The following is a 144,179-nucleotide window of genomic DNA, read 5'->3' as shown; positions in this document are numbered from 1 at the left end:
ACCTCACCCTCAGCCATAGACCCCATGTTAGCTGGGGAGGGGGAGCAGGGCAGGAGAGGGGTGGTTTCTCCCTAGAATTTGGCAACTTGGTCGTTGAACTACTCCCACCAGGAGGAGTGTGTGAAATCACTGGTTGTTTGGGACTCCCTTTTCCCTTCTCTGCTGTCCTGAGCAGGCTGAGCTCAGAGCTGTGGGCTCTGCACACTCTGGCAGCTGGCTGTAACCCTGGGTCCCGCAGTGCAGTGCCCTGGCTGTCATCGAACACCACCAGAGCAAACCTGAGTACAAATACACATGCAGTTGCAGAACGACGGCTCAGATGGGAAACGCCAGTATGGAGCCTTGTGAGCCTTGGCTGGCTGAGAGAGGAACTGCGAACTTGTTTTTCCAGGCTCAGACTCTTCTTTCAGATCCAGGGCCACAAAGCAGGCCCATTATGTGGGGCGCTTCCCCCGGGACTCCCTCTCCAGATATCAGCTGGGTCAGGTTCCTTCTATGCAAATCGCTTTGTGCATTTATCCTGTTTTTCATTCATGACATCTCCTGGGCCATCGCCCCAGCCGGCTTTCCTCTGCAGCATTTCGCAGGCAAGGAGAGCTCAACAGCGGGAGAGGGGACACCTGCATGTTTGCTAAGGAGGTGGAGTCTTTCTTTATCCATGTCTCCTCTGCCTGCTGTATGTTACTATACGCCACATCCACAATGCTTGATTTTTGCAATAAAGAACAAAATAAAGCTGAGATGAACTACTCCTGGATTCAGAAGCCCCAGAAGGTCACGGGAGTCCTGAACTCCACCTGTGTGCACACTCTACACAATGCTGTGCTTGTCATCTGTGAGGTGGACCAGGTACCAGGTAGAACCTAAGAATGAATCGTGCAAGGGGTGTGCTCATTGCAAAAGACATCACTGAGGACGCTTCTCTACATGGAGAATTCGTTCTGTGTAGGAGAGGGCTGCAGGGGAGGCTTCCACCACCTGCCTGTCTTCTGGGAAAGCAGGTTTTATTGCTCTGCAAGGGAAGGTCACAGTGGATGGGGTGGGCACCCCACAGTCCTGCTCTGCTGCTGACCGCTTCCCCCAAATGCCACGTTTTTATAGTTTATCACTTGATTTGCACACAGAGGACCACTCTTTTGGAGATTGTAAGTGGTGCTTGGCAGCTTGTCTTCAAATCCATGCTTTCTTTGCACCACTGTATCCCAGCTCTTAGTAAGGAGACGCTGGAGAGCATTCGGTCACGGCTTGTTAAACTGAATTAGTTTCATGTTTTGGGGTGGAAGGTAGGGACTTGCTGTCTTCAAAAGAGACTTTGATTCTTAAGTGATAAAAGCAAAGGTACAGACCCATATGAAGATATAATCTCAGCTGCGAGTGCATCCCCGTCCCGACACACACACACGCAGCTTGTGCACACGTGCGTTAAAAAAAAGACTTCACAGGGGTACACCATAATGTTAACAGAGGTTATCTTGGGGTGGTTGGAATTATCATTGGTTTTTAGTTTCTTTTTTATATATTTTTTTCAAAATGCCTATAGGAGCCTATATTACTTTTGTAATCAGAAAAGGAATAAACATTTTATTTCCTCTATAAAAATACCCTTGAAATCAGTTAATTCTTAAGTAGTCATCAGGCAACATTTTCAGAGGAATTAATTAACAGCTAGCTTCAAGCAAGGCGTGGAAGAAATAGAACATGACATTAATATCCAAGGTTGGGGGAGAGACAGAGCAGTGACAGGGACGAAGGGAGGGCCATGGTGACATAGGACAATCCCACCAGCACTATGGGCTTTCTCACTGGTGTTTTCCTGGGTCTCTCTCTCTCTCCTTCCCTCCCTCTCTCTCTCTCTCTCTCACACACACACACAGAGCCTCCTCCTCTGCCACTTTCTAGGTCTGACACTAAGAACCCTGGACATCCCTCAATGCAGCAGTTGGAATACCTCCATGCTCAGGCTTAAAGGTGACAGTCAAACTGATATTGTCTTAGTCTGTGTTGCATTGCTATAACAGAATACAGAAGACTGGGTAATTTATAAAGAATATAAACTTATTTCTCACAGTTCTGGAGGCTGGGAAGTTCAAGATCAAAGCACTGGCATCTGGTAGGGGCCTTCCTGCCGAGTCCTCACATGACGCCAGACAGAGCCAAAAGGACCACACTCCCTCCATCAAGCCCTGTCCTTGTGGCACTAATCCATCAGGAGGGCAGAGCCCTCCTGACCCCAACACCTCCCAACGCTGTTGCGTTGAGGAGTAAGTTTCCAACACATACATTTGGAGGGACAAATTCAGATCATAGCAGATATTATCAGTCAAGGTTCAACCAGGAAAGTAGTAATGTCCCCATTAAGTATTTAAAACAGAGGAAAATAAATATGGGAACTGGTTTTAGAGATGCAGGAAGAGCCGAGAGGCCAACAGGGGACTGAGAGATTAGCACTAGCAGGGAACCTCCCACCTCTAGGCTGCAGGATAAAGGGGGTGTGCAGTGTGTGGCCCTGCAGGAGCAGGAGCACTGGTGGACCTTCCTGGTGGACCCAAGACCAAGAGGAGCCGTAGAGCGAGGGAGGGAACATCCTGGCCTTCCCCTTCCCCCTCTAGTCTTCTACCAGCACCTCCCAGGCCAAACCTGCTGGCAGCAGCTGCCCCTGAGGCCCACTGTGACACGAAGCAGAGCAGGGGTGGGGTGGGGCAGGGTCTGAGGGCAGAGGGGCTGCAGACTGGACACCGTCTGTCCTCGGGCCAAAGGGACAGTGAACTGCCAGCTCATCCTCCTCCCTCCCTTCCCCACTCCCCTGCCTGTTAGCAGGATGGGTTTGACTCATACCAGGCAATTTTTTCTAGTCTATACCACCAGCCAAATTGCAAAAATGAAAATGTTACATTAGTTTAAAAGGACCTCCTAGATGTTTTTATAAATGAGGACACTGCGGTTTCAGAATGCCAGTCACTCATGTGGCTTCCAAGTTTCCTCCAACTGAGGACAGCTCCTGGGCCAGAGAGGATCAGGGGATCAGCTTCGTAACGATGGAGCTGCTTTGATAACTAGTCCGCCCCTGGACACGGTAGAGACATCCTCCTCCCTCTCCCAGGGTCTCACACGGAATGTCCCGCTTACCAGCAGGCTGAGAAGCCAGGAAAGGAGGTCCTCCAACCCAGGAAGTGACTCATGAGGCAGGAACCAGGACAGAGGATGCTTCCCCAGGGACAAACAGATCCCAGGAGCGAGAGAGGCTGGCTGGGGCCTGGTGTCACCTTTGTAGCACAGTGACCTTACCCGCTGCTATGGGCCAGTGATGGAGGAGTCTCACCACTGAGATTACTATTTCCCCCTTGTGGGGGAGTGCGATAGTTTGAATGTCTGTCTCCTCCAAAATTCATGCTGAAATTTATCTCCCAATGGGGAAGTATGAAGAGGTGCGGCCTTTAATAGGTGATTGGGTCATGAGAGCTCTGCTCTCATGAATGGATTAGTTCATTCATAGATGAATGGGTTATCTGGGGATTGGGACTGGTGGCTTTATAGGAGAGGAAGAGAGACCTGAGCTAGCACGCTCAGCCCCTGCCATGTGATGCCCTGCGCCACCTCGGGACTCTGCAAGAAGGCCCTCACCAGATGCAGCCCCTTTGACCTTGGACTCCTCAGCCTCTGTAACTGTAAGAAATAAATTCCTTCATAAGCAACAGAAAATGGATTAGGGTAGGGAGTAAAAAGGGGGTGAAGCATATTGAAGCTCTCTTGATAATATTTCCCTGAGTGGTAAAATGTAGGCAGAAGATCCTATTTTATAAGCCAAGGCAGGAATCAGAGAAAGGAAAGAGGGAGGGGTGTCTCCTCCCACCTCCACCCCTACCCCAGCCTTGCAGATAGTGTCGGGTATTTGGGGGGCTGCCTCGGCAATGAAGTCATAGTCACAGGTGAAAACAAGCCCAGCGTCACCACCTGGAGCACACTGAGTAGAAGAACATGAACCCACCCAAACCCTACTATCGAGGGGTAAGCCCTAATTAGCTTCTTGTTGGCATTTATTTCCACTTTCTCGTACAGTCCTATTTTTGATAAATATAATACAAATGGATCATACATATGTACAGTTTTAAATTCTGCTTTTTAAAATTAACATTATATAATAAATAGTTTAAGTCTTTAAGTATTCTTCTAAAACTTTATATTAGTAGGTTTATAGTAGTCCATTTAATGGTTGCTTAAAAATTTAAATGTAGATTGTAAGATTTATTCTACAAACTACAAACACAGTATACAAATATGGTCACACCTCTTCTATATTCTTTTAAAATTAGCTGCTGAAGCGCCCCAGGCCCTTTGGGCAGAAAGTCCAATTCATCCCTCCCAAAATTCCCTGCATCTCAACCATGTTGATCAAGAGCACAAAATCTTTCCTCTGTCCTTTGGAAACACCTGGCAGCATGTTGTCACCTGAGCTTCTCTCTCGGGAGCTCCTGCAGCTCACCCCATCCTTCAGCAGCAATAGGCAACAGTTCTGAGTAGGAACTTGGCAATCATCATGTATACAATCTATCTGTCTTAAAGAGGCATACATCAGCCTTGGTATAATAACTGTTAATCACTATTTGTCAGCTTTATCTTTTCTTCAAAATAGAGGGGATAGAGCTGGAGCCCATTCTACTAAGTAAAGTATCACAAGAATGGAAAAACAAACACCATGTGTACTCACCATCAAATTGGTATTAACTGATCAACACTTATGTGCACATATAGTAGTAACATTCATCCGGTGTCAGGCAGATGGGAGCAGGGAGGAGGGGATGGGTATATACACACCTAATGGCTGCGGTGTGCACTGTTTGGGGGATGGACACACTTGAAGCTCAGACTTGGGTGGGGCAAAGGCAATATATGTAACCTAAACATTTTTACCCCCCGTAATATGCTGAAATAAAAAATAGAGGAAAAATTAATATTTTGATAATGGGTGGAAGGGTTTCAGGCTTAAAAAGAGGAACTTTCCAAGGGTATTAAAAATAAATATCAGGGCAAAAATTGCTGTCTGCCACCTGCAGCCACACATGACACAGTTGCAGGGGGAGGGTGCCCATTGGGGGAATCAGATACAATTGCTGAGAGAGCTGCTGATATTTGTATATTGTGATATGTAAACAGACAATAACAACAACAACAAAAATCACTGGATATATGTGGAGAATCAGCACCTTGAAGGACGGAAAGAATTCCAAGTAATCAAAATAAATGCCGCTCCCATGTATAACAGAGTTAATTCAGTCAACAAGAAATAAAAAGTATAATTAGCATCTTAGAAATATTCAAGCAGACATTGCTTCAATAAAGCAAGAGCAGACTTTTTGAAAAGGGCAATTAGATAAGAAAGAAATATATTTTAGAAATTCAAAAAATTCAGATGCAAGCAAATGGTGGTATGCCCACACAATGAAATACTACTGAGCAATAAAAAGAAAGAAATTACTGATATATGCTGTAGGATGGATGAATCTCAAATGCATTATGTTGAGCTAAAGACACTAGATGCAAAAGAGTGCAGGCTACCTGGTTTCATTGACATCAAACTCTAAAACAGGCAAAATTAATTGGTGCTGATAGGAATCGTTAGTGATTTCTGAGGAAAGGTCATGAATTGACCAGAAAGAGGTGAGAGCAACTTCCTGGGGGATGGAAAGATTTTATATCTTGATGGGATGGCTATTTGGGTTACATGTATACATTCATTACAATTAAATTGCACACTTAAAATTTGTGCATTTTATTGTATGATTATTATACATCAATTTTAAAAGGGATGCAAAGACCAACATGAATGAACTCCCCTCTTAAATAAAACAATAAAACACCTTAGTGGCCACTCTGACATGTAATTCAGCTGACACAGAATCAGTGAATTAGAGGAAAGAGCAATGGAAATCGTGAAAAGTGGTAAAACATGAATTCAGAGCAACCCAATACTTGTATAATATGAATTTTATGAGGAGAGAAGAGAATGAATAGGAGGGAAAAAAGACAATGAAAATATATAATAAATTATTTTCGGAGTGGAGAGAAAGGGGGCCATTGAATGCCAAGTAGGAATTTTCTTAAAACTACCTAGACATGGTCTGATGAAATTTCTCAATTCCAAGGTCAAAGAGAAAAATTTATAAGCTTCAAGACAGAAAAAAAAAAAAAAAACCCAAAACAATTATCTTCATAGAAAAGAGAATCACAGTTCTCACCTACACATCAAATGCTAGAAGATCGTGAAGCAATGTTCCCAGGGCCCCAAGAGGAAAGAATGGTGAGTGGCATTCCATTTCCACCCAACTTGCCCATCATGTGGGAGGAAGGCACGGTCAGTATCCTACCCACATCTCTCCTCTGCTGAAAACATAACGCTTAAAACTCAAGGAAGTAGTTTAAAACTCATCAAAGTAAATAATTCAGAAAGGAAGATAAGAAACAATGATAAACAATAAAACCTGGCCAGGCGTGGTGGCTCACGCCTGTAATCTTAGCACTCTGGGAGGCCGAGGAGGGTGGATTGTTTGAGCTCAGGAGTTCGAGACCAGCCTGAGCAAGAGCAAGACCCCGTCTCTGCTAAAAAAAATAGAAAGAAATTATATGGACAACTAAAAATATGTAGAGAAAAAATCAGCCAGGCATGGTGGCACATGCCTGTAGTCCCAGCTATTCAGGAGGCTGAGGCAGGAGGATTGTTCAATTCCTGAGCCCAGGAATTTGAAGTTGCTGTGAGCTAGGCAGATGCCACAGCACTCTAGCCCCGGCAACAAAGTGAGACTCTGTTTAAAAAAAAAAATAAATAAAATAAAATAAAACAAAACATGTAGTTAAGTAATTATTGATAACATGGTTGTTAAGTTTAGCACACCTTTAAATTTTCCTAAAATAGAAGAGGCATAATGTAAAAATTAATAACATAAGCCCAAATATTTAGATTATTTCTGGAGGATGCAGCAACAAGGCATCATCTTGGAAGCAGAGAGACCAGACCCTCACCAAATACCAGCTCTTTTGGTGCCTTGATCTTGAACTTCTCAGCCTCCAGAACTGTGAAAAATAAATTTCTATTGTTTAAAATTACCAAGTCTATGGTATTTTGTTATAGCAACACAAAGGGACTGAGACACCTACCAAATCTGCCAGCACCTGGGTCTTAGACATCCAACTTCCAGAACTGTGAGAAATAAATTTCTGTGGTTTAAGCCACACAGTCTGTGCCACGTGCTGGAAGAGGCACCTATTTCTTTGGGAGATGGTGGTGTTGGAGGGTTGGTATCTGGCCATGAATATCACCATTGACCAAGTGGCAGTGGTGTCTTTGCTGAAATAGCCCCCATGGTGTCGTTGGGCATTGTTCCTAGTTGTGTAGCCCCAGAGCCTGGGTTTCTAGCTCTGCCAGAGACCCCTGAGTTACCTAACATCCTTTGACAAATGCCTTTTCTGTTTAAACATGACTGTTATTTGCAACTAACAACCCCAATCAATACAGTAACTTTCTGTAGATGCTAGAACTGCAGAAAACTTGACTATAGTGACTTCACCATGAAAAAAGTTTCATCATGCTCCAGGCAGCCTCGACTTGGGCAGGCCAGGTGGCTACAATGGTTTTACAAAGGACTCAGGCTCCTTTCTCACCCTGCTCTGCTGTCCTTGGTGTGCGGCTTTTGTCCTCATGGCCAAGAGTCACCTTCTGCATCTTCTGCCTCGGGGGTCAGCAAGCTACCTGAAGGTTCCAGAGAGTGGCATGTGGGCCGCAGGTCTTGTTACAGCTGTCAGCAGCCTCTTAGTGGAAGTTTTTCCAGGTTCTTGGTGATCGTTGGGAGAAAAGAATTTCAAGATGCACCATGTGAGCCAAGCAGGCATCCTCTTTTTTTTTTTTTTTTTTTTTAATTGAAAGCAAAAGTACAGTCCTAAGAGAGAGAGAGCACAGGCAGGCTCGAAGGAGCAGCTGCACTGGGAGGAAGTGTTTCTGGTCTTTTGAAGTCTCACTAATTGAGGGGAGGAATATTCAAGGCTAAGGGGTTGGCTTTTACTAGAATTTGGGTAGTAATTCCCAGAATCAGGTTCCCTCCCATTTTCATAATTTATATGGTTGTCTTGAACTGTCGTGGTGATTTCAAGGGTGGAGAAATTTTAAAACTGCAATGTAAATGATACTGTAATTAGCCAAAGTTCATGTCAGGCGACAGAGACCACTGGCCCAGGGACAATGGCTGGCCCAAGTCCCACCTGCTGCCTCAAGGGTGGAAGGGAGCAATTTCTCAGTCTCCCGTACCCCATTCACAGACACTGGCTGGAAAGCTCTGCCCTGGAGCAATACAGGCCAGGAAGAAGGTTGTAGGACAGAACAAGTCCCCCAACATGTACACAGACTTGGGGGCCGTATCTTCAATATCCTTGCAGAATGAAAACTCCAAGCCACAATAGAAAATCTGGTTTTAATCAAATTCATATTCTAAACTTTGATTGCAAAACTCCTCATAAATAGAGCATTCTTAAAATGTTTTTTTAACATAGCGTGACACTCTTATTCTGGTACTTCCCAGGAAGTGGGAGTTGACACTTCAAATTGTAGTTTCTCCACCAAAAATAAGGACTTCTTTTTGCATCCTGTGAGTAGCTGTGACAGGGTGACAAGACACCCCAGCACTGGCCAAAACCACAAAGCTCCGTATTTCTGGATCAGCGTGAAGATTTGTTTTAATGATTCCAAACCTTCAAAGCCTTCTCTCGGCACAGGCCCAGCCCCTGCTTGCCCTGGGCCCTCTGGGTCCTCTCAGTGCTTGTGTGCTCAAGCCCATACTCTATTTCTGCTCTGCCTTCACTCCTTGTGACTGAGACTGAGACACAGCACGACGTGCTTGTTCTTTAGGGCAGCAGACGTCCTGGCCCCTTCCTCACACCCCTCTGGCCTCTTGCTTCCCGCACTGTCTCCCATCTCTGCTCCAATCGCCCTCTGCTTCCCTCTCAAAGGGTCCTTGTGATTCTTAGGGCCCGCTCGGATAATTCAGGAGAATCTGCTTGTCTCAAGATCCTCACTTAGTCACATCTGCAGAGTCCTTTTTGCTATACGAGGTAACACTCCAAGTCCCAGAATTGGGCAGTGGACAACTTGGGGGGCCGTTGTTCAGCCGACCACACTCAGCCTCTCCGCACGGATCGGTGTGCGGGGGCCGCGGAGCAGGGACGACATGCCAGGGACATGATGCCCTTGGGAATGGAAACTTCAGAATTTCCCTTGTGAAAGGACAGAAGATAAAAATCATCCCACTACTACCTGAATCAATCAACTACTTTTATTTTTCCTGTTTTCCCTCCTGTCCTTGGCTAAATGCAGACATCATTTTATATAATTGCAATGATGGGATTAATTCAATTTTCTGTTCTGCTTCTTTCACTGGATAGAACATGTATTTTAAACTATTCATAATGGCAACTGAGAACTTGTTTTAAATTATTCTTTAACGTAGAAGAGAGTGGGGTAAGAAGCTCCTTTGAAACACCAGGGACCCACTGAGGTTAGCAGCATCCGCAAGGCCGCGCCCTGTTTCCTGGCCATGACTGCCCCCATCCCCCCGGACACTGGGCCTCACTTCCAGGACAGTTTAAGATGCTTTCAATGGAAAGCCTTAGAATTTATCAGTTGGGTCCCCTTGTTTGTTGCTAGGTGAAGGCCACGTAGGAGCCACACAGTTCGTAGGGAGGATAAGAAGAGAAAAGAAATATATTCGAGGACACACTACACGGACACCAGCCTTCTGTCTCATTCATCCCAAGTTCATTTCCTCACTTATCCGAGCCCAGTGGCTGAGCTGTCAGAAGACTCCAGCGCTGGCTAGATGTCGAGTCCTCTCTTACACTGGAAATATTTCTTGCTGAAATGGCAGCTGCATACGCCTCCCGCAGAGAAGGAAAAGATGACCAGCATGAAAAGTGGCCTGAAACTGCATTGAATTCCGGCATCCAAAGGTTATTCTAACACTGCCGTTTCTCCTTTTAAATCCTACAAAGGCAAGGCTGGAGCGAATTTTACCGTAACAGAGAGAGGGGAAAAAAAATAAATAAATAACCAACCCTTGGGCCTGTGTTTTCAGTAATTAGCTCAATGTGCTAATGAGAGTCTTCAGGGAGAACAGCATTAATTAATGGGTGAAATTTCACTTTAATAAATGTATAGGCAATTTTCTAAATGCAGATGGCAGAGTCTGCCCTGATGGCTCTACCTAGAGCCACTCAATATGGTAAGTGTCGGAGGAAAGTGGTTAATTTGTAAAATGCTTCATGATCCTGATTAGAAGAGAAAAAATGCTTATGTTTGCTTTCCAATGTATTATTCATCTCCCCACAGTCCGAGAACCCTAACATCCTTCCCCACCTCCACAGTGTCCTGACGCTCTTTGTGTCTCCTATTGTCCTGAAATGAGACCACCACTCCCTCCTGGAGGGCGGAGAGGGACCTTCCTTTGCTGTGGGCTCTCTCTCCCGGTTTCTCAACCCGGGCAAGCCGGTGCCATTATCTTCTATCTCTCTGAGTGGCCAGAAAGGGACAGAATATGGTCTGGGCAAAATCAATGACACTGTTTAAAAGAAAATGCCTTCCAGGAAATGTAACATCCCAAGGTCATCGTTTCTTTAAGAAAGAATTTGCTAGTACTTGGTTACAGACATTTAGAAAGACCAGCAATGGCAGGGAGTAAGAGAAATCTTCCTTTCTTGTAACTCACCCTCTGGGTCAGCTTTATCTTCCTATTTCACAGTCAGGCAGACAAAGGACGAAGTGGGAACCGGCCTTTCCCAGGGGGAAACACATTCCCAGGCCTTCCCCGAGGGCTGGCTGCTCAGGAGATTTTAGGCACCAGCCTGCGCCCGGCCATGGGGAAGTCACGCTACAACACCATTACGCTGGATCAGTAAACTTCAGAAAGTACAAAAGTTCAAATCCATCACAGCCATTGTCTTGCCAATAAAATCGTCATTTAGCAAATCTTCTATTAGCTGGACCCAAGCGAATGGGAAAATCCAGTTCAATGGAAACGGCTTAGCCTGCGGCTCAGTGTTTCCAGACTCAAGATGGAGAAGTGCCCGCAGCTGCTGCCCCTGCTCCGGGGGAAAGGGATGAAGGGCAAGATCGCCTGTTTGTACCTGCTTTAACACCCCTGCTCACAGGTGTCTGGCACATTCGCCAGACACTCCCAGTCACCAGCCCGCACCTCAGAAGTCTGTGTGCTACTCAGGACGTGACTCTGAGGAAGGTGTGACTCATCTTTGCGTGACTTCCCTTGAGAGGAGGTCACCCGTCACACTCCAGGGATTCCTTCACGTACATGAGGTAGAACCTTTCCCCCTCGACCCACACTGACTAGAAAACCAAGTTAATCAGATGTGATATTCTGATAAATAGATTCTGAATCCAGCACAAAAATCCAGTGCAACCACAGAATCCGTATGGTCCTGAAATCACAGACTTTTTTTTTAACAAGGCAGAATGGAATTTGGGATTACCAAGTGTTCATCGCCCAAATGAGAAATCCCAGGCCTAGAAGAGTTGGGACTTGCCCAAAGCCAGGCGGATACCACAGAATGGAGCCCAGACCGAGCTCCCAGCCTGCAACGGGAAACGCCCCGTCTGCGGGCCCGAGCGGGGTGGAGACCTGCCTGTTGGCTTTTCTCTTGCCGGTGCCCTGCACTGCCGGGACCTGAATGCACTGGTACCATCACCCCGGCTCGGCTGGATTCTACAGAAAGCAGGCTGCTAATTTTAGACAAGTGGAGCAGACTCAGCAAAGTGAGGAAACCAGCACTGCCACGTGAAGACACAAATCCATGTGTCTGCCGGAGACGCCCTCCTAACTCACGGGGCCGGGACGGCAGGAGAACCGTGTCTCATTTTGTACTCTTAGCTGAGAGGAGAAATGCTACCTGAGTCCATTCCATGAAACCGATTATTGAGAGTTGGACAATTTAAAAAAAGTGTTCAGAAAATTCTTGCTAAGAGTTAGAAGAACTAAAGTGTGAATGGCTCCTCACGCTAGCTGGACCCTGCTCGGGGGCTCTGGCTGGAACTGGGTGCGCCCCCTTCTTCACGGTTATGAGAAAGCAAGGACCACTGATGGTCAGTGCCACGTGGTCTGTTTTGAAAAGTCCACTGGCCACATGAGCATGGAGAGGGAGACCATTTACTGATCCCCTCCCAGAACAATGTTTGAAACTATCGAGAGAAATGCCCATGACTCCGCTGGGTGTGCCCAACTGGAGATTCTCACCTCTTTCGTAATTTATTCATTTATTCCACAAACCTGTAACTGACTACCATCTTTGTGCCAGGCACTGGTGCTGGGGATAAAATAATGAGGAAGGCACACGCAGTTCTTGTCCCCAAGGAGCATACAGTCCATTGTGAGAGCAAGTAAAACAATAATCTCCACAGCAGATGGATTTGGTGACAAGTGTCCCCTTCTTCTTGTCTGGTCAATACCCCCAGTGCTTTGTTGTGGTGGGTCTTGGGTGCTAATGGGGTAGGTCAGCCTGGCTGAGGCCAGGACCAGAACCCAGTTAGCTGGAGACTCTAGACAGGAGAGGCATTACTAGTATGACTTCTGGAGTCAGACTTGGTTACTGTCTTGTCCCTGTCACTCTCCAGTTTTGTGACCTTGGGCAAGTAACTGAGCATGTCCAGATCTGTCTCCTCAGTTGCAAAATTGGGTGTAGTGTCTAGCTGGTGCCTGTGCGCAGGGTCTGGTGAATGTTAGCTTACCAAGAGTTCCTGGCCAGAGCTTCAGTTTGTCGAAGGCAAGGCCCTCGATGAACAATCACACTATTCTAAGCAGCACGGGGGGCCTGGGAGCCCATCACGGGAATATGGCAGCTGAGTTCAGACAGGGAGGCTGGGCTCAAGCAAGAACGTGACGTGACGCAGCTCAATAGGCTGCAGCCAACCGAGATGTGGCCCCCAACGCTTGGGCGGACCCAGAGCTCGGGTTTGCATTTCCTGAGGCCTGGAGATCGGGACTGCAGGGGAGCGGGAGGGCCGGGGTGTCACAGGGAGACAGACCTGTGTCCAACACTACCATAAGTTCTGAAGTCAGGAGGTTTGCCTGCATAGTCGCCCTCACTCACCTGTAGGCAGAATGAGCTCAGTCGAGGTCACGTTCACCTGATGCACCTGCTTTTCATCCCGGCTGTTCGGAGGAAGGCAGGACCGAATGTCTTCCTCTGTCTTGATTTTCACTGGACGCATAGGAGGGGAGTGCCGCGTGTCTGTGGGAGAGTTGAAGTTCACAGTAAAACTGCAATTTGAGCCCATTAGGGAGAGACTGGGCAGCCGACACACACGGGGAGCAGTGCATTAGCCTATTTCCTTCCCGTAAAGACCTGTAAAAGCCAGTGGGATCTTTGCAGAATGAGGTTGTTGCAGCCGGTAATCAGCTTGGGCAGCACCGCAAGCCCTGAAACCAACCAGACCAGGTCAAAGAGCCTCCGTGCTGGCTCTGCAGTGTGAACTAACGTACCGTAATACTCGCAGTGGCCAGCTCGCCTTAGTACTTCCTGGGAGTTCTGCCGCTGCCCGACCTCCTTCCGTGCTCCGAGTTCGCTGGAGCTCTAACGCATGTGTTTGTGTTTTACATCTACGGAGAACCACGGGCTTCCTGAGGCAGGACCAGAACTAGTGCCCTCGTCTCAGCTACAGGCAGGGAAAGTCGGGCAGGTGTGGACAATGGGCAGTTTGTGAGTGGTGTCCACAGAGCCGTCTGCTCACATAACCCCTAACGGAAGGCGACGTGGCCCTGGGAGCGCTGTGTGTACCCCTCCCGGCCAGGCTGCTGCCGGATACAATGTTTACAACTCACTTTACACAATGAGGAGCTCGAGAGAGTGTGATGGTGTGGCTGTTTCTTCTTAATAAAGTATGCACTGGATTGTCAGGGACAATTCTTTCCCATTGATGTCTGATTCAGGGAAAGCCAACCTCTGCAGTGGATGGTCTCTGAGTAATTTGGTACCAAAACAATAACCCAGAGGCAACCAACGGCACAGCCCTGTTAGGGAGATGGGGCCGTCTGTGGTGTGGCTTTGAACAACTCAGAAATCATCGACCCAAGCGATGGAAGAAGAACCCCCAAGTTCAGACCACTAAGGAGTTCCTCACACCTCCAAGTGGCTCTAGCCCAAGCACAAAGCTGCCACTGCAGGAGTCTTCCCAGCGTGGCAGCCCCTGGGGGAACACAGTCCAGCACTGTCCAGTTGTGATCACCCAGCCCATTCGATGGGGTTTTGTGTCGAGCTTCCCCCCCCCCCCCCCCCCCCCCCCGCCGTGTGGTTGATTATCCTGCTTGAAGCTCCTTTAAATGAAGACAATCCATGCCAGCCCGGAGCCCTCATTGTTGGCCCTGGTCTGTTTACTCCCAACTCTATTTAGGGAGAAAAGGCTGGAAACTGTGTCCTAATGGCCCAATTAGTCCTAATGCTGCGTAGTGTTGACTGTTTAGTTACCACCATATTGTGTACAGAACTAATTGTGGTGAAAGCAAATGAATGGTCAGGAAACAAACAGGCTACTAGAAAATAATTACTTGGAGTGTTTCTCTTTAGTACCTGTGCAGCAGATTTCATTATAGTCAACAGCCTCTAAGCTGCTCGAAATAGTGGTATTTGTCATTTTCATAGAAACTTGATAATGACATTAATTTATCTTAATGGCCTGTTCTATTGTTATAAATAGTAAAATTAGCTTAAATTGTCTTGCTTTTGCTGGTTTTGGATGGCTTCAGAGGGCCCCGCAGCAGCCGACGAGTAGATAATTTGGTGTGCTTGACAGATTTCCAATAATTTGTTATGTGGAACATGAGTAATGCTAGTACCATTAATGTTCATTTTCCTCTAAATTCATTACTGCCCTTTTCCCTTTTATCTTTTTTAATGTCTGGGCCATTTTTCTATATTTCAAGTGGAGCCGCAGAGCCTGTTCATACTCAGCCGGCCATTAACATTCTGCACATAGCGAACATCCCGGAGAGAAACAACTCTTAATGAAATGAGGAGCCTGCTCGCTCCGTCTGGCAGAAGAGCGGGCGAAATGAGGTCCTCCCGGTATCAGGGCCTGGGTATAATTAAGTCAAATGTAATTTTAAAGAAATTTAAATGTTTTCATTTTATGGCAAAGGTAAAACACACTCGAGGGAGAATCTAAGAAGGTGTAAATGCATTAATAACATTCATTCCTCCCTTTTCCTGTCACTCCTGTTTCAACTCCGAGGGGCATTTCAGCAAAGGGAATTATTCTGCATTCTCTATGAATTTGATTCTAATTAGTCCCTGAGAAATGTTATGACTAATTTTATTTCTGTGAGTGGATATGTCGGCATAATATCTGGAACAAATGTGAGGGGTATTTATCACTAGAAAAACGCCTAGAATTCAGTGTACTTACTTTCAGTTCCAAATCTTTGTCTTTTATTTCATCCTGGCCTGGGAGAGACCCCAAAATCAGTTGCTTCGGTCCTTCTGCAGTTTCTAAGTGCATCTCACCTACTTTCTCTCGTGCTGTGACACCAAGGTTAGTAAATAATAAGGAGGCTGATTCGAGCTGTTCATCATTTTAATAATGTACACATTTTGGCTTACAAAAAAATGTATGTAATATTTGTCCTGTACAAGGGAATGAACATCACAACTCAAAGCCAGTTTCTTTTTACAATTTGAGCAGAATGACATTGAAAACTCGGCGTTTATAGACAGAAATTCTTTGAGTGACATAACCCACCCCACCACACTCCCACCCCCACCCCAGGTTAAAATGCCCATCTGGGGTACAGTGAAAACATAAGCATATTTGGTGAGAAATAGGCTTTCATATTATAAACTGCATCTTTTTAAAACTGTGAACTTAACAAAAAAGAAAGATTGACTTTCTTAGGATGCTTTATTCTCTAGATAAGGAAGATGTTCCTCTCTGGAATTGTACAAGATTCTTCCAGTGTTGCGTGGTCCTACAGGGGAGTCCCAAGAAGGGAGATTCACTGATTTTTTTTTTTTAAAGTAGACCCCAGACACTTCTGTCAAACCAAAGTCCCTGAATGACAACTTCCACACTGAAATAGCAAATCAACATTTAAAGAACTTTTCCTTTTCGTGAGAGAAAATTATTTCTTTTTTCCACTGATCCAAACAGATTTTAAAAGCAGCCTGTTCAATAAAATCACCCAAATGTACTCTTGAGTGTGTGCCCGGGCTCTTCAAACCTCGGGGAGGGATGAAGGATAATGTACTAATAATGTAATGTATCAGAGGGGCAATTCATAAAATATTTACCTTAAAGCAGAAAATGTGTCTGTCTGCCTTGCTCATTTATAAAATAATAGTTTAGGGGAAATAGGTATCAGCTAAATCCCTTAGTCAATGTAGTTGGCTTCACCCAGAGTCCATTAGACCCGGTTATGTATCTGCTAAGGAAGACGCAGCCTGTCAGTGGTGCATAATGGATCATGAAAGATAAATGGAATTAGGCAATTGAATAATTACAGTGGTGCCCACCGAAGCCGCTCTAAGTAAAGGGCTGCACAGATTTCCATTAGAAACCTCCATTTCAATGGTTAGAAATCCATCTAGAAAAATTTGGCTGAGGCTGAAAGTTAGTGCCAGGAGGAGAACTGAGGGGGGAGGGAGGAATATTCCCAGAGAGGCACCCTGGTACTCAAAGGCCGATGTTGGGTGACTTAGGAGTCATGATTCTGAAGCAACTGAGCCACACACCGATTCCCCCATCTAAGTCTCCCAAGCACAAAAGCACTAGATTTGAATCAAACATTGCCCAGCTGGGGAGAGGTTGTTATGTCTGATCTGCTCCTCTGTGTCCAGGCTTGGAGCACACAGACTACACTGTGAATGGTGTGTGCTGGGATTGTGCAGTGTACAATCTACACAACTGTGCTCAGCCACCCTTCAAGGGCCACGTCCCCAACACCTAGCACAGTGCCTGGCACGTAAGAGTTGCTCAACGATATCTGACTCAGAAACAAGCAAATTACTACAACTTTTATTGACTTCAGTGAGAGACAAGAGGAGACAAATTGTAAATGAAAATAAACCCAGGCTTGGCAGACAAGGTTAGAAGAATAGCTGTAACTTTGTGCAGATGCCTCATGAGAAGAAAATAAAATCTTTGGGCCATTTTAAAGAACCTAGACAAAATTTCTTTACACAGCCGTGCAGCCACCGCTCACCTGGGCCAAGAAACACATCTCAGCAGAGCCCCAGAAGCCCTATCTCCTATATCGCCTCCTAGTATCTGGTCTCTAAAGTTTTAGAAAAGGTTTATTGCAAAAAAATGAGTAAGGAGGTTCGTGCATCTGGGCCACCTGTGCATTTGTGCACCCAGGGGCCACCAGGACACAAATTCTCTCGGAGGCCCCTCGGCTCTTTGGGGCCCCTTCATCCCACACAACCCCAGAGGCATTAATCTGAGTGCCACAGCCCTGCGCTACTTTGGACAGCTCTGGTCCAACCCCCTCATTTTTCAAATGCGGAAACTATTAAGGAGATTAGTGTTAAAGATGACGAGGCTTCTTGTGCACTTGTTTCAAGACTTTCTCCCCCGAAAGTAAATCAGCAAAGTCTATGAGCGAAAACTCCAAGTTTTAATATACTTTATTATTTATTGATCGCTCCTGTGTTCTTCATCCATTGTTAGGGGTCTGTGAAGGTGTCCTTTAGTCACTCCAAGCAGAAGGAAGTCACAGAAGAGATTGTGGCCTGATTGAGAGCGTGGTTAAGAATCCCATATGGGTCAGGGATTATCTGCTATAAACTTTTCAGAATCTCCTTTCAGCAAGATCCTTGTAAATCCATCCTGCTCTGTGGCTGGTGCGGGTTTCGGGGCATTTTCCCTGTCGCTAGTCTCCCGTGCAAATGCTCGCTGTTCTCTCGATGTTATGGTGGGAGCTCCAGGCTCTGCCTGGCTCGGGAGAGTTTCCAGGGATGAGCCCAGCACAGGAGCCCATTTCACTAACTGCAGGTGGCATCCTCACCCTGAACAGACACGGGCTGTCACGTGCAGGTGGGGGTTTATCTCCTCCTGGGCCCAGTCCCTCCTCAAAGCTTTGTGCCAAAACACCTCCGCCCCTGGGTGCCACCAGTGTGCCTTCCGTCTTTATTCCTGTATTTCTGTCTTCCTAACGATCCCCAACTGAACTAACTCAAAGACACTGGAACTGAAATTCTCACCACTGCTGGAAGAGTGGGTAACAAAGGCTTGAGTGTCCCCTAAAGTTAGAATGACAGTCTCGACTCATATGTTTGTGTCTCTCTAGAATGGGCTGGACGCAGCCCCATTTGCTTCTGTGCCCCTAGCTCTGGTGGCCATGGGTCCCGCCACTCGTTGGGGTCTCTGGGCTGTTGGCTTGGAGTTTGCCAAGTGCTGTCGTCTCAGACTCCCAGACAGTTCCTGAGGTCTGCCTCGGTGCGGAGCGGCAGGCCCGGCCACGCACCGCCTGCAGCGGCATCGGAGCCACAGGATGCTCGGCCGTTGCCCTCAGCACAGCTTCAATACAGCAGAGCCACGTGCTAACGGCAGATGCTGCTCCTGGATGGGGGGTCACCCATACAACACCTTCCCCTGACCCTGGCTTTCCACTGAGGGGGACACATGCATGATACACACACATGGGCAGAGAACAAGCATAGGTAATGTAAAAATAACTCTTTACGTCTATACACTTCTTTTGAGTTTACAAAGTATGTTCACACTCTTTGTGAGGTTGGAAAGACTGCTTGCTGTCATTATCGCGTGCTACAGAGGAAGACAGTGAGGTCCGGAAAGGCGAGATGCTCTGCTCAGGGCCCACAGCCAGTAGGAGCAAACCCCGATTGGATCGAGGCGTTCTGGCTCCAATTGGAGTGATTTCCCTCCTCTCCCACTGGGGAAAAGGCAAATGAAACCTGAATTCCCTCCGGCCAGATCAGTGCCTCCCCAGGTGTTTGAGCCCAGGCACGCCCTTTGCCTTGTCCTCCGAGACAGGAGATGTTCCAGGCATTGCTGTGCCTCTGAAGGAAACCCCAAGCCCGCAAGCCTTCAGTGGTGTCCCAGGAGCAAGCTCCCCCTCAGGCGCCTCTTTCCTCCGGGAGTCCACTCCCACGGTTCCCAGGTTACCTCTGCAGACACAGCTGAGCCTTTGTGTCGCGGAAAATCTCAGGGGCTTCCTTTGGGAGGTGTCTTGAACTTCTCATTACCTCGGGGGGCCTGGCCAAGTTGGTGCCCAACAAATGTCTTAGGCAGTGGTGAGCTGAAACCGGGTCCTACCAGCTCCCAAAAGCCAACTGTGCACATCTCTTCTCAACTCTGCACTCAGTGACACCATGCTGGCAACCCAGAATCAGCCAAGGTGGGAATATTTACACCATGGGAATCAGCAAACTTCACACATCAGGGCTGTCCCTGTCCTGGCCCCCACAGAGGTGGTTTACCAGTTCCCCACTGGCAAGTGAAGTTCAATCCATTAATCAGAAATAAATTAGTGGAATGTCACTTTCGTGACCAACTGAATGGGGCCATGAAGCTACATCATGGTTTGTTTTGCAGCAAGGTGTGGCCGAGGAAACTCTACATGGAGGCACGCATATAAGGTGCACATACGAATCTACAAGGTGGTGTTCCCTGTGTGCCTCTTGCAGCTGAGTAACAGAAGACAAGTTGGCTTAGCAGTGAAGGGTAATTTGCAGGCCACCACAAGAGACTCTTTGTTCAGTTGTGCTTGCACAGTTGGGGTGGCCACCCAGAGCCCAAGGCTAGGGAGGGGGACCAGCCAGCAGTGAGACAGCTGGGGCAGGGCTCACAGCAAACTCCCCCAGACTACCTGGCAGCCTCTGAGTGCTCCAGGGTGTCATTTGTTGACATTTGCCAGGAGGCCAAGCAGCTGACTCCACCCACAGGAAATCCTGTTATACCTGGCTATGGTTTGAATGTCTATCCCTTCTAAAACTCAGGTTGAAATCTAATTGTTGTTGTAAAAGTATTAAGGGATGGGACTTATAAGAGGTGATTAGACCATAAGGGCTCTGCTCTCACTAGTGGGATTAACGCTGTTATAAAAGGGTATTGGTGTTTTACTTCATGAGTTTAAAAACATTTTTTAAAAATGGTGAGTTCATCCCCCTTTGCCCTTCTGTCTGCATCGCCAGAGGACTAAGCGGTCCTCCCTTCTGGAGGACACAGCATTCGGGACACCATCTTGGAATCAGAATCGCCGGACCTGCTGGTGCCTTGGGGTTGGACTTCCCAGCCTCCAGAACTGTGGGCCAATAAATTTCTGTTCTTCACAAATTACCCAGTCTGTGGTATTCTGTGATAGCAGCAAAAATGGACTAAGACACACCTTTGGCTCACGAAGCTCACCCCAGTCATTGGCTCCTGGGGACTTGTCAAATATGTACTGCTCACAGGTAAGGAAACTGAGGCTCAGAGTGTAGGTGCCATGGTTTGGATATGGTTTGTCTCCATAAAACTCATGTTGAAATTTGATCGCCAGTGTATCGGTGCTAGGAGGTGGGACCTTGTGGGGGGTGTTTGGGTCATGGGGCGGACCTCATGAATGTCTTGGTGCTGTGCTCATGGTAGTGAGTGAGTTCGCAGTCTGGTGAGACTGGATTGGTTCTCATGGGAGTGGATTAGTTCCCAAAAAGTGGGTTGCCATAAAGCCAGGACGCCCCTTGGTTTTGCCTCCACACGTGTCTGTTTCCCCCTTGACTTTCTGCCATGTGTGACACAGCACAGAAGCTGAGCAGATGCTGGCCCTGTACTTTGGGAGCATCCCAGCCTGCAGAACGTTGGCTAAATACACCTCTTTTCTTTATAAACTACCCAGTCTCAGGTGTTCTGTTACAGTAACACAAAACCGACAAAGACAGCAGGAAACAGGCTATTCAGGGTTGGGTCTGGATCCAAATGCTCTTCACTCAGCTCTGCCCCATGCTTGGTCCATCCAGATGGTCTTCTCGTGCTTCCTCCTGAGCAGCAATGATACTTACGACACGGCCACCCAGGGCAGGAGAGGGGTGGAGGTGCCAGCCCACCTGGGAAGGGGTAGTGAGAGCTGTGGTGGCCGCCATTCAGCGAGCACACACTGATGCTCTAAGGGCACCACATGTGCCAGCCTAGCAGAGAGCTGATGACCCACAGGCTCGGAGAGGTTACATGACTTGTCCAAGCTCACACAGGTAGCATGGGGCAGGGCCAGGATTCCAGCCCAAGTGTGTCTGGCCCCGGAATTGCACTCTACAGGCTGTAGGCCAAGGGTGCCAGGAGGCGCAGCTCCCAGCCCCACGGGAACCAGGCACTGGGGCTGCGGGCCTGAGGAGAGGGTGTGTGTGTTTGCTGTCCTGCCTTTTTTTTTTTTTTTTTTTTTTGCCATCTTAGATGATATCTTCTTCCCCCTTGGCCTCACCACCTGCTGTTTTGTCCCCTATCAGCCCCTGTGTGGTGGGTGAGTATGGCAAGGTGGAGCGTGAGACCCAGAGTTAGGAGACTAGGTCCTGGTCCTGGCTCTGCCTAGCTCTGGGGAAGTCATTTAAGTTCTCTGAACCCCGGTTTCCTCCCCTATAACTAGGGGCTGGTCAGGTGATTCGCTGCTGACACGTTTTCGCCTGTGGTACTCCGGGACTCCGATAGCTCCATGACCCACAACCGTCTCCTCCTGCCTCTGCCACCCTCATGGGGGTTCGGATGCTCTGGCACAAGGCACCGCCACTGTGAGCCAAAGTCAGTTAGTGAAGACAATGCCAGCCCAGACAGAGCAGAGACACCCTGATCCAAGGAATTACGGCACAACAAAGTGCTCTGTAGAACAGAGCCATCTTCTTGTCCCTAAAATGGCCCCCAGCAACTGTGCCCTGTGCTGACTGCCAGAAGGGCCCTGCAGCAGACAGCTCTGCCCTAGAAATCCTTTCCTCGTCTTCCCCTCCTTCTGTGAAGAACGGGAGGAGGGCGGAGAAGCCTTCACTCTTGTTCCGCGTGAACTCAAGCGCTAACTGCCCTCCACACGCTTTTCCTCAGTATTCCCCACTACACACCTCTCCACCAACTCCACCAACCCAAAGTGGCCCGGAGGACGCGAAGGGGCTCCGACACCTCCCCGACAGTCCCAATGGCACTGACCAGAATCTCAGAGTCAGAGGGCATCCTGAAAGCCACCTCATCCAACTTCTCTCCCATGCAAGGGGCATCCTCCTCATGCCCATCCGGCCACTCCATGGAACCTTCCAGAGACACTGGCTGCTTGCCAGAGTGCCTGGGATTGTTAAGAACTCCCTCCTCATTCTGAACACCAACCTGCCTCCCTGCAGATCCTAACGCGAGCACCAGCTCAGCCCTCTGTAGTGACGCAGAAAATGTCAACTCCCTTCTACATGACGGCCTTGAAACTTGTGAAGACAGCCGGTGTACGCCCTGGGTCACTGCAGGGCAAACGTCCACAGTGTCATCAACTCTCCCTCAGGTGACAAGGTTTCCAGAGATCCCTTCTGGACACAACCCAGATTCCATGTCCACCTTGACGAGTGTCCCTGAGAACAGGATGTGATGTGCCAAGAACAAAGGACAACAGGGACCACCCCTTCCTCCCTCCCTCCCTGTAGACGGTGAGTGCTCTGCTCGCGTTAATGTGGCTGAAAACTGCACCAGCAGCCAAGTTACACAACAATTTGTGCTAAATTTGTGGCTGTGTAGACTTTCTAAACCTTTTTCCCATCTTGTGCATATGCAATTATTTTGAACCTAAACAAAATATTTTACCTTTTAAAAGTTTGCCCTTTTGGTCCCAGTTTATTAAGATCCTTTTGAATCCTGATATTTGGTCATCTAACCTTTTAGCTTCCTGGCTAGCTGCTTTGAGGTAAAAAGTCGCATAGGATCACTCCAGGACAGAGCAGAGCTCTGACCCACGACATTACACAGCCTCTTCTTAGAAACTCTGAAGCATTAGAAATTAGTTATTTCTCAACCATTATCTTAGTGGCTCTGAGTGTGATAACATCTATTCCACATCTCAGAAATCTTTTTAAAATCATTTTCACCATGGGGTGAGATGGGCTCTCCGGCCGCTTCACCCCCAGCTCGGACAGGCCAGGACTGTCGCTCACACCAACGCGCTGGCTCGTGCCAAGTGCGCCTGTGCACAGACCTTTGAGAAGTCCATGAGCCCCTCGCTGTTTTCTCCAGGTCTACTGTGTTCTGGGTGTGATGCTTCTATGGCACTCCCCGCCCCCCTCCATGTGACATGGTGAGTAACAATAAGGGACAAATGCTTGTGAAAAGATGCAGCCTGGAATGTGCAAGGAGGGCGCCCTGCACAGCTGAGCTCACACCTCTGACTTGTCACTTAAGTTCTTTTCCTCTTTATCCGTCTTAGGTCTCTCTGAACCACCAGCGCCTTATCCAACCTAATTTTGAAATTCCTCCCTTATGCCTAGATCCTATAATGATGAAAAAAAAAAAAAAAAAAAAAAAGCAAAGCAAGCGATTTGGATTTGGTGGGGAAGGAGTCAGAATCCCATGTTCTGAGCCAAAGTGCTCCTGAAGTCCCTTCCCAGCTTCACACTATGGAACCAGACACGGGGACTTGGGAGCAGCGTGGGGGAAAGTGTGGGCCAGCCCTGTCCTGAGCCTGTGAGCTCCACTACCAGGTGCCTCTAACCTGGAGGCACGGCCTGGCTGGCAGGCCGGAAGAACACACTGGGCGTGTCACTTTACCTTCACTTCTGCATCTGTAAAATGGGAATGATAATATTTTGCAGGGTTGTTTGTTGTGAGGAATAAATAAAACAATTTATTTAAATTGCCACCAGTAAGTTTCTTTTCTATCTCCCCTGGGCAATGAGTGGTTGTTTCCTCTGTGAGTGTACAATGAACTTTTTTTTTTTTTTTTTTCCCTTAAAAGAGACTCACTCTGTCGCCCAGGCTGGAGTGTAGGGACACAATTGTAGCTCACTGCAGCCTCTAACTTCTGGGCTCAATGAATTCTCCGGGCTCAGCCTTCCGGGTTGCTGGGACTTCAGGCTCACTGAACATTTCTTTCAATTTGACTTTACTATTGAGGCACACATATGCAATTCATGTCCATTGCAAAAAGTGATAAGATACAGGGAACTCAACAAAAATCACCCTAGTAATAAGATGTGACCACTGATAAAAGTCCTTTCAGACCTTTTTAATGTGTAATTGCACCTATACGCGTGCACTCAATCTTTTAAAAACATTTGTAAAATGTTTGAACACAGTTTGCATCCTGCTTTCGCCCCTTAATATATCACAAGCATCTCTGCATGTCAGTAAGTACATTTCTACAATATTTACAATTTTTTTTACTGTGGTAAAATACACGACATAAAATTTACCATTTTAACCATTTAAAGTGCACAGTTCAGTGGCATTAAGTACATTCTCATTGCTGTGCAACCATCACCAGCATCCATCTCCAGAACTTTTTCATCTTCAAGCAAATTCTGTGCCCATTAAACACTAACTCTCCACATGCTCCCTCCCCTAGTCCCTGACAACCACCATTCTACTTTCGACCTCTGAATTTGACAACTCTAGACACCTCATGTTAGTGGAATAATACAGCATTAGTCTTTTTGCACTTGGTTTATTTTACTTGGTATAATGTCCTCAAGGTTCATCCATGTTGTAGCATATGTCAGAATTTTATTCCTTTTTAAGGTTGAATATATTCCACTGTATGTTTATACCACATTTTGTTTGCCCATTCACTCATTGATGGTATTTGTGCTGTTTTATTTAACCTTTTAGCTGTTATGAATAATGGTGCTGTGAACATGGGTGTGCAAATCTCTGTTTGAGTCAATGCTTTCAAATGTCTTGAGTACGTACTCAGAAGTGAAATTGCTGGTTCATATGGTAACTCTATTTTCAATTTTTTGAGAAACAACAATACTGTTTTCCATAGTGGCCGCACAATTTTACATTCCCACCAATGCACAAGGGTTTCATTTTATCCATCTACTCTCCAATACTTGCTATTTTCTGGTTTTTTTTTTTCAATAGTAGCCATCTTAACAGGTGTGAAGTGGTATCTCACGGTTTTTATCTATATTTCTCTAATGATCAGGGATAGAGCATCCTTTCATGTGCTTATTGGCCATCTGTATATCCTCTTTGGAGAAATATCTATTCAAATCCTTTACTTATTTCTTCATTCACTATTTGTTGTTGCTGTTGAATTACAGAACTTTTTTAGACATTCTGGATATGAATTGCTTGTCAGATATATGATTTGCAAATATTTTCTACCTTTATGTGAGTTGCTTTTTCACTCTCTTGTTAATGTCTTTCGGTGAACAAGTTTTTAATTTCAATGAAGTCCAATTTATCTTTTTTTCTTTCGCTGCCTATCATTTGGTGTCATATGCAAGAAATCATTGCCAGGAAGCTTTTCTCCTGCTTTGTTCTAACAGTTTTATAATTTAGCTGTTACATTTAGATTTTGGAGTTAACTTTTTTATATGGCATAAGGTAACGGTCCAGCTTCATTCTTTTGCATGTGGATATCCAGTTTTCCCAGCACCACTTGTTGAAAAGGCTGTTCTTTCCCCATTGGTCTTGGCACCTTTATTGAAAATCATTTGACCATATACGCAAGGGTTTATTTCTGGGCTCTTTATTCTCTTCCATTGGTCTCTTATAGGTCTGTCTTTATGTTATTACATCACCATATTGGGTTTTTTTGGTCACCACTTCTATTCAATCTACAACATTATTTTGATTACTGTAACTTTGCAGCAAGTTTGAAATCAGGAAGTATGAGACTTTATTCTTTTTCAAGATAGATTTGGCTATTCTGAGTCCCTTTAGATTCCATATTAGGATGGATTTTTCTATTTCTGCAGACACGTCATCAGGATTGTGACAGAGACTGCATTGTGTCTGTACATTACTTTGGGTAGTATTAACATCTTAACAATATTAAGCCTTCCCACCTACGAACAGGAGATGTCTTTCCAGTTACTTATGCTTCTTTAATTTCTTTCAGCAATATTTTGTAGTTTTCCATATATACATCTTTTGCTTCCTTGGTCAACTTTATTCCTAGGTATTTTATTCTTTTTAACGCTGCTGTAAATGAAATTATTTTCCTTAATTGACTTTTTGGGTTGTTCTTGGTTAGTGTCTAGAAATGCAATTGATTTTTGTGTGTTGATTTTGTGTCCGGCAACTTTGCTGAATTCTAAAATATTATTTAATTGCTTTTTAGACTTTATTCTTGTAAACCGAAGTGAGAACCCCCGTGAACACACTGCACCATACATTCTTTTGTCCCCCTACCTCCATATCCCAATGTCCCAAGAGTCCAAAGATTTCCCAACTCACAAGGTATCTTTGCATTGCCAGCAGGTTAAAGGTCTGGTTCCAGAGTGGCTCGCTTGTCAGTGTTGCTGGTCTCGGGCCCTGCACGAGGGTTCTCTTTGCTCTGGGTCTGCTGATGGGGTTCCACTTTTATCTCTGTCCTTTACCAGCTTAGTGTCTGGGGAGAATGCTCTACCTCACTGAACGTGAGTTTTGTCACTGTCCATCTACCTGTCCTCTAAGGTGCTTTGCAGCACTAAATACCATCTGCCACATTATTTACCGTCAGAGTACACGCTGACTGAGGTATGGTTAATCATTTGTTAAATAGTTCAGTTTTTATTCCGAAGAAATACCTACTGTACGGAGTACATATGAAAAAGGTTTGCATTGTATGAATTATTTTCCCATTTGAAACCCAGAATCCCACTCAAATGGCTTTCCAACCCATATTGTACTGAAGTATCCTGTTTGTTCCATTAACTATTCACAGAGTCAACTGGGGGACTGCTGTTATTAATTTCAATGGAAAGCTAAAATGCAGTTCATTTTCTATAATTGCAGGCCCACAGTCTAAAGAGCCAGCAAAAGCTTTTAATCTGAGGCTTTTTTAGAGGACTATGATCAGAATTGCATTGAACATCTTTTGAGGGTGCATAATTATCAAAACCTCAATAACACTGACATTCAAAGAGCCCTATACCATAGAAGCTAAACTCACATGTAAGGAACAAGGCAAATTGCCTTCTTAGTTACTCAGGGACAGAGAAATGGCCACAGGGAAGGTCGGCAGTGTTTGCACACTTTGCTTTTCGATTTTATTCCAACTAGGCAGCTCTTCATATCACACGGGAGTGGGACAGACCCACTCCCCTCATATGCGTGAGCTTTTTGTGACCTCCCCGGGGACCACCGGCTGCAAACCGTGGGGAGGCGTCAGTGAGGGTGGGCCCCATCCGGCCACCAGAGGGCGCTAGAACGCGGCCCAGTTAACCAAGGGGTCCCCGGGCACGGCCGAGCAGCCGGACTGATGCCTGGGGCTCTAGTCCGTGGGGAACTAACCCGCTCTCCCACTGCTACCTTCTTCCCGACTGCTCATGCGTAGAAGCGTTGGTCGGGGCTGTCACCCGTTGGTCACAGTTCCGTAAGAGACAAGAACTTCTCTTCCTTAGACATTCATGATTGTCCACAGGGTGAGTTTTGCTGCTGGGAGCACCCACCACCCTTCACAGGTGCCCACCTACCTCAGCACAGGCTTGGACCACACGGCCTTCAAGAGGCCCAGCAAGGATCCCGGACTCCAGCTCTGGGGGCTGGACAGGCACAGAGAGGGCAAATCTACAAGCCACTCTGGTGCGTCACTTCCCTGGGGGGTGTGCTGGTGGGAGAGGCTGGCAGTCGGGGTAAGTGACTAAACACATCCACGACCTGAGACATTCTCCCATTATTTCTAGAGTAGATGGGTGAGAGATCTTTCAATAAAATCAAGGCAAAATAAAAAAGAACTTTAACAGCTGCCTCCACTCTCACAACCTTGACATGGGACAATTCATTGTTGCTCCTTTACCAACAGTCTCAGCCACAGATGTTTTCTCACTTAACCACTCGTGGCCAGTCTTCAGGCAATGCAAGGAAGGTTGTTGGTGGATTCACCTTTAAACCGAAATCCTTAGAAGAAACAAGGGAGTACAGGTCCAAGCTTGTGAAACAGCCCACCTTCAAAGCATTATTTGCAGGTGACTGATTCAACAGAGCTCAAATGGAAATCTTCAAGTGCTTCCCCCTCAGCTGGGGCTGAGCCACCTTCTCCTGGTGGGAGGCAAGTTCTCCACCATCTGTGGGATGGTGTTAGGTCTCCAAGTGCTCGTCTTTTATTCTCGTATGTGAGGAAAGTTTTAGCATCTCTTACTTAGGCACTTTATAGCTATCAGCACTGCGCTTACACGTACAACTTTACTTCTAAGAGCTTTTGTGTTGCCATAGAAATTAATTGGTAGTATAGTTAAATGGAATAGATTTACACCGTAAAATGGCAAAAGAGCTTTCTAATAAGGACCCTGAGGAGCCGAAATGTTTTCTTCAGCAGGCAGAGAAGAGAGACTTAAGAGAAAAAGCTCAATTCATGAATTCCTAGTGTGTGACCAGAACAGTTCACTATGTCGGTGAAATCTATATGGTTTTATCACCAAATGTAGACAAATGGAAGAAAATCTGAATTATGAAAGATAAAATTAGTTGAAGAGATCTAGAGCCTCTTACTGTGTGTTGGGCAAATGGTGCTAGATAAATTCTTGTTTAAGCAACTACATGGGAAAGAAATATATCCATCACTCGAATGCGCATGAGCATTTTTCAAGTGCTTAAGGAAACTTGCAAATAGTATACTTTAGCTTGCAGCTTAAAATACTCCACCCTCCATTTTTTCACGTTCATTTAGGATACCTATTGCCTATATAAAATGCCAAGTTAACCTCAATTCTGTGTAAGCTTTTCAAATTCCAAATTAGTTAAGTCTGACTTAATGAGACATTACTATACTCTAACGTGGGCGGTGGGCATGATGAATCAATCGGGCGAAGTACCCTTAGAAGCTGAAATTCAGGTTAACTTCAAATTTAACTTTAACCATCCATTTATATGATTAAAGCTTCAAGCATTTGAGGAGTCATAAAGCTACAGCCCACTTTAATATACAAAAAAAATGGGTATCAAGTTCTGAAGTTGTGGCAATAGAATTAGCAGACCTCAGGGTCTTTAGTGAGAAAAGAGCAACAGCTAGGATGGAGGAGGAGGAGTCGGCTATTTAAAAAATGGCCACTTTGCATCCTGAGAAAACTGACCCCTCTCAATCTGCCTTCCAGTTTTTCCTACAAAAACATGTCTCTGGATTTATAATGCAAGTTGTATTTGCTTTAGAAAAGTTGGTGACAGTGATCTTTGCTGAACTGCTCTCCCAACCCCCAGGAAATGGCAAATTGCCTTAGTGATTCCCAGACCGCTTGGACACTGGCAATATGATGGTGACAATGCTGCTACATCCCAAGCTTTTATGAAATCTTTCCTTCCATCTGGCCCACAACCTCCACTTCTAGATTTTCCAAGTCAGTGGGTCACCATTAATCCCACTCTGGCCTTCTGTTTCCCACATGTCCTTTGTGGGATATTTTGCTGTAATGTTATCATGAACTGAGCTTGCGTCGGCTTTTCAGTATTTTATAGTTCAGAAACAAAATCTAACCAAACCCGAACAGTACATAACAATTATAATAATGGCTAACTAGAGAGGAGAACAAGAAACAGCCACAACAACAACCTCATAGGCCACCCAGCTGGACTATGAGGTGGATGGACGTCTCGCACCTGAGGTCCTCACACTGTGCAGAGGGAAGACGGAGCTATTGACTAAGTTGAGATTTTATGTTAAATATGCAGAAAGAAAAATTCAAGGGTAACTAAGTGAACAGAAAGATCTATAATTCAGTAGAAACAAACATAAAACACAGAGAGTCAGGTAAATTAACATGAGATGGAAAGAAAAAATACAATAATCAAAATAATATAAATGGATAAGCCTTGGCAGAAGAAATTCCAAAAGTAGATTTAAAAAGAATCTTCTTACATGCTATTTAGATATTTGTCGACATTACAATGATGACCTTTAGTTTATCACATTACTACACAGTTGAAAAGAGAAGTCACAAATTGTGAGAAGGTATTTGCATGTCATAGAATCCACTAAGGGTTAACATCCCAAATAATGTCTATAAATCAGTAAGAGAAACACAAACAGCCCATTAGAAAATGGGCAAACAGGGTATGCACCAAAGAAAATATGTGAAAGACTAGTAAACATGTGAGAAGGTACTGGACTTCACCAGTAACCTGGGAAATGAGTTGAAACCACAGTGAGATGCCATTTTCACCCCCTTCAGTTTGATAACACCGAACGCTGGCGAGCATGTGGATCAACAAAACTTGCCACGTTACTAGTGGGTAGCGGAAATGTACATTAAGATTAATCACCTTGTAAAGATGCAGCCACTCTAAGACCCAGCAATGCCACTCTTAGAATTGTGGTTTTCAACTATTGCTGCACATTAGACTCACTGAGGAACACACAAAACCATACAAAATTGATGCCCACATCCCACCCAGACCAACTAAATCAGCACTGGGATTCCTGAGGAGCTCCCCAGGAGATTCTTATGTGCAGCCAGGATTGAATGAGAATCACTGGCCTGCAGAAACTCTCCCACGTACACAAGGAGACTTGTTTTTGAGTGCTCACAGCAGCACTGTTAATGAAAAAAAAAAAAAGGGAAATAACCTAAACACCCATCAGCTAAAGAATGGACGTAAAATTGTCTTAGTCACTGAGTATAAAACAATAAAAACTCGGGCTACATGAACACAGTAAAGAATCTTGGAGCAGAAGCAGTTGGTTGCAGAATACCACATATGCACATCATTTATGTGGTTTCAAAGCCCGCACAATACTGTATTTGAATGGCTCATAAATATGTAGCACAGTGATGAAGAAATGAACGGGAAGGCCAGAGAGTGGATGCAAATGGAGAAGGAAGCTCAACAGCAGTGGCTGTGCTTTGTATTTAAGTTGGGTGGTAGGTACACAAGTGCTGTGTTATTTTTTACAATTTTTGTGTCAGAAAAATTGTTATGAATTAAAAATAGTTGAAAAACACAAAAGGGAGACAACTTTTTTGGGAAAGTTTACTATGAACAAGAGAGTCAAGGGAGGGTTTTTTTAAAAGAAAATATGCTCCTGACATTCTTAGCCACGGAGTCCCACCTCCCTCCCTTCCACCGCAATGTGTTCCCTAAGCAGCACCACAGGCCCCCTCATTTTCCTGGCCAGATCAAAACTAAATGGGGGGGGGGGAGCCCGCCCCGCTCCAGCATGGGCTGTGCAGACTTCCTGTGGAGAAACCTGAGCAGCACGACGCAGGCCAGGCGACCAAGGCCCACGTCAGCCGTCACACATCACGCTGACAGTGCGTGTCCTCGACATATGAAGACAACAGCATTCACTCTACCCTGGTGCTCTTCCTCCCAAAAACCCACTTGCCAGTCCAGTCAGGGGAAAAACCAGTAGACAAATTTCAACAGAGGTCAACCTACGATATACCGACACTGTCAGACCCTCGGGAACAAGGAAAGTCTGGGAAAATGGCACAGCCAAGAGGCGCCTAAAGAGACACGATGACTAAAGGTGGTGTGGAATCCTGGGAGAGAGAGGACACTAGGCCTAGATTCTTCCTCCAGGCCTTGAGCGGTTCAGAAGGCGCATGATCTCTGACATTTATTGTCCAGCTTAAAACACTGCTGCAGACTGGGGAATCAAGCACCTACCAAGCAAGTTTGTTTCCTTCTTCCTAGCACGCAGGTAGGACCATAAAAATGTAGCTGAATAAAATCCTTAAAAGCTTGCCCAAAGAGATTGGTAAATATTTCCCAAAAGAATGATGTCACTTGAGCAAAGTCAGCCCCGTGGACACAGAGGGCAGGGAGTGGGGTGGTTTAAACATGAAGCAAGAGAGGTGGGGAATGAGGTCCCAGGGGAGGCGGGGGCCAGACCATGAAGAGCCTTTTGTGCTGCATGAAGCCATTTTGATTTATCCTGCAGGCGATGTGGAACCAATGCAGGTTGGGGTTTAGAAAAGTTACGCTGATGGCATAAGTTTGGACTGAAAGATGAGGAGGCCAGAAGGAGGAAAACACTCGGGAAAACACAAGTTTCAGTTTTGCAGACGCTGAGACCTAGGTGCCTTAAGGCAATAGGATATTCAGGCCACAGGCTGTGGGAGCTACAGACATAAGGCAACAGTGGTGGTCAAAGTTGCAAGGTGGCAGTCAAAGATGGCACTTAAAACCACGACAACAGGTAGCAAGTGATTGAGGCCACAATAAATGCAAATATAAGAGCCTATTGAGATTCATAAGGAGGCAAAGTGGGGAGTGGAGCCAAGAGGGAGAGAGACGGGGCAGCATTCAAGTCACACCTCCAAATAGGGGAACAACGTGAACCTGCAGAGAAGGAAAAGCTTCAGAGTCCAAGGAAATACCGTAAGTGGGTGCTGGAGGTAGGAAACAGCTGGGGTCCCTGGAGCCTGCTGGGATAATGGAGAGTAAGTGGGACCACGGAGCCATCTGGAAAACTGGATTAGGTGTCAGATCACAGAGGTCTTGGTTTGAACTTAGTAGAAAATCGGGAGACAACTTTGTTTCTTTCAATTAAAAAAAATTTTTTTTATGATCATGCAAGGAATGATCAAAGCATAGGAAGAACAGAAGCCACAATGTCAGGACTGCCTGACTTGGCAAACGCTGTGACAATGAAGAGGTGAGGGGACCAGCACCGTCCAACTGAAACAGAAGGTGAGCTATATGTGCAATTTAAAATTTTCTAGTAACCACATTAGAAAAAGCAAAAAGAAACTGAAATGAATTTTAATAATATATTTTATATAACCCAATGTATCCAAGATATTATCATTTCAACCACATTCTAGGTACTCACCTGCCACACATACTGGACAACGCAGGTCTAGAGGTACTACGTAGGAACAAATTCCAGAAGTATGGATTTATGTGTTCTGCCTACAGGACTGAGAATGAGAAGGTGGACTTGTGATCCTGAGGTTTTAAGCGTGGCTTATTGTAAGGACAGTGGTGCCACCAACAAAAATAAGGAACAGACTGAGTCAACATGTGCTGTTCAAGGAAGGAGACAATGTCGCTATAATGGAAAGGAGGACTTTTATTTCCATCCTGAATTATTATGACACCATTATTTAAACACATCTGGAAAATCCTGAAATAATTTAAACTGAAGGCACAGAACAAATCAAAATATTTAACTATTAGAGCTTAAAATGAGAAAATCCAAATAGTTCTACAGTAACAATAAATTATGAACAAGTTTCCATCACCAAATATCATTCTGACCAGAGATGACAGTCTTCTGTCATAAAGGCTACAGCTGAAGCTGATTCCAAGATTTTCATGACAAAAATAATATTGAAAAAAATTTCTTCTTTCAAAATACTCATTATGTCACTGGGTTCAATGTAAGTATTTTACGTACGACAAAGCAGCAGTTAGGATATTTGTTAATGGATGGCTACCCCCCAAGAAATGACACATTCTTACAAACTTTAAAAAAATAGCAAAGTTGGTTACAAAATTCTATTTGGGGAGCAGGAAAAAACTTGTTCCATGTCAATTAGAATATCAAAGCAGTTCAATATCAAATTGCTTCCAAAGTCAATCATCACATGACAGTAATATACTGTATGGGGCACTGCATTGTATCTTGGTTGTATGTTGGACATACAGTGTGGCTAAGGGCCTGAACAAGTCCATAGCAATTACTGTTGCCATAGCTTACTTATTCCAAAGAGATATGTTTTAAAAACTCATTATAAAATGAACTAAAGTAATCAATGACATGCTACAGATACAATAAACCCCAGCAATGCAATTGCTAAGCTTGAAAATATAGTGGTCATGCTTCATAATATACTGTACTGTAGTATTCTAAAATACATTCTGATTATCAATACCATTTATTACAGAGGTCACTTGTATTTTAGCTCAGATTCTGAACTAGGTTTCTAAATGAAACTTTTTCAAGTATGCATAATATTAATAAGGTAAAGATATTTTTCTCTTATTCACTTATGTGTTTTCCAAAGGATAACCATGTTGAATGAAGGACAAACAAAACGGGCTAGTCATAGTTTTCAAAAACATTTCAAAAAAATATGAAATAGTCTAGTGACCAAGAGCTGATTAAAAGATACTAACACCTAAAACCTACTATTTCAGATAAGAAACAGAACTTTGCAGTCTCTAATTTGAAACAATTATGTTCATAAGAAATAATGGGAAATATAAGGGTTTCTAAAACACTGAAGACTTTTATCTGAATAAAATAAAAAGGTCTCCCCTGTCCTACTTAGCTGTGATATATATTTGTGTATTTAATAGCAATATGGTTTTATCATTATCATCTAGTTTAATTGCATAAATCACAAAAACATTTCCAGCCAAGATTGCTGGTAAGTATAATACAAACTCTAGAAATGATTTTTAGCAAAAATTACTGCAAAATTTTCCTATATAGCAAAACATTCCTTTGGAAATGGATCTTTAATGCTTTTGAACTGTTCAAGTAAATGCAGCTTTTACCATCTCCAGCACTAAACTATAATTACTGTCCAAATTCCTTCGTCACTAGATAACATTATCTTTTATTCACTACTATTCTAATAATAGTACATTATTTAAAAAAAAAGCATCTCTTTAGTGGTGTCAGACTTATTTCTTCATCTTCTATTAGTATTGAGAGATTACAGTATAAATAAAATAAACCAGAAAATCACTTTATAAACAGGATGAAGTTTTGAAATGTTGGCACCGATGAAAAATGGGGAACATTTACCACCCAAATTTAAAATGTATCCATTCATGGCATTGGTTACAACAGTGGCAGCACAGGCTGCTGTTGTTGGCTTCACTGACACCAGTCGTGGGAGATATGTAACTCATTCTATCATTCAGTTATTGAAACAAAGATCCACCGGAAGTTCCCTAATCCAGCTGGCCGGGTCACAGTTTGGGTGGACTTTGTTCATTACTATATGCAATATTTTGACAACTGTGAGTCTGAATTCTGAAAACATAAACTCATAAGGGTTAGTGGAAGACTGTTTCCAAGCTAAAAGAAATGTAACTAAACTTAGGAAAACATTTAAATAAACATACATGGATAATCTTAGTGGTTTTTGGCCCATGTATACCAGCTGTGTCAGAAGCTCCTAACAACCAGAAATACAATGAAATAAAAGGGGTTTCTTTCAAAAACTTAAAAAAGGAAGATGCAAGACTCAAAACCAATTTCAGAAATCTATACAAGGCTGCCAGGCCAACAAATAACCGTCAGAGTGACTTTGTTCCTCTGCTCCTTCAACATGGGAACTAATGCAGAATGGCTCATACCCACAGTTGACAGGCCATTTACAGCCACGATCATGTCTCCACACCTGGACAAAGACAAACAGGGACAGAAACAAAATGTTACTATTTTCATAGTATTAAAAACATTACCCCACCTAAGATTTGCTTAGGATGAAAATCACAATTTCACTTGCCAATTAACTGTCAACGATTAGGGTGTATGATCTACTCTGAGAAACATCTGGGATGGTTTTTAAGCATGTCAAGGAAACCCTTGTGTCTATCCCCCCAATAACTGGTAGATTTCAAGGACAAGCAGAATAATTTTCATATTAGTTTAAGCAAAATATAATACGGAAAGTAAATCTGCTCTGTCTTAAAAATAAAAACCAAATGCATTTGGAGGAGGTTGGTTATTATTTTGACTGTTATTTCTCTATTCATTCTTAGAGCTTACATATCCGAGGATTGAACTAAATTGGGAGTAAGACCTTTCCTCTGCTTTCAGCTATTCAGACACCCACTGTCCTCTCCGCAGAATTATCACAAATGGATGATATACTTGGGGTCATTTCTATCTTTATGATTATAATTACCATTATGATTTTTGGTCTTTAGTTTATACTATAAGTGATATGCTATTTTATTGTTAATGAATTCAATTTCTTTTTGGAAGAAGGTGGAATACAAATTATAAACTAATTAACTGAGGCCTAGACTGGTTGAGTAACTCAGCTAAGAGAACAATTAATTCATTTTCTCCTACTCTTTCCTCCTAAAATAATTTTTTTTCATCTTTATCAATACAGATTGACCTGGAGCATACTAATCCTGATCACCTTTTCACAATATTATTTATATGTCACTTTCTCTTTGCAAACAGTGCAAATTCTCCATTTGTGCAGCATTCTGTCTAGTATGTCAACATTTACTTTATAAGAATTGGTTCTTTCATCATAAACTAAGCACTAAGAACTTAGAATCAACTGTCTTCTTTGTTGATGATAATCTCTTGACATGACACCTTTTCTTTCTTCTCTCAGTGCCTAAGCTTTGAAAAAGAAAAGAGGCTGCACACTGGTTGAGCGAGTACTTTCTGCCCAGTGGTGGCAGTCTGCAAGGGGTTAAAGGGCAGGGCTCTGGAGCCAGGCAGTCCTGGGTTTAAATGCCAGTCAACCACTATCAGCTATTTCATCTTGGGCAAGTTTCTTAACTTTCCCAAGCCTCGGCTATCTTGTTTGTAAAACAGGAATAATAATGACACTTACCTCATAAGGTGGTTAAGAAGATTAAATAATGCATGCACAGCACTTGGCACACTGTAGGCTCTCATACATTCACTTATCAAATATTTATTGAGATCCTACGATATGTGAGGTGCTGTTATGACTGCTAGGGGTATAGCAATAAATGCAACACGATCCCCCCCTCATGGAGCCTGCATAAATACAATGTCAGGGAGAGGTGAGTGCTGTGCAGAAAAATTAAGCAGAGTCATCTAATGACAGGACTGGACCTGCACAGGCTGTGTGGGAAACTTGCTCAGAGCTCATTGTCACGTCACAATGTGTCTAATCAAATGACTCTGATTCAGCGCCTGTCATTAGATTAATAAAATATAGCTATAAGTGACAAGATAGTAAAGGTAATGCTTTAGTCTAGATTAGGGGTTGGCAAACTTTTTCCGTAAAGGGTCAGATGGGGTAAATATTTTGGGCTTTAAGAACCATACAGTCTCTGTCATGGTGACTCAACTCTGTCGCTGTAGAGCGGAAGCCGCCATACATAGTACATAAACAGATGAGCTTGGCTGTGTTGCAATAAAACTTTATTTACAAAAACAGAGGGCTGGATTTGGTGCTGATCTCTGATCTAAATCATGTCCGGCATAAATATGAATCACATCATTAATTAGAACAAGACTCACTTTAATCTTCCATCATAATAAGCAGGAGTTCCTAAGACAATAGTTTTAATGAAGAAAGGCTGATTGGTGTGGTTCTCTTCATATCCACCAACAATACTAAAGCCCCAACTTCCCAAGTAGCTTCTTCGTAAAACTATATCATGGCAGCTATGAAGGGCACTATAAACAAACACAAAAATAAAGAAAAAAAATTAATGTGTAGGCTTTCATAGTCTGCTCATCTTTGCTATAACCCCACACCATGTTATACTTTTATCACTCTCAGAAGAAAAACGAAAAGGGCTACTTTATTTCCTTCTGAACAGATTATTTTGACGACCCACTTTTCTAGCACAGATGAAGTCCTAGGTAGACTTGAATTTCTCCAACTTTTTTTCAGTCTTCTCTTCCCAAGTAAAGACATATATACATACACACATGTACAGAACTTACACAAACTTGGTTACAAATCACACCTCAGGAATCTGTATGAAAAGGTTATGTACCTATATTTGCTCAATGCATTGTCAACAAAAACCTCAATTCTAATAATCATCTGTTTCTACAAGAGTAATTACAAAGTAGAATGCAAGAGGTCTAGTATTGCTGAACTCAGGACTCAAATGACAGAAGAAAATGACCAGGAGTGTAGCTTCCAAAAAGAAAGCAGATAAGTACCCCCTTTCCTGAAGGCATACACCAGGGGTCCTACTTTTAATCTACATGAGCAGTTATTTGTTGTTCTTCCTCCTTCACTTAGAATGCTTTCATTTTAAGAGAGACTCTAATTGCCAAAATAGAAAAACCAATCTGGAAAACACTAACAAAAAAATATTTTTTTCTTTTCCCTTCTATATCATGGACATTGTGAAGCTACAGTTAAAATGCTACTTAGCCAGTTCGGAGGACGTTGTCCAGGGAGGGTGAAAAAAAATCTACTTACATTTCCATAGCTCTATGGATTTGGGAACAAGCAGTGAGTAAAAACTTAAAAAAAAAAAAAAAAAAAAAAACCCTAAATGATATATAGAAAAAATATCTTTTAATAAAGAAATAGCTTTGATTTTTAGGTAAAACTGGATCTACAGGCGTCAAGGTTTCCCGTTTTTAATCCATAAAAAAGAGTTCTTAATAAAGCCAGTTCTGTAAAGCAATATACAGTATGCCAGAACTTTTCATCTAGTTTCTTAGCTCACTGATAAGAAAGGGCTTTTAGAAAGACTTCTGGGATGGGGCAAGGTCCCACGTATTGGCCTGAATTTTTAGTGACAGTGTAGGTTATTTTCATAATTCTGCATCTTCTGAAATAAACAAACAAACAGTTCTCTAATACACCCCCAGCGAACTGCAGAAGAATCTCCCTTTTCAGGAAAAGCAGAGCTACTATCCTCTGCGGGGTGAAACCTGCTTTTAGGGGCCACCTGCACCCATAGATGAGGACACAAGGCTGTTGGGTATAAGTCTGCATTCAACAGAGACTGCCATACATCCACAGAATAGTAACCTTTTACTGACAGGTATGTTTTCAACACAGGTGGCCTCAAAAATAGATGTTACCATGCTGTATATTTCTCATCCAAAACCTTTGTTATTTTGCCTGGCACACTAGAAAATGCTCTGAACATAGAGGTGAATGTGTGCCAACCCCAAAACTAGATTGGCATAATGGATAAAGAAAATTAAAGGAAGCACTAGGGCGCGGGCATTTCTGCAGGACACCATTGCTCTCCGCTTGCCTCGTCAGCAGAGGGGTGGGCAAGCCCTGCAGTCTGTGCTGCTGCCTGGCCACTGCATGACGAGACCACTTCTCACCCACTATGTGCAAAGGGGCTTTCTGCCATTCTAAGTTTAAAGTGACAGGTCCAAGTATCAGGCTGCATACTGAGCAAGACAAATGAGGTTCCCTCTGATGGCTGAAACCTCACAATTTAGGCAGCAGTTCTGTAGGAGTTTAACAGCAACCATTTAAATCTATGTTTACTTTTTAATGGAAAAAATTAATCTGTCTTGTATGAGATAAACATATTTCAAACAGCTAAATCATCTTTATCTTAAAAAAAATCTGTCTCTCCACAAAGCACCTATAGGTCTGTGAGACATGAATTCTAGTAAAGTTTTAGGCCTTTTAATTTTTTTTTTAACCAAGAGAACCAGTCAGCAAGTTAGGTTATTAACAAGTGAAATCTAATAATATCCTTGCTTTTTTCCTGTAATTGCTGATGTGAAAGTATTTTATAAACCATAAATCACTTTACATAATGCTGGTTGTTATTATAAATTTATTCCACATGAGTCAGATGGCTCAGAAGTTGGCACATTCATATTGTTTATTTTTATTTTAAAGAATCAGTAATTTTCATCCTTGGTCAAGCGTCAAAATGCTTCATCATAGTTCAATTTTAGGATTCTTATATATAGTAAGAATCTAAACTGATTTGGGGACAAATAATGACAGTAATATACATTTTTCCTATCTCAATACCGAACAACACAACAACTGCCTGACTAGAGAGAAGAATATACCCTGGGATGCCACTGGAGGTTCCACGTGTTTCTGTGACCCTGACGCTGACCAACCACAGAATGTCTTGGCTGGTTGCACAGTCAGTTAGGAAGCAACAAACTCTTTATAACGGTAGAGTAGCTACTCTTGAACACCAATGGTTTGGCTTAAAGACTCTTGTGTCCAATAAAAGCTGAGTTTAAAATTCTACCTTTTTAGGGAGAGTTAAAAAGATAAGAGGCTTCTGGGATGGGGCAAGGCCCCAGGATTAGCTTAGTTTTTCTGTGAAAAATGCATGTGAAGTCTAAGCATCTATCAGAATCAATGTTGGTAAATGACAGTTGTTCTGAGTTAGGAGACTGGACTATCCAATCGCATGGCTAGGCCACTTATACGATCAATCCTTAATAGGAATGGATGGATTTGCTTTCTTTGTTTTTGTAAACACAGCAGCCCCCAACCCTTTTGGCACCAGGGATTGGTTTCAAGGAAGACAATTTTTCTAAGGATGGCGAGGGGTGGAGGTAAGATGCTCACTTGCCACTATAAAGTCTGCCACCAAATGCAGCTTGTCACTTGCCACCTACAATACGGTTTTGGTATGAGTCTGTAAGCAATTGATTTATTGTGGTCTCTGTGCAGTCAAAGCTCTCTGCTAATGATAATTTGTATTCATAGCTGCTCCCCAGCACTAGCATCACCGCCTCAGCTCCGCCTTAGATCATCAGGCATTAGATTCTCACAATGAGTGTGCAACCTAGATCCCTAGCATGTACAGTTTACAGTAGGGTTTGTGTTCTAGTGAGAATCTAATGCCACCGCTGATCTGATAGGAGGCGGAGCTCAGGCAGCGATGTAAGCTATGGGGAGTGGCTGTAAATACTCACGAAGCTTTGCTCACTGCTCACCTCCTGCTGTGCCACCCAGTTCCTAACAGGGACTAGGGACGGCAGTATAAACAGATGTAAGTCTTCATAGCTTAGTTTTTAAAATTAAATCTAGCTTTTAAAATGTAATACTTTAAGAAAAATTACCACTTTCTTTTGTCGTTTGATTTGATGTTGGTTTTATTTAATTAAAATAAATTTGCCCTTCTCCTAATGGGCAAATTTACTGTGTTACACGCTGATAAAGGCTGCACATGTGATGATTATGCCATAAAAGAACAAAAAAGCTATCAGTACCTTGGGAGCCCAAGCCACATGACCCACGATGGGGACCAGCTAGCATCATACTCGTTTTCGCTGAAAGTACTTGGCTGCTCTTCCGTGGTCTGAGTCACCTCCTCAACAATCTGGACCTCGAGTGCTTTAAGGGCAACAGCCGGGGAGGCAGCGCTGGCTTTCAGCACGGCCACAGCCTCGCTGTGGCTTAAATTGGTCAGATCAATGCCATTGATATTCAGCAACACATCACCTGCTCAACGGAGAGACAAGAAAAACGAGCTGAGCTGCCAAGCGATCATTTCCCTGCAAATCCTGCTGTTTGTAAACTAATCAACAAAGGTTAGCTTCAATAACTCAGACAAGGCGGAAGAGCATTTTTTACTTCTTTGTAATTGTTATAACACTGAGGAAAAATCCAATAGTTAGAAAACATTCCAAAATAATTCAAAAATTTTAAAGAATGTCATAATATATAAGAAAAAGTGTGGCTTGAGACACCTTGATACAACTGGAAGTGCAAATCACTAGTCCCAGTTTAGCTGTGTACAGGCCCTGGGCAGGTTCATTTCTCTTCTTTGAGCTTCAGAGATTTCTATGGATCTTTCCAATTCAAAAGTTATTTGCTCCTTTGCTCTTAGAAATGAATTTTTAATATATTCTATATTGACACAGTTCTATACATAAAAACAGCCCCACATAGTTCACTCAGGGCAAACGTATCAGATTATGTACAGAGAGAACGAACACCTTGTGCCCACACAAAGAAATGAAACCTGTGATTGGGACATCTTCCTTGCTTGCAGAAGAAAAGGGATGTTGTTCTGCCAAGTGATCTAACAAAGAAGAGCAATGAGGATTGTATAAAGGTTAGGAAGGAAAGTGTTAGTTTTGTAGGAAGCAGACATTTGTGTGACAAACTCTACAGAAAACCCCCCCTTCCCAATTTATCACCTACTTTTCAGATCATTAAAACAGAACAGTCTCATTGTAGAAAACTTAGAAAACATAATAAAATAACAAGGAGATAAAATTACCCCAAATGCAACAATTGGACAAATAATTTTTTCTTAATAGCAGCTTTACTGAGATATAATTCACAGGCCATTTAATTCATCCATTTAAAGCATACAATTTTATAGTTTTTAGTATATTCAGAGTTACATAAACATCACCACAATAATTTTTAGAACACTTCTATCACATCCCCACCCCAAAGGCCTGTACCCATTAGCAGTCACTACCCTTCCCCCAACCCTAAGCAGCCACTAATCCATTCTGTCTCTATAGATTTGCTTATTCTAGACTTTTCATATAAATGGAATTAGACATTGTTTTTTGTCTGGCGCCTTTCACTTGGCATGTTCTCAAGGTTCATTCATATTATAGCTTGTGTCAGTACTACATTCTTTTTTATGGCCAGATAACATTTCGTTGTATGGACAGACCACATTCTGTTCATCCATTCATTAGTTGATGGACATTTGAGTTGTTTCCATTTTCTGGCTTTTGTGAATAATACTGCTCTGAGTATTGGCACTCAAGTTTTTGTGTGGACAGATATTTTCATTTCTCTAGGAGTAGAATTGCTGGGTCATATGATAACTCAGTTTAACTCTTTGAGAAACTGCCAAACTGTTTTCTAAAACAGTTTTACCATTCTACATTTCTACTAGCAATGTATGAGGGTTTCTGTTTGTCCACATACTTACCAATGTTTGTTATTGTTTGTTTTATTATAGTCATCCTGGTGGGTATGAAGTAGTATCTCATTGTGGTTTTGATTTGCACTTCCCTAATAAGCAATGACATTAAACATCTTTTCATGGGGTTACTGGCTATTTATTTTTCATGTTTAACAAACATCTATTGAGCAGTAGAATCCGAGTGTGTGTCTCTAGATCCTGATCACCAACTGCTATGACAACAGAGATACTCTTCAGTTCCTCGGGTTTCATAAAGATGGACGGCTCAGTGGGATTCTGATTGCATCTGCTGTATTACAGATTATCTACACAGAGTCCACCCAGCACAAAGGAGGGAGCTGAGAAGGGGACATACTGAAAACAGTCTCGGGTAGGTGGTGTATCTCAGATACATTTATTCATGCCACAAAGTAAACCATACTTATACAAGTACACAGGGATGTCCATGCTCCATGCTCCTACCTAACACAGCTTGCTTACGCTTACAGGCAGACTGACATTTCATCTTATGTGCACTCCAAGTGCAGAGTGATGACCATGAGTAGGCGCAGGAGCTTTCAAAGCTTTACTTCTTTCGTCAGCACTCCTGGTGTTATAAATGATGATGCTCATCAACCCCATTACAATCCAAATCTGGCAAACTTGGGTATAGTAGGGCTTTGTGGGGATCCAGATATTTTTAGTGCTCTCAAGCATCTTGGCAAAGGACCAACCGGCTCAGACTGCACCGGAGTCTCGCAGCCAATAACCTGCAAAGCTCACCAGTGCACAGGCGCTGGGCAGGGGCTCTGGCCATTTGCTTATCTTCTTTGGAGAAATGTCTATTCAGATATTTTCCCCATCTTTAAGTTGGATTATCTGTCTTTTTTATTATTGAGTTGTAAGAATTCTTTATATATTCTAGATAGAAGTCATCTGTCATATATATAATTTGCAAATATTTTCTCCCATTCTGTAGGTTATCTTTTTACTTTCTTGGTGGTGTTATTTGCAGCACAAAAGCTTGTAAGTTTTAAGTCCAGTTTATGTATTTTTTTCTTTTGTTGCTTGTATTTTTAGTGTCATATCTAAGAAACCACTGCCTAATTCAAGGTCATGAGGATTTATGCCTGTGTTTTTTCCTAAGAGTTTTAGCTCTTTCATTTAGGTCTTGAATCCATTATGGCTTAATTTATATATATGGTATGAGGTAGGGGTCCAACTTCATTCTTGGAAAAGTAACTTTTAAGACTCATTTTTGTTTCCTTATGAACAAACTAAGTCAATAGAGACTGTTATTTTTGCCATGGTAATAGTAGCTAATTGTTCCCCAACCTATGCACATTATACAGTAGTGATAGGGAATGTGAAATGGTGAATGAGTTTATCCCTAAAATTAAGTTTGTCCTCTGCTCCACTTCCACTCTGAGCCCCTTTTTACACAGACACTTTATTACAAGCAACATTTATATTTTAGTAAGTATCTAAGTCTATCATAAGCTAGAAGCATAAATCTTTTAGAGGATCTTTCCCAAGATAAAATAATCTAACAGTCTGAGTAACTGTTAGCAAATTCTGGAAACATTATCAAGGTTCAAAAGTATTCCTTTATAATGGGCATTTTTCTAACATTATAGAAAGACTTTACGCTTTCATATGCAGGGGACAGTTTAAAGGACTAAAAAAACTCAAGTTTAATAAATACTTTGTAAAATCTCTTTATTTTTAAAAATGTGAGTTTAATTCAGAAAGAAGATGTGGTGAAATTGTTCACGATCCCATCTTACCTCTCTTGATTCTGCCGTCCCGGGCGAGGCAGCCGTGGGGTGGCACGCTGGTCACAAAGATGGGCAGCTCACCACTCTTACTTCCTCTACCCCCAGCAACGGTCATTCCAAGGGACTCGTGTGGTTCTTTCTTTACAGTAATGTGTTTTTCTTGGCATGTAACACACTGAGTAAGATCCTAAAACATAAAAGGAAAAAATTATTAGATAACGAATGACAGATAGTTGAAGTAAAGACAGCTTAAACTAAGGTAATAACTCATGTGGCACTTACAAAGTGATTTTTTAATCTCTCACTAACAACTGAAAGTAATACACAGTTCTTAATAAGTATACTGTGGATCAATGTCAATTCTGGACATTATTTTCATGACTATGTAACTGAAAAAAACTCAGGACTGCTGACATATAGCAGTTAAGGTTAACATAAGCACATAATTTATACAATTATCTTGAGATCTAAGATATGACGAATTGTATAAAAGTAAATAATGCTTTTGAGTTTTAAGATTCTAAGGAAAAGTCAATTAATTTTACTTCCATCTTTCTCCCCAATTCTTTGAAAGAAAAGTCGACAGAGTAGTATAAAAATAAAGTGTGGCCAGAAAAAAGCTGTAGACCTATCTTCTGATTCCTATTGACTAGGATTATAAGTGTTCAATCATGAAACAGGTACAAACCTTCCTGCAAAACCTTCAGGAAAACCTAGAAGGACGTGAAATAACTGCATTATAAAAAAGTTAATGACAGGGAAGTAAATTCTCAATAAACTATTATTCTTAGGAAAAAAGCTATTTTTACTGACATTTGTTACTGCTATTTATTATTGAGACACTCTTGGAAGTAAGACAAAGAATTTAAAACATTACTTCTTTTTTGAATTGGAACTCAGTAAAAAACAAGGTATACATACACAATATTAATATTAAAATAATAATAATTAACACTTATTAGGGCTTAGTGTGTGCAGAGCTAATGGCTTCACATGCACTACTTCATTTAATCTTCACAATAGTCCTAAAAGTAAATGCTACTAATATTATTGACCCCATTTTCAGATGAGGAAACAAGCTTAGGGAGGTCGTGTAACTTGCCCCAAATCGTGTAACGATAGGTTACTGTACTGGGATTTGAACTTATGTGTGTTAAGAGTATGTATGTTATATAGTAATACAGTACTATGTACATCTGTACATACAGTGTGATGCACTATGTGTACATATTGTATACATGCACCCACACAGGAACCATCCCATTAAGTGTAACAGTGGAAGTTAATGTCTCAAAAGGTTCTAACACTTATCAGCTGTTAAGAAAATGTTGTAGATAATAAGATAATTAACATTATTATAATCAAAAATATATGAATTATATTTATAGAATTATAACATTTCCTTAAATGACATTATTTTAAAGAATTGACATGTACTTAGCTGTTTATGATGGTATTTGCCAAATCTCTAAATCAGTCTCTGGAATTCCAGGCCTACCTACCCCTCTCTAGACCTCGAATCCATGTACTCTTGAAATTTTGTCAAAGGAACTATTTGTAATAGCAGCATAGCATTCCTAGAAAATGTTATGACTGAGTAGAAAACCCGTAAACATCTTAAGGCAGTCTCCTATATAAAGGTATGAAATTTATGTTAGTATCCTTCAAAACAGGGCAAAAATGACTTTATTATGAAGACAGGGCCGGGCGCGGTGGCTCACGCCTGTAATCCTAGCACTCTGGGAGGCCGAGGCGGGTGGATCGCTCAAGGTCAGGAGTTCGAGACCAGCCTGAGCAATGAGTGAGACCTCGTCTCTACTAAAAATAGAAAGAAATTATCTGGCCAACTAAAATATATATAGAAAAAAAAAATTAGCCGGGCATGGTGGCGCATGCCTGTAGTCCCAGCTACTCGGGAGGCTGAGGCAGTAGGATTGCTTAAGCCCAGGCGTTTGAGGTTGCTGTGAGCTAGGCTGGCGCCACGGCACTCACTCTAGCCTGGGCAACAAAGCGACACTCTGTCTCAAAAAAAAAAAAAAAATGAAGACAGCTCAGGTAAACTCAGCCTTTAGTATATTTATTTAAGCAGTTTCAGCCCTTGGGTATTTAACCAATTAAGAGTGGTTATGTTACTACTCTAGATGGCTAAAATGTATGCAACTTTTCCTCAGGAACCAAACCAAACTTCAAAGATTATACTCAGTATGCTTCAATAAACTTTCTAATATCATATCAATGTTTATCCAAGCAGTTTCTAAGCTTGGTAGAAGACTAATGTATACTTTAATTTTTCACAATCATTAATCATCTGAACAGGCTGTTTTGGTGAATTCATGTGTTTTTGCCTCCCCTAGGAGAACTTTATTTTTCTAAATCAAGATTTGACATAACAAATGAAGCATGTTAGTAGTAAACAGCAAAATTACATTACATTCCGTGTGGTTGTCCTAACCAGCCAGGTTTGCAGAGTGCCTGGAACAGGAATAAATTTAGCATTGCTATTTAAAACACTATCACATAAAATTAAAGAGAATGAGAGTTAGCAGACTTTTGACAGAAAAATACAGGTGTCCAAAACAAATCAATAAATAAGCAGAGTTCTCCATACAAATACTGGAATGATTAAGTACAGTTTTTTAAACACCCTTAAAACTAAAAATGTTGTCATAAACACCCATATCTCAAATTATTGTAAAATTCAATAACGTGAAAGATTCAATGATTAACCTTTACCTTATAATTCTTTGTATTTATATGTGTGTGTGTATATATCTTGTAAAGTAAGGATTAGCTCTATATTTACTCCTATTCAAAACAATTACTCCTCTTTCATAGTTATCATTACAAAGGCCAAATTATAGGTTTCCTTCATACATTTTGGGTTTTGTCCAGAAATGAGAACAAGTCTGTGATTATAATTTCTTTTAAGTATTAACTAAACCAAAGACCAGTGACAAGTATGTACAGTATTTTAAACTCAGAAAACCAGATATATCTGATGGTCTGATGGGCCAAAAATACTATGTCTTTAAGCTATGCTTTCTTAGGGTATCAGGGATAGATTCCAAAGGTAATTACTTTCTTAAATGTTGTACTTACATTAAAAGGTTACTTTAGCACATAGGAAAAGTCCTATGATTTTTCAGCAGACCAATAAATAAGTTTTTCTTCAGTAAAGCAATTTAATTTTTACTTAAGGAAAATTACTTTGAAAGCTCACATGTGGCTTATATTTTCACATAATTGGGTAAACATCGCATCATCATTTTAAAATTCTTGGACTACTGGAAGTTGAGTTCAAATGAAAGATCAAATTAAGTAAATAATATTAAGAATGCTAAAGTATCATCTTTTTTGATTTCTGGAATGAAAGTGAGACAGCATCAACATTCTGAGCACAGATAAACAAACTTGGAATATATTACAAAACCAGTAAAATGCTGATTCTGAAGAAACAGTTACCAAAGCCCAACATATGATAAGTTAAAATGATTTAATTATTTTAATTTAAAATGAGTTAGGGTAATATTCCTCTAAGATATAACATAAAAAGAAATAAGCTATACATGTACCTACCAAAATTCATGATTCATGTTTAATATTCACATATCTGATTGTGTTTTTGTAGGCAACGTGCCCAATTTCTAAGTATAGACTTGTCGATCTTCATTATGCTTTTTCAATCATATAACCAATTCTTCACATTTACATAAGCAACTCAAGAAAAATTCCACTTTCAAGTAGGATTAATCAAATAGGGGATTTTTCTGGAAGATCACACACTTCTCGTCAATCATCTGGCAGAGGAACCTTCCCTGCCAAGAAACTCTCTTTAATGGCTGAGGAACTGAGACATGCAGTCACTCTCCAAGATAGCAAAACATATACATTTCACATCCCAAGCAATTATGTTCACCTTTTCGAACAAAATATCAGCCTTCCTGTAAATCTTTTTTTATAAACTGTTTTACTGAGATATATTTTTTAAAAAAGCCTTCATTTAGGCTGGGCGCAGTGGCTAACGGCTATAATCCTAGCACTCTAGGAGGTTGAGACGGGAGGACTGTTTGAGCTCAGGAGTTTGGAGACTAGCCTGAGCAAGAGTAAGACCCTGTCTCTTCTAAAAATAGAAAAATTAGCCAGGCGTGGGGGCGCGCCTGTAGTCCCCGCTATTCAGGAGGCTGAGGCAGGAGGATCAGTGGAGCCTAGAAGTTCGAGGTTGCAGTGAGCCATGATAACACCACTGCACTCTAGCTGGGGTGACAGAGCCAGATTCTATCAAGAAAAAAACCACCTTCATTTAGATCTTATCAGCTTGTAACAATGATCCTTGTGAGTGGCATCAATATAAAAAAGAAAAAGATCCTCACCTTGTGTGAGCTCGGTCTGCTGTGGTACAGCGGCTGTGCGTGGTGCTGGCTGCTGCTGTGAGTCCCTCCTTCTCGGACGGTGTTACCAGGCTGGGGTTTCCCTGGTCTGGCAATTGTTAAATTCACCCTTTCTCCACTGGCCTGGAGTAAACACACATACATCACCACCCATCATTAATGTTTGCCATTTTAAAGATTATAGGCAGTGTAATCTTCAATGCACTTTGCAATCATTGTACCAGGGCCTCATCTGGGCAAGGACTGCAAGCACCTGGTGGCAGGGAGGAATGAGTTCATTTCATTAGCTAACATTTTGAAATGTCTGTGGCTGAAACTAACACTCTCTCTCTCTCTCAGATCTTGGGTATGCCTTCCGTAACTGCACCTCCAAAATGACCAAGGCAAAGTAGTCAAACTGCCTGGGCTCTCATCTCCTTATGATTGGTAACTTTTATTTTAATACTTCTTTGGCCCTTGTAGGCTGGCCTTGGTATTGTGAGGGTGAGAGCAAAGCAAAGCAAATAAAGGAAGAACTGCTTCAAAACTTAATTAAACTCCATTGTGACTTTTGAAACAAATTCCATGGTGGCTACTTTGGAAGCAATAATCAATGAAACACTGCATGGCTTTTTTTCTGCTGCTAAAGGGCCAATAAAAAATAGGATGTCAGCTTAAACACTTCTGAAAAGAATGACTACAGAAATCCTGCATAAAAAGACACACACACACACACATCCTCAAGTGTTAAATTATTTTAGAAGTTCATGACTATCATTTTAAATCCAGAGGCCTGTTATCTATCATATTTTAAACATAGATTCACTTCTATTATATTTTTAGAAGTGACTTTATCTTTCCTTTTAAAGTACAGGTCTGATTTACTTGACGCTGACTCTAGGTCATGACCACAATCCCCAACTCTACTATTATTCCTGTGGGCAAACATGATATCCTCCTTTAAAGAAACTGTGGTAGAAGGTGGCGTGAGACCTGTCCCATGATAGTTAAAATGTTGAGAAATCACTTTATTTTCAATTCTTACATTGGAAAATACATGATAAACAACTTGAATGCCCCACTAAAATCATTTGCTATTCAAGTACTTTATTAAATTAAATAGTTTCAGACAAGTTCATCAAAATAACTGAAGTAACAACCCTTAACATTCAGCTGGACTCTCAAAGCAGAGTCTGGAGACTTGATCTAACGGATAAATACCAAGGTAGAATGTTTAGAATCCCAATATTTAAAATTCTGACACTTCAGATTATTAGATTGCACCGTGTGAAGTGGTGAGAAGCTCCCTTTGGGATTTTACTTCAATATACAGAATCATTTTCATTACTGTTCAACACCTTATAACCCCAAATACTCCATAATTAGTATTTCAACTTTATTGGAATACTGCTTACACAAACCTATTAATGGAACCAAATCCTTGATCTTTCAAGGTTGCCTGAAAAGACAAAATTCTGTGAATGTGATGAAAGTGGGCATTTAGAATTCAAATGATGGACCAACATTTGGGTTTAGGCAAATTTTAGACTGTGCATGTAACACTTCAGGGTTTTAAACTTAGCAAAAGAGTTTTGTTAAAATCAATGTTTAAAAAATGCAGGAGGCCCAAATGATAACACTCACAATTTGTAAGTGAATGGGATGCCCTGTTATTGGAGTATAAATTGGTATGATCTTTTTGGAGGGAAGTCTAACAAAATGTTTTAAACTTGAAAACAAAACATAAAAGTCTGTTGATAGGAGAATGATTAGATAAGTAATGGTAAATGTCTACTAAACAGCTATTAAAACTTAAGATGTGAGTCTATGCTTATTTTCATGGTAAGATGTCCACAAGATATTGTTGGTGTAAAGACAAAGCTACAAACTCAGAATTTACAAGATGAGTGGATGCATAAGCATTTGTGTTAATATGCAATCATACATCTGTGAACACATACATAAAAAATGTTTGGAATGCTATTCTCTAAAACATTAATGTTGATATCTGGGAGTGTTTAGATTGAATGTGATTTTAATTTCCTTCTTTATTTTCCATATTTTTTCTTCATTATTTTCATATTTAGACATAGAGTATATGTTATTTTTAATAACCGAAAAATAACTTTTTTTTTCAAAAAGAAACAATTTGAGCAACTTCAGTTTTTCATAGTCTGGGGAAAATTAAAGCACAAAATATGATGCAACTATTTATAAAAATCCAAATATTATCATGGAAAAATTTAAATATATTTTCTACCTATATATCTATATTTTCCACATTTGGGTTAGAAATTTAGTGAGGACCAACTATTTAGGATTTGGAGTATTTGAACATTACCTGAAATATATATAGTCAGTTTATTCCTTTCTATTTTATTGACCTGATTTCTCACTTCATAAAGTCCACTTGACTCTTATTTCCTGAAACACATCCTGTAACTCTATTAGCTTTCTTCTTCCTCTTCTTCCCTGCCATCCTCCAATCAGTTTCCACTCCTACAAGATGAACTAGTTTCCAGCAGTGCAGCTGGCTGACATCCATAGGTGTAGGTCCGGATGTTGTCTTTGATCTGAGGAAATTTTAAAGCATCTAATTTCTTTAGACCTCAAGTCTATGAAACGAGACCAATACCTACATCTCCTCTCAATGTAATAAAGGGGGTGAGGACTTGGGTTTTCTTATAGTCTTAAATTTTCATTACTATTTGATTCTGTGTTGTAAACACATTTTTCAGTGACTATCAACCTACCTTAATTCCTCATGTTCAATTAAATAATGATTGGTTTCCTTCATAGTGTTTTGTTGTGCTTGCTTTAAGAAAAACACCTTTTTGCTTCACTCTTATCACTGTAGAAGATGCCCGTACTATTAAATGCCATGGCATATTGCAGAACTTGTATATCTCCTCTGAATTTTTCCAACTTATCTGTCTTCATGCTTTTAATGAAAACATGTTTTTTCCTCTAATAATGACTACCCTTACTTCACAAGGATACTGTAAGGATAAATTTTATGATGTGTTTTAAATACTTTGATTCCTTTAAAAAAAAGCACTATAGAGATAAGAATTATTCTTAATAAAAAATTATTTTTCCCCTACTTATATGGATCCTGATGGTGAGTTAAGAGAAGAGGTTAAGTCACAAATTTGGAAATCACAGCTCCTCTGAGCCTCACTTGTTAAAGGCAGACACCACCATCTGGCTTAATAGGTGGAACCCAAAGATCAAGAGAAACAAATGTGAAAACAATAGAGCCTACGCTCTATAAATAGCCAGCCCAAAAGTTCACAGGGATACAGGTTTTATAAAAGGCTTTATCTGCAACGAAGTATACTAGTGTGGATTCTGAAGAATTTAGGTAGCCATGTCTGATTTTTCTGATGAAATGTAAAATGTCTCCTGAATTCTGATGTTATGAGCCAATGAAAACAAACAATGCTATATGGTGATTAAGGCTTTGGAATGAGGGCCAAGAGGCGTTTACCTGGATAATCTGGGCAGCAAGCTCCGGCGTTCCATGCTTCAGGTCATGCCCGTTGATGGCCAGCACTCGGTCATTGCTGCTGAGCCTCCCGTCCTGGGCAGCCAGCCCTCCTTCCAATAGGTCTAGAATAAAAACACCTGGCTCATCTGTCCTTCGGACTAATTTAATGCCTAGCTGTTCACCAGAATCCCGTTTATGAAGAACCACGTGGAAGATCTCTTCTCGTGGAGAGTTACCATCAGAATGGTTGTATGCCCGGTTGCCAAAGCGCCTCTCTCGAAGCACAGTGAGATGCAGTGTGTTGCAGGGCTGGGAAAGGACAGCTCTGGCATAGTTATGGGACACATTGCTGATATCATAGTTGTTGACCTAGAAAAAAAGAATTATGACCAAAGTGTGACAATCCTTTATTTTCCCAATTTGTAGATATGTTTACATAACACTTCCAAAGGAAATTAAAATTATGAAAGGCTATACCATCATTATTTACAAAGAAAACCATCCTAAAGACATTTTAAAATATAGAGTTTATATAATTAACTTACAGTGATTAGCATCAAGGGGAGAATAGTAGTTAGGATCACAGGCTTTAATGACAGTCTTGAGTTAAGAGTCCTTGGTTCTGCCACTTACTAACTAGCAACCTCAGGCAAATTACAGGATTCATTTGAATGTGTTTCCTCACCTGTAAAATGTGTTTACTATCTACTTCATGGGATCAATATGAAAATGAATAGACAACATCAACATATGGCAAGTGCTAATGAAATACTAGTTCTGGTAGCATAGATACCAAAGTTCTACTGGATTACAAATTTGCTTTTTCCAAATGAAAAGCCAGAGAAAATAAATTGAGTTTTATTTTAAGGAAAGTGGCATATTCTAGGTATACAACCTTACTTTAGCTAAGTGACCTTTAAAGAAAAGCAGATAATTATAATTTCATTCTAATTCTTTAGTACATAAGTAGTATATAATAGTATATTAATATATATCTAGTATATTAAGGATGTATTAATACTCAATAGTCATATAACATTTACTAATTAAACTTCATAACCTTGAAATAAGTATAGTGACTAATCCTTGGACATGTAACATCACTTAGAAAATATACCCAGCTTCAGCTATTCATTTAGTTACAAGAAGAGATGAACATAATTCTTGGCATTTATCACAATTAAAGTTCCTCTCTGAATCAGTCTGAGATGAAACCAACATTCTCTGAACATCTGTTACATGACAGGCTCTGGATTAGGTGTTTGTGATCACCTAAATCCTTAAATCTTTTTCAAACAAATCCATGTTAAGCAAGGCCTCCCTCTTCCTATTTATCTAGGATTGACAGTTTTGAATACTACTAATTTGAATTTTGTTGATTTGGGCCTATTTATATCTTTTAAAATTCAGTCACCAAATTCATAGAGGTCACACACAAACTTGCACTTCTCCCAAGTTTGAAACATCTATGCATTTGGTAGTCACCCAAGTCCTTGATAAAACTGTTGAATATAGGGTTAAGAAAAAAACTTCTGTTTAGAAGGCAGCTTCTAAAAAACCAGGCTGATGTAGGTTCATTAGTCAAAATCATCATTTCTGGCTATTTGGCTAAAAAGCTACCTACCTCTAGGTTCACATTTTCCCATCTTATATTCAGACAGACCACATACATCACAAATGACTTTATGAAATATTTGGCTGAAATCCAGCTATATTTTCCAGCCATGTGCAAGTGAGTAGCCTCCCATCACCTTTGTGAAGTAGGTTGGCGAATAGCCTATGACTGGAAAAAGAATTTTCCTCCACGAATGCATGGTTGCCAGTGAAATTTGGAGAAAGTAGAGATCAAATAAAATATTGTTTCTAGATTTTGTAAAAATAGCATCAGCACAGTCAACTCTATCACATTTCTTGAGCTAAATGTGTTTTTTTACCAATGCAATCAACAAATGGCTGTAATTATTTTCCTTCAAAACTGAAAATGCCTAAATTATTGATGACTGATAAAACGGAAAATACCTATTCTTAATAATGCTCTAAACCTTTTATTACTTTTAATAATGATACTGATATAACTTACAACAGCAGTATTTTTTCTTCAAAACTGGTCAAAAGGCTGCATGTGAATCTCTGAAGAGTAGCAAAAGGCCCTGAGGGCATATCGTTCTCCTTTTCAAACAGGCTATGTAATAGAATAATATGGGTGTGTATATGTATTTTTTTTAATGTGGGAAAACCAAAGCCACACACTGTTATTGCATGTGGTTTGCTAACATAAAAGCATAGCCTAACTTGCTGGTATGCAAATGAACCATCTTACTGCCTCTTAGGAATTTTCAAGTTGGTTCACTGTATTACTCATTCAGCTTATATAAAGTTAGAAGTAACCAGGTGGTAAAAAATACCAAATAGGCCTCTTTGCAAGTGTTTACTTTTGGATGACCATAAGCTCATCCCCACATTTGGGAAAGGAGTGTGGCATTCTTTATTGGCTCCAACACTCCAGTTAAAAGCCAACCAGGAATCAGTGCCTACAACAGGAGGGACCCTTTGTGAATTTATTAATCAGGTTATGTGCTCAGACGTTTCTTATCAGTTTGAATCATTAAACTAGATTTAAGATTGTTATTATGAGAGTTATTGGTATATATGTCTCCATAAACAATAATAATGCACTGGGATTTCTACATTGTAGATTTTATAACTTTGGGTTAATACCCCAAAACATGGTCAATAACTTCAGATAATTAAAATTTTATTTGAGGTAGAAAGATTCAGTTATGTGACTAAACACTTCTCCAAAATAGAAGAGAGCCCAGTGATAAAATATATTAGTAAACAAAACTTGAAAAACTAAACTCAGTTATATTCAAAGAAATACAAATAAAAACAAAGTGTTTTTACCTTTAAAATTTAGAAAAAGAATGAGAAACATATAAAAATGGCAATACCCGATACTGGCGCATTGCTACCAGCAAAAAACAAAAGACAAAAATAAGTGTACCCTTAATTTACAGCCAGAAAGGCCAGAAGTGGGAGAGAGAAAGAACACTAGGTGGGCAGCAGAAAGGGCAATCTGGCTGTCCTGGTCTTGACCGCCAAGGTGTCAAGATGTCTGGGAGGATGCACCTAGGAAACCAGCTGTAGGATTCCTCCATGAAGAATCAGGTCAGGAGCTAGGAAGTAAGGAATACAGGTAAGGTGTCCTCAAAGTTGTGCCAGCCTGTGCAGCTACAGTACTAATATCATAAAATGACAGCTAGGACACAGTAAACAGCTAGCTCGACAGGGTCAGAAACCTGGTTTTACTAAGTTGGATTAGTTTTGTTTCCTGTATTTTTTCTCAGTATTTAGTAAAAAAAAAAAAAAAAAAAAAAACACTGAAAGTTCAGTCTGTCTCAGCCACACTAGAGACAGCGAAGGAAGCGTTTGGGGCCTGGGCGTTAAAGTGGGAGTAATACACCAAGAGACACAGCATGCAAGTGGCAGTGGAAACCAAAGCCAAGAAAACCCAAAGGAAAGGTCACCCTGGCTGCCCGTGTAGCCTTCCACTAAGCCCCACATCTGGAGATTGCCTTTCAGGAGCTAAAAATCCTAACGGTTCCAAGTTTCGTATTAATAAAGAAGATGGCTATTTCCAACAGCATGTTATATCCAAATTTCAAACAATTTACTATAATTGATTATGTGCCGGGTGATGAAGAAGAGAAAAGCAATGAATGCTAATAGTAACTGAAGTAGGAGGGATCAGTAGGTGTGAGAATGGCTGAACAAAGCTTTAAGGATAAAAGGTGAACAACTGAAACACAAGATAATAATAGGCTGGAATGTAGAAATAAGTTATTTTCAGGGAAGCAAGAAGATTGTCATGTATGGCTCTTCTACTAGATTGTATATTCCATGAGGACAGGACAGTATTTTGCTCTTAAATGTAACCCAAGCAACTCATACAGTGTATAGAACATCATAATAAATGAACAAACTGGTTCATCTGAAATAAAAGGAAGAGTTAAGATTAAGAAGACAGGTTGTATAAGAGACCACAAAGGGCCCTGTCTACTGGATTAATCAGTCTGGGCTTGACCATCTAGTCAAACCTTTTCAAGGAAAGTGGGGTTACAGATGTTAACCTCTTAGTGATCATGTTAGATTTAAGAGAGGAGAGCTGGAGGCAGGGATATTTGATGGAGTATTCTACTAAATTAGATAAAAGTAGTTAAGGCCTAGACTCAAGAGGTGGCAAGGAAAATGGAAGTAGGGGTAGATATCAACAGATCATGGTAAAGGACTGAACAAATCCTAAAAGGAAATAGTCTTTGTTCCTGGGTTCCTAGAAGACATTTGTTCCTGTTCACAAATACTTCTCTCTCCTTGTAGAAGTTATCTATTTCTTAAAACTTCAATTATTATCACCCTTGTATGATTCAAATGTCACAAACTCTAGTCTTACACAGAATTCTTACCATCCCCCTCCCCTCAGTCTCAACATGCCCTCTAATAAAATATCTTGTTCCATGCTAGTTCTTTTTTGAGAATATCTATTTCTTCTTAAAGATCATCGGAAAGGGAAGACAGCAAGGAACAGCATCAGGGTTTACTGAAGATGCAGAGTTAGAATGTTTGCTGAGGACAGTGCATTAGAGAGTCAATTAAAGATGACTAGAAGATTTCTGAACTCTGCCTTAAATTCTGTGGTATAAATTGTAAGTAACTAGTGCCGCATGGTTCTTTTCTAGATTTTAGTGATCAGTGTAGAGAAGGATAAACCAGACAATGAAGGTAATGGATGGGAAAACAGGCCATAAAACAAAGCCAATGGGATAAGAGAATTTCAGCACAGATAAAGGCAGCCCGTGAATGGCCAGGGTTCCAAGCCAGGAAGAGTCTAGCTAGTCCAGGGAGCCCGAGCATCATGCATCAAACCACATGTAGGACTGAAAATTAAGGTAGGGAGAATATATTCTATGTATACGGGAAAAATAGGACAAACTACAGATATATTTGGATCTGTTTTGTGTATAAAAACAGCAAAACTAACCTACATATAATTCAGGCTCCATTATAGCACAATTTTCTAAGTTCTAAATGTATGAATAAGAACAAAAAGGCATAAGTTAACAGAATCATTAAAACTGATACCTGAAGAATCTGGTCTCCAGCGAGGAGCCTCCCATCTCTGGCAATGACCCCATCCCGATAGACTTCCTGGATAACAATGTTGATCAGCGGTGTCTCGTTGCCACCCACAATGCTGATTCCTAACTGAATGTAAGGATTGGACCGAAGAATTTCAATAGTGGTGATTTCTCCTTCTGGTAAACTAAGTGGTTGTTGTGTAGCTGTCAAGTTAAAAATGAGAGAGTGAAAAACAGAACATCGGTTTATATATTCTGATTATCTTTAGGTAAATACATCATCTTAACAGATAATTAATCTAAGTAATACCACTAAATAACCAACAGAATGACAAAAAAATGAAGAGCTACTACATATCAGATAGCTAGGGATGACCCAGTGATATGATTAAGAAATATTAAAAGAAAGTTATCTAGTCCTAACTGATGAAAGTTTGGATCATGAAACAATGTAAATAATGCAAGGCAGTATAAAGGAAACACTAGCTCTGGGGCATGTAAACACCACAGGTGTTGAGAAAGTATCAAGCTCCTAAGAAGAGGTGAGTCTTGAATGGAGCCTTAGGAAATGAAAAAGGCTTATAGCTGTGGCAATGAAAATTTGAATTTGTAGTAGTTTGGGGGGAAAAAACCATTTTAAAAAGTAAATACGAAGGGCCAGCTACCAGCACATGCCCAAGATCCATGACTATAGGCCTCCTGTTCATTTCCTAGTGGGTTGTACGGTTATAGCAGTGGCTGGTACCAGAGGCATGACGTGGTTAGAAGCATGGTCTTGGAGTCAAATATATAACCAGCCATTTACTGGCTGTATGAGCTTGACCAATTAACCTCTAAAGCCTCAGTTTTCTTGTTAAAAATACATATCTCTTTGATAATGCTGTTATGAAGCATCTAATTAGCAATACATGTAAAGTGTTTAGTACAGTGACTGACACAGAGTTATTATTCCACTTAATTTGAACTATTATTTTCATTCTTGTTGTTTTTGATGTTGATTTCTTATGTCATGAACCAAACAAGTTTCTGAACACACACAGACAATAAGAACCATGTGAATGACTAGTGAGTTCATGGACTGCAACAGAAAAGGGATGGGGAAGGACTGCTCTCTCCAGGGTAAGTTTCAGTTTTGTTTCTAAAATGCAAACTGTTAGAATTGTACACGGAAAAGGATAAACAATGGGGCATACAAATTATATGTCACTGAAATTTTTTTTAAAGAGGAAAAAAGTGCATGGTGGAAGAGTAGTGGGAAGGAAGGAAACACATGAAATATATAAGCAGTTTCACTGCACATACTGTCGGCTCCAGCGTTCTCCTCGAAGGCAGGGTTGTCAAGGCCAGGCTCCTCAGTCCATGAGGGAAGAGAGGCTGGTGTCAAGTGCCGCTCGGGAGGCACTGTGCCTGTCCCCGCACAGTCTGTTTCTGGTGACAAAGTACCAGGAGGATCTAGTACAGTGGGTCCATTTTCATTCTCAATCTCTGTCTGAGTTTTACTAGTTTTCCTTCTCTCCAGGGCAACTCTCCGATGAGAAGCTCCAGGACATCTAGAAAGAGAGGAATCAGGTAGTTTACAGATGATTTGAAAAGAAAAAAAAAGGGCTGGGTGGGGGGGGGAGGTTAATATCTTGTACCACAACAAAATAATGGCAATGGCTTCTATGCAAAAAGAACCTAGAAGTGCCCACAAGCAGTACATAGTTGTGATCCTAATCTCCACTCAAACTAAGTTCTTACCCCTCCACATAGCAGATAAACTAAAAACAAAAGGCATCAGCATGAACAATGGCTTGGTATATGTCTCAAAGAATACTTCAGTAAAAAGTGTATTCAGGTATATACTAGTGACCAGAAAACACCCTAATAGTTGTCTCGGTACTGAGATAATTACTCTGAAATTTTGATTACATAGCCCCTTTTACAGGTTAAACGTCTTAACCACAGCAGTGGAAATCAGCAGTCTTCTCCCTCAATGAGTGATTGTGTCCTGACTTAGACTGTGCCACTATGATTCTACACTCTTCATGGCCACATTACACAATCGTTGATTAGTGGGTAGTAATACATTTGAAGCTTTATAACTTGTAGGAAGGCACAGCAAGGGCCAAAATAATTTACTTTGATATGATAGACATGAAAGGAGAGAAAAATATATCTCCTAGTTTATGAAGTTAGAATTACAACAGTGGAATTACAGATATGCTACGTAACCTGAAGAATATGCTCTAAGTACTTGGAAAACATACATAAGCACCAAGAAATAAGAACTGTTAACTTGCTCATTTTTACTTATTTAAGCAAACAAAAAGAAAAGAATGGTGTTTGTTTAAACTCACAACCAATGAAACGTTTAAATAAAGGCTTTATACGAGTAATAGAAATGATGTCAAGGTGCCAATTCCTTTCCATTGGACACCTTGATTAGACAAAGTGACTCATAATACCCAGTTTGAAGAGTGGGAGGAGGAAAAGATTAGTAAGGAAAGTTGGACACACAAACCCTAAGGCCTACCACAATTCTGAGACACCATCTACTTTTATTGTTAGGGTAATTAGCAATAGTAACGTTGGGTGGGATGAGTGATCATAGACCTTATGCCTAGAGTTGCAGACCTTAATTCAATATTTTTAAAAATCCAAAATTTATGATAAAATAAAATACAGAATTAAATTCAATTAAAACTAAAAGCCATACCTTAACTACAAAAGTAATAAATTTTTCCTAATTAAAAATATTTTAAATCCTGGACTTCAAGTTCTTGAAAAGGATCACTATAAAATTTCTTTATTCACCTTTCCCTCATTTCTTGTTTTCTCTACACCTTGTTAAAAAATGGGGAACAAAATATTTTCCTTTTTGTGTTGTTGTGCAGCAATCCAGGAGATGTTCTTGCAAGGGCCTGACAAATATTTTTGAAAAATATATCACGGAAAAAATTACTTTTTTCAAGTAAGCAGATTTAATTAGAAATACATTTTTGAAATAATTAAAAAAAAAAAGTTGAGGCAAAAAGTGGCCCATAAAAATATTGTGACTGAAAAGATAGGTGAAGATTTAATGTCCAAAATACATATCTCATACAAACATCCACATGGGAACAGCTAGTGTTGAATGGAAAAAAGTGAACCAGGAACAGGAAAAGAGGAAATATAAACAGAACATGATCACCTGGCAATTAGCCTAGCTAACAACTCTAAACCCCACAAACTGTAATAACTTGTAGTTATTAAGACACACAAATAACACTTATTTATAAAAATAAGTTTAAAAAGGAAAACCTAAAGTTGTTAGAGGTAAAGAAATAGGTATACTTAAATTCCCAAAGGGACAGCAAATTGCTAACAGGAACTGAAAAAAGATATTAAAAATGATATCATGTAAAAATACGGAAAAATGATCTCATCCTGCACTAGAGGAGGAAGGCTATAGATAGAACCTTTGGGAACACCCACATTTAAACAAGATGGACCAGCTGAATAGACTGAAGTCAAACAAGTAGAGGTGGTGGCTATGAGAGACTTTTAACCAAGGGAGAAAAGAGTGTCAACAAAGAAACAATAGCCATTAGTGCAAATGTCACAAAAGGAGCAAATAAGAACAAAAAAGTGTTAGTTTAATTTGGCAATTAGAAAGTCATGGTAACCTCAGAAAGAACACTATCAGTGATGAGGGCAAAAGCCTAGATTATAATATAAGCATTTCTCTTAACATAATATATGCATTCTATAAAAACTGCACACTAAAAATACAGGGCTTTAGGGAAATATAGGGTTGGAATAGATCACTCAAAACCAGTGCATTGAGGAATGGGGAATGGCTGCTAATGGGTATGGGGTTTCTTTCTGGTGTGTTGAAAATGTTCTAAAAATTAGGTTGTGAGGATGGTTGCACAATTCTGTGAGCACACTAAAAACCACTGAATTGTATACTTTAAATAGGTGAATTTTATGATATGTGAAATACATCTCAATAAAGCTATTTTTAAAAAATACTATTAGGGAATGAGATCAGAGCAGGCTTAGACAGAGAAAAGCTCACAACTACAGACAGCTCAGAGCCATCATCCTTCAAGTTTGTAAACACCAGGAACTGAAAAAGGAAAAACCCAACATTTGTGGAGTGCCTAATTTGTGCCAGTCATTCACTGTGTAAGGACCTTTATATACATTATTTCATGGTATCCTCACAACCACTCTGTTATCCCCACTTAACAAATAGGAAACTTGAGACTTAACTAAGCCAATGTCACATAGCTATTAAATTGCAGAGCCAAAATCCAAACACACTCAGATCTGATTTCAAAGCCTCCTGTTGCTTTCCACTGTATCACACTAAATTTATTCATATGGAGGTCTTTTTCTAGGCCTCATGAAACATAAATTGAATTTTTCCTAAAAACCAGTACCTAGAAACACACTCATAGAATGTTAGCACTAAAACAAACAAAAATCACAAAAACCTATGCATCTTTGGAAATGGAATATTTAATAATAATATAACTGCAATTGCATTGGGGGAGGTAACTTGTTTTATTCAAGCAGGTAACTCAGTGTAGCAGCAGACTAGTATAGAGGATATAAAAAATGAATTAAAGCAATAGAACAGAAATGCATGCAACATGTAATTAGATTGGGGTAGGCACGTGCTGAGCCCATGCAGGTGGAAGCGGAGCTCTGAGGCAGCCGGTTGCTGAGGCAATGCAACCTGCCACAGGCTGAGGGCTGCACCTCCCTGGGGAGGGATCTCTCGATGCAGGTGTGTTTTTTAATTTTCTTAAAATAAAACCAAAGGGCTCTTGCAGCAGTCAAGACCCAAAGTGAGGGATTTTTTTCCCTTTTCTGCTGAAGGTTATTCTTATATTCCCACTATTCTGACTCTTCTTATGAAGGAAAATATAAGTTCTTATATATAAGAACTAACTTGATTTATACCATAGTGACATCATTCCCTGATAACAATTGAGTATGAGCTAATTCACATTAAGAAACATATGGTGTTAACAGAACACACTATATTATCATCAGCAGTATTAGTAGTGGTGGTGGTGGCAATGTAGTAGATGTAAAATAAAACAACGCATGCTAAGTGCCACATAATGTCAGGCACTTAATGAAACTGAAAGAATGTGAATGCCCCTGAATCAAGAAAAATGATAGAAATAGTTATGGAGTAAAATATACAAAAATCCAACTCAAGTGATGTCTGCCAAAGCGGTAGATTAAGGATATCTGAAAAGCCTCTCCTCCATAAAAGCAATGTGAACACTGGAAGAAATTATCAGAACCAACATTGCCGAATCTGGAAATTAGCCAAAGAATTACAGCAGTCCAGAGAGCATTTACTCAAGAAAAATGGCTGACTCTCAGGAAGAACAGACAGCTTTGTGACATTTGCACTTGCCCTAATCCCATCCTCACCTCCCAGTTCCACAGTAGACTGGAGCAGCAATAGCCCACAACACAGTGGAAACCAAGAGTCTGGCAGACATTAGAGGAGCAGACTGTGGAGCCATCAAGCCCCACTCCCAGAGAACTGTCATCAATTGCCCATCTGGTGGTTCCCCACTTGCACTGCTGCCTTCACTTGACCCAACTCAGAGCTTACCCAGTGCAAACAGCCTTTTCACTGGGGGCACTTGTTGGGAGAAAAAAAAAAAAAAATCCAAGGTAATGTTTATGATTATGGTTGCCTGAGGTACACAAACAAAAGGCTAACCAAAATGTTTAAAAGGAAAAGCCAAGGAATGAAACATCTATAGAGGTTTGATATGCCCAGGGCTATGTACATGCACAGGAAAGACCTGAGAAGGCCCTTAGTTGTCACTTCTGGCTGACACCAAAGCTCTGTGAGGGCAGGAAATGAAGGCTAAGGCAGAGCTGTCCAGTGCCTGTCCCAAGGCATGGCATGGCCCACTGTGCACACAGACCCCCTAGGAAAGAGGGAAACTTACTGATTTCAGGCATTCAAGGAATTCTCTGTCAAATCACTAGATGCCCAATAAGCTAACTGAGCAGAGATTTCACACAATTAGTCCATAAAAGTCATATGTTCAAAGAACTAAAGGAAGCCATATCTAAAGAACTAAAGGAAAATATAAGAATGTTGTCTTAACCAAAAAGAAAATATCAATAAAGACATGTAAATTATAATAGAGAACTAAATAGAAATTCTGGAACTAAGAAGTATAATAAAGAATTCACTGGAGAAGTTTAACAGCAGATTTGAACAGGAAGAAGAAAGAATCAGCAAACTTGAAAATAGGTGAGATTACCCAGTTTGAAGAACAAAAAGAAAAAGAGTGGGGAAAAAATAAAAGTATAGGGCCGCAGGGTCCTTTGGGACACCATCAAAAGTAGCAACATATGCATAATGGGAGTCCCAAAAGTAGAAAGGGTCAGAAAGAATATTTGGAAAAATAATGGCCAAAAACCTCCCAAATCTGATGAAAAACATTTATCTACATACCTAAGAAAATGAAAAAATCCAAGTAGGAAAGCTAGAAAAGATCCATATTTACACTCATCATAATCAATCTGTTGAAAGCCAAATATAAAGAATCTTGAAAAAAGCCAGAGAAGAACAACTCATCACATAGAAAGAGTCCTCAACAAGATCCTGCTTACTTTTCTTCAGAAAAACCATGGGGGCCAGAAGGCAGCAGATGACATACTCAAAGTTCTTTAAAAAAAAAAAAAAAAAAAGAGAGAGAGAGAGAAAGGGAGCATGAGAGAGCAAGAGAGACTGCTAACCACTAAGTCTATATCCACTAGAACTATCCTTCAAAAATAAAGGAGAAATTAAGACATTCCTAGATAAACAAAAACAAGAGTTTGTGGGTAGCAGACCTAACCTATAAGAAAACTAGACGTCCTTTAGCTGATGTGAGCACTTGAATAGAACAAAACATGAAGGAAGGAGGAATGTGTTCCTTTTTTATCTGCTTGAGCTGAGACATTTTTCTCATTTTCTGCTGTCCTCAGACTGGGATTTACATCACTGGCTCCTCTGGTTCTTAGACCTTCAGATTTAGACTGAATTACACCCTGGGTCTTCGGCTTGCAAGGCAGCAGATTGTGGGGCTTTTCAGCCTCTATAATCACATGAGCCAATTCCTTGTAATAATTCCTACTGGTTCTGTTTCTCTGGAGAACCCTGATTAATTCACTAGTGAAATTAAGTTGGTATTCATTTGAACTAGACTGTTATAAACTAAGATGTTAATTGTAACCCCCATGGTAACCACTAAGAAAATAGTTTTAATTAAAAGAAATGACAAGGCAATTAAAATGGCATATTAAAAATTTCTATTTTTACACAAAAGAAGGAAGAAATGGAAGAAAAGAGAAATAAGGCATATGAAAACAAATTGCAAAATGGCAGATACAAAGCCTACCTAATCAGTAATTACACTAAATTACATGGATGAAACACTCCAATCAAAGTCAGTGATTGGCAGAATGAATTCAAAAAACATAATCAACTATATGTCATCTACAAGAGACAACCTTCAGATTCCAATGCATAAATAGACCAAAAGTAAAGATGGAAAAACATACACCATGCAAACAGTAACCAAAAGAGAGCTGGGTGAGCATACTAATTTCAGACAAAATAGACTCAAAATTGTTTCTTTGACAAAGAAGTACATTTTATAATGATGGAAAGGCTTGATCTATCTAGATGTAACAATTATAAACATAAATGTGCCAAACAGAGTCCCAAAATACATAAGTAAAAAATGACTTATTAAAGAGAGAAATAGACAATTTAATAATAGAGACCTTGATATTTCACTTTCAATAATGGATAGAACTAGACATAGAACAAGGAAGTATAGACTTTATCAATACTATAAACCAACTAGAACTAATAAACATATATAGAACACTCCACCCACCAACAGCAGAATATACATTCATCTCAAGTACACACTGAACATTTCCCAAGATACGACATGTGCTAGGCCATAAAAAAAAGCCTCAATAAAATTTAAAGGATTCAAAAATACACACTATGTTATCCCATCACAATTAATTCAAAATGAATCAAAGAGTGAAACATAAAAACTAAAACCAGAAAGCTCTTAGAAGAAAACATACATGTAAATCTTTGTGCCCTTGGATTAGGCAATGGTTTCTTTGACATGACACCAAAACCACAAGCAAACAGACAAAAATAGATAAACTAGACTTCATAAAAATTAAAGTTGCAAAAGACAACTGATAGAATGGGAGAAAATATTTGCAAATCATATATCTGATAAGGGTCTAGTATCCAGAATTCCTACGATTTAGTAAAAAGACAAATAATCTAATATAAAAATGAACTAATGATGCTGAGCCCGTGACATGTTTACCAGTGATTTGAATATCTTCTTTGGAAAACTGTCTACTCAAATCCTTTGCCCATTTAAGAAGGATTATTTGTCTTTTTATTTGTAAGAGTTCTTGGCCGGGCGCGGTGGCTCACGCCTGTAATCCTAGCACTCTGGGAGGCCGAGGCGGGTGGATCGCTCGAGGTCAGGGGTTCGAGACCGGCCTGAGCAAGAGTGAGACCCCGTCTCTACTAAAAATAGAAAGAAATTATATGGACAACTAAAATATATATATATAAAAAATTAGCCGGGCATGGTGGCGCATGCCTGTAGTCCCAGCTACTCGGGAGGCTGAGGCAGTAGGATCGCTTAAGCCCAGGAGTTCGAGGTTGCTATGATCTAGACTGACGCCACGGCACTCACTGTAGCCCGGGCAACAGAGTGAGACTCTGTCTCAAAAAAAAAAAAAAAAAAAGAGAGTTCTTTATGTATTCTGAATACTAGATCCTTATAGTATACTTAATTTGCAAATATATACCTGCTTTTTTACGCTATACCTGAGAAAGGAATGCTTATAAGAATGTGCTAAATACAAACTTCTCTCCAAGTTAAAGTATAAGTTTTAAAGTGAAATCTTGACTCAGCCTACCCTGACCCCTAAAGGTTTCAAAACCATCTGATGAACTAAAAACGTCTCAGTATGGAAAGACACTTCTTTAAAGGTTTTCTCTCTATTGTACAAATTTTTTACAATAGCATTAAACTATAATTTTTAAAAGGAAAAAGGTTTTGAACCTTGCCATAAACTAGAACACAAATGCACATTTTAACAATAGCAAAAAAATATTTACAATTACCATAAGCTTTAAATGTTAAATTGAGAGTGGGTTGGAGAGAAGGGTAGAGAAAGGTAGGAGGAATGCTTTATAGTTGATCTTGTTTGGCAGAATTTCACACAGCAATATTAAAATGTTACACATTTAGTATAGCATTTAGAATATTTCTTAAAGGCTTTTTATCTCTTTTCAAAGATGGACACTGCCCAGGTCTTTTAAAGTTTTCATTGTTTTACTAACATATAATCAGTTAATAACAGTAGTTTCATTTAAAAACAGATTCACTTTTCATAAATGTTTTACTTTTATCTATACGAGGAAAATGTCAGCTCTTCTCCAACCGAAACATATTTCTTAAGAGTAGAATTTCATTTAAACAGGGAAGAAGATCTTAAACTTGAAATTGCCAAATTCATGCAAACTACTGCTAATTTCTACCAATAATTAAGAGATTTTCAAACCCTAAAAATTCAAGAACAAAGGCATGTGACAGCCACTTAACTTTTAGAAAATGACTCATTGTTGCTGATAAAATTCTAAGAATTTCAATGAAATTTATAGATAAAACTTATCAATTTCTAACAAACAAGTGAGATTGTGTACAGAGATGCCAGTCATAATAATCATATTCTGTGCTTCATAACATCATTCATCTTACTAGTTTTTGTTGGTTTTAGAACATGGCTGCAAATTTTTTGACGTCACATCACAAGGTAAAATCTATGTCCGTCCCCTCCCCTTGGATCTGAGTGGGCTTGTGACTGCTTCCAACAGAGTTAACAGAAGGGATGCTATGTGACTTCAAGGCTACATATTAGACCATGCAGCTTCTTCTGCCTTTTTCACTGGAACACTGAGCCACCACATAAGAACTTTAAGTACCCTGAGGCCACCATGCCAGAAAGGCTACCTGTAGTCTCTCCCGCTGACAAGTCCTAGCTAAGCCCATGCATCTAGTCATACCCATCAAGGTGCCAGAAGTGTGAATGAACTTGCTGAATGAATAAACAAGTGAACTATATTATTTAGGGTTGAGCATTGGATAATATACACTTCTACCTGAATGTCAGCATTTTTATTTGAGAGAATAAAGAGTAGACTGTTTATCACATATTCGTTCAAATGGGATATAAAAATATTAAATTTAACTTTTCAAATTTATATACTCAATAATTACACTTAGCTATTTATTATCAGGCAAATCACCACCTTTTCCAATCAACAACCTTTTCATTGTATCTTTCCTGTTATAGGCCTAAGACATTTTGGAAATTATTAAATTGGTAATTCAAATATTAATAAGCACACCCGGAAAACGAAACTTTCAACTGAATGTAACTGCTTAGCCTTTATCAACTTGTAAATGATGTAAAGGATAGTTTGCAAGTCTCAAGATTTCACATGATCTTCATAAATGGTTTGATAGAAAACATTAGTAATACTTCAACTACATATTAAATTTCTAAATGCAAGTTAAAAGAATATTCCTAAAAATCTATGAAATTTTTATGTCACTGTTCTCAGAATAATAAGTTATTGAACTGAAACTTTGTTCAGTTCCTCTAATATCCCTTAACTAATATTCATAAAAGAGTCAGAAAAGAATACTATACCCTAAAAAGAATAGTTCTATTCAGAGAAGTTAAGAAACCTAAAATATTCTTCAGTGTAACTAGGCCTCACCCAAACTAGTTTATTATTCAAAAGTCTGGTGTCAATTTCTGGAAGGCCTTTGCCATCATGTTCCGATTCTATGCCTGCTAGTGACAGAAGATATACAAAAACACAGGGCTATGTTAACACGCATTTTCAAAAGTCGCCTGTCTAACCTACTCTTTCTTAACTCCTATTTTTAGGCAATAGTTTAGAATTAGGCATTTTCTATATAAATCTAAATGTCTCTAACATGTTAATAATAGCTCACTCCTTTTTGGTCTTCCTCCTGTGTTTTAATTATTTCTAATGAGTACAGTGGAACCCCTTTATAACGCTGATATTTAGGAACAGAATGAATGTGTGTATTCACGTGTACATAAAACTGACTGCTACACAGTAGTAGAGAACATGATTTGTCCTGTGGTAGAATCGGCATGGTTTATTAGAATAGTAAACAAGAAAATTAAACCTTATGTCTAACTATACCATTAAGTAGCTCTAATGTGACTTGGTTTCCTTAATTTAAAATGAGGGGATTAAATTAGATAATCTCCTTCAATTCTATGATTTTATGTGTAAGTATAACAACAAGCTGTTCTATACCAGACTTACACTATTATATTTAAATCCAATATGATGCACTATGCATTGTTATTCACAGGAAGATTACTGCAGATTCAAACTGTACAAATGGTTTACCTTGAAGTTTAGAATTCTATACATTTATTTCTGCCATTTTATGTGATTCTACAGATATGATATGTATTTTAACCCTTCCTAAGTATATAATTTTAAAGATCAAGTATTTTACCAAAACCAAATTATAAAACTCACCAATCAACTAAACAAACTAACTTTTTAGGCCGGGCGCGGTGGCTCACGCCTGTAATCCTAGCACTCTGGGAGGCCGAGGCGGGTGGATCGCTCAAGGTCAGGAGTTCGAGACCAGCCTGAGCAAGAGCGAGACCCCGTCTCTACTAAAAATAGAAAGAAATTATATGGACAACTAAAATATATATATACAAAAAATTAGCCGGGCATGGTGGCGCATGCCTGTAGTCCCAGCTACTCGGGAGGCTGAGGCAGTAGGATCGCTTAAGCCCAGGAGTTTGAGGTTGCTGTGAGCTAGGCTGACGCCACGGCACTCACTCTAGCCCGGGCAACAGAGTGAGACTCTGTCTCAAAAAAAAAAAAAAAAAAAAACTAACTAACTTTTTAAAAAGCTCTTATTAGAACAAAGATCCCCACTAAACATTTAAAGTTTTCTAACCCCTAGTTCTTGTTCAGTCTAGGCCCTGAACACATAATCTTTTTATAAGATCTTAGCAAATAAAATCATGTATATTTATTTCCATGTTGCAACAAAATTATCATTTTTATTAGCTGCATAATATCCCATTGAGTTTATGCACTATCATATTTTTAACCCTTCCCTACTTTTAATAATTAGATTGACTCCAATTTATCAAATGATGCATAATGTTGCAATGAACACTATTTACATATAATTTTTCCTTCTTCTGGATATTTCCTAAGGATGATAAGCTAGATAAAAGGATATGTACATTTACAGTTTTAAAAACAAATTGCCTAACTGCCTTGTAAAAAGTCTATCATAACATTCTGTCACCCATTTAAGTTTCATATTATAGCAGCAAAAATATTAATAGGTATAAAATGATACTTCCTTACTTCCTCATTGTAGCTTTTGTATTCATGTTTTTGATAAATAATGATGTTAAATACTGTCCCATACAACTTATTTATTGTGTCTCTTCTGTATTCGATTTGCCTACTTACTTATTGGCACTTTGGTGTTTTTTTTACCAAGTTATCTGTTTGTTTGAACAACCTTTTCATAAAACCTTGAATTATTTGTCTTTCATATTTTTTGCTTACCTGTTTTTAAGATGTGCCTCCAGATCACAGCGTTGCATTACATCTTGGCATACTGAAGAAAACGGACATAAAACTAACAATTTGTCTAGAAGTTTATGAACTAGGATACTAGACTTCTTACACAACTTAAAATGAAGTCTTTTCCGGTCCAATGGACAGAAATCTTTCTCCTGTAAAAAGTTTCTGAGGCACTTGTAGCAGAATGTGTGTCCACAGGGGGTATCTAGTGGCTGCAACAGAGGCTGAAGGCAAATATGGCAGACTAGGTCATCATCCACTTCATTCTGGTAATTGTATAAGTGGTTTTCTCTTGTCCAGTGCTGCTGGCCACATTCGAAACACAGGGGGTTTAGGGAGGAGGCAGAGGTCTGTTCCACAGATACCATCTCATCACTTGTCGTTCCCATTTTGAACCAGTTGAAGCAGATTCTGTATCCTTATATGTTGGACTTCCACTTAAAGGTTGGTTTCCAGTAATAGACAGTGATGTAACTGACTAAATCCAAGGTCTGTTTTTTCTAGATAAGCAAAACAAACAAAGTAATTAATATCAATCAAGATAGGTTAAAAGTATCAATATAATATTAATTAACATGTTTTAGTAAAAACTTAAAGTTCAGATCAGGTAATAATAAATTAGTCATAAAAATTAAATTAACTAATTTGCTAGTTGGCTAAGAAGAATGACTTACACTGCCAAGTTCTTGATGAAAAAAGAACTTATGATTAAAAGCAAAGACACAATATATTATATAGCATGACATAAGAAACAATAGGTCTGTTTTACTGACTCCAAATCTCCAAGTACTTCTCGGTGGCAGTTTTAAAGACAATTAATCCAATTATGTGCTAATAGTAATGCAATTTGAGGTACATTGTATAATGCATTTACATTTGTCATCCCAGTCATGGTTCTTTGCTTCCGATTGATTTTATGCATTTGTAGTACTATACCACAGATTGTGTCTTTGAAATGTAGTCTCAAGGATAATTCAGAGTCTGTTAATAAAAATGACCTTTGTTAAGTACTATAAGAAAAATTGACTTCAAAATATGTATGATTTGAATATTCTCTCTACATAACACAGATTATAGAAAGATACATCTGCATAACACATAAATAACATCTGTGCAACTCCATAAAGTTTTATTTCATGACGATTTTATTCCATTTAAAGGAAAAAAATCTGCTGTAATTCAATTAAACACATAAGCAGTGGTATAAATTCCACCTCAAATTATTCCACACTTCCATTTGGTGTTGCTTACTCAGAGCAGCAATTTGTGTGTGTTTATCCTCTCCAACACAAGACTCTTAAAACAGCCTCCTGCAGTGCAGTGCAAGCCTAGCAAGGAATGCTCCCCTCATTGAAGGGTTTCCATCTTCCCCCGGCTGAAGCACCAGGAGTTAAAAAACCAACAACAAGAGCAGCAGCTCTCTGGATTCCTCCTTCTGCAAATATGTACAGAGTCTCTACTATGTATCAAACATTGAACATGGATAGAGAAGAGGTAGGGAGAGGACAGTTAAGAAAACCCATTGTTAAAATTTCAATGTAATAAGTACTCCAAGAAAGTTATGCACAGGATGTTATGTGAATGTGGAGAAAGATGAAGAGAACTGGCATCTAACTCAACTTGGCTTTGTGGCCGGAAATACTTTCAAAAGGGGAAAAAACATGGACCACTGAGCTGTGACAGGAAGCATTACGCAGAGAGGAAAAAATGGACAAGGGCATCTCAGGCAAGAGAAGAGCATCAGCTAAGTCACAGGAACTTGAAGGTACACAGCAAGTTCAGGGAATATGAAGCGGGTAAAACATCTATCTGGAGCACAGAAAGCACACTTGGGCAGGGGGATTCTAGAACTTAGCGTACTTGCCACAAGAATGGATAAGAGTAAGATAACATGTAGAGGTTACTAGCACTTGTATTTCAATAACAAAATTCTCCTTCAATCACCTATATGTATTTGCTAGCTTATTTATTTGGAGTATTTATTAGAAAAACATCATTAGGTGTTTTAACAGATTTAACAAGCACTGTCCTGAATTAGAAGGGGGATGGGATAAAATTCAGGTGAGACAGCTGGCCTCAGATTAACTCATGTTTTTTAAACTACCTAATATTATAAAATAACAATAATGGCAGCCTGTATTCTAAACTCCTATTGGTACCAACATCAAGAGAGCAAACACTTCTTGTATTTTATAACTCATGGAACTTGTTCTTTACCCTGTGAGCATCATAAATTTTTAAATGTCAGTGCAAGGTTTGTGAGAGTAAGGAAAGAAACATCATGTATCTCAGGCAGACAGACTGGTTCAAGCTAGGTATTTTAATACAGAATTTCCACAGACGCTTGTTTCTACTCAGAAGGAAAATTCATATATCTTTTGCTCTTTTTTGTTTGTAATAGCATTTTAATCTTTCTTTTCCTCAAGAAAATATACTGCAATTCTGGCCTCCCACATAATGACTAAGAAAGCTTTTATCTTAAGACTATTATATTTTAGCTATTTTCTAAATCTCTAAATAACTTTAGTTCTTTGATTATTTTCATTTTATCACATCTTTTCATGAGGAAAACAAACATGTTCCCATTTAAAATGCCAAATAACAGTTGCTTTAGCTCCACCCCCCCAAATACCTCTATATTACCATAAAACAAACATTAAATGAAAATTATCATGGATGGATCACTAACATGTGCTTATAAATATTGATTAAAGAACTGTGAGGCCATATAGCATAAATAGTTAAGAACACAGATCCTGAATCTGGTGTGAGAGGTCAAATCCTTGCTTGGTTGCTTACAAAGCCTTGTTACCACCTTACTAATTCCTCTGGGTCTGTTTCCTTCTCAAATGGAAAATGGGGGTATAGTAAGAATGCCTATCTCAAAGGGTCAAAATAAAGAATAAGTAAGTGTGGATAGATAGCAGTTAAAACAGTACCTGGCAAATCACAGGTGCAATCTAAGTGTTAGCTATTATTAAACACAAAGAAACCAAAGCTCAGACAGATTTTATGATCTGCCCAAAGCCATATAATGTGTAATTACTTAGTAAGAGAGAAGGAAGATAAATCCAGTTTTTTCTTGCTTCAAAATAACCCAGTAGTAAATTAAGTGATTACAGGAAAGAGCAAAGGTTTTTCATAAAAGCTTTAGAGTGTGAGCTTTGTATAAAGGAGAAAGGCAGCCTGACTCCACCTCTCCAATCTCTAATCCCACCCCTCTACTCCCAGGCCAGGCAGATCTTTTTCTTTTGGCTTTGTGTGCAAGTCTGCTGTACCGTCTTACACCACTTCTCACGCTGGGGTTCCCTGGCAAGTTTAGGCAATTAGAACTACATCTAGGTATAAGATATGTTCATGCTTATACATAATTTTGATTTCAGATATTATCTGTAATATCTTTGAGCACAGTTTGAACTATTAAAATACAAGTTTTTAAATAAGTATCTCAAACATTTCCCAAAACATAAAGATAAAATGTAGCATGATATGTATCTTTATAAACTGCATAATCTGTGTAACAATATTCCAGGAATAGTAAACAGGTAGAAGCTATTAAATTGGCCAAGATTATTATAACACATTTCTAACAGTATCTTCAAAAATAGCCAACGCAATGGGAAAGGAGTTATAAGACATTGTTTACCATCTAATTCCAGTTATAATTAACATGACTGCTCTTCCTGGCTTATGGGATAAGAATATCCTGGTACATCACGAAGACTCTCAGAACTATGGCTTTTCACTGTTACTCTACATACTCCAAAACTACATATTATTCAGATAATTTCTCTTGATGTTACTCTTGACTCACATCTAAAGGGTCCTCACAGGCCCTAACCTAAGAGATCCAGCCCAGGGAAAAAGATAATGAGCCATGGTTGCCACCAAAGTATAGTTAGACAGGAAACATCTGTGGTTCCTTTGACTCAACGATGCCAAGGGTCTAAGAATACCCTCCCCTGTCATTTCCTCCTGGCCCACTTCCCCTCACTCCTTAGTCTCAGGTCAAACTCTGTCTCTTCTGTCACATCAGCCTCCTCCTACTTTTGGGTGTGCCTCCCTTCCCTTCTGCTCTTCACACAAACCTTCATTACAGCAATTACTATATTGCATGTTTGCTTATCTGTCTCCACTCCTCTTTGAGGGTAAAGACAGCATGTTTTTTATCTTTTGTATTCCCACATCTTAGGACACACTAGGCACTTAAGAAAAAAAAAGTTCTCAGGTTCATACATAAGCCTGAAATCTAAAAGAGTCCTGAAATGTGTCACTATACAAATATATACAAGAAAATCCTGTGTTTATTTGTAGCACTGCAAAGCAATCAACACATGACACAGCCCTGTGATTTATAAATGAGCAAAAGAATAAGGTATCACTCCCTTTAATCTTCAAAAGGATGAGGAAAAAAAGTTTCCTTATTTGATGATGTCAACACAAGAAAATTTTCTTATTGTATATGTCACTTATTAATTTTGATAAATGCCTTTGTATGAAGCAGTGGTTGTCAAACTTTTTTGACTTCAGAATCCCTTTATCCACTCTGGACAAGTTTGGCAGTTTCTTAAAAAAACAACATCCAACTATGATACGACTCAGCAGCTGCACTCCTGGGCATTTACCCCAGAGAAGTAAAAAACTTAGGTTCACACAAAAACCTGTGCATGAATGTTTACAGCAACCTTTAACAGCCAGAAACTAGAAACAAGCCAGATGTCCTTGAACAGGTGAATGGTTAAACAAACTGTGGTACATTCATTCATACCACAAAATACTACTCAGCAATAAAAATGAATGAACTGGCCAGGCAAGATGGCTCAAGCCTGTAATTCTAGCACTCTGGGAGGCCGAGGTGGGAGAATTTGCTTGAGGTCAGGAGTTCAAGAGTTCAAGACCAGCCTGAGCAAGAGTGAGACCCCCCCCCCCGCCCCCCGTCTCTACTAAAAGTAGAAAAATTAGCCAGGCATCGTGGCATGCACCTGTAGCTACTTGGGATGCTGAGGCAGGGGGATTGCTTGAGCCCAGCAGTTTGAGGTCACAGTGAGGTACAATGATGATACGGTACTCTACCCGGGTCAAAAAAAAAAAGGGGGGGGGTGGGTGGGGGAATGAATGAATGATTGATACATACAACAACCTCAATGAATCTCCAGAAAATTTTGTGAGCAAAAAAAGCCAATCTTAAAAGGTTGCATACTGTATTGATTCATTTATATAACATTCTTGAAGTGACAAAATTGTAAAAATGGATTAGTGGTTGCCAAGGGTCTAAGAAGGGTTGGGGGTGGGGAAAAGGGTGACATGAGGGGTCCTTGTGGTAATGTTCTATACTTTGACTATATCAATGTCAATATCCTGGTTGTGATACTGCTCTATAGTTGAGGTGCTTATGCAAGGCCAAGTTCAAGTTCCCTGGCCACCAGAAGATCCACATCTCAAAGTGGGCCTTTACCAAGTTTAATACGGATGAATTTGAAGACATGGGGGCTGAGAAGTGGCTCATCTCAGATGGCTATGGGATCAAATACATCCCCAATTGTGGCCCCCTGAACAAGTGGCAGGCCCTGCACTCATGAGGGCTCCTGTTGTGCCGCTCCCTCATTCGTGCCCACCAATAAACCCTACTTACTGTCCACTTAAAAAAAAATTTGATTGTCACTCTATTCTGATTGGTATGCACAATGAGAATAGATCTAACTTTATTTTTCTCCCAGTAGATAAAGTATATCTGACTCATTACACATGGGATCGTCAACGCTATGGAAGAGAATTCCAATAGAGAAAACATGAAAGTATGGAAGGATTACACCACTGAAGATGTCTTAGCTGTTATAGAAAAAGCCATGAAAGCCATCAAGCCTGAAACAATAAATTCCTGCTGGAGAAAACTGTGTCCAGATGTTGTGCCTGACTTTGCAGGATTTACGACAGAGTCAATCAAGGAAATTAGGAAAGATTGTGAATATGGCAAACAAAGGTGCAGGGTGAAGGGTTGGTTTCAAGATACGGATCTTGGAGACATTTAAGAGCTAACAGAAACCACACCAGAGGAATTAACAGAAGATGACTTGATGTAGATAAGTGCTTCTGAACCAGTGCCAGAGGAGGAGGAAGATGACATAGAAGCAGCAGTGCCAGAAAACAAATTGACATCAGACAATCTGGCAGAGGGTTCCAATTATTCCAGACTGCTTTTGCCTTCTTTTATGACATTGACCCTTCTAGGATATGCGCACTGAAACTAAAGCAGACGGTGGAAGAAAGATTGGTATGAATAGACACATTTTTAGAAAAATGAAAAAGCAAAAAAATCAGACAGAAATTATGATGTATTTCCATAAAGTTACACCAAGTATGCCTGCCTCTCCTGCCTCCCCCTTCCACCTCCTCCACCTCTTTTGCCTCTACCACCAGAGACAGCAAGTGCTCTTCCTCCTCAGCCTACTTGATGTGAAGACGATGACGATGAAGACCATTTTATGATGATCCACTTCCACTCAGTGAATAATGTATTTTCTCTTCCTTAATGATTTTCTTAATAACATTTTATTTTCTCAAAAAAAAATTATTACATAAGAATTTAGTATATAATACATATCACATACAAAATGTGTGTTAATTGTTTATGTTATCAGAAAGGCTTCTGCTCAACATTAGGCTATTAGTAATTATGTTCCAGGGGAGTGCAGGCAGCACCCCTGACCCCCTCCCCATGTTAACTATAAGGGTCAACCTTACAGTATTTCAGGGCTTAGGGTAGCTTTTTAAAGAATGAAGTAAAAAGCTAAGATTGTTCGGGCCCTCTGGCTGGTCCCAAGTGTGACAAAGCACAGTTAAGTTACCACAGCTGTGTTTTAGTTTTGCCAATTTAAAAACTCATTAGATTCACTTACTCAAGAATGTTAGGTTCCAATGAAATAAATCTCTATCCAAATGCATAAGTGGGTCGTTCATAAACCAAAATGCCAACTTGGTATTTGCTATTATCATCATTCATCTCCTCAACTTACTTTTATAATGTTTTACACTTTACAAACTTGAAGATTACTTTTAACCTATGAGATTTAGGTTGGCCATTTTCAGATACAATATATAGAGAGAAATTATTGAAGAAGATTAAAGTATCTTTGTATCATACTGTAGAATACGGTTAGTTCTGGAAAATTTTCCTGTAGAACATCTATTCTTAAATATGGGATGTAGATTCTTGCTAAGTTTCTCAAAGACTTACAGTTCTTGAAATATTGGGCTTTGCTGCACTGTTAAGGGGCCTCTATTGATAAATTTTTATGAGAAGCTTTTTACAAATGGTAACAATTACCATTAGAGATTCAATGATTTTATTCCTACTACTAAGCGATCTTCAGACAGGAGCAATCCAAGAAATAAGAGGTCACTATTCTTAACTGTTTCTATATCTCAGACCTAACTAAAACCTCCACAAAAGTCTAATAGTTTTATTGAAAAAACACTTCTTAAAATTTAGAATTATTTTTAACAACCTCACTACTATTTGGCATAGTTATTATCTACTCCTCCAATATTTTATATGATTGCTAAACATTAAAGGAATACATCTTTAATTAATTTAAAACACTGCCAAGGACATATATTTGACGGAGGCAACCTAGCAAGGAAACTTTCAAGTATACCCCCAATGTCATACCATATAGATAGATGCTGCTACGTAAAATTTTAAACCTGCCCACATAAAATCTCTAACAGAGTGCTTCGTTGAAGGTTACATTCCTCCTCTAAATATAGCATTTTACCCTCAAAATAATGTTTCTGTCAGCCTCCCTGTTTTTAATAGCTCAATTATAAACTTATCTTTTATTAGATTACTGCTAGAAGAAAAAAACTCTAAGGCCTGTGATTATTAGAAATCAACCTGTCCTTTGATGGATGGCAAACATCACCAAACCCATGTCTTCCTAATTTCGTGATTAAAAAGGTGCTCAATCAAGACAATACTTTGAGAAAGATGGCAGCTTACAAGCATTGCTATGACACATAGGAGAGGTAGACATCGTGGAACAAAAGCAATAAAAGCAACAAAGTGTTTTGAAAGTACAGGGGAAAAAAGAGTAATTTCTTTTTTGACCCCCATATGGACACATAAAGTAATTTCTATTGTGGTAATTTAGAAAAGTTTCTTGGAGGAATGCAATGGTTCAGGAACAACAGGGAGACTCTTAATGGGCAGTTACAGGGGATAAGAGACAACAGCTTTAAATATGTAAAGTATTTTGGGAATAGTCAGAACACCGCATGTGGGTGTTGGCATGTGAGGGGGTGGATGGACAGAGAGGGTCTGAGGGCTGGACTGTGTAGAGAGAGAGAAGGCAAGAGTTTCGAGTAGAGAAATGATTTGACTCGATCTAATGTCTGGGCGGATAACCGGCAACAGGGTGTGGTATAGGTAAGGGGGCTATGGCAATAATGAAACAAAACAAAAAGTTATTGCAACCACCAAAGTGAATAATAATGAGAAGCTTGAACTAAGGAAATGATTAGAAACAGTCTGAGGAGGAATGGATTTGAACACTTAAGAATATAAAAATTTGAGAGAGAGAGAGAGAAACAAGAGGGTCAGAGAAGGTGGTAGCATACCAAAACCAGCACAGACATATCAAAGGAAAAAGAACTATAGGCAGACTTTCCTCATATTTCCCATCAAAATATGCCTATGTTCCCTAAAATCCAACAGTAGTTTCTCAGTAAATATAAGTAGTTTCTCATAAAAATGTCTTGATAGCTTCAAAAAGCCAAAATTTAACAGTCCATTGAACATTTTACTCTGTAAATGCACTAGACTAGACACTCTGTAAAGCTTCTTCCAGCTCACCACCTGGGGGGTGACAGTGTCTCGCTACTGCTTAATAAAAAGAAAAGGACAAACAACCATCCTGGTCAACACCTATGGCTCACACTTGGCAGAAATATCAATGCACAATTACCTAAATAAAAACATAGTATAGTCAGAAAATGGTTGAGAGGCAGGCCACTAAAATTAGAGGTGAAAAGACAAGAACATGGGATAAGGACAGAATATTAGGATTTTTGTTGTTAGACAAAAGGGGATAAGACTAACTTCATAAAGTCATATACAGTCTAAATTAATCAGGGGGTCAATTTGGACATCTAAAAGGAATGGATTTGGGCAGATTATAATAGCTAACATTTATTGAGTGCTTACTATGTATCAGGCATGGTATCAACTGAGATGGAGAAATAACAGATTTAATCCTCATAATAACCCTGGGTTGGACAGTATTCTCATTTTCCTCCCTATTTTTCAGATGAGGAAACTGAGAGTGATTAAGTAACTTGCTCAAGATCCAAAGCTAGTAACTGATAGAAACACAATTCTAATCAGGCAGTCTGATTCCGGAGCTGTAATTTTTAAAATACATATTGCACTTAAAGTATATAGTAATATGTATGGGCTGCTCAAACCAAAAAATATATATATGCATATACACATATGCAGGTATATATGTACATCTACATGTATATATGTACATATATATGTTTGCCTAAATAAATGAATGACAGTGCCACAAGGAAATTATTTATCTTCTGTTGTCAGCATCAGGGAGGCTAATTTCCAGAAGAAAACACATACTGCTATTTAACAAGGCCAAAATGCTAGATGGACCTCATTTCTTAGTCTCACAAAAATTTCTCACAATTTTGTATTTTCATTTTTTACTGTTACTGTAATAAAAGGGAGCCTTCAAAATTGGCATTCCTTTCTACACCTACAAAATTCAAATAATTTTGTGCTTCTGTGTTCAGATATCAAAATCAATTTGAATGAACATAAAACCGAATAGTATCTCAAATTTTGAGCTGCCCGTCAATCTCTCTCAAAGCTTTTTGGAAAACTTTCACTTAAATTTGTGATGGGGCACAAAATTTTTACAAAGTTCTGAATGCAAACTTCATGTATAAAAGGGTCTATAAAGAAATGTTTTAAACAGACTTAAAGCTTTCCTTCTAGGACTTTAATTAACAGGTATCACAAGGAGCCTTTATGTTTCCTCACTAGAACAACACTGTCATGTAAGGGCATTGACTACTACCTTGAAATTAAGGCCTCAAGATCTGGAATCCTACTTGTTTTTTCTTGCCATTGGTTTTGGGTTATATAAACAATTTTGGATATAACTGCCTCTGTCCCTACCTACTGGCATCCTCAAAACAATCTAAACTTACGATTCCAGTAAGAGAAATTCACTTGTGTTACAGACATTATAATTTATGTTCTAACAAGGTAAAAGTCAATTAGTAATCCATATTTACAAAGCAATCATTAGGAAAAATAAGTTAGTAATAGATAATATAAACCAAAACAACAACAAAGGTTTCTGGTAGAAACAGAATAGCACCCATGCTTTGGCAACTCTTGCATTCCTGCAAACTATTTTAATGATTCAAAAGAGTACTAGAAAAAAGTGAATATTAAGCAACTTTACCTCAAATTAAATTTTTACACTTTGGATCTAAAACTCAAGAAACATGTATCTAAGTGTTTAGGCCTGTGGGTCTTGGTTAACAAAGGCAGTAAATATCACCCTAAGAACATTCAGCAATCCTGACAATCTTTTGGTTGCTGTTTCTAAGGAAACAGTCTAAATGAAGAAAACCTAAGAGTAAAACATGTTTTTTAAAAACACCTCATCTTGTTTTCCTGTATCAGTTAACTAGCATGGCCCATAACTACCAGGTACAAAAAGTAAGCACCAGAGAATTCACAACTCATTCAACAAATATGTGTTGATTATATGCTGCATGCCAGACACTGTGCTAGGGGATAGGGTTACTTTGGAGAGCTCATAGAGCTTAGTCAAGTACAAAGACATTAATTAGCAAATGACACAAACAGAAATATTATATGAGGCCCATATAATTTACATTTTCCAGTAGCTACATTAAGAAAAAAGAAACATTAACAAATATTTTATTCAATCCTATGTATCCAAAATTATAATCTCAACATGAATCAACATTATTGAGATATCTTAATGTTCTTTTTTCATACTATGTCTTTGAAATTCAGTGTATATTTTATACTTACATCATATCTTAACTGGTACTAGTCACATTTCAGACGTTCAACGACATAAGGCTAGTGCCTACTGTACTGGACAGCATATAGATATTCTAAAGAGAATGAAAAGCATGTATAACAGGAATAAACTAGTCCCTTCCATCAAAGAACTTAAAATCTAACCAGTAGATTAACCACTATACAAGTAAAGTATATGTGGTGTAGAAACATAAAAGCATAACTGTGGAATTAGTAAGTAAAGAAGCCCTTAAGCAATACTACCAATAGATGATATACTGGGTGAGCAACTATGTGCAGGATTCTTTCCGATGCAAGTGATAGAAAACCTAACTGAAACTTGCATAAGTAAAAAACAAAACAGGTGTGACTGACTTGGACTTTCTCCCAACTCTGCTTCTTCTGGATTGGGTTCATTCTCAGGCTTCATGTGGCAGCCAGTCCCCAGCAGTTTTAGGGGCACAGAGTCATGGCACTTGTTCAGTTTCTACAATATTGTCAACAAAATCCCCAGAATTATGTCTTCCTATCTCTGATGGCTTGGCTTGGGTCATGTACCTATCCTGAATCAATCACTGTAGCCAGAGACATATAATGCTTTACTAGGCCAGACCTGGGTTACTTCTGAAACAAGGCATTGAGTCAACTTCCCCAGAAGCACACACACTAAAAGAAAGGATGTAACCCAAAAAAGCAAATCAGGCTGTGGCTGGAAGTAAGGTAATGGATGCTGGGCACCATAAAAAAAAAAAAAAATTTATTACTTTAACTTCTCAATCCCAAGCAATGCTCTAAAATGTTAAGCACCATCACAATTGGTTATTTCTATAGCAGTCCATTGATCCAATGTCTTGAGAAATCCAGAGAGTTCCAGGTAATGTTCTGGGTTATAAATGTCCATTCAGAGTCAGTCATACATTTGGCTTATTTTCATTTAAGCATGTGACCTTACTGCTTGACTTCCTATTCAAACAACCTGGAACAGTCATAAAGTTTGTTGCCAACGATTTAACTAGTCCCTCATAGCTCTACTTATTCACTATTACTATATAAAGTACTTTACAAGCAGTATTTCATTTAATATTTATAACAAACTCTATGAAATAGTTACCATCACAATTTTAAAGACGAGGAAAATGAAGTTCAAAGCAGCTAAAACAACTAAGCTGTAAGTGACTGAGATGGGAATCAAACTTTGGTCCATCTAATTCCAAAGTCCATGTTCAGTGGGACGTGAAATTGGGAAATTTTTACTGTTCCCTCCCTCTTCCCTATCATTAAAGAAAAAACAAAAAGGTATTATATAAACAACATGTGATAAAATCCTAGAAAGCCACATGATTTATAACACTCTATCTGAAGACATTGCAGAGGAAACCTGTATTGACAGCCCCAAAGAAAGACAATTGTACTAATAGCTAGAATGATACTTCTCTGTAGTGTAACTCCTCAAATGAGACTATGATTTAGTATAATAATATAGACAAATTCTCAAAAATTCTCAGATAGCCACATGTTTATATATAAAATCAAGATAAATATCACTAAAGCAAAGAGAAATCATTTATAAACTAATACATCATGCATGAACAGACCATTAAGAGTTCTATTATCAATTAATATTTTGCCAATAATTATAAAAACTTTCAAACACACAGCAACGTTCAGCATTTGTACAGTAAACATCTGTATCTTATAAGTCTATCATTAACATTCTACTATACTTTATCACTTACTTCTCCATCCTTCCCTGTTTTATCTTTTCACACACCTCAAAGTAAACTAGAGAAATCAGTACACTCTCTCTAAATATCACAGCATACATATCATTAAGTGAAGTTCCATATTTGTTTACATTTTTCTTTTGAGGTAAAATTTAAATACAAAAAAAAATGCAAATCTTAAGTGTACACTGAGTTTCTGACAAATGCATACACCTATGTGACACAAATCACTATTAAGATATAGAACAGAATCATCACCCCAGATGGTTCCCTCATGTTCTTCCCAGTCAATCCCCACCCCCATTACCTCTAGAGGCAACCACTGGTCTGATATTTTTTCTATCACAGATTAGTTTTGCCTGTTCTGAAGTATCATCTAAATGGGAACATAAGAATACGTACTCTTTTGAGTAAGGCTGCTTTTACTAAGCATGTTTCTGAGATTCATCCAAGGTGTGGCGTATATTAGTAGTCTGTGTCTTTCCATTGTTCAGTAATATCCCACTGTATCATACTCTTATTGATGAACAACTGGGCTGTTTCCAGTTTTTGGTGACTATGAACAAGAGCTCCTATGAACATATGTTTTCATTTCTCTTGGATAAATACCTAAGAGTAGAACGGTTGAGCCACAGGGTAGGTATGTGTTCAGTTTCATAAACAACCGCCAGACCTTTTCCAAAGTGGTCGTGCCATCTGACATCCCCACCAAGAATATATAAGCTCTAGTTGCTACATATCCTTTGCCAACATTTGATGCTGTCTTTTTAATTTTGGCCATTTTGTTATATGTGATGAATTAACATTTTAATTACATCTGAATTGAATCTATTTGTAAGAGGATTACAGGGAACAAGAATAACTGAGACATACATAAAATATAAGGCAATATTAAGAGAAATTACAATATAGATTTTATATATAATTTTTATTTAAATATTTTTCCACTTTTTAGAAGTCACATGATTGAAACTAAGCTTTCAGTGTCTCATGAAACAATTATGTGTCAAATACTAGCAATGCTACTTAGGAAACTGGTGTCAAAATACTATTCTTTCTGTTCATCTCTTATTAAATAATATCAACAATTTATGGCTCACTTAATCCTTAATTTAGATCAATATAAATATTTGTTAAACAGAACACTGTCAAAGTCTTTCTTTAAAATCTACTATCTGCTTTCTACACTAAAAATTTTGTCATCTTTCCCAACATTATTTGGTCTCAGAATCGTAGTTAATGTCCTTTAATTAAGTTCTAGGGGAACAAGAGTAGAAATGATCCCACTTCTTAAAATGAAAACAGGCAGGTGTGGTGGCTCACACTTATAATCCCAGTGCTTTCAGAAGCAGAGGCAGGAGGACTGCTTGAAGCCAGGAGTTTGAGACCAATCTAGGCAACATAGTGAGATTGCATTTCTATAAAAAAAAAAATAAATTAGCCAGGAATGATGGGGTGTGCTTGTAGTCCGAGCTACTCAGGAGGCTAAGCCAGGAGGATCCCTTGAGCCCAGGAGTTCAAGACTGCAGTGAGCTATGACCTCACTAGCCTGGGAGACAGAGGAAGACCCTCTTTCTAAAAAAAATAAAAATAAAAGTTAAAAACAAAAATATACCTTGGTACAACTGCATATTCTGAGCTAGCTTATAAAAAGCAGCACAACTATCCTAGAAACAAGAGCAAATCACTCATGGATATATTATGCCATTTTCAATAGGGTATGCTTATGTAATCGATGCCATTATAGAACTCAGCAGGTGAATGTCCAAATTAGTAAACTGCCATCTGCTGATGACAAAGAAATACTAACAATAGCAGCTTACAGAACCCACTAGCAGTGCTTGAATAGGTAAACAGCTTCATGGCCTGATTCCTCTTTCTTCACTGTCCCCTACCTGCCAAGAGGCAGCTAGTGCCTACATAGCTATTGTTGTTTTTTCTTCTACACAAATGCCAACAATGGGGCACAAATTTTTAAGAAATGCTTCCTGACTAGCTTAATGACTTTACAATGATAAATAAACTTTAATTCCGTGAAAAATGACTATAATTAATGTATTCCCCCACCAAAAAATACATGTCCAACTGCAATTTTAACACACATATATCTTCTTAGTACCACTCTACAAAACACCAATTTGTTTTTATGTTTTCTGAAATGTTTTCTTTACTAAAAAAAAAAAAAAAAAGAAATATATATATGTTTTAAAAAATCACAGTACACAGTTAACACATACTTTCTGCGTGCTACACTACAATACGCTCTCAGAGGAGAGCGGGCATTGCCAGCAGATCCACATACTGGGCAGAGCCAGCAGTGCACACAGTGCACATGCTCCTTAGCTAACAAGCACGCTCTGGGGCCATCCTAAACTAAACATTTACATTCTGTAAAATGAACTGTTTTCTCAACTTTGGTTTCTGTCTTTTATTTCATGCTCAAGGCAATTGTTTGACTCATAATGACTGCAAAAGATGTATATGCAACAGTGCAGAAAACGAATGCTAAGTATGCCTTTAAGTGAAAGCTTTACTTACAGGCTCAGGCACCTTTGAGGAAACAGAAGGTAAAGAACGAGAAACAAGAAGGTAAGGAGGGAATAGTGGAAGTCCTTTGACACTATAGAGGGAATAATAAATTTCACTCACCATAAACTTCACTGTACATTAGGAAGACTGTCCAGCAATTAGGAATGGGAGCAAGAACTATGGACAGATATGATATATATTTGGTAGAAGGGATTATATATTTTTTTCTTACTCATGCTTGTCTATTTTCCAGATATTCTATGAATGTCTATTACCAAGTGCTCTACCATTTAATTATTTTTATAATAAAAAAAGCAAAAAAAATACTATTTTACAAATAAGAAAGAAAGAGAGGAAAGGAAAGGAGAAAGGAGAGGAGAGGAGAGGAGAGGAGAGGAGAAAGGAAAGGAGGAAGGAAGAAACCCTGTGGCTCAAAGGGTTGATATAAAGAACTCAGTTAAGAAGGTGTTAGTCTTTTTTTGTTACACCCCCTTTTTTTAGGCTTGCTCCTAAATTATCATTTTCTATTGAATTTTAATAAAAGAAAAACACTTCATTGTCTGAAAACATACAAAATAAATATACACAACTATGCAGGCAAACATCTCACTAGATAAGTATGGTTTTACAAGAAGGGTTTGATAAACTAAAATCACAGTTCTTGCTGATAGCCCATTACAAAGGCCCATTACAAAAGGTATGTACACTTTTTCAGGGCCCAGTCTCTCCAATGAAGAATGAATTACTCTTCAACTCCCTTCACTTCCAAACATTCTACCACTTAAGCTCTAAGACCACTGACCAAAATTAAACATCTAAGAAGCTGTTGAATATAAAGAATATAACTACTCATTTCTCTAGGTCTAGTAGAGAGATGGAGAGATGGATGGATGGATGGATGGATGGCAGGCAGACAGACAGGTAGACAGATATAGCAAACAACCAGCTTTTCCTTTCAGACTTTACATTTGAAACCATGGTTTCTATAAAATCATTCAACTGCATTTTAACAAAACAATCAAGTTTCTTTTGAAGAATCACCTCATTAGGAGTCCAAGAACATGGTCATGACCTTTATACTTGGAATCTATCTCTTTATTGGCCAGCTATGGCCAGCTACATGGTTTAAACTAAAATGATCTTTAAAGTCCTTTTCAGCAAGAAGGAAGAAAACAACTATGATTCTATCAAAACTTTAACTTTTCATATAAGCCTAGTATAGCAAAGAGTAAGATGGCTTTTAGATCAAATAGGTCTGGTTTCCAATCATAGGTAACCACTTTACCTTGTCCAAATTGTATATTACCTCTGTAACTTTCTGAACTCCAGTCCTTGAGTGCAGAATACTGACCTCACAGGATTACTGTGACAATTAATTGCTGAATGAAACTTAAAGCTCCGAGCTGAGAGACAATCACAGAGCAGTCATGCAAATGGTAGTTTTTGTAATGATTAATACTGGCAGTTGTACAATTCTGTCCACTTACACTTTACAACCGAAAGGAAGGCAATATAACACTGAAAATATTAAAGCCTTCTAGGGCAATACTCATAAATTACTGAAAAAAATTTACCTTTTTTCCTCTCTAGATCTATCATATTCTAACTGAATTCAAGGAAAAGACCACCTTCCCCCAAACCGTTGTTGAAGAACAAAATGGAAGAACTCAACACTTCTCAAAATGAAAGATATTTTAAGAGTGCCCACTACAAACACTAATCCTGTAAAGGTACAATCTGCAGAACTGATGAACATTGTATAATGCACCAAGGCATTTCCAATTAGCAAAGCAGATATGTTAAACAAGTAGTTTTTAATTTAGCACAATTTGTACCACAATATTCCCTAATAACCAAGCTTCTTAGAAAAATTAGTGTACCAAATAGGCATTATCCCATGGTTGCACTATATTTGCTAGATCAAAGCAACCTAGATATCCCATTTTCTTTTAGGTTATCATGAAGATGACAAAATTAATTTTTACTGTGTTCAGCATTCTCTTTAAGAAGGAATATGCAAGAGGGTCACGATTTATAGTTTTTAAAAAAAAGCTCAAATAATCATTTTCTCCATAATCATATGTAGCAGAGAAAACATCTGAACATTTGTATGGCAATGTCTACAGGTCCTTCAAGAGATAAAAACTCACTTTTTTTTAAGGTAAAATAATTCAGGTGAGATCAGCAAACAAATTAAAAGATGACCAAGTTAAATTTCAAGAAGACTAGCAAAACAAATTTTGTGCTAATTTTGATCAAGGTACAGAACAGCATGAGTTAAAATATATAGAATTAAAAATAACTCTCTATATAGATATACGCATGAGCGTATACACACAAAATATGCCTAGAAGGATTTACAAAAAACTAATAGTAGTCAACTCTAGGGGAACTGGGTGGCTGGGGTAAAGGGCTCACAGGAGACTTGTTTTTCATGAATTATCTGTTTGCACAGATATTGTATGTGTATGGAAGTAGAGTAGAGCAGGAGCAAAGGAACATACACAATAGGAAATAAAAGTAGGAAGTAGAAAGTAGCCAAGCTTGGTTCTTATATACATGATTAAAACTAAAAAGCAAAGCTCACAAACAAGATATCCACATCAAAAATAAGAACAAATTTTATGGAGCATTAAAAATGAAGTCATATGCCCAAGACAACATTTTTTCTTCATTGCTGTGTTTCAAAAATAAACAAAACACAAACCTAAGTATTTAATATATTTATCTGCAAAGTTACTTTCTACCATAAAAGTGGGAGAAATGCAGTTATTGCTACCTTTGAGAATCTTTTTGCAAGACACACACATAATTTATATTTTATTCAAACTCATTGAGATGTCTAGTGTCGTAACACATTTCTAAGAATCAATTTAACATACACAGCTGTAATCACACCAACACAGACACACAAATTTGTGTTTTCTTGGATCTACTTCCACTACTGCTGTTTAAGGGAATCTACTACGGCATTCTTTGTTTCTAAAAATGCACCACAACGTCAACTGATGAGTCACAGGTCACACTTCAAATTCTTATGTACCAAAGAAAGCATGGCACTAAAGTCTTACACATCAATTGTAGAGACTGTCTAATAAGCTAAGTTACAAATCAAGAGTTCTTTATGAGGTGACATTGATGAGTTTTTTCTGGAGTTGTGAGAAACTTTAAAATAAAACTGCAAATTCCACAAGGATTGATAAAATTATTTTGTCTTTTTTCCTCTCCTAAAAACTGGTAGGTTTTGTTTTTCTTAATTCAGAATATACACAGTACTACTGAAATATTGACAGGTGCAAACTCCAGTCTATACAAACTCAACAAACTCCCAGCTTCATAAAAAGCCAAATTATCTGAGAAATGAGTTTCCAGATGCCTTGCTTCTCCTCTTAATTCCCTCCTACTTTTGCTGCTTGGTCTCACTGAGTGGAAAACCTCCAGGAGAGGGTACAAAAGGACAGGAAGCAAAGATGACTATTCATTAATCCATGTTCATTTCTTTTGGGCAGCATTATTTAAAAGTTTTCCTGGTGAAGACAGCAAACTTACAGCTGAAAGGAAATCTGGGGACCAGCTGTAGATTTTAGTAACCAGTATAACAGACTGTTGAGATCTAACTACATCATATTTTCTTCCTAGCACTGGTCATTATCCTTTTCATTAAATGCTTGCCTGTTTATTGTTTGTTTCTCCTCCTGCCTCCAATCCCAGCATGTGAATTCCATGAGAACAGGGATCCCACCTGTCTTGCTCATTGCTATCGTCTCACCATCTAGAACAGTGCCTGGCACATAACTGGTGTTCAGTAAATACCAAGTGGGAAAATAAGACATATATGTGCCAGCTATCTTAGGACCTGAACAATCATGAAAAAGCTAAAATTTGTTTTCACTTGAGACTATTCTTCACCCATAATTTATAATAATAATTAACTTTTATCATGCCTTGTCACAAGATCGTCTATGCTTAAGTTTTATCATCTAAATGCCTGTATCAAAATGAGAAACTGTACTGAAACTGTAACCTAACTAGACTCAATTTCCAAGAATAAGAACTTCTTTATTTTTATATCTCAAATATCTAGAATGGTACATAGCACAGAGCAGACATTCAAATATTTGTTGAATAAATGAATTCTTCTAAAAGAATTGTAACTGTGGGATTATTAGTAATTTTTGTTTTCTTTGCATAAAGATTTCCTAAGTTTTCTATATTAAGCATGTATTACTTCTATAATTAAGAAATGTACAGAGTGATTCAAAATAAGAAAACCACATATATCTTTGTACCTTTATACAATTCGTGATATATGCAATGAGGCAAATCAAACAGATGTATTACTTCCCAAGAGTTATCAAACAGAAAAATATTCCTTAAAATAGAGATATTACTATTTTAAAATTGAATTTGAAGTATTAATTTTAAGAATATTAAGTTTTATCTCCCAGAAAGATATCCTTCCATAAATTCTAGTACACTTAGAGAGCAATTTCTTTATTTTATATTAACAGAACAATTTTCTTTTCAAAAGGTTCAAGCAACAAAAGAGTAATTCTTTATGAGACATAAAGAATGTTATGTTATGAATAAATAATTTAAGAACTACTTAATGGTCAATTTTGCTTTCCACCAACACCCAAACTGTAGAAAGAGAAAATTCAGTCACATTTAGAAAGACTAAAATCATACTGAGCAACTTTTAAAAGTTATCATTTTATAAGAAAAAAATTAATATAACACATATTAGTTGAAATTTGACTTTGATGTTTAACAAGAGTACTTAGATTTTACCATCCTTCTACATTCTGAAAAATGGCTTAAAGAATTTTTAATCCCTTCTAGAAATAGGTACCATACCATTAAAAAAAATCCAGATTCACAAGGTTTCTCAATGTTATTCTACTCCTTCATAGGTAGAAAAGTCATTCAAATGTGCTAACAAATGTATTCTATATACCTGGAAAAAGAATAGGTCAGTGTTCCAGAAGAATGACGTCTGTTTTTAACAAAATCTGAAATTAGTCGATTGAAGTATCAATTAATGTATCTCATCTATAATGAAACCACGAAGTCTAAAATTAGAGACATTAATGAGGTTAATAAATATTTCATAAGGGAATTGCTGTGGACACCTTTGAAATCTATTAAAAAGCCTTTACAGCATGGTCCTAAAGGCATGCACAGCTACTACTGATCAAATGCATCACATATTTAGTAGTAAAAGCACAGGATGCAACTACATGCTCTCTGACACCTGGCCTCTCCCCACTAACTTTATATTTTAGCTTCAGCTAAACCTAGACTACTGATTGTTTCCATATTGGTGTCTTGAAACTATAATAAAAAGGACAGAAAAATTCCCACTAGAATATACTATGAAGCCCCAGTTGAGAATTGTGTCATAGCCCAATCACTGACATCGATACCCACAAATGAATACTATTTCAGTGCTCACTTCACTGCACATATACTAAAATTGGAATGATACAGAGAAGATTAGCATGGCCCCTGTGTAAGGATGACATGCAAATTCATGAAGCATTCATTATTTTTTATAAAGTGGGGATGGTTAATGAGGACAAAAATATAGTTAGTTATTGTTATTAACAATATTTAATAGCACAAAAAAGTGACTATAATCAACAATAAGTTAGGGTATACCTGAAAATAACTAAAAGAGTGGAATTGGAATGCTCCTAACACAAAGAGATGTTAAATGCCTGATGTGATGGATACCTAATTACCCTGATTTGATTAATTCACATTGTATGGCTCCATCAAAACATTGCATATACCCCATAAAGACATACTATTAATATTATGTACCTATAATAAAAAATAAAAAAACTATTTCAGATATATCTGACCTTTCCCTCCCTCTCTCTGCCATAAGCAAGATCTCAGAAATATATTCAATATATTTTTCTTTGAACTCTTACACCATGTAAAATTCACCCAAAATGATATTAAAAACCTAAATGTAAGACCTGAAACTATAAAACTCCTAGAAGAAAATATAGGGGAAAAGCTTCATGACGTTGGTTTGGGCAACGATTTCTTGGATATGATACCAAAAACACACAAAAATAGACAAATGGGACTACATCAAACTTAAAAACTTCTGCACCTCAAAGGACACAGCAACAAAGTGAAAAGAACTGGTGAAAATATTTGCAAATCTTATCTGATAAGAGGTTAATATCTAGAATATACAAAGAACTCCTATAACTCAACCACAAAACAAATAGATTAAAATATGGGTCAAGGACTAGAATAGACATTTCTCCAAAGATGATACCAATCAAGCATATGATAAGAAGCTCAACATCACTAATCATCAGAGAAATGCAAATCAAAACCACAATGAGATATCACCTCATACCCACTAGGACGATTACTATAAAAAAAAAAAAGCGGTGGCAAGAACGGGGAGAAATTGGAATCCTTCTGCACAGTTGGTGGGATTGTAAAACAGTGCAACTGCAATGGAAAACGGAATGGTGAGTCCTCAAAAAATTAAAAATAGAACTATCATATGATCTAGCAATCCCACTTCTGTGTACATATCCAAAACAATTCAAAGCTGGGTCTCCAGAGACATTTATACACTTATGTTCATAGCAATATTTTTCACAACAGCCAAGAGGTAGAAGCAACCAAAATACCCACTGATGGATACATAACCAAAATGTGGTATATACCTACAATGGAATATTACTCAGCCTTAAAAAGAAAGGAAATCCTATCACATGTTACAACATAGATGAAACTTGAAGTCATCATGCTAAATGAAATACACCCATCACAAAAAAAAAAAAAAGACAAATACCGTACAACTCCACTTATGAGGTATCTAATGCATTCAAATTCATAGAAACAGAGAGTAAAGGGTGGTTATCACGGGATGGGGAAGGGGAAATGAGAAGTTGTCAGAGTTTCAGATTGGCCAGATAAAACCATTTTGGAGATCTGTTTCAAAGCAGTGTGAATATACTTACCTCTATACACTTAAAAATGCTTAAGATGGTGAATTTTATGTGTTTTTACCACAATGAATAGAAAAAACTGAAGCAAAATAGCTTTCTGTTAAATATTCACTATTCTGGTACAATTTCTTTCACGTCAACCACTGAAAATTGAGCATCCAAATTGAGATGTGTTGTAAGTGCAAAATATTTCACCAGATTTCAAGTGCTTAATATGGAAAAAAAATGTCCAATCTCATTAATTTTTGAAAGAATAAGGGAAAAAAATTATATTGATAACACATTAATACATTTTGAGCATATCACTTTAAATATTAAATTTTTTAAAAAATGTTATGCTTCAAAAACAATAATGACTAGAAAGGAATGCAGGGTCAGGGGAGCTGTGTTTGTTTTATAAAGTTAAGACTGGGGCACATTTATAGGATGGTGTGAGAAAGAAAACAGGGAGAAGGAGATTAAATATAGAAAAGAGGGGAGTTAACTGATAAAGCCTCTCCTGAAAGAGACTTTGAAGGATGGGATCACAGGAAAACATGGAAGTTAGCCTCCAAAAGACCTGACTTAGGAGGGTAAATTGGGAAGGGGAGAGACAGAAAATCTAAGAAAAATCACTGCAGATCATCTAATTTTCTCCATGAAGTGACCAGATTATTTGCAGACTATAGAAAAGGTAGGAGTTAGACAAAAGGGGTGGTAGTATGGAATAATCCATGAGTGATGAAGAACAAAACCCTCATTTGGGCCAACCAGGCCTGCATGATCAGGCCCCTGCCTACCTTCCTGGTCTCATCCCATGCCATTGTCCCAGCTCTCTTCATCCACTTCCCACCTCCCACCCCCAACAAGGTGCCATCCTTCTACGACTCAGGTTTTCTGCACACGCCAAGCAGTGATACAAGTTGGGTGCCCTCCAATTCAATTCAATTCTGATACTGTTTAACTGGTAGTAGCTTCAGATCCCAAAGGTGAGAGCTCAGTATCCAAGATTGCCTTCCCCGACCCCTGGTCACAAGTCTAGGCCTCTGGAACTACTTCAGACCAAGTAGTTTGGTCTGAAGCTTCCAGCTGGGGGTTCAGACCATGAGTTGGTGATCCCATGATGCCCCCTTTGGGTTTGGTTAATTTGGTAGAGCTCAAGGAAACACTTTCCTTTACCGGTTTATTATAAAGGATATTAAAAAGGATACAGATGGAGAGATGCGCAAGGAGGGCAGGAGCTTCTATGCCCTCATGCCACCTTCCAGGAACCTCTACACATTCAGCATTTGGAAGCTTTCCAAATGTAACTGCCCCACCCCCAACAAATTTCAATGATCCCCTATATGATCTTTTCCCTTAACTAACTACTTGACCTTTTGAATTGCTTCCTAGACAAGGTGGATTTTCTGCGAGACAAAGGACATGAGATTCTGAAGGCCCTGGGCAGCCTTCCTGAGGTAAAGATTCACCATCCTCCATAACCTACCCCCATGCTTGTGGCTCCTTGTGAGATACACCAAGACCTGCCCTAAGGCATGTGGTCCCTCCTTTAAAAGCGTAGGATCTCCCTGCAGATTTGAAGCAGCTTCTCCTGTTCTCCAACAAGATGTCAGTAATATTAAAATTCCCTTCGTCCTTGGCAATCCTTATTGTGTCAATAATTGGATCTTTGTGCAACAAGCAACTGGACCTAGAATGAAACCCTCTTGTGGTTTCTGCAATACAAACTCTGTCCTTTTGGGGCCTTAAGGAAGCTTGATTAAGTAGGCATGATTGATTAAACCACTGGCCATTAGTGATCAACTTAACCTTGAGCCCCTCTCTTTTCTCTAGAGGTTGGGGGCTGAGGGTGAAAACCCCCACCCTCTAACTCTGCCTTGGTCTTTCTGTGACCAGCACCATCTTGCCAACCAACAGTCAATTGTTAGCATACAAAAAGACACTTAGCACTTTGAAGATTCCAAGGATTTTAGGAGTTGTATGCCAGGAAAATGAGGATGAAGAGCAAATATTAATATATATTTCACAAAATCACATACACTTTATTATAGCCAAGCACATCTTATTTTACATAAGATACAGGTTCTCAAAACCTGGTTGTAAACACTTTATATGTTGGCCTTATTACACACTCTAGGACAATTTGTTATTTAAAAAAACTTTAAGACTACTCTTAATAAAGTAAAAAATTAAACCCTCACTGGTTTTACATATGAAGGTGGTATACTTTTAAAATGGATGTACGATGATTGTTTTATAGTATGTTACTTTTCTGCATTTGCTTCTATTTCTCATTTCTCCTACTCAGCCTAATTTTGAGAAAAAATAATTTTTCCCGCACATAATTTCTCCACTGAGGGAAAGTGACTGCCAAAAGTAACAGTCCTAAATCTCCAGGCTGGAAAGAGAAAGGCATAAACCATGTTTAAATCCTATCGCCTACAACAGTTCTGCTCCTAGCTTTCCAGCTATCCTTATCAAGACTTCAGAGACTCTGCCCTGAAGTTTTGCTAACCAAGAGAGCACAAATTTATGAGGCAGCTGTTGTCAGTTTACCTCTGACCAAAGCTGTATCCCCATATCAGTCTGTTTCTCCTTACCACACCGCACATGTATGGCAGTAAAATGTGGGGGGAGGAAAGGAGGGAATTATGCAAATAATTACAGCAGCTGGCACTAAAACAGTTGAATCATAATGGCCATCAATTCTGTCATAGTTCCAGTATTTTCCAGTGAGTACATGAAGCACTTTAAGCTTCCTCGAAGGATCAATTCTCTCTTTTGTTTTCCCTCAGACCAGTGATTGTTCTAAAGATTAGGAGAAGTCTGCAGGCCAAGACAGATCAAAGCCAATTGATCCAATTTATTCATTTATACATATATTAATATTTATTGTTCTAAGTACTTGGGGATTCTGCAGTGAGCAAAACAGGATGCCTGCTGTAAGAAGCATACATGCTAAAGATAGAACCTACAACACCTGCTTCTTTAAAAAGCATATACTAACTAGACGACAATTTATTATTGTAATGTACATCATGAGCACTTGCTTTTTAAAAAATTCCTCTTAATAACTTCTTGTTAGGCTAACACACAACATAACCACTTTTTTCTGAAACCAACCAAACAAAAAAACTTACATAACTACAGATTTTTCTACTGTTTTGTATTTCTGAGGAAAAGAAACACATGACAGGAAAGCTAAAGGGGATTTGTTTCGTAAAATTCCCAAGCCCTCTAATAGGGTCAATTTAGGCCAGTCCCATCTTCTCCTACAACTACAATTCTGCATGCAAAATATGTACGCACATATATATATATGTGTGTGTGTGTGTGTATGTATGTGTGTGTGCATATATATATATATATATATATATCTTTTCAACCAACACTACTTTCTAAATAGAGTGGAACCTATGAAATGAGACTTCTGAATTTTTCCAAAACCTTGTTGCATTTGGATATAGGAAGGTGGGCCTGGAGTGAACTGCAGCCCTGTGAGCAGAGGGGAAAAGTTAAATTGTTCTGCATAACAAACGTAAAAAGTATTTGGATTTTAGGGTGGCAATCAGAAAGAGGAGGGGGAGAAGGGCATAGAGCCAACCAGATTATATGAGCCTGGAGTTCTCCTTTCTTTGATGGTGGCCAAAATGCATTTTAAGATAGAGATGCCTAATATTCAATGTCAAGCTTCTGGCACTGCTACACTGTAAATCCCTCCTCTGCCCCTCTTCCACCAAATCTTCCATAAAGCTTACCATACCCACAAAGGCTTTAATGTGAACTCTTTTTCTTTTCTATTCTTTCCTAGCTCCTGTGGGACTCATCAATCCAACAACTGCACCACAGATATCTCAACCATCCATTTAGCACCTCATTGAGTTGGTTCCAAATTGAACTTCCCTTCCCCACCTCTACCATCAATTGTTTTTAACTGCTCCTTCTCATATCCTCCAACATTCCACTAGCTCATTAATGTCACCATCTAAAGGAACAACTAATATTTATTGAGCACTTGGAATGTGCTATGTACTCTGCCAAGGGCATTACATGCGTAATTTCACTTGATCCTCAAACCCAACTAAACAGGTAGGACAATCATTTCCTAAATGTTAGGAAATCAAAGCTCAGTAGGAATGGCAAATCTAAAGGTAAGTGACAGAATTAGAATTCAACCTGTTTTAACTCCACAGCAAACTTAATCAGCACACACCAATGCCTCAAAGAACCTAGCAATCTTCCTTGTCTCATTAATACTATCTAGTCACTTACCCAGTCCTATCTCCTAGTCGTACCTCCTAAATGCCACGTCGTCTCTCCTTCCACTGCCTTCACACAGAATAACAACTAGCATTTACTAAGTCCTTACCATACAGCAAGCACTATTCTAATACACGTTTTTTCAAGTTTTATCCCCCAAATTCTATGAGATGACAGAACCTGATTCCAACCCAGATAATCTGAATGAAGAACCCCTGGGCACTTAACCCGTACATTGTAAGAGCCTCCAACTTCGTCTCTCTAACTTCCATCTGGACCCCTATCATCTTCCAGACTGCTGCAGATTATCTCTCTGGAATGCAAATGTTATCATGACATTCTCCTGCTTAAAATTAGCAGCTCCTTATCACTGACTGGATATAGTCCAAATTTTTTAATTTGGTATATAAAATCCTTCATTTTCTTGTTCAAGTCAGTTCAGTAAATATTTGAGTGCCCACTGTAAGCAAGGCAAGGTGCTAAGGGCTCTGAAATGAATAATATACCAGCCCCTGATTACTACATCAACCCCAAACACTGTGTCCTTCAGCCAGACTGGCTACATACAAATCTCATAAAGCACTATCCTAAAGATACACGCATTTATATACAAGTGGCCTACATAATACTTGCCTGCGATGTACCTGGCAAAATCTCACATCAATTTGGAAAGTGCCTATGTTAGGCCTTCTCTAACAAACTCCAGGCTCTCTTTTAAGCTCCCACAGCACTTTGTTCAAATTACTTTTGGTAACTAGTGGAACAGAGGTATAGATCAGTTTCCAAAAGAGACTATGAGCAACTTCTGGGCAAGAACCAACCCCTGTCATCAATGCCTGGCATGCAGTAGGCGCTTTATCAATGGCTAAATTAATAAATAATGAAAAATTTCAAAGTTGATGAGAGAAACAGGATATAAATTAAGAATGTTAACACACAAGTGGGCCAAATTAAAAATAGTGTTATTCTACTTTGGTTCTGATCTGGCCTACATTTTATCCCACGGGAAAACTCACATGTGGGATTTGGACAAGCTAAAAAGGCAAAACTTTGTTATTCATGGCTCAACAAAGCTTTGACAGGCAAAAAAAGGATAGACAGTAGATTGCTACTTCCTTCTTTACCTGCCAAAGTCCATTTTCCAAAGGGGTGTGGGGGTGGTAATCAAATCTATCAAAGTAAATAAAATTGATCTACTAAGCTCCAACTTCATCGGTGCTGCATAACAGTACTTGCAAAAGAAAAATTAAAATCTGTCCTGGGAAGAAGGCCAATTTCCAAGTAAGTACTATTGCTCCAAGAATGTGAAATTCTTAAAGTGAAGGCAGTCCAACAAACCGGAGCTCACAACTGTTTCCTCCCCCAGCACCGCCACTGCTTCTCACTCAACTTCGGTTCTGATTTCTGTGATTTCAAAAGATAAATCTATACAGTGAAGCCCATGCATGAGTTTGCTTTAGCTCCTGACAGATATGAACGTCTGGACCCATAACCTTATATGTAAACTGAAATACTAGAAGAAACACTATATATAAGTCAAAAGTCCTTGTCTAAAACGTGGCATAAAGCTTTGAAAAGCGAATGATGTATTTCCCGAATGGTGCTTTGTGTGCAACTGCTTCCAAATCAAGATCCATATTTTGAAATTACCCCCTGGAAGATATCAAATCTCTCTCACCCTCTCCAGCCTAAAGGGAAAGGTGAGAATTGATAGGCAACAGGCTGGGGCAAAGGGAATGATCTCTCCCAATCTCTTTTCAAGGAATCAAAATCTGATGTGGAGGCAGCTAGTGCCACTCTCATTACCGACAACACACATAAAGAAAATTTAAAAACTCATCCCCACCTCTCCCTTCCCTTAAAAAGCAAACAACGCCAGGATCTGCACCACGGTGGCCGGAACCACCAAATGCTACCAGCCGGGGGCCGCCCGCCTTCCCTGCGCCTGCCCAGCGGCGGGCACAGGGCGCAGGGCAGCGGTCTTCCTACCCGGACGAGCGCTGCCAGCCCACAGCCGGGTCCGCGCTGCCCCCGTAGCTCGGGCAAGCGAGGAGAGCCGCGAAGGACGGCGGCGCCTCTCTGGCCAGCTCCCGGGGCGCGGCGCCGCCCCACACCCCGCCGACGCCCGCACCTGAGGCGGCCGCCCAGAGCCGGCTAGAGGGCGCGGGGCGAGGCGGGCACCGCAAAGTTACTCACTGGGAAAGCGCAGCTGCCCGGGGCGCGCTCGGGCTCCCGGCGCCGCAGCCCAGCGGCACCTTCCGCTCTCCGCGGCCCGCTGAGGGAGCCGGGAGCCAGTCGGGCTCTGCTCCGCCGGGAATCTCCGCCGCCGCCGCGGATTTCCTGGCAAGAAGCAAACTCTGGCCAAGACTTCACTTCTCAACCGCCCCTGCTGCCTTCCCGGGGGCGAGCGCCGCGGCCGAGCGGCCCAACCCGACACTCACCCGGGCCAATCGACGGCACCACAGGGCGGGAGAGGGGCGGGCCAGAGGGCAGCTCCGCCTATCCGAGAGCTCAGGGGGCGGGCCAGAATAGGCCGTCACTCCGGGGTTAGAGTGAGCCCGCTCCGCCCCTCGCCGCCCGCCCTCCCCCACCCGCCCCGGGCTGTCCCCGCTGCTCGCCTGATTCCCCTGCAGAAGACACGCTTGAGAAGTGTCTGCGTGCACCCCCGACCACCGCGAGGAGAGTGGAACAGCTGGAGTGGGAGTGCACATCTAGGGGCATTGCGGGGCGGGGGGAACAAGGGGAACAAGGAGAACAGGTGGCGCAAGAGACATGTAGGTGTGTTGGGCGAGAGGAGAGGGGGATAGGGCAGGCACACGGGCTGGCCGGAGGAAGGAAGGGGCGCTTGGCGAGCGAGAGCACCTGAGGGAGCGGAGAGAGGGGCGGTACAAAGGAAGGAAGGCGGAGAGCGGGTCCAGGTGGTTAAAGCTTGCCCAGGCGGGAGCTAGGGCACCTGGGAACAAAGGTGAGAGAAAGGTTCCGCAGGTAAGGACGTTTAAGGTGCCAAGAGGGTAAAGGGAAAAGGAAGTCCATAGCGGGGGAGGACTGCTCCAGGGCAGAAAGAGTGGACTTGGAGACAGTTTCCTCCCAAACTCTCACTCATGCCCCAAAAGAGAAAAACAAACTCTTGTCCTTTGACCCAGTTGAGAAGTGCAGCTGCAAGATCCCTGGTGAGACAAATACCGTCTTAAACCTTCGCATTCTTTTGTAAAATTCACCTCTTCGCACATTACCCTTTTCCTTTTTAAAGGTGTATTGGTCAACTATAGCCTAATCCTGTTGTCCCATGAAAGGCCCCTGGGGGTTAGGGTCCTGGGAAGGGCCAGCCTGGGAGTGACTCCGTCCTTCCGTCAGTCTTGCCGCTAGTCAGAAAAGCCGGACGCAGGCCTTGAAAGGAAGGTGATTTGGGGGCGGCAGGTAAGACCCCGCCCCCTTCACCACCACCTGGGGGAAGGTACTGAAGTCTGAATTCGGGCGCCCACAGGCCTATCTAGGCCTGGGGGTGAAATGGGCGCCGACCCTGCTTCCCTCCTCCCGCCTCCCACCCCGTGGGCGGGCTCGCGCAGGGAGCGCCAGGTGAGCCGCCCTGGCCTCGCGCCGTTGCCCGCCCTGCGCCGGGGGTGGGGCCTCGGGGGCGGAGCCTCCACGCCCCGCCCGGCGACCGGCCCCGCCGCGCCGCTGCGGCTCCTCCTCCTTCCTTCCGTTCCCCGCTCCTTCCGTCGGTTGCTCCTTCCTTCCTGCTTTTGCACGTTTCGCGAGATGGGGCAGAGCCTCGGGTTCGCCAGCAGCTCCTGAGGATCCCGAAACCGCCCCCGAGATGGAAGAGGACCAGGAATTGGAGAGGTAACGGCCGAGGAGGCGAGCTGGCGGGCGGGCGGGCGGAGCGGGCCGCGCCCAGGGGGAGCGGGTGGCCGAGGGGCACGCGGCCCGGCCGGGCCCAGCCTCCGCGGCCTGGCCCAGCGGCAGGGGCCTGACTCGGGGCGCTGAGAAAAGGGAGGAGATGGGGGGGGGGCCGATTGGGAAAAGAGGGGAGGAGACATGGTTGTGTTTGGATTGAGATGCTCAGAGGTACACTAGCTTTCAAGGACGGAAGTCAAGTTGAGAGACCAGAGTTAAGTCCCCAAACTGCCCAACCCCATTAGAACAGCAGTGTGTAAAATCACGCCAGTTTCATGAGTGACGGTACCAGTGTGTTCAGTGAAGTCTTTATCCCTGTAACTACCACTCACATTCCTTCTCTGTACATACTGTTCACAAAGCCGCCACTCGTCATACGCTGAGCTCATCTTCTCCCTCTTGTTTCTTGGATCTTCCATTCTGCCAGTTTCAAATGGAAGCCATAGCTGGGCCTGCGCATTGGTAATCTAGAGCCTCTATTTTTTGCTAGAGCAATTTACTTTTCCAAGCCTTTCAACTTATTCCAAGCCATCCTCCAGCAGGACCCACCCTATTTTAATCCTATCCCTTTCTTGTGACTCTACCAAAAGAATATTTTTGCAAACATTTAAGTTTGTGTTATTCTAAGAAGATTCCCCTTGTGGCCAGTGTGGATGGTCAAATGGAGTAGAGAAAAACTGGAGACAGTAAATTATTTATTGATAGAATTTGTGGATTCAGGAAAAGTGAGAGGCTAATGATAGTTCTGTGTAACTGAAGTAGATTAGAGTAATAATGTGTTGTGATTGTGATATAGTAAATGAAAAAAAGGTAGTTACAAAACAATATTCAGTATGATCTCATTTTTATAAAATATATGTGTGTAGAAAAATATCTGGATTGAAGACCTCAATGGCCGAAGGCGAGAGGAAGACAGCCCTGGAAATGGTCCAGGCAGCTGGAACAGATAGACACTGTGTGACATTTGTATTGCACGAGGAGGACCATACCCTAGGAAATTCTCTGCGTTACATGATCATGAAGAACCCAGAAGTGGAATTTTGTGGTTACACTACGACCCATCCTTCAGAGAGCAAAATTAATTTACGCATTCAGACTCGAGGTGCTCTTCCAGCTGTTGAGCCATTTCAGAGAGGCCTGACTGAGCTCATGAATGTCTGCCAACATGTGCTTGACAAGTTTGAGGCCAGCATAAAGGACTATAAAGATCAAAAAGCAAGGAGAAATGAATCTACATTCTAGTTCCTTATGCAGTATACAAGGACTGTCCTCTAGGGTATTCTCTTCGTGATCATGCAGACCCCAGAATTAGAAGTCTGTGATTACAGCATGCCTAAAGGTGTGGTTTTAGTTATTGATCCATTACAGCTGTTGGAATCCCTGCAAGAAACTTTGTGTTCTTCTAATAAATTCCCTCTTTTATTTGAACTAGTTTGAGTGGTTTCTGTTCCATGCAAGTAAATGGTCCTCAAGGGTGACTTTTTTTTTCTTTTGATTGAGCCAACATTGAAAGTGAGGAAGCTGTGAGAAAATAAGGGGCCTAGACAAGAACAGGTATGGGAATTAGAGTATACATTCGTGTCTGTGGTTAGGGTGGTGGGGGAAAGGGTAGATGCAATAGAGCATGGCCCCAGGTAGACTGTGGTTGGTTTAAAAAAGAAGGTTGGGGTGGGAACTTGGCTTCTTATTACATTTTTTTGTTAGAGAATTGCATCATTTGCTATGATTGGTAGACTGGGCAAGGATGGGGAATAATTTGAAAGAATTATAAGAATTCTGGTTTTTCATGAGAGTTTAGGTAGTATCAGGCTCCATCTTTATAACATTTATGAAAAAGATACCAGTTTACTGCTTGGATTTCAGAATAATAAAATATTTAGTCATGACCTAAGTAGGGCAAGAGAATTTGATTATATTGTAGGAGGAGAAAACTGGGATGACTAGAGAACATTTTTTCAGACCTTAGGTAAGTATCTTAAGTACAGCCTAGGATTTCATAGAAGCAGCACTATTTGAGTGAAAGTAAGGCCAAGGGGAAGGAAATTTCTACGTGGGGAAAATAACTTTTTGGAAAACTTAAAAATATTAGTGAATCACATCTAAGAGCCATCCTAATCTACCTCTTCAGACTTGTTTCTCATACTTATTTCCTACCCCAAATTGACTCTTAATTCATCCTTGAACCCAAGCACCCCAAACCCCAGTGCTCTGTGCGTCGGGGGCCTTTGTTTATGCTATTCCCTCTTCCTGGAGCAGTCTTTTTCCTGTCAAAACTTATGTGTCAGACTCCCTAGCCTAGTTTGGGTACTTACTTGTATGTGCTTTCATTACACCCTGTGTTTCCTGGTCTTGGCACTGCTATTGTTAGTACTTATGTTATCTGCCCACCATACCAACTTGCTGATCAACATGATCCTGGTAGCCAGCACAACACCTGCCAGGTAATGGACATTCATGAAATAAATACTGTACGAATTCATGTAGGTAGTTGTGGCATGTAGCCTTACAGTCACTCAAATCTGACCCACAAGCCTGCCATAGAGCCTACATTTTCTATACTCAGTCAAATTCTTTAAAGATATTTTTGTGTTTATTGAGCACCTGGTATATACCTGTTCTCATAGAGCATGTGTTACAACAGGAGCAACATTTTTTTTTAAAGTTGTAATTCTGTGAAATAAATAGAAGATCAGGGTAGAAAACATGAGAAAGGAATCTGCTGTAGGCACAGAAGTCAGGGAAGGTCTTCCTGAGATTACAAGAAGAGGAGCTGGCTGTGCAAAGAGGAGAGAAAATGCATTCCGGGAGAATAGCATGTACAAAGGTCCTGAAGCAGAAAACCAGTGGTTTGAGGAATTGAAGGTATTTGGATGTTTGCAGCATAGTAGACAAGAGGGAGATGGGACTCTCCTTTGGAGTTGATGGAAGGAAGAGCCGAGGTGGTAGGGAATTTGGATTTTAAGTACAATGGGAATGACATCTTGATTACTTTGATTGCAGTTCGGGGGAATGAGTTATAGGGAGTCCAGAGTAGAAGCAGAGAGATACACCATAAATAAGGGTTGAAGTGGCCTGGAAAGGTGGAAGCTAATGATGGAGAAGAAAAGGTAGATTTGAGGTATATTTTAGAAATTGAATTGGCACAGAATTGGTATACCTCAGGAATTGGACATGGAAGGTGAAGAAACAGAAAGATTATTACTGCCTGGGTTTGGGGCTGATAATTGAAATGGGGAACTTTAAGGGGGAAAATAAGTTGGGAGGTAGAAAAGATGACAGGAGTCAAAAGTTCCATTTTGAACGTTGTAGGCAGTGGAAATGTGAGTCAGAGGTCATGGAAAAGATCTAAGCTGAAGATAAACATCGTGAGTCCTTTCCTTAAAGGTGTAAATCCATTAAAAAAAAAAAAATGGAGAGGAACAAAGAAGTGGGCCCTAGACAACCTCAGCATTTAAAGGTTGGGTCAAAGAATGACACCCAGTGGGATAATAGGAAAGTCTGCAAAAAGTATTTGAAGCCAAGGCTTTCAGGTAGGGGATAGTGATGTTGAATGAGTCAGATGAGCACAGAAAAATGTCATCTGGAGTTAATTCAGAGGGCAGTGGCAGCATTAGTTTATTGCTTAAGAAGAATAAACATTAACATTCATTATAAAGAGGTCTTAGTTTGGTTTTCCAATAAAGGAAATATATAAAGGACTGGAGAGGGGAGTTCAGGTGGGAGCAGTAATGTCATGGGGCAAAGACGGAGAATATTTTCCTAGGGTGATAGACATTCTGGAAAGTTATTGTCAATGTAAAGGAATTAGCCCTGAAGATATAAAGAAGCCCAAAAGGGATGTGGAAAAGGATCAAAAACTTATTTGCATCTTCCAAAGTTTTGCCTATGAGTAGACCATGGGGATAGTAAACAGGATTAATAACAGTTCACATGGGAAAAGCGCCCAGTGGTGACCGCCCACATCTCATGACTTCGTTGCACCTAAAAGGATTTATTGTCATTGATCATGTGGCATGCAGTCTTGAATCTCTTTAGGGTGGCCATAAACTCCCAGGTTCATGCAAAACATCTTCAGAGGGCAGATGAGTACAGGGAAAAAACTGAGGGCAGGGCTGGCAGGTTAACTGAGAATCCTGTATACATGGAAGGAATCACTGCATAAAGTATGTAAAGACCTGAGGGAAGGCTGAGCTGGTCTAAAAGAGGGTGAGGGAGATGAATATAAATCATCCATATTTATATATACTGTGAAAAAATGATCAGTATCTCTGATTTGTTCTTTAATAGCATTTCACTCTCATGCTAATAATTCAAGATCAGAAATTCTGTTCATCTGTAAAGTACTATGCCTTTTAAAGAGCCAATTATTAAATAATATGATTACATACCAAAAGCTTTTAACGTATAGTAATTCTGAGTACCTGCCTAGCACTTTTATTGTCAGAGCACTTTACAAACTAATTATTTATAAATTGCATATAGCTGTAACATCCAAGTGCTCTAATTAGTTGGCATAATGCACAAGTTCATACAGAATGTCTGTAGAGATGGAAAGGTGTTTACATAAAAAGTGTCTCCTTCAGTACTGACCCTAAGTATCTTGCATTTTAAGAAATATGAAAGCATGTTACATTCCATGGTCCACCATTCCCCACCTTTCTTTTTGTTCCCTTAAACATGGTAAGATTATGGATAGTCTCCAGGTCACTAGACAAAAGCTATCTTTTTTGTTAGTATGATTTAGAGTCAGAGACGGTCTTTGTAACACCTTTCAAACTGGGCTCATAGGAAGTTTACCCAAATCTATGACCCAAATCTATTTCCTTTGACTCTTACGAGTCTGTTTCAAGTACTTATAAAGATCCTAAATCCAGCCCTTTTCTGTTGAAATTGTCAATGTTGGTTTGGGGTTTGGGGGTTTTTTTGTTTTGTTTTGTTTTGTTTTTTTGCTACTTCATAAAACTGTCCTGGTAGAGTTACTGTGTGAGTCTGTAATTTTTTCTTCATAATGAAATTCTTCTCAAACCTAGATTATTAGCTTTCTCATGTTTAACTGTATATAGCAAGTATGTGCCTAATAGTAGCACAGTCCTGAGAAATAAATGGTGGAAATAAGAGCATGAGTGTGTCCTAAAAAGCCAAATGTAGTTTTGGAGATGGCAGACAAGAGTTATGCACATGAAAAAGAAAACAAATTGTATTTACAACGAAGGGCCCTAATGTGCAGTGTAGAGTATCACGTGCTGTATGCGGCATAGAACGGGCGAGAGACACCACTGAAGTACTGGTTATTTCCTGAGCACCCACTCTGCCACTGAAGGTTGCAAACAAGACAGACAGTAGTCTGCCTTCTGGTAACTCAAGGAGTATTGAAGTTGGTGACTTGTGAAATAACCAGGATAAGTGGTTTCCTCTTTCCCAGTGTAAAGGAGCCATTAAATATTCTTGAGCTAGGAAATGCCATAGAATTTTAGTTTTTTCATCCCATGCCCGTGTGCAGAATGGATGAGTGGAGGAAACGGGAAGACAGCAGTGAGTGAGGGGACATCTGTATTATAATAGACCAGATGTAGTGTAAGGAGAACATGGTTGTAGGAAAGGAAATAAAAGGATGGATACAAAAAAATTGGCTAAAAAAGAAAGTAACTTGGGGACAGATTCTGTATAGGGGTAAAGGTGAGAGAATAGTTGAAAATGACCCCAAAGTTCTTTGAGTCCCCAAATCCATGTTCATTTACCTTTTTGTTTTCTTGCCACTCCCTCACAACCAAAAACCAGTAAGGCAGGATTTAGGATCTCCTCTCCTTCCCAGCCTGTCCTTACTAATAGGGATCAGTGGGTGCAACCACCCTTAACCTCCTTCCCCCACCCATATCAGAAGAATTTACATCTTTTCCAAAGATGTGAATCCAGGGCTAAAGATGTGAAAATTGGGGGTGGGAGAGGAGGGCAGGGCAGTGAGCAGCCTGGCTCTTGGCTGCTGTCTGCTCTCACACAGTTGCTCTTTTCACAGGGAATATTTCGTTCATTCGTTCCATAAATGTCATTGAGCACATACCATATACAGTCACAGTTTAGGGACTAAGGGTACAGCAGGGAACAGGCTGGCCCCCAAGTAGTTTGTTTTCTAATGGCAGAGATAGAAAATAAACAATTGCAAACATAAAATCCATTTTCAGGTAGTAATATAAATAGGAAGTAAAAGAATGATGACCATGAGAAGGCACTGAGAAATTGAGTAGTTGAGGAAGGTTTTTCTGAGGAGATAATATTTGAGCAGAGAAATAGAGAGACCAAGGAGAAATAAGAATAAGCCCAGAATTTTTTTTAAAGATGAGCTTAGGTTATTCAGCAATGAAAAAGCAAAATTATCAACTTTTCTAGAAGAATACATTTTGTATTTCAGCTTGTGTGTGTGTGGTTTTTATTAGTGCCTAAATTTATATCACCCATTTTTTTTTTTTAGGAGGTGGGCTCTTGCTGTCGGTCAGGCTGGAATGCAGTGGTACCATCTTAGCTTACTGCAGCCTGGAACTCCTGGGCTCAAGCAGTCCTCCCACCTTGACCTCCCAAAGTGCTGGTATTGCAGACATGAGCCACCACACCTGGCCCTATATCACCTCTCTTTAATCTGTATATGTATTTACCTAATAACTATAGTAAGTAATGTTGAGTTACTCTGTGGGACAGGAAGATAGGTAGGATATTGTGGGTGTTTTGGATAGGCTTATATATGTGTGTGTATTGAGAGGAGTTTTTAATGGAGTTTTTTTGTTTGTTTTTAAGAAGCATATCTTTTTTAGGAGGGGAATCTTGGATATTTTTTAAGTAAACAGAGGCATAGTAAACTGATACAGTATGGCACAGGAGTTAAGAGCTATTGAAATCTCACTGCCTAGGTCTTGATCCCAGCTATAGACTGTTTAGCAATATGACCTTGGACAAACTTTGACCTCTTTGTGCCTGAATTGTTTTTTCTGTAAGATTGGGATAACAATAACACCACACAGAGATGTTATAACCGTGAATTTAGATAATATATTCAGAGTGCTTAGGACAGTACCTGGCCCTTACAGGATGCTGCTCTCAATCAATATTAACTATTAATGTTATTATTGTAGTATCATTGATGGTTTTGAACCAGCTGGTTTGGATCATATTTCTTCTAGCTGAAAATTTCAAAACACAAGACCTTAATAGGTCTATTACTTTTTGTTTACCACAAGGCAGCACTCTAACATGAATTTGAGGACCCCTGTATGGAAGGTTATCAGTCTGTTGAAGCCATTGCTTTTAAGAAAAATGCTTTGAAATGGCATTTTTATTAATAGAATGTAGATAAAAATCAAAGATAAATGAATTGTGTTTCTCTTCAAAGAAAAATTAAGATTCTGATGGAACATTCATAATCTTCCCCAAGCTTTGAAATAAAGGTCAAGCAGGAAGGAAAAGCAAGTTCTTCAGCAGATGGTACCTGGTTTGGTGCCAGGTATCTAGAATGTTGGTAGGAAGCCAGGGCTCAATCTAGGTCAGCTGATCATAAAACTGCATAAAATAGACTGTATTGATATTTTATCTAACATAATACTATTCCTCAGTACATTCCCTGTTTGTTATGCAGGGCACTTAACATATGTCAAAAAAAAAAGCTACCTGGCTGCTTTTCTAAGTTTTATCTTCCTGACTTGAGTCAAACCTCAAAAAAGTTATAGATAATGCCCCAATCAATTCTGTTACAGGGACTCTGAGAGAAAATCACACAACCTGAAGCATCTAATCAGGCAGACTGAACTAGTTGCTTTAAACAACAGTTTGGGATTACATTTTTCTTCCAAGGTGGAGAGACTTGTTATCTTGTGAATGTGGGCAAGTGACTTAACCTTCCAGAGCCTCAGTTTCCTTACCTAAAAAATTGGGCTAATGATAACAACTATTGCAAAGGGCTGTTGTGAAGAATAAATGAAATAAAGCACTTAGGACAATTCCTAGCACACTTAAATACTTAAACATTAGTTATCACGATTGATATATTAGTTATTGTTCAAGCCAATTAGTGGTGGTCAGACGAATGGTCTTAACAGTACTGGTTGTGTCTCATCCGTTGGAGTCCTCTGGGCTGGCTTGCAAGAGCTGGCCCCTGCTGTCTTCCCGTGTCGTCATCTGTGCCTGTCACACTGGCCTTCTCACTTCTTTCATTTGTACCTCCCTTGTTCCCATTTCAGGGCCTTGGCACTTGCCCTTTACTTGCCCGAAACTCTCTTCCCCTATATCTTCACACCGTCTGTCTGTTTCCAAGGTTATCTGCTCAGAGAGACCATCCTGGACTACTGTGTTAATCATTCATTGCTATATAATGAATCACCCCAAAACTTAGCAGCTGAAAACAACAAGTATTTCTCACAGTTTCTAAGGGTCAAGAATCTGGGTGGAGCTTAGCTGTGTGATTCTGACTTGGTCTCTCACAAGGCTGTAGTCACGGTGTCATCCAGGCTGTAGCCTCAAGGCTTGCAAGGGGGAAGATTCCCTTCCAAGCTCACTCACATGGGGCTGCTTTATGCCATGGCAGCTGGCTTCCCCCAGGGCCAGCACTCCTATAGAGTTAGGAAGAGATCCCAAGATGGAAGCCAGTCTTTTTATAGCTTACTCTTGGGAGTAATACTCCATCACTTCTGCCCTATTCTATTTGTTAGACATGAGTCAGCAAGTACAGCCTACACTTAAGGAGAGGGGAGTAACAGGGGTCTGAATACCAGGAGGTGGGGATCCTTGGCACCATCTTAGAGGTTGCATACCACAACCGCCTTCTCTAGAATAGCACGTCACCCACATACAAACCTCCATCACTTTCTATCCCTTTACCTCACTATGTTCCTTCATAGCACTCATTGTCAGCTGGCATAGAATTATATATTTATCTGTTTATTGTCAAACTCCACTTAAATAAAAGCCCCCTGAGGGCAAGAGCTTTGTCTTTGTTTGCCTCTATATCCCCAGCACTTAAAACCGAGTCAGGACACAGTAGGCTTTCATTAATGTATATTCAGTGAATGAATGAATTATGCATGATGAGATATCATTGTTGGGATATGACTGCCACAACTGGGAGGAAAAACTACAGAGAAGGACTGATGATTGGTAATGACTTTATTTTGTACGCTCATCAGCTGACACATGAATACTCAAAGAGCCATCATAGTAACAAGCTTTAGGAAGACAAAAAATTGTGAGGCAAGGAACCATGCTCATCTTGTGGCTTAAATGAGACAAAGAACTGTGGTGATAAGCATCATAGAGAACCTCAATAAAGGTGGTTATAGTTTATTTTGTTTATGTCTTCTCTCTATCCCGAGGAGCCTTTGACACTGCCGTCTTTACCTTTATCCCATGCTTCATGTGTTATCTTTTCTCCTATTGGTATAAAATAAAAGGTAGGATATCTCCCACTTGATCAAAGGACTTTTTTATTTTGCAGCAGCAATATAGGAGAGAGACATGGATTTTCCTTAGGATCTTGTCCCCATATAACTCTAGTGGAGCAAAAGTTGTAGGGTTATTATTTTAGGTGCCATGAAGTGGAATTCAATGGATTGATTCCAAGATATGCCATTTTTTCAATGCCAAATACTACATCCATTCCCTAACCAGCTGTATCATAAATCTGTGCCATTTATTACAGATAGCATTACTTTGGAAAAATATAGAATGCATGCCCTTTTTTTCCCTTGTCAGCAGGTATTTAAGTTTCTGCTATGTTCCAGGTACTAGGGAGGCAAAGATGATTCTCATTTGGCTCCTGCCTTCACAGAGTTTGCAATCTGGTTGGACCAAAGAGCTGTGTAGTATTAATTTCCTGAAGGATATAGGTGTCATTTCCCCCAACTCTTCCACCTCATTAAAATTGAAGCCCCTCCCCCAGCACCATTATCATCGTGTAGCACTTATCTTCTGGCATACATATATAATTTACCTCTTTATTGTATTTATCATATATTGTCTATCCCCTCCATCCCCAACACACACTATCACGGAAGCTTCCTGAGGGCAGAGATTTTTGTTTGAATGTTCACTGATGTAGCCATACCCCCTGGAATAGTGCTTGGCTCATAGTAGATGCTCAAAAAATATTTATCAAATAGATGAATAGAAGATCAACTCTGTATTTTTTCATTAAATACCCCAAGAGCTGAACTTGAATTTGAAACACTGAAATAACTATGCTATAATCTTTGAATTGAAAACCACAAATTTATGGTTATATGTCATTAGCTCCATAGTCTGTCACATGTAGATGACAACACTGGTCCTGTCCAAGAGTAGTCAGACCTAGGAGTTCATTTGGCCAAAAGGTGGTCATGACCAGAGCAGCAAAGATAGAGTGCCAGAGGAGCAGTGTACACAGTAGGAACCAAGCAGATCTTAGAGATACTGCCAGGTAGGTGTGTCCAGAGGGGTCACCTGAGCTAAGAATTGGGTATGTTGTTTACACACACATAAGAAGGCAGGGCTCCGGATTTGGAGGCCAAATTTGGCTGCAAGTAAATGCATCCCACATTAGTGAGAACTGACCCCCAAGGGAGACAGCATTGGTTTTGTGAGTACCTGCTCTGCTTTGTATACCTACTACATGGGCTCAGATTTGGGGGATTCATTGACAAAATAATATTTCAAAAAACAAAATCTAATGGGATGAACCTATGTAGGGTTGCTTAAGTTTTATTTTGGCATTGCTTTGTGAAATGGATTTTCCCTTACTTTGGTGGACAATTGCTAGAAATCTTAGTCTTTATGTGGCCCTCTGAAGCATGTGAAGGAAGAAATGAAGTACTAAATGGAACATTCTATGATTTGACGTCTATTGTGCCATTTTTATCATGTTAGCTCCACAATAAGATGAACAGACTCTTACAATTTTCCTTTGGATCCTCATGAGCATTTGTTCACAGCTATTAATTTCTCACTTCCAAACTTGGTAAATAACATGGAATCTCAGCAATTTTACTTGGAATTCAGATTTCAAGGATTACACATCTTTTAGACTCCTCATCTACAGTAATTTCAGATCCTGGTTTGCTTGCTTACTCTGTTCTGCATACTTAAACATAAATCCTGGTGCATGGAATACTTAACAGGGTTTTTCTTCAAAAGTGATTAATATAAAATTGGGGACATAAGCTTCAACTATCACCTCATTCCCTGAAAATAAACAGTAAAGAGTATGATCATCATGTTCTTTGTCAGTCAAACTAAATGAGCTGGATTTATGTTCTGCATCAGACCTTGTAATCTAAGCCTTCCAGGCTTGGTTCTACAGTTTTATGTCTGCTTTTTGTGTATTTGTTTACATTGCACTTTTTCCTTAAATGGATGGAAAATTAGGGATTCTAGGGGCTTATGAATAGAAACTGTTCTGCTGAAAGTGTCTGTCTTTAGAAGTGTCAGCTTACAGGTGTGTCACTGTCTGCTGCCCAGACTTGTAGCAAGCAAGCAGAGGGTTCCCTTACTATTTGTTTGCTCTAATAAGTTGGTCCCCATCTGAAAGCAATGAAGTACCAGAACAAGCCAGGACATGAGGAAACCAACTAGGCTTATTCCTAGTCAAAAACAGACGGCCTAACAGACACGTAACTGTGACTTTAGCATAGGAAGACTGATTAGTCTTGCCAGGTGGGAAAACCAGTTTACTCCTCCTTCAAGGTAGGTAGTGTTTTTTGCCATTTATAGAAAAGGAAACTGAGGCCTGGAGAAGTTAAGTAACTGGCCTAAGGTATATGACTAGTAGGTGGATATGGACCCAGGACTGCCCAACTCCTTGGGACATGATACTGCCTGTGTTACCTGCCTCAGGCACATACAAAGATAACAAAGCTTTGCCAGGGCACATACTCCAAAGAGTTCAGTTTGAGACAAAATTGTTGACCAACCTGCAACATGTTGGAAATGGGGCTGCTTTTTGTAAATCTTAACCATGAAAAGAGAGAGTATCTAGTTAAGAACCTAGAGGAGTAGCCTACGAAGTAGAAACCAAGCAGATCTTACAGATATTGCCAGGTAGATGAGTCTGGAGGGCCACCTGAGGTAGGAAGAATTGGGTATGTTGTTTATACACACATAAGAAGGCAGGGCTCTAGATTTAGACGGTCAGATAGGCTTACTGATAATACTTGGTTCATAAAAATATCATTTTCCACGTTATTAAACTTCATTAGCATTATCTTTAAACATGTTCATTTTAATTTTTTCATCTATGTTGTGCCAGAGCAGTACTTGATTATCTTCAAAATACAGAAAATATCTTTGTGGATTGAATAAAGTAAGGGTATATGTTACTTGAAAGGACTCTGGATATGAATGAAGTCAGGAAGCTCTGGGTTAGGCCTGGTGCGGTGGCTCACACCTGTAATTCTAGCACTCTGGGAGGCCAAGATGGGAGGATCCCTTTATCTCAGGAGTTCAAGACCAGCCTGAGCAAGAGTGAGCCCCTGTCTCTACTGAAAATAGAAAAAATTAGCCAGGATGTAATGGTACGCGCCTGTAGTTCCAGCTATTCGGGAGGCTGAGACAGCAGGATTGCTTGAGCCCAGGAGTTTGAGGTTGCAGTGAGCTACGATGATGCCACTGCACTCTACCCAGGGCGACAGAGGGAGACTCTGTCTCAAAAAAAAAAAAAAAGAAAGAAAGAAAAGAGAAAAAAGCTCTGGGTTAGAGTCCACTGTTCCCTTTACTGGTTGATCTTGGACAAGTCAGCCTTTCTAAGTCTTAGTTGCCTAACCAATAAAAGGTCAACAGAAACTTCAAGGGTTCTTCTGAGAGTCAATAAGGTAATGTGTATTATGCTATAAATCACTATGCACATGACAGATATTTTATAATATTTGTGTTTTAGTTTACACAGATATGAAAGTATCAATACTATAACTACCAAACTATAAGTATAAAAATGGTTATTTTTTAAAATTCTTGAAATAGTAACTTAAATTTGTTTGATGCTTTATATTATAGTTACAAAGCAACTATATATATAATTGTGTTTAATCTCCATAAGAACTCCGAAAGGGTAATAGAAATAATCTTCCTTTTACAGATCACATAGCTCTATGGTCTGGACTATCACAAGATCAAGAGCTAGTAAGTAGCAGAACTGGGACTCATTTTCTTACCACTATATTGTGGCTGCTTTCTCATTTTCAAAATGTGACTTGATTATGTCCTGGTTCCAAAACTATAAAGTGGGAACTGCATAATCTCTCTTCTAAAAGCATCAAGAGATGTGCTAGGGACTATATAAAGATAGAACAATTATTGAGTAATTCTATTCAGTTTGGATTTTTCAGGTAGGAAATTCTGCTCTGCAGCTTGTGTGTTTCAGAACAAAATTGTCATAGACATAACGCGTAGCATTGGTACAGTGTTCGTGTTGGTGCTTGTAGTGTCCTCTAAAGGTAATGACCTTGGACTAAAATATAGTTTGTCCCCTCATAATTTCACCCTAGGGTGATCATACATGGCTCTAGGTTCAGGGGTGAGGGGAGAAATATTGATAATTTTGAGTTAAATTTTCCCCCCAAAAAAGATTAACTATTTAGTGTTAGGCAAATAATTTAGTGTTGTTAACTTCTCTAAACCATAATTTCCTTGGCTATATATGACAGAGTTAAACTAGATAATCCCTACCATTTGAGAAACTTTTTACCTTACTTTTTTTTTTTATAACATAGTATCTTATTTAATGGTTCTTTACCTGAGCATTTTAATTCTTTTTGGCTTTTTTTCCTTGCAAATTATAGTAAAAAGAGCCTTGTAAATACTTTGATTTGGAGCCTCTCTAGAAACACTGAGTGTGTAGGAATTAATACAGAAGTTTAGTAAATGGCGCAATTTCTATTAAGTAAATGCTAAGAGAGAATTGTGAATTTAGGGGTCTGATATTTCAGAGGAGAAGTGAAAGTATGGTCCCAAGCATTGGTACTGAAAATGCAGTGCCCTCTTTTTTGTAAGCATAAGAGTATATTAGACTTTGGGAGGAAGCCAAATTATGCTATTTGGATAATCAGCATGATCTGTCTCTCAGAATTTTCCCCTGCAGTCTCAATTGGGCACCTATTCTATTTTTAACTTAGTTCTAAACTCTTTGTCAGAATTGCTTCATCTGGTTTAACTGCAGGTGCTGTTCCATCTCTAAGGATGGTTTGTGTTTCAGCGGTAAATGAGGTGACTCTAATATGTACAGCTACTTAAAGCGTAGCATTAGCAGAGGAACAGGAGAAGGCTGTGTTTAAGTTTTTCGAAATTTTGTGAAACGATGCCTCTAGTTAAACATTGGCTCTAGACCACAATTTCCTATTTCCCTTCTTGGTTACATTATCACATGTAAGTAATTCATAAGTCTCTGAATGATAAAGTTCTGTGTTAGAGTTTGCTGGTTCTTGGTTGTCTTATGGCTGGTTTCTGGTGCCAAAATCACCAGTTGTATTACTCTCTATGGCTTCTTTCTTTTGGCAGCTGATGTGTTGTTGGTATGATATATGGTATGATGTAAATGTAAAGGCTGGATTAATCAGTAATGCAATTTTCCATGCTTTGTGCTTTTCTCCTTTAGAGGTTAGTCATGATGAGCTTATTCCTTCTATCAGTTATCTCTCCAGCCTTTCTAGTGGTTCCTCCTGTGCTGTTGAATTCAGCATCTGTAAGAATGTGTTTGCATTGCACCAGAGCTCTACAACTTCAGCCAGCTAAGAAGGAAGCATCTCTGGGGTCTTTGAAAGTAAAGGCAAAACCTTACTTACGCAGTTTTGCAGTTTTGGCTGACGTGTTCAGTGGGTATTCAGTACTTTGAACTTCTGTAAACATTTTCCTCAAAGGGACACTGCTCCCAAAGTTAGGTTTTTGTGTGTGCGTGTGTAACTGTTTAATTTTATTAACTACTACATTGTAGAAAAACAGAATTTTTTTTCCAAAGCACTTGTGGGTACATTAAGATTTTTTTTTAATTGTAAAATTCAATTTAAAATTGCTCGTCCTACTTAATTTCATTGCTATATAAATTAGCACCTGAAAAACAACTTGAAATTTGACATTGCAGAGTTTGAAGTGTCATAAATTTACTGATTTTTTTTAAATTATTTTTTTAGAGACTAGGTCTCGCTATGTTACCCAGACTGGCCTTGAACTCCTGGGCTCAAGCGATCCTCCCACCTCAGCCTCCTGGGTAGCTGGGACTACAGGTGCATGTTGGCATAAATTACTTTTATACAGTATATTTTTGTACTTAATTATTGATGTAGAAAATATTGTCTACGTGTATGTGTACTATTTTTTCAAAATCTCACCCAGCCAGTTCTGTAGAGGAAATGATCATATCCCTCAAAGCTGATGCTTAGAGTATGCGAGACAGAAAATGCCTGGTGGTCAAAATGAGGCCTGGTCTGGCAGTCCTCAGGGCAGGAAGGAAGAACACCTGCTCTCTACGCCCTGTTTCACTGGCTCTTCCTCATCTGTTGCTTCCTAAGGCTGACCTCTTCCTTGCCCTGAGAACCCCCAGGGCAGTCACTGAACCTGAGCTGGTGGCTGTGGAGTGCAGGTGTTCTCTTCTTCCCATCTCGTTGTGTATTGCTGGACTTGTAAGAATTAAAAGCATAAATATGTCTTTTTCCTGGGTTAAAAACTACTTAATTCAGATGGTAACAAATTATTTATCTCGAGATAACACCTTCAAGAGGCTAGTTTCTATGTATATTTAAAATGAAAATACTTTTTAAAGAGCGTGGAATGATGAGATGCCAAAATCCTACGCATTCTGGAATTTTCTTTTATCTTCGTTTTTTCCCTATTCCTTGGCTCTTAGCTCTGAGTATAATTTATAATCATTTGATGAATCAGACACTGAGATCTACAAGGGGTGGACAGCTTGTTTTCTAGCAGATTACTGTAGGCTTGACACAACTGAGGAAAATAGCTTCAGCAGGCTGACCAGACTTTCTGCTGAATAGGCCATCCCCAGGGCCGAGATCCAAGAACTCTGAAGTATTGTTTAGGACAGTCTACAGAGAACTGCAGATGATTTGTGTAAAATAAAGCTCTTTTAGGATTAAGAGAGTGATTTACAGACGAAGCTTTTGGTGAGGTGGTTTTTCTGGTATGTGGTATGTTTATCAAAGGACAGTATGCCAAACTTCTACCCTCATTAAAGAAAGCTGTAGTGGCAAACTTAAGAGGCTTTATATTGTAATGTTTTCTTTTGTACAATTTCTGTGATTTTTTTTTTTCCTGTTTGTATTTTGAACAGCTATTTAGGGAGAGTTTGAATTTTATTTTACATTTCTGCTTTTTGGTTGTCTGCCATTTTTCCTATTGCTTACTAAATTCAAGCAGCTGCCATATTAGCTTTTCTGTGCTTGGATATTGGCTCCCGTCCACGCCCATCTTTCTGGACTTTAAACCCCTTTTTCTTTTGCAGTTTTTTTTCCATCAGTTTTGTTCTCCAAAGCATCTGTTCTGTTAAAAAGAGAACAAAATGCTTTTCATTAAGTAAAAGAGCTCAAGTATTATTTGACCTTATATTTTCTGTCTGGATTTATTCCCCCCAACTAATATTTCAGAAGAACATATACTATAATATTTTTAAACCTAACAGTTGACCTATCAAACAGATCTTCTATTCCTGGTATCATATAATGCATGGGCTTTTCTGTTCCGAGTTTACTATTTCCTATATGACCTTATCAAAATTTATTTTTATTAATACTAAGAGAAGCTTTTCTTCATAATTTATATAAAATTTACCATGGCACATTTACTCAGGTCTTATACTAATGAACTGAAAATGAATCACTCTATTTTCTGTATCAGGATTTTAGAATAAATATTTGTAAAAATACTTGTTGCTTTGAAAATGTGGTCAATATACCTACAGTGAGGTAGATGTCTTATGAACTGGGAAATACGTTTTTTCTCTAGGAGCTAAATTATTAAGAATCAACCCACATATTAACTATTAACTGAAGAAGTCATTTCTCTGTAATAACCTGGCCTCAGAGATCACCTATAAATGGGTAGGTGCAGAGATTTGAGAATGTTGAAGTCCAGGTGAAGGGACTAGAGTTTTATTTTTGCTAAAGCAGGTCTCATCGTGATAAGTACAATAAAATATTGCTGCCATCCCTTCTTCTGCCTCCCCCACTAGCCTGAGCTGCTCGAGAGTGGGATCATGCCTTACCATAGGGTTGTAGTGTGAGTGTTAAGATCCCGGGCCCTAGAGTCAGACCACCTGGGTACCCCAGCCCCATCACTTATTGGCTTTTGTGGCCATGGTAAGTTTCTTGGCTTTTTTTTATTTCTTCATCTCATTATCCGTAAAATGATATTTACATAGAGGAATCGTGAGGATTAGCTTTTAAGGTATGTGGTGTATAGATCCTGTTGTCATTATTATTTTTCATCATATCCCCAGTGGTACATATTAAATGCTTATTATATCAGTATTCGAAGGAGAATTGCGTGGAACTCTGGCAAGGAGAGCAGCCCCATATATCACAGATGTGTAGGTGCCCCTGTCAGTGGGGATCTGGTGCTTGGTGCGATTGGTAACCCAGGCAACACCTCCTCATGTTTGACCTGCATCCTTCAATGAAGAGAAACTGTTTGAATACATGAAGATTGTACCACTGTTGACTTTCATGTGGACACTGCTTTAAAGTACAGGAAGGAGTTGAACTGCAGAAATGTTTAGAAGAGAAAAGACATGTTAACTTGTGAAATCCTCCCTTTTGCCATGAATGCCAAGATTCTACTATAAGAAAATATTGTTAAGTCCCTTATATAAAATGATGTCGTAAACCTACACACATTCCCTTGTATACTTTAAATCATCTCTAGGTTATTTATAAAACCTAATACAGTTTAAATGCTATGTAAATAGTTGTTATACTGTATTGTTTTTTATTTGTATTGTTTGTTGTTATATTGTTATTTTTATTGTTTTTTTAAAAATATTTTTGATCCATGGTTGATTGAATTCACAGAGAGAGAGCGCCAACTGCACACTCTTATACTTACAAAAAAAGGGCCCTGCATTTCCTATACAAATGCTTAGGACCATACTTTCACACCTCATCTGAAATACTGGACCCATAAATTATAGTTCTCTTAGCATTTTCTTGATAGACATTGGGCCCTATATTAAACTTATATGTTAATTCCTACATACCCTTTGTTTCCAGATAGGCCCTAAATCTGTTTATTGTAATTTGCAAGGCAAAAAAATTTTTCAATTTATGTGAAAATCTTGATTATAACAATATAATTAGGTATTTTGCTAAAATCAATATAAGAAAATAAATTTTATGAAGTAAATACATGTAAGTTATGTGTGCCTTTCTGTATTCATCCACATATTACTCATTAACAGAATAATCAATGTATGCAATAAGTTAATTCTGTCATCTTTGGTATTTAGCTGATAAAAAATAGCCTTACATGCTTTTATTTTTGTTGTAATCAAGGAATTTTTGTCAAGATAGGAAGGAATACATTTTATTTAATATTTTTAGCTTATTTTATATAGCTTTTAAATATTTAGAAATATGGTATAAGGGACTTCATTTGCCCCTCTGTAGGCTTGAAAGAAAGGAGTGGTTACATCTATTGACATTGGAACAAACAGGGAGATTGGGAAAGGTTTGTCGGGGAAGGTAACATTGAACTGAGCGTCTGGTGCTAGGGTTGTGAGTGGAGAGTGATTTGGACACAGGACATGGCCTAAGCTTAGCTCCACCATGTGTGAGACGGCAAATGTGCTGCTGCAGTTGGTCGGGTATCTGGGCCATATTAGGCTTCTGGACTGTCAGAGCCAAGGCCCTAGAAAGTGGTGATCCCAGGGAGCATCCCATATGGCCAGGCCATGCGGAGACAGGCCAGTAGCCCTACTCTGACATCTCCCATCTCTGTGTTAGTGCCCTCCCACTCTAGCACTAAGCGCTTTCATTTCAAAGCCCAATTGGCATCTCCACTAAGAAATGGAGTTTAGAGGATAACATACGAATGAAATAGACTTTTACTCTCTTGTATAATGAAGTAAAAGAATAATGTTAGAAGCTAACCAAAGGCCATTTATCTCTGATCAGTAAGTGGCTCACTAAGGGAAAAGTGTTCTCTAGATACGAAAACTTGCTGAGATTTTTAAGCAGCCCTAGAGGATCAAAGTTCTCAATCCTGAAAGGAAAAATTCAGCCTGCCTCACTGTGTCCTTAGTCAGTGTCTTTGGTTTCCCAACATGACCTAATGTTTGTTGACACTAAGGACATGTGTTGCTGTTGTGCTCTGGTGCCTGTGGCCACTGCAGGAGATTGCTCACTCAGGAGCCCGCAGCATCCATTCCTCCCATTACACTCACTCACCCAGTGGCACATTATCTTACTTTTTCCCTTTTGTCTTCTTTCACCTTCTTTGTCTTTCTCCCTCTTCCATCTCACCCATCATCTCCTATTCCGGCTACAGATGCAGTATTTTTATCTTTAAATCCTTGAATTTTTATCATGTCCTACACACACCCAGAACCCATTTATTCCCTAAATCTTAACTTTGTACCTACCATGTGCCAGGCATAACGGGAAAACTAAGATGAAAAAGACAAGTTCCCAGACTTCTGGGAATGCAGTCAAGTGAAAAACAGCTTTCATATTTCTTGTGCTTCTTATAAAACACAGAACACTTGGATCGGAATAAAATAATCAATCCTCGTAACAACCCAGTGAAGTAGCTAGGATAATTATTACCATCATTGTAAAAAGCAGTCTGCAATATCTTTGTCTGATTTTTCTACCATTGCTTAAAATACCACTTTCTTCTTTCTCCTTGGTCCATGTTGGCATGAAATCAAGAGGTCTCATTAATCCTGTTTTCAAACTCATGTTCCTCCATCACGCTCAAATCTTTTACGAGCATGTTATTTTTAAAAATTAAATACCTTTTCTCATGACTCTCTATTATAATATAAATAAAGAAATATTGGAGCTTCTTTTCCACATTCTCCTAGGTAATCCAATATTTGTTTCTAAAGTGTATATGGGTCTTTATTTGATATACAGTCCCTAATTGTAAGCCTCTTTAGGGAAGGGACTCGTAAACCATATAAATCACTACATTATATCAAGCAAGTGCTTGATGTAGATTAGCTAAATTTAATATAATTTACAGAATTAATTTCTTGTGCCTCCATCTTATGTCTATGAATAATTCTTTTAATTTCCTAAATGACCTCAGTGTTCTGTTGAATTTTACCTCGTCTTCAAAATTCCTTCCCACAATTTGAATTTTCTTACTTTTCTTTGCAGCTGATAGATGATCCCAGACAATTCAATATTTTGCTGAAATTAAATAAGGATATCTTGAATTTCTTTATCTATGTCTATAATCAAAATACGAAGTCATACCAGAACCCAAACTTTGTCCTGTGGTTTCTACAGATCTACATGATTACTAAACCACTGGTTACTACTGGCTGGTTATGAGCCAATAGGCAGCTGTTTGCGGATGTCCAGTAGTGATGCAATCCTCTGTCCTTTGTAGGGGCGTGTGTGTGTGTGTGTGTGTGTGTGTGTATAAAATCAGAATGTTACATCAAAGTCTTACTGAAGATCAAGTAGATTGTTCCATTTTTCTCTCCTTATCACTCCCTTATAGGAAGAAATTTAGATTGCTATAGTAAAGTTTCGCATACATACATGTGGATGACTCAGTTGTAAACTGGTTGCCTATACCGCTCCTAACGCGCTGGGAGTTTTCAGTGGTTTCCTAGTCAACAGCAGCAAACGGTGCTACACTCATTTCTTCTGCCAGTTTTCTGTGTCCCCAAGGCAGGCTTGTTTGAACACATCAAGAAGAAAGTAGTCTTAAACAACTTATTGCTTTTTTTGAATGTATTTTTCCATCTGTCTTGTGACAGATACTGTACTTGGCAGTTAGTTGATCAAAGGTAACTTTTTAAAGACAGGGAGGCACAAACGAGTTCAGCCTATGTCCTTAGCTTTCCTTCACTGTCTCAAGAAGGTGTGTGGAACTCCATCTCTCTCTCTCTCATTTTTGAGCAGTTACTTGAGATTTAGCTTTCTAATTGTATTCCTGTAAAATTCCCATTTTCCTATGTTCTATATTATTTAATTTGCCTTCAAATTTCTAGTGCATCTTTTCAGTTGCTTTAAATTTCTTGCTACCCCTTCTATAATATACATTAGCGTAGTTATAACTCTCTGTTGATTTATGTGAATGAAAAGAAATACAGACCCAGATAACTCAAAACTAATTTGTTTGATTTTGGATTTTAAGATGATTTTGTACTAGGTTTGCATTCCCACTTGGATTTTATTTGAGCTGCTATTATGATCAGTTGACACTCCTCAAGCATGTACCAGCTGGCTAATGGAATGAATAGGCAGGTCTAAGGAAGATGAGCTAGGATGGAAATTTGGCTGTAGATAATACACACATGGATCATTGAAAATTGATTGTGGTTTGTTCCTGTGCCCAGAAAACTGCTTAATGACCCAGCTCTCTTGGTCTTCTTTCCATGGAACTTTATATTCTAATATAATGAGTTTGTTTTACAAAGAAACTATTAAGATATTTAAAGGAACCAAGTATAAAAATTAGTGTACCGAGAACTAAATTTATATCTGAATAATTTTTTAATTGTTCAAGTTCTATATGTTCTTATATATTCTTCTACTGTTTGCTTTTCTTTGGAATTTACCCTTCTGTTTGCAGTTTACACTTCTGTTTAATCATCTCATTAAAAACTATCTTATTTCATATACACTGATGTTTCATAATCTTTGATAATTTAGGTATTTAGCTTCTGTGATAATGTGCAATAGAAATTAGATTTATTCTTTTCTTAGCCGAGAAATCATTAGCAAGAGTTCCAGAGGAAACAACAGAGGCTACAGTAGTGGGAAAACTGCCTGACTTTTTCCTCTTAATTTTGAAGGTGGTAATACTGTTTCAAGGTCAGCATACATGATTGCTAGGAATTGTTTTTGTCATATTTGGAAGTAAAGCCATGCAGAGGGAGCTTATGCAGGAGAATTTGGGTGGGAAGTAGTGAATGTTGAACATTGTTAGGATAAAATAGTGATGAGTCCTCCTCCATTCCTTCTGCCTCTCCAGTGTCAGCCTGTCCCCTAGATATCTGTGAACGAATGCAAAAGCAGTGGTGCTCCGTTAGGCTTTTTTTTTTTTTTTTCCATTTATTTTATTTTTTGCCTGTTAATGATAAAGATAAAATGATTTCTTCGGGATTTGCTGCACACGTGTTTGTGGAGGAGATAGATAGTATGATAGATCAAATGATACATAGCCTTAAAAACAGGGGTCGGGTTTTGTTTGCTTTGTTCCTCTTCCTTCTTGATCATTACCAGTGTTACTTTGGGCAACTTAGTCAAGGTCTCTGAATATCACTTTCCTCCTCTGGAAACTGGTGGTAATAACTATGTTATCATGTTCAGATAGGATAATACTTTATAAACTTATAGCTCTATACCAACATTAGTTGTTAAACCAATTACATATCCCTAAGTTGGACATCCCAACCATAGGAATGGGACACTGCATACCATGTTGGCTGTAGACAGCAGCTAAGCCCACTTTCCCAGCAGGAAAGTGCCTGCCCCACCCATGCTCTGCTCCTCCTTTTGTGATCTTTCATCCCTGGTGAAGTCATTTCCCCTCAGGTAGCCTTCTTCAAACGTATATTAATACCTTCTATCTCTTTGGGTATTCTTGTAAACCAGTTGTGCCAAGTAAAATTAATAACGGTGCTGGAGGTAGTTTTAAGCGAAATTGAAACTAAAGAAGAATCAGTATCAAACTTCATAGTTCTTGAAGGTACCAAGAGTAATGCCTTCCGGGTCTCTGCAAGAATCTTTACTGAGTATTGTTCTCTGCAGATGTACAGCTTTTCAACCATGTTCTGACTCAAATAGGCCTTTGCAGTCTGGTCTAGAAAGCTAGGCAAACATTTTAACACACGTTTTATGGGAAAATGCTTTCTTGTTTATTTGTAACTGTATATATTTTGCTCATAATTAGAGAACTACCCTAACAAGTTTTCTCCCTGATGATTTTTAATTGTTTCTTTTGTCAGTAGGTGATCACCTAGGTGGATCTAAGTATGATTGATTAGCTGCTTTTATTTAGAAACCACCACACTAATTTATGGGAAGGGGAGAATTGTATCTGGAATATTTGTACTCTTTCATTTTTTTACTTACATCAGTAAGGGTGAAAAAGGATCTCTGTTTTGGAGCTAGATAAGATGAATTTTTCATGAACTACCATATGAGACAGAGTCCCCAGATCATTTCAATAGGCTGTATTATTATTTTAAAGAACTGGAAGGAGGAGGATATGTGGTCATCAGATGGACTTATGCTTTGTGGTACCATAAGGGTGGGCTGTGAAACATTATCTGATTGAGCGAGTCCAGGGGCTAAGAAGGTGCACGTGTTGGTGACAGGCAAGTGCTTCACTTCCTTGACCCAGTCAGTGGTCCCTCCCAGGATCAGAAAGTGCTAAGCTGCTGAGTTAACTGAAAAGACATTTTTTGAAGATCTCAATATTAATAAGAGTTTATAAAAATAAGTACTATACAAAAATAAGCAGATGTATTTGTTGAAGATTGAGAGGGTGGTAAAATAGTTTGAAGGCATAGTATTAGGAATATGGAGGTAAATACCAGGAGAAACATATTTAAAAAAAAAAGAATTGAAATTATTTTTCTTTAGTGGGTAGGGAAGGATGATGGAGAAGACTTCTGTATTTTATTGTAAATCTTTTATATAATATTTGTCTTTTTAAGCTATGTGCATGTTTTACTTTGCTAAAATAAACATCAATATAAAATAAAACATTATTATAAACAGAATGTTAATAGCTCAACTTGAGGATTATGTAAATAGTATACAGTAGTACTATAATAGTGTAATTAAATGTTTTAATATAGAATCTATGTGATTATCCAGTTTCAAAATTTTGTGATTAGATTTATAGTTATGTCTTTGGGTTATATTTGTTTCCAACTTTATACCTCTCTTTTTCTTAACTTTATTGGTGTAGCATAAGTAATATTCAAGCCAGGGATGATCATCCTCCTATGTTGCTATCCAGAACACCTTGCACAGCATCTTATACATAGTAAACTCTCAATATATGCTGGATAAATAAGTTTTCTGGGTTTTTTACCTTTTTTAAAAAATGGCACAAGTAATACGTGTTCATTGTAGAAAAAATAGAAAATGCAGAAAAGCAAATAAAAAAAATCACCTCAAAACTCATTTTACCATTTTGATAACATCACTACAAATGTTTTTCTATGCAGTATGTACATGTAAATAAATTTAAGATTATCCTGTACACACATATAACCAGCTTTATGTACCAAATATGTTACGAATATCTTTCTTTGCCAGGTGTTCATTTTGAATGACTGCTAATCTTTCACCTATATGAATATGCCGTGATTTATTTAATCAATCCTTTATTTAAATTTCTATTCCTTTTCTTTAATTTTTAACAAGTTGTTTAATGAGAATCCTTGTACACACAATTTTGCATACTTATTCAAATATTTTCTTAGGATAAAGCAGGATTTTTAGGTCGCCTAGGACATACTATTCTTAAAGATCTTTATCATGTTGCCACATTGTCCTCCAGAAATGTTTTATGAGCTGTAGCCCCGTTAGTAGAGAAGAGAATATCCATTTCACTATGGAGAGTTTCCATGTGGGCAGAAACATTTATCCTTGTTGGTTTAATTGGTATTTCTTTGAATAATAGTGAATTTGAACATTTAAATTATAGATACACATATTTGCCGAGTCATGTCTTTTGGTTATTCAAAATTTAATAAGAAAAAAAAGGGAATTTTTATATGAAGGATATATGATTTAACTGCCTCATATTGCAAATATTTTTCCAGATTTTTTCTCTTTCATTTTCTTTTCAGTGTTTCTTCCCTTCATATAAAGTTTCTTTTTAATTTTTGTATTCAAAACTGTTAACCATTTAAAAAAAATTTTGCCCCAGAGACCATGCTTTAAAAGTCTGTTCCTTTCCCAAGATGATATGCCTAGAATGAATTGATTTTCACAACTCAGTGGGGTGACTACCTCTCAAATTTCTGTTTTCCCATTAGGAAAGCAATAGAAGAACTGCTTAAGGAGGCAAAACGTGGGAAGACAAGAGCAGAAACAATGGGACCTATGGGTTGGTAAGTTCTTAAGTAATTTTCCTTAAAACTTAAAAAAATATTAAAGAGAAAAGTTTTGGCTAGAGATAGAAATATGTAAATCTTTAGCATATAGAATAAATGCTAGACCCTAGATGTAGAGGAAATCACCCAGAGGCAAGTGTAGAGTAAGAAGACTGCTGAGAGCCAAATGCTGGGGAACTCCAATAAAATGAAGAAGTGGGCTGCGGGGTGTGTATGGAGGATATCGTTATGGTTTTATCATCTCTTTGGTTCACAAGTCCCCAGGACATATATAGATACTACAGTGTCCAAAGACACCTATGCAAGAGTAATATTATCTCAGTGTTCATCAGTTAAGAGTTTCTGTTTTGGGCCTGGCGAGGTGGCTCCTGCTTTTAATCCTAGCACTTTGGGAGGTCAAGGTAGGAAGATTGCTTGAGACCAGGAATTCAAGGTCAGCCTGAGCAAGAGCAAGACCCCCATCTGTACAAAAAATATAAAAATTAGCTGGATGTGGTGGCGTGCCTGAAGTCCCAGCTGCTTGGGAGGCTGAGGCAGAAGGATCTGTAGAACCCAGGAGTTTGAGGTTGCAGTGAGCTATGATGACACCACTGCTCTCTAGCTGGGGTGACATAGCGAGACGAGACCCTGTCTCCAAAAAAAAGAAAAGAAAAAGAAAAAAAAATTTCTGTTTTCATTATAGTCCTTAGTAAATTAAAGTGATTTTAGAAAATTAAAATAATTATAAGGATTTTGATTATGTGATAATTTAGCCATGTAGAACTAAAGTTTACCTTTGTAGTTTCTGTACAAGATAGAGCTTGTTAAAACTTTATATATTATTGTTTAAACAGAGGAAAATTTTAATCTTAAGAATTAATTCTACTCTTTCAGGCACTACTTTAGCAATAGCATTTGCATTCAATAAATGTCCCGATTTTGGATCCTCTCTATTTGCAATGAAGAATTCACTACAGTGGAATACTACGGGCCATTAAAAGAGTAAAATGTAAAAATGGGATAAGAGTAGAAGCTAGACTTCTGAACACATCTCGTTTTGTAAATTTGACTTTTAGAACCATACACATGGTTTACATTAAATATAAAACAAAATTAAACAAAATATAGGGAAAAGATAATCCCTAGAAATCAAGTAAAATAAAACAAATGAACTTAAATAAGCCATTGAGTGGAAGGCTTAGCCACACAGAAAGGAAGTATTTCAAGTGATCTGAAACCTGACTATATTTCCAAAAGACAAGTCATCATATTATTAGTAATAATATTGGTATTGCTATTCTGAAAATATTATATAGTAGGATAAAACAAATAAGTAAATATTTTCTGTATATAAATACCAAGATTTTTATTGTAAAAGACATACAAATATAAAGTCAAAGATGTAAAACCTACCTATAATCCTAAATTTGAATTGGAAATATTGGTATTCAGTTGTGTCAGATTTTCTATTTTAAAAAAAGAAAAGAAAGAAAAAAGCTTTTTCTAATTCTGTCCACAGAAAAGTCCTAGCAATAATAACCACCCACATTTAATTACACCAGGTTAGGAGGACCTAATGTCAGGTTGTTCTTGCTTAAATTGGTGACCACCAGGTCTCTCCATTATAGAGGTATATTTTTTTCAGCTGAGGTATTTTAGTGGGGTGGCAATGAGATGAAAGTATTGCATGCTCAGATATAATAACAGTCTGTAAGTTTATAGTAATTAAATTATTATGAAGTGAGTGTAAAACTAAACAGATTAGTGAGAACGAATAGGGAATTGAGAATATAGACCCAGATACGCATAGGAACTCACTATATGTTAAAAGGTCATGATTCACAGTAGTGGAGAAAGGATGGATTATTCAGTAAGTGATGGTAATACAATTGACTATTCATCTATAATACTAAAAATTAATTTCAGGAAGACTGAAAAGCTGAATATACAAAGCAAACTATGAATCTTGTAGAAGAAAATGTAGGATAATATTTTATAATATTGGCTAGGATAGGGTAGAAACCTTCCTTAGCCAAGCACAAAACCTAGAAGCTATAAATGAAAAAACTGATAGATTTGACTATGTCATAATAATAGTTATGGTTAAATAAACTGTAGTATATCCTGTTGTAGAGTACTATACATTCACCAAGAGTCGGTCAGTGCTGTATGAATCCTTGTGGGAAAATGTCTAGTATGTGAAAAACTGAGTTGTGGATCCATGTGTATAATCCTCCACTGGCTGGGTTGGGGGAGGGTATGGGACCTCATAATGCATAAAGGTCTGAGAGAAGACAGTCCTTCCGACACTGAGCTCTAAGGAGAGCACGAGGCAGGGGTGCACTCCCCTGTGCTCCTCTACTGGGGATATGCAACAAATATATATGCTATTTGTAACTTTTTAATAAAGATTTTTAAATGAGAAAAAAAATCTGGAGAGGTTTTTAAAAATGCAGATCTCCTTCCCTACTTCACCCTAGGATATTCTGGTAGAGAAGTCTAAGATGGGTCCTACAGATTTTTTTAAAGCTTCCCAAAAGAGCTTATCAACCAAGTTTGAGAAGCACTGCTCTGAACACTTGGGCAGATCAATCATATGGAAGTCTATCTGCTTTTCTCTCTCTCTCCCTCTCAAGTTTTTACATTTTCACTTTTTGTCTGTGTTGCTCTGGAAGCAGGGATCTCTGGGTACTTGGGAACTTCAGGAGCTCCTGACTTTCGCCTAGCCAGCTGTTGGTCCAGCACCCCCAAACAGACATGGGCTATGAAAGGAGGTCTGGACCCAGGACAACCTTGGCCTACTTCTGCTCCCTGGTGCTGGGACAAAGAGCATCCACCCTATAGCCTACTCATCCTGGAAGAACACCTAGTCTCCATCTGTTTAATTAAGTGTGTGTGTGTGTAAATAGAAACTTTTAACTACCAGTCATTGGTTCCCAAATTTATCTGCACATTTGGAATCATCTGGAGAGCTTCAAAAAATATTCATGCCTGTGTCCCACTATTAGTGATTATTACCTTGGGATGTGGGCTGGGCTTTGGAGTTTTAAAAAGATACCCCTCAGATGTTTCTAAAGTGCACACACATTTGAAAAACACTTTACTAGTCCCTGCTTATTAAAAAGAATGATACCAACCTGCTCTGCAGAATCTACAGCCATCCCACACCTCAGCCAGGGGCAGACAGCTCCTCTACACTGAGGTAGCACTTAGGTAGCCTGGCCAGATGTCCAGCTACCGGAGTCCCAAGACCCATCCCTGTGGAGTGGACCTTCTTGGACAGATCTTAAAGGAGTAGACAGTCTGTTGCTTACTAGTGGGCTATGGTGTGTTTTTCTAAACATCTAGAAGACCTTTATATTTCCTTTAAAATTTAAAATAGAACCAGAGCAAGTGACATAGTTTTTTCATTTTGGATATTCCATAAGAAATATCTTAGTGAGATAGTTGAGCAGGTGCCAGAAAGAGATTGCTGAACCAAAGAAAATACAAATGGGATGCCATTTTTTATTTTGTAAAGAAAGAGACCATTTGGTGCTATATGCTTTCTTGGCTGTATTTCAGCAAAAAAATCTCTTTGGAAGCCATTGTTGTCAGACGCCTTGGGGAAGCTGAAATATTGGCTCATATGACCTCTTTTTAGTCAACATAAAGGAATTTGTAAGCATAAATTTGAGAAATTTGCCCAGCTTCATTGTCTACAAAGCTGTTTTTATTCTGGTCACATTCACTTCAGCTTATCTCTAGCCCAGTGTAACTCCTGAGTCCAGTGTCTGTTTCCACAGCCTCACACTGGGAAAGGCTTATATTTTGGCACAAAATATTCCAAAGGTTGAATTGAGTGAAATGATTCTTCAGTTCTCTTAGCCCAGTTGTTTTAAGCGGAATGACATTTTTGGATGCTTTTCTGTTTGGGTTTGGAGTCAATCTGGAGATGAGGAGGAAAATCGCCTGCATTGTTTTTTATGTCAACAACTTTTTATTATTGGAAAACAAATAATTTCTCTAATCTTTATCCAGACATGTGTTTATTTATTTATTTAAATGTCCACTGAGCGCCAGGAGGTATGTTTAGAGGCCAGTCATGAGCAGCAGTAGAGAAGACACACTTTCCTGGCCTTAAAGTTTTGAATCCACTGATGGGTACAGACACATGAGCAGGTGATCACATGCAGTGTGCCACACTTACTGTGTCAGAACCAGTGCGGATGGCAGGAAGGGCTGGCACCTCAGATGATTCAAGGATGACACTCTTGGCAATGTTTGAGGGCCACAGAGATCCGAAGCCTTTATACATGAAGAACATGAGGCCCAAAGAGGTTTCCGAAGGCCCCCAGCTAGCTAATTGCTAATGGGGCTATAACTTTGCTTTCCTGTCTGTAGCTTAACACTCCTTGTGCTACAAATACACCACCTCTCTTATGTGGATTATTGTCTGATAACATGCTGAAATGCCAGTGCTTACTGCCCCTGCTTCCCACATTCCTTTCATATCCAGTTATGAAAGTTCAGAGCACCCTGAATGTGTTACTGTTAGATCACATATCTATGTAAATGATGTGTGTTGCTGAGGGAGGAGGGATGAGAGCCTTGCAGTTTGTCCCAGTATACTGCTGTTCACATAGCTGCCTCTGAACTTCCACTTCCCTACCTTCTGTTCCTCTCGGTAGTCTAAAGAGCAGAGATACATGGACAGCCTAGTCAGTATTTTTGCTACAGGTCCTAGCATAATGCTTGCATATGAAAGATTCTCAGATCTTTTATATATATATATATACACACACACATACACACACATACACACACATTTGCTAACTATTCTTCTTTACTTTTAGATAGAATGTTGGAGACAGTCATTGAACACCCACTGTGAACCTTAGGACTGTTGTATGCAGAGTAATTAAGGGTTAACAGTTTAGTAATGGGGATTATAACACTATAAAAAGCGATTTTCAGGTGGCCACACGCTGAGGCATTTGATTGCCAAATTATAAACTGTGGCACCATGGGTGGTTATGGTAGTTTGTGGTGGAATTAAACAACAAAATGAGTTGTAATCAACCATAGCATCAAGATAAAAAATATTACCCTTGTTTTATGGAGAATTGGGAATGTAGTTATGCTTCTGTCTTTCTAGAGGCATTATTTTAGACTTACATCCATGATAGTGCAAAGAAATGTATGGAGTGGAAGACACAGTGCTGTTTTCTGGCATGGGAATGGATCTGGCCATAGGATAAAGGAATGAATTGAAGTGCATTGCATGGAACCTTGCTTCCATGTCGCCAAGGTGTCTGTGTCCCTAACCATAAAAATAATTTTTATAAATCATAATTTCCCAATGCCTGTTATACTTCACACACCACAAATTCAAGTGTGTTCGATTGATTCTCTACTTTTGTCCTCGTCCGTGTCGGTGACTCTCCTGGGCTCTGAGTGGTCGGCTGTTCTTAGCAGACCTGTCACTGTATAGATCTGCTGCCTCGTGCCTGTTCTGGATGGAGAAACCTCAGCTCCAAGAGTGCTGATGAGCTTTTCACCTGCAGTTTCCTCCCTGACTGCTCTGTTAATTGGCCACCTGGTTAGAATGCAGCGAGTCTGTCTCTGTTCTGCTCCCTCTGCCCCATTCAGGATGGTGTGTGAGAGTGGACTCTGGAGTCACACTCCCTGGTTCCCATCCAGCTCCGTGTCTTACTAGCTTGGGGTTGGGAAGAAGCTGCTTTACCTCTTCTTTCGTTCATCCAGAGAATGGGTGATGGTTGTAGAGATGAAATGAGGGAACACTGGAAATGTAATGGCACGGGCTGATTGCTTCACAGCTGTGCCCTAGTGGCCAGTGAGCTTGTCTCACTCTTTGAGGGGTCCTAGTCATGAAACTATTTCGATAAGAAGCCAGAAGTCGCAGGTCTAAATCTGTAGAAAGTTAGAACCACTACCTCCATCCTTTAACAAGAGAGACAAAAATATATTAAAATCAGAAAAACTCCATTACATTTATCTTCCTCTTTCTGTTCTCTAGGTTTGTTTTATACTTTACTGTTTTTTCATAAGTCAAGTATGATAACTACAGGGAGCAGGTACCTTGTTTTTGCAAATTACCTTATATAGTATGTCTACTCAAAAAAATCTGTCTAATGGCGGATTCTGTAGCAGTCGGCCTCTCCCCTGCAGCTGGGCCCCTTCACCACAGCTTCTGGGCCCACAGATTTGAAATTGAAAGGAATCGCTTCCCTTTTAAAGTTTAACATAGATAAAATGCCTGATCTTAAATCTGACAGTTGTGTCATAGGTACTTTCTGAAGCAGTTTTAACCAGTCTTGTGATGTTTAGGGTTTATATCCATTTATGCTGTTAGCACCTTAAATCTGGCCCTTTCCATGTGAGCTAGTATAACCTTCTAGAGCCAAAAATAAACCAAAAATAAAAATAACTAGCCAGAATGGAAAAGTTGACATTCTGTAGGTCAGAGCCACAGACAGGAAAGCGGCTGCCCTGTCCTGTGGCCTCCTCCAGGCCCCCCCCTCAGCACACCTTTGGCCACAGACAGTGACAGACGTGCAAACACAGCAGGCACCCACGGCCTGTGCTCTGCTGCAGGGCTTGGATTGTTACTGCACAGCTGACGTGAACAAAGGCTGTGGAATGGTTGAGTATCTAATACCAATGTATCATGCCATCTTAAACACAGGGGAAAAAATGGCAGTAAGGAAGAGCTGAGAAATAAGACAGATAAGGAAATGAAGTAATTTCCTAATGTGGTGAATGAGAGGAGAGTACTTTTCTAAACCTGCTGTCCCCGACCTTTTGGCACCAGGGACTGTTTTCATGGAAAACAATTTTTCCACAGACTGGAGAGGGAGGGGGACAGTTTCGAGATGATTCACGTGCGTTACATTTATTGTGTACTTTATTTCTATTGTTATTACATTATAATATATAATGAAATAATTATAGAACTCACCATAGGTTGGGGACCCCTGCTAGAAGGTTAATATTCAGAACGTGAGCAGGGAATCCTAACACTGGAAGGGACTTCAGAGGTCACCTACCTACTTCAACCTTTAGTTTTACATCTGAGGACACCAAATCCTAGAGAGTTTACAGAACATTTGGAAATATATTCTTTTCTTTTTTTTTTTAGATGGGGTCTTGCTATGTTCTATTCTTGATTAACTTATTACTACAGGTGATTTGAGACTTTGGGATGATATCTTGAGTTGCCATCTTGGAAAACTCCCTGGTATATTAACTTATTTGAGTGCTATACCTACTCTTCCTCGTGAAGAGAGAGTGAATAATAACAATAAAGGGCCACACTCCCTTGTTTAAAACCCTTGGATCCAGACAAGTTTCTAAGTTTAAATGTTTTCACATTTTAGAAAAGCACTACAGTACATACAGCATGTACTACAACTCTCTCTCCCTCCGGTGTACTCATTCAACGTAGTGTCATTTCTTCAGCAAAACTATATGAATGTTTACCCTAAATAGGATAAAGACTATATATAAATAGCCTAATATAAGGTCAGGTCAAGTTTTACTGCCAGACAAATTTTGGTGTTATAAAAAAAACTTAGTTTTAATAGTTTTTTAAATTGTGGAATTGGGGATAAGAAATTATGGATCCATAGGTAACACTTACATGCCAGACACCATGCTAAATGCTTTATGCATTATTGCATTAAATCTTCACAATAGGCTGGGCGCGGTGGTTCACGCCTGTAATCCTAGCACTCTGGGAGGCCGAGGCGGGTGGATTGCTCGAGGTCGGGAGTTCGAGACCAGCCTGAACAAGAGCGAGACCTCGTCTCTACTAAAAAAATAGAAAGAAATTATCTGGCCAACTAAAATATATATAGAAAAAATTAGCCGGGCATGGTGGCGCATGCCTGTAGTCCCAGCTACTCGGGAGGCTGAGGCAGTAGGATCACTTAAGCCCAGGAGTTTGAGGTTGCTGTGAGCTAGGCTGACGCCACGGCACTCACTCTAGCCAGGGCGACAAAGCAACACTCTGTCTCAAAAAAAAAAAAAAAAAAATCTTCACAATAGCTTTAGAAGGTAGATACTTCTGTTATTCCCATTTTACAAGTGGGGGAAATCAATGCAGAGGAGTTAAGTAACTTGCCCATGGTCACACAGCTAGTTAAATAGTAGAGCTAGGCTATGAGCCAAAGCTCAGATTTACTAAGGGCCTGTATATGGCAGCCATCGTCCCAAGCGTTACATGTTCTCACTCATTTGATCTGCGTGCAACCTCCAAGATAGTCACTATTACTATCCCCATTTAACAGCTAAGAGGCAACAGGGAGATTATAATATGTGCCCAAGGTTCAGTCTGATAGCTAGTATGATTCCAGAGCATGTGTGCTCAGCTACTGTGCCATGTAGTGTGATTTCTTAACAATGAAACAACTGGCTGTGAGATTCAGCAAAATTAATTGCTACATTAAAGGCTAGGGCAGCTCTCCCTACTGATTTCCTCAGATATTCATTTTGATGTTGTTGTCCTTATACTTGGGTCTATTCAGTGCAGATTTTATAATTTCTTTACTTGAAATCATTAACTATGTGTACCTTCATATCTGCTTGCAACTACTCTCCTGTCTCATCGCCCTGGCTTATTTATTACTAGAGTATGAATGAGCACGTGTCGTCATTTCTGTAATGTGTATGGGCACGTTTGAGAGAGGTCTGACTTTCAAACCCCATCCCCACTCCTCCCCAATAGACCAAGGTCTCACCAAGTCATCCTGGGCTTTCCCCTTGAATGGAATCCCAGACACAATCAACATTAAAAATTTCATCTTTGATGTTAAAAGAGAGGTGAATGCCAATTTTCTTGTGGAATTATTCTAGAAAACCATCTCATTTTTTGAGTAACTCTTTGGGTCACTGTATTGAGCCAGTGGATTGTACTAGCAGGTGGAAGGTGGGAGAGGTCTCCTCTGCCTCCCTCAGCAAAACGCTGCAGTTCTGTAGCAGAGCTTTGCTCACTTCAGGGAAGCATATGGTTTTAAAGATGATCTGACACTGAAGATAGCAAAATAGAGTAGAATTCACCATGAGTCAGCAAAGGTTTTGTTTTCAGATCCTGGATTATTGTCCCATCTGGGAATAGTCTCCTTTCCCTGTTGTTTAATCCAGATTTACCAGCACTAGGATGGCCCACTCCAGTGAAAATACCCCAGAATTATTCTGTAGCTGGCCATTTTTCACTAACTGTTCCTAGCCTTATATATTCAAGAGGTACATGTGGTCCATTTTCTCATGAAAATGATTTTGCTCCAACGGTAAACACTAGCACTGTTGGCAAAGAGCGGCACTCTAAGCTTTTTACTTTGCTTGATGACAGGTAGTTTTTCCTGTAGGTGCTCAGTGTTGTGCTGTTCTGGAACATGCCAATGAATCATTGCTGAGTTTGCAACTGCAGTGGCTCGAGTGTCACCACCAAACCAGTGCCTGCATTCAGTAATGGCCACTGCAGGAAGAACTCAGCTTGCCCCCTCATCATGTGCCCTCGTTAAGCACAGGACTGTCCTAATATGGACATTTCCCCAGGAGGTATAAATGGCTTTACTTGGAAACTACTAAGGTAGCACAATGCCGGTAAAAGGGAAGCCCTGTGAGGCTACATAGAGTGCAGTTGTTTGCACCCCCACCCCTTGCAGAACTGTTCCTTGTTCTTGCCTGTCTTCTTCGCTCCTCATCTCATTCGCTGCGGCTACACTCCAGTGTGTCACCTCTGAGTGTTCCCCACTGCTTCTACTGCACTCCATTGTCCTTTTCTCTCTAAGTTTCTTTTCTGCTTGTGCTAGTTCATTCCCTTGTCACTTTTCCTGGCCTGAGCATTAACCAGGCACAGCACACTGGGAGTAACCTTTGATTCTTCTCAGATATTTTCTCTGTCCTTGTAAGCCCGAGAGCTACTTATCTGCAGCAGGAGGTATTTTCTTTTCTTTTCTTTTCTTTTCTTTTCTTTTTTTTCCTTTTTTCTTTCCTTCTTCTACTGCCAGATACAATGCCATTCTGGTTGCCTGAGGTAGTCTCCATATAAGTGCTTGTATTTCACTTACACCATACTAGACTACACCACAGTAGAGTACTGCTGGGTTGATTTTGAAGTACTGTGTAGGGTTCACTTGTAAATCAAGTTTTATAGAAAGATGTATATTCTACATTCATTTTTGTTTAATACCAGCCATCCTGAGTAACATGATTTGGGGGATCAACATATTCCTAAAATAGCCCATTATATGGCAGACAGCTCAAGGCCAAGAGAAATATGCCAGTTTTCATTTGTGTAGGGTTTTCTTTTCCAAAATGAAAGATTTACTACACCTGAAAAATAAAATAGATACTGTAGTATATAACTAAGTATGTAAATTAGCAATTTAATTAGTTATAGCCTCTCCTGGGTGAACATGAATCATGAAGCAACTTAAATATACACTGCACAGCATTCACCGAGGGTGAGCGTGAGTAAGGTGACCCCAACAGGGCACAGACTGGGGTCCTGAAATACAAAGGGTAGGAATGTTTTTAAAAGTCAAAGGATATTTTTGCATATTTATGAATTCTTTACACAATTTATTTCTGGAGTAGATCATTGAACTCTCATATTCAAGATATAGTAGGATATGGTCTTTTTTCTTCCTCAGAAAGAGACTTATTTTCACTCTTTGACAATAAAAAGCATGGTACAATGAATTTAATTCAAAACAGAGTATAGTCAAATCAGACTTTTATTATTTCAGAAGAAAATATTTAATGATTCTGTCAGTTTACATTGTGGGCGACAGCTGTACATATAGGGTGGGAAGTTTAGTCCCAATAAGGAAGAAAGGCTTAAAGTACTCAGGCAGGGTCCAGTCCATTATCTCAGGAATTGTCTTGATTTCCCCCCTGGTACTCAGAGTTTACACTAGGTGGCATGCAAGGAAAGCTGAACACAGAAACGCGATTCTGTGCAAGCAGGGTTCTTTGGTACTAATCTTGATAGTGGGTTCAGCTCTGGAGTTAGTTGTTGTATTTGTGATGGTTTTTCTTTTCTCCCCTGCCCCCAGGATGAAGTGCCCTCTTGCTGGTACAAATAAAAGATTTCTAATTAACACAATTAAGAACACATTGCCCTCCCATAAAGAGCAAGAGCATGAACAAAAAGAGGGCAGTAAGGAACCTGCAAAGAGCCAGGCCCAGAAAGAAGAACACCCGAAGCAGCACCGAAGCCATCCTTACAAGCACGGCTTCCGTGCCCGGGGCGCGGTCAGCTACTCCCCGCCGAGGAAGCGGAGCTCCCGGGACAAGCGCGAACAGCGGCCCAGCCGGCGGTGAGGCCAGCCGGGTGGCCTCCGTGCTCCGCTGGGGCGCGGGGTGCGGAGAAGCTGCGGGGGACAGCGTTGCAGGGCACACACCTGAGAGCGATTTCTACAGTAGGTTCTTTGTTGTTGTTTTTAAAGATGCTGCTGGCAACAGGCAAAAAAAATTACTGGGCGACTCTTCAAGGAAACCAGTACAAAGGAAGATGTCTTGGCAAGTTTAAGCTACTTCAGCAGTGTTGTATTGTTTTTATTCTATCTTGTTTGGAAGTCAGTTTCAAAATAAGCAAATCTAGAATTTAAAATGTTCAGAGATTGTTAAAACTAGTTCCAATTTTTTTTTGTCATTTCTCAAAATTTCTCAAAAAATAAAATACTTGTAAATCTTATACTTTACTTTTTGGGGGTTTCAATTTTAAAATTTAGAAATCATCTGGTCAGTGACCATATTTATAAAAAGTTATAGCTCCCTAAGGGCTGGGAATTTACCAAGAAACTCTTTGATAGTTCTGCATTTGTTTTCCTTTAAGTGAACAATGAAGGGAATTCTCCAAATGGCTTTGAATTTAGTGCTCCGTATCAACCACCAGAGGTTAAAAAATCGGCTTTGTTGTTCCTGTGCATTCTCAGACTCATTCCTTAGATAGAATGATTTTTCTATATTTAAGCTTTTTTGAATATATAGGTTCTAAGTGGTGCTTTAAAAAGAACCCTGACAAGTTAAAATTAACATAATTATTTCAGTGCTAGATCTTACTTAGCTTATTTAACATAATTATATTAGTGCTAGATCTTATTTAGCTAAAAACTTAGGATAGTATGATTAATATAGTTGTTCCAGAAATCTTCATTTTAAATAAAAGCATGTTTACAATGCTTTCCCCCCACCCCCACCCCAGTATTAGTTTTCAATATCTGTTTTAACATATTACAAACCTTTTAAACCTGTATTCCTGCTTCATACTCAGGAAAATGCCACCAGGCTCCCCCCTCCCCAGTTTTCCAAAGCGTCCCAGTGGATGCCTGGCTGCCCTAGATAATCACTGTGCCACAGCCCTGCGCTCTGCTCCCTGGCAGCCAAGAAAAGCCCTTTCTACATGTTAGAAGGATATACATCAGAAAAATCAGCTTTGGGGTGTTAGACACTAGAATAGACTGCTCCCCACCACCACCACCAAGCTGCTGTGCCACACCCTCAGTCTGCTCGGGAGTGACAAACCCAAAGCTTCTCACTCATCCACCCCTCCTTCTCCCACCCCAGGCCCCAGGGACTCTAACCACACGCATTCCTTTTCAGACACACTAGAGGAATCATTTGCTTCATCTGACTTTTCATCCATAAGAATAGTGAGACTTAGGAGTGAAGAAGTCTCAGAGACACTCTTTGGTACCATAAAAATTCTATGATCAAGGAATTAGAGAAACTACCCCTACCCCTTCGGAAATACCCGGATCATAGGTTGAGCCCTACCCCTTAGCTCATCTGAATCTGATTACTGAGAAGGCTAGTTTGCCTAAGGGAAACCCTTGTTCTCAATTGGGAAAAGATTGTCAGGAAGCTTGCCCTCATATGCACAGGAACACATAAAGAAGTAAATTAATTAATCTCCATTAAACTGGCAAGACAACATTGTAAGCAGAATTCAAAGGCAATTTATAAACACACTTTTATTTGGCTTACGGTATAAACCTCAATGAACATAAGCATGAAAAGGCCTATAAAAAACATAGATTTGGGAGCATCATTAATAATTGATAAGATGGGCTATTTCTCCCATCTATGTAGCCCTCTAATTTTCACATTTGGTTTTAATAACATAAAAAAAACCCTACATGAAACAAATTCCAGATATAACACATCTTATGAAATGCCTGAGGGAGATAACTCCTCCAGATAAATGTATCGCTTGCCCTCAATGGTGGTCTCCTGTCCTTCATAAATTGTTTTTTCTCATTAATTCCTTAGGGGTAGCTCTCTCGAGATGAACCAATATATACTGTCCAATTACAAGCCTCTGTTTACTCTGAATTACAGACCTATCAGTCTGCTGGATAGTCTTTCAAAGCTCAATGCCAGTTTACAAAGGAAAAGTCACAAGACTCATTTTTAATCCTATATCCTGCATGAAGAACAAACAAACCATTGGTACACCCATTCATTCTCTCACTGTCTCATTCAGTGAACACTTAGAGACAAGCACATGCTGGGCCCAGATCTGGACAATTTAAGCCCTGTCCCCAAAATCTTCTTGGCTATGTTTGTGTCTTCCATATTGGAAGGTATAGAGTATTTGTTCAGCACAATATTTGTTTCCTATAATTATTTTTTTTGGCCGTGTCCACAGGTATTCCAATCTTCCATACTGGTGAAGCAGTTGGTGGTTGTTCATCAGCACAAAAGCAGTACAGAGTCTTTTATTTTGTTAAAGAGTGAATTCTAAAAATATATATCTGATGAATCTTAAAAATATGTATGTAAATCTCAATATTAATAGACACAGCAGACAACTTATATAACCAGCTCATGTAAAACTACTAGAAATACACTAGGAACACAATGAAAAATTGGTAAAGATGAAATTTTCATGGAGGAGGAAATACAAATATCCAATAAACATGAAGAAAAGTGTTTGAATCAACAGTAAACAAAAAATGCAAATATTAAAATGATTTTTTTTTCACCTTTCAAATTAGCAAAGGTTTTGAGGGTTTTGTTGTTTTCATTTTAAGTAATTCTGCTGACAAGGGTATGATAATTCAGGTACTCTCAAAAAATAATTTGTGAGATGGTAAAATGGTCTGGCATTTCCAGGAATCTTTAAAGTGTTCTCTTTTGTCAACAAAGTAATCCTTCATCTAAGAGTTTCGCAGTTTGGTTTCAGTATGTATCTGTTATGTATGAGCTGAACTGTGCCCTAACCTCCAGTACCACAGAATAGGACTGTATTTGGAGATTGGGTCTGTAAAGAGGTGATTAAGGTAAAATGAGACTGTTAGGATGGGCCTCAATCCAATCTGACTGGTGTCCTTATAAAAAAAAAAGGAGATGAGGATGCACAAAGAGACACCAGGGACTCATGCACACAGAGGAAAGGCCGTGTGAGGACACAAGGACAAGGCTGCCATCTGCGAGCCCAGGTGGGAGGCCTCAGGAGAAACCAACCCTGAAAACACCTTGATCTTGGACTTTCAGCATGCAGAACGGTGAGAAAATAAGTTTCTGTTATTTAAGCCACTCAGGCTGTGCTACTTTGTTATGGTAGCCCAGACAGACAATAAATATATAAAACAATATCTTTATCTAGATGCTTGCTAAAACTGTTTCTTATGTAATTACTTAGCTTTTTGTTCTTGTTTTAATTATTCTGCTTTAGAACTAAATGAGCAAATATAGCAATAATAATACCAGTGTGAAAATTTAAATCACAAATCTCTTCTTTCATGCTAGCTATGTTCATTTCCCCATATCCCACATTACGAGGTTAGGATGCTCTTTTACAGAATGCAGTATATGCTCTGAATTAGTAACCAATAAATTGTTTTCTCCCAAAGCCAGGGCACAGCTAGTCTAGAAGTCAAGAGGAGGATGTGGCAAATCTCAAAATTAAAATTAATGATTTACCCTAAAAAGTAAATCCCTAAATCTCCAAGCTATGCAGGTCTGTTTTAGGACCCAGTGCAGACACGGTCCTACTGGGGATCATAATAGTGGTGCCACTGAATTGGAAGTTAAGACTACCACATAGCAACTTCTGCTTCCTCTTTAGGAACACACTGTTGAGTGGGGAATTGACCCTGAATATTAAGAGAAAATAGGGTTGGCACTCCATCTTGGGTACTAGAGGAAGCTTAAGAGGAATCCTGGTACAGCTCCATGAGAGATCATGTTTGGGGTAAAGGTTAGTGGAAGATCAAAGCGTCCAGTAGCCATGCCACATGGACCAGGGGCATGCCTTCCCCATACCACACCATTATGTGAATGAAAGCAAGGTGCTTACTTTGGGTGGCTGAAGTCTCGTGGCTGTATGTGTTGGCAAGCAGTGCAAGCTGGATTTTGCCTCCAGACTTAGCCACCTATGGGGACCCTTGTTCAGGTTACATCACTTAGGGTTCTAAGCAGGAGCCCTGCCATGGGCTTCATGAGTGAAGGTTTAGGTTACCCCACTAGACAAAAAGCCCTGACTAGGTAAGGTGCTGACGGCAACTGGATCATGGAATGAGCGAGCGGTGGAGGAGAGAACTCAGAAATACCAGTTGTACTGTTGTGACCAGTTGAAACAAACACTATAACTTTTCATAATTTAAATGATTTTTCCTGCCCTTTCTTCCTCCTTTTCCTTACTATTAAATATTAAATGTGTTGACTGTGGTTTGATTTGTCCTTTAGTCCACAGAAATGAGTAGACATTGAGACAGAGCTAGAAGTAAAGTGAATCTGCTGGAGATGCTGGAGCCTAGTGGTCCCATGACATCACTTCTAGAAACAGTAGTTGGGTGTGAGGCTGGTTCTCCCATTGGTGAAGAAGTGAGTGTGTATGTATGTAGGACAGTTACTTGGGTTAGACTGAGATATTTGGGAACTCGTGTGTGTGCGTGTGTGTGTGCGCACGTGTGTGTCCTTCTCTGCCCAGTACTTCTTCCTACCCTTCATTTTGTAACAGAGCCTGCACCAGCCATAAGGGTGGGCACGTGAACCAGGCTAGGCCAATCACACAGACTGCTTCACCCTGAAGCCAAAAATGTTTCATCCAAGAATGGAGATTAGGCCAATAGATTGTCTCAGGAGTTTGGAACCTGAACCTACAGAGAGAGGAGACAGTTGAAGCTGAAGTCATTGGATATGAGTTCCCAAAAGAGATGATCCTTGTGTTCCTGCTGCTAAGCTCCCCAGAGAATCCTGTTCCTATCCTGCCCAAAACTTGGTTGTGAAACTTTTCACCTGCATCCTTCCAGTAATTCCCTTTGTGATTAAATTCATTATGTACATTTCTTTTTTTTTTTTTTTTTTTGTTGTTGTTGTTGTTGAGACAGAGTCTCACTTTGTTGCCCAGGCTAGAGTGAGTGCCGTGGCGTCAGCTTAGCTCACAGCAACCTCAGACTCCTCGGCTTAAGCGATCCTACTGCCTCAGCCTCCCAAGTAGCTGGGACTACAGGCATGCGCCACTATGCCCGGCTAATTTTTTTATATAGATTTTTAGTTGTCCATATAATTTCTTTCTATTTTTAGTAGAGACGGGGTCTTGCTCTTGCTCAGGCTGGTCTCGAACTCCTGACCTTGAGCGATCCACCCGCCTCGGCCTCCCAGAGTGCTAGGATTACAGGCGTGAGCCACCACGCTGGGCCACATTATGTACATTTCTATTGCTTGTAGCCAAAGAGCCTTAGCTACTATAACTATGCAGGGATTAAAGGGGGAAAAAAGGAAGCTTCTAGATATTTTAAGAAAAACAGCATGATACAGAATAGTATATATAAAACATTGCCATTTGTGTAAGAAAATAAAACTGAACATCCTTGCATAGGCATAGAATACCTCTGGACTGTACTGTACTGTCAAATAGACAGTACTAATAAAAAGATACATACTACTAAAAAGAAAGAAGTAGAAATTCTGGACTTGAAATGTATAATAATTAAAATGAAAAATTTACTAGAAGAGCTCAACTTCTTATAGAAGACAGAATTAGCAAACTTGAAGGTAGATTGATAGAGATTATACAATCCAAATAACAGAGAAAAAAAGAATGAAGAAAAATGAACAGAGCCTCAGAGAAATGTAGGATATCATTAAGCACACCATTATACGTGTTATGGGAGTAAAAGAAGTAGAGGAGAGCGAAAAAGCATTTATTTGCAAATTAAAATAACTATAAGATACCTGTTCACACCAATTAGAATGTCTAAAATTAGAGATTGCTTCAGCTCTCGTACATTGATGATAGAAATGTAAAATTGTACAATTACTCTGTAAAACAGTTTGACATATTGTTAACAAGATAAACATACACTTACTATATGATCCAGCTATTCCACTCTTAGGTATTTTACCCAAGAGAAAGGAAATCATATGTCCATACAAAGACTTATAGCTGCTCTATTGTAATACTCAAAAACTGGAAATAACCCAAATGCCCATCAAGAAGTGAATAGATAATCAAATTATGTTATGTTTATCCAATGGACTACTACTCAGCAATAAAAATAATTTAGTATTTATGTAATAACATGAATCACATGGATGAATGTGGATAAATTTCAGAGTAATTATGCTGAGAGAAAGAAGTTAGACAAAGAGTATACGTTTCTTGCTTCCATTTACATAAAAGTCTAGGAAATAGAAACTTATCTATAGTGACAGCAGATCAATGGTTGCCTATAGTAGGGGTTGAAGTGAGGGGCAGGCAGACGTGGACAAAGGGAAATGAGGAAATGCTAGAGGTGATGAACATGTTCATTATCTTGATTGTGGTCATGATTTCACAGATGTATATATGGGTCAAAACTTATAGTTTTATATTTTAAATATGTGAAATGTATTATTTAACAATTATACCTGAATACACCATTATAAAAATGTTATCAGGAAAAAAACTAAAGTGAAGTAAGTCATCACCCAACTACTGTCTGATGGGTGCTCCTCTTGGATGTTATCTTCATGAAAAATTTTCTAATGAGAATACAAGTTATATTTTTAAAGAAATCCTGGTGCTGCAGCAGCCACCTGACCAGGAAGGAGCCAAGGAAATCAAGCTCTCCTAAGCACACTTAGGACAATACCCACCAACCTGTTATAGGCAGCTGCGGAACTGGGGACTAGCCTACCCAATCCATTGCAACCACTAGTAACACCAACGTGGACCACACTTGGGTCCTCGCTGGTCTCCACCACTGCTACTACCATCTCTCCCATCACACCACCTGCTCAGGGGCCTGGGAACCCACCACAAACTTGGCCCTCTGCTCCAACTACCAGCTTCTGAGCAAGCCACCTGAAGTCCCAAGAATTGGCCCTCCAGGACACAATAACACTGTTTGCAAGCCAAATAACAGAGGGGGAAGAGAGATCAA

The 144,179-nt window shown here is 39.6% G+C and overlaps 3 protein-coding genes, 1 non-coding gene and 1 pseudogene across 5 annotated transcripts; 3 read left to right on the top strand and 2 right to left on the bottom strand.

Moving 5' to 3' along the window:
• Window positions 1-33,174: 33,174 nt before the first annotated feature.
• On the bottom strand, window positions 33,175-99,021 carry LNX2 (ligand of numb-protein X 2). Of its 2 annotated transcripts, XM_069467410.1 has the most exons (11): window positions 98,856-99,021; window positions 90,389-90,443; window positions 70,084-70,601; window positions 58,677-58,924; window positions 57,379-57,578; window positions 52,240-52,608; window positions 48,753-48,893; window positions 44,392-44,569; window positions 40,941-41,172; window positions 37,275-37,433; window positions 33,175-35,433 (listed from the first exon to the last, which is right to left on the bottom strand). In XM_069467410.1, the coding sequence occupies exons 3-11, from the start codon at window positions 70,488-70,490 to the stop codon at window positions 35,298-35,300; spliced, it is 2,070 nt and encodes a 689-aa protein (XP_069323511.1). In that variant the 5' UTR covers window positions 70,491-70,601; window positions 90,389-90,443; window positions 98,856-99,021; the 3' UTR covers window positions 33,175-35,297. The 2 variants fall into 2 exon arrangements, with proteins under 2 accessions (XP_069323511.1, XP_069323510.1); XM_069467409.1 differs by lacking the exon at window positions 90,389-90,443.
• On the bottom strand, window positions 43,127-43,321 carry LOC138382871 (ATP synthase subunit ATP5MJ, mitochondrial pseudogene; annotated as a pseudogene).
• On the top strand, window positions 90,879-90,984 carry LOC138383057 (U6 spliceosomal RNA). The gene has a single exon (XR_011233513.1). It is a non-coding gene; the product is annotated as a U6 spliceosomal RNA (small nuclear RNA).
• A 1,420-nt stretch (window positions 99,022-100,441) lies between the features above and the next one.
• Window positions 100,442-101,984, top strand: LOC138382789 (DNA-directed RNA polymerases I and III subunit RPAC2). Its single transcript, XM_069467407.1, has 2 exons — window positions 100,442-100,502; window positions 101,423-101,984. The coding sequence occupies exons 1-2, from the start codon at window positions 100,477-100,479 to the stop codon at window positions 101,796-101,798; spliced, it is 402 nt and encodes a 133-aa protein (XP_069323508.1). The 5' UTR covers window positions 100,442-100,476; the 3' UTR covers window positions 101,799-101,984.
• LOC138382790 (protein POLR1D) lies at window positions 100,445-137,449 on the top strand. Its single transcript, XM_069467408.1, has 3 exons — window positions 100,445-100,502; window positions 125,740-125,814; window positions 136,860-137,449. Exons 1-3 carry the CDS (start codon window positions 100,477-100,479, stop codon window positions 137,125-137,127), a joined length of 369 nt encoding a protein of 122 aa, XP_069323509.1. The 5' UTR covers window positions 100,445-100,476; the 3' UTR covers window positions 137,128-137,449.
• Window positions 137,450-144,179: the final 6,730 nt, after the last annotated feature.

Source organism: Eulemur rufifrons, chromosome 4 (assembly GCF_041146395.1).
Source record: "Eulemur rufifrons isolate Redbay chromosome 4, OSU_ERuf_1, whole genome shotgun sequence".
Taxonomy (NCBI): Eukaryota; Metazoa; Chordata; class Mammalia; order Primates; family Lemuridae; genus Eulemur; species Eulemur rufifrons.
The sequence above is the reverse complement of the archived record's forward strand: the minus strand, read 5'-3'. Positions and strand labels throughout refer to the sequence as shown.

Bases quoted from the DNA above. Each gene is read 5' to 3' on its own strand.
- LNX2 (XM_069467410.1), bottom strand. From the start codon at position 70,490: ATGGGAACGACAAGTGATGAGATGGTATCTGTGGAACAGACCTCTGCC. The intron at 48,894-52,239 runs GTAAACGCCTCT...TGTTTACTCCAG, and splicing joins TTGCTGCCCAGATTATCCAG to GCCAGTGGAGAAAGGGTGAA. The intron at 44,570-48,752 runs GTGAGGATCTTT...TTTATGTTTTAG, and splicing joins GCAGACCGAGCTCACACAAG to GATCTTACTCAGTGTGTTAC.
- LOC138382789 (XM_069467407.1), top strand. From the start codon at position 100,477: ATGGAAGAGGACCAGGAATTGGAGAG. The intron at 100,503-101,422 runs GTAACGGCCGAG...ATATGTGTGTAG, and splicing joins GAGGACCAGGAATTGGAGAG to AAAAATATCTGGATTGAAGA.
- LOC138382790 (XM_069467408.1), top strand. From the start codon at position 100,477: ATGGAAGAGGACCAGGAATTGGAGAG. The intron at 100,503-125,739 runs GTAACGGCCGAG...TTTTCCCATTAG, and splicing joins GAGGACCAGGAATTGGAGAG to GAAAGCAATAGAAGAACTGC. The intron at 125,815-136,859 runs GTAAGTTCTTAA...CCCTGCCCCCAG, and splicing joins ACAATGGGACCTATGGGTTG to GATGAAGTGCCCTCTTGCTG.